Source organism: Momordica charantia, assembly GCF_013281855.1.
Source record: "Momordica charantia cultivar OHB3-1 chromosome 1 unlocalized genomic scaffold, Mcharantia_2.0 BLBB01000001.1, whole genome shotgun sequence".
Lineage (NCBI taxonomy): Eukaryota > Viridiplantae > Streptophyta > Magnoliopsida > Cucurbitales > Cucurbitaceae > Momordica > Momordica charantia.
The window spans coordinates 20,360,604-20,478,780 of NW_028275157.1; the positions used below are offsets into that span (position 1 = coordinate 20,360,604).

General features: G+C 35.6%; 19 protein-coding genes across 23 annotated transcripts; 12 read left to right on the forward strand and 7 right to left on the reverse strand.

Annotated features, from left to right (window-relative positions):
• Positions 1–2,344: 2,344 nt before the first annotated feature.
• LOC111005900 (HECT-like ubiquitin-conjugating enzyme (E2)-binding protein) lies at positions 2,345–5,577 on the forward strand. Its single transcript, XM_022277581.2, has 5 exons — positions 2,345–2,832; positions 3,175–3,256; positions 3,383–4,144; positions 4,282–4,542; positions 4,810–5,577. Exons 1-5 carry the CDS (start codon positions 2,427–2,429, stop codon positions 4,967–4,969), a joined length of 1,671 nt encoding a protein of 556 aa, XP_022133273.1. The 5' UTR covers positions 2,345–2,426; the 3' UTR covers positions 4,970–5,577.
• A 1,321-nt stretch (positions 5,578–6,898) lies between these two features.
• Positions 6,899–15,221, forward strand: LOC111005698 (G-protein coupled receptor). 2 transcript variants are annotated; one of them, XM_022277301.1, is made up of 18 exons: positions 6,899–7,076; positions 7,573–7,677; positions 7,764–7,855; positions 8,238–8,276; positions 8,393–8,446; positions 9,189–9,263; positions 10,153–10,218; positions 10,309–10,351; positions 11,651–11,696; positions 12,807–12,900; positions 13,006–13,058; positions 13,201–13,285; positions 13,371–13,473; positions 13,560–13,652; positions 13,829–13,895; positions 14,242–14,308; positions 14,403–14,456; positions 14,800–15,221. In XM_022277301.1, the coding sequence occupies exons 2-18, from the start codon at positions 7,614–7,616 to the stop codon at positions 14,935–14,937; spliced, it is 1,233 nt and encodes a 410-aa protein (XP_022132993.1). In that variant the 5' UTR covers positions 6,899–7,076; positions 7,573–7,613; the 3' UTR covers positions 14,938–15,221. The 2 variants fall into 2 exon arrangements, with proteins under 2 accessions (XP_022132993.1, XP_087977013.1); XM_088120887.1 differs by lacking the exon at positions 7,573–7,677.
• A 2,601-nt stretch (positions 15,222–17,822) lies between these two features.
• Positions 17,823–19,685, forward strand: LOC111005720 (peroxidase 72). Its single transcript, XM_022277336.2, has 4 exons — positions 17,823–18,123; positions 18,277–18,468; positions 18,554–18,719; positions 19,017–19,685. Exons 1-4 carry the CDS (start codon positions 17,896–17,898, stop codon positions 19,427–19,429), a joined length of 999 nt encoding a protein of 332 aa, XP_022133028.1. The 5' UTR covers positions 17,823–17,895; the 3' UTR covers positions 19,430–19,685.
• Positions 19,686–21,309: 1,624 nt separating this feature from the next.
• LOC111005287 (Ribosomal protein L12 family protein) lies at positions 21,310–24,206 on the forward strand. The gene is made up of 2 exons (XM_022276738.2): positions 21,310–22,095; positions 23,686–24,206. The coding sequence occupies exon 1, from the start codon at positions 21,486–21,488 to the stop codon at positions 22,092–22,094; it is 609 nt and encodes a 202-aa protein (XP_022132430.1). The 5' UTR covers positions 21,310–21,485; the 3' UTR covers position 22,095; positions 23,686–24,206.
• A 798-nt stretch (positions 24,207–25,004) lies between these two features.
• FOLT1 (folate transporter 1) lies at positions 25,005–30,919 on the forward strand. Of its 2 annotated transcripts, none has more exons than XM_022277651.2 (12): positions 25,005–25,485; positions 25,606–25,682; positions 26,517–26,593; positions 27,543–27,636; positions 27,855–27,948; positions 28,951–29,024; positions 29,224–29,337; positions 29,719–29,790; positions 29,899–29,919; positions 29,998–30,065; positions 30,252–30,430; positions 30,551–30,919. In XM_022277651.2, the coding sequence occupies exons 1-11, from the start codon at positions 25,389–25,391 to the stop codon at positions 30,382–30,384; spliced, it is 921 nt and encodes a 306-aa protein (XP_022133343.1). In that variant the 5' UTR covers positions 25,005–25,388; the 3' UTR covers positions 30,385–30,430; positions 30,551–30,919. The 2 variants fall into 2 exon arrangements, with proteins under 2 accessions (XP_022133343.1, XP_022133344.1); XM_022277652.2 differs by having other exon boundaries at positions 25,008–25,485; positions 29,227–29,337.
• LOC148213424 (alpha/beta-Hydrolases superfamily protein) lies at positions 30,485–32,920 on the reverse strand. The gene is given in 11 exon segments (XM_088124107.1): positions 30,485–30,674; positions 30,676–30,758; positions 30,761–30,812; positions 30,814–30,843; positions 30,988–31,037; positions 31,040–31,130; positions 31,133–31,217; positions 31,300–31,343; positions 31,345–31,555; positions 32,711–32,763; positions 32,852–32,920. Coding segments are annotated over 11 exon segments (852 nt in total). The 3' UTR covers positions 30,485–30,590.
• Positions 32,921–34,530: 1,610 nt separating this feature from the next.
• Positions 34,531–38,976, forward strand: ROT3 (Cytochrome P450 superfamily protein). Of its 2 annotated transcripts, none has more exons than XM_022276906.2 (9): positions 34,531–34,891; positions 35,758–36,082; positions 36,213–36,338; positions 36,419–36,676; positions 37,815–37,904; positions 38,022–38,100; positions 38,174–38,280; positions 38,390–38,517; positions 38,647–38,976. In XM_022276906.2, exons 1-9 carry the CDS (start codon positions 34,677–34,679, stop codon positions 38,735–38,737), a joined length of 1,419 nt encoding a protein of 472 aa, XP_022132598.1. In that variant the 5' UTR covers positions 34,531–34,676; the 3' UTR covers positions 38,738–38,976. The 2 variants fall into 2 exon arrangements, with proteins under 2 accessions (XP_022132598.1, XP_022132597.1); XM_022276905.2 differs by having other exon boundaries at positions 34,534–34,891; positions 36,189–36,338.
• A 281-nt stretch (positions 38,977–39,257) lies between these two features.
• Positions 39,258–42,506, reverse strand: LOC111005424 (protein translocase subunit). Its single transcript, XM_022276907.2, has 3 exons — positions 42,160–42,506; positions 41,922–42,043; positions 39,258–40,061 (listed from the first exon to the last, which is right to left on the reverse strand). Exons 1-3 carry the CDS (start codon positions 42,419–42,421, stop codon positions 39,897–39,899), a joined length of 549 nt encoding a protein of 182 aa, XP_022132599.1. The 5' UTR covers positions 42,422–42,506; the 3' UTR covers positions 39,258–39,896.
• A 406-nt stretch (positions 42,507–42,912) lies between these two features.
• On the reverse strand, positions 42,913–44,665 carry DIM1B (Ribosomal RNA adenine dimethylase family protein). The gene is made up of 2 exons (XM_022276815.2): positions 44,060–44,665; positions 42,913–43,983 (listed from the first exon to the last, which is right to left on the reverse strand). Exons 1-2 carry the CDS (start codon positions 44,459–44,461, stop codon positions 43,258–43,260), a joined length of 1,128 nt encoding a protein of 375 aa, XP_022132507.1. The 5' UTR covers positions 44,462–44,665; the 3' UTR covers positions 42,913–43,257.
• A 5,561-nt stretch (positions 44,666–50,226) lies between these two features.
• Positions 50,227–55,953, forward strand: BGAL3 (beta-galactosidase 3). The gene is made up of 19 exons (XM_088126760.1): positions 50,227–50,606; positions 50,693–50,788; positions 50,938–51,050; positions 51,149–51,215; positions 51,354–51,446; positions 51,572–51,715; positions 51,955–52,043; positions 52,152–52,257; positions 52,334–52,421; positions 52,671–52,789; positions 52,882–53,046; positions 53,147–53,325; positions 53,629–53,738; positions 53,821–53,930; positions 54,250–54,360; positions 54,445–54,558; positions 54,645–54,847; positions 54,932–55,268; positions 55,344–55,953. Exons 1-19 carry the CDS (start codon positions 50,433–50,435, stop codon positions 55,494–55,496), a joined length of 2,571 nt encoding a protein of 856 aa, XP_087982886.1. The 5' UTR covers positions 50,227–50,432; the 3' UTR covers positions 55,497–55,953.
• A 235-nt stretch (positions 55,954–56,188) lies between these two features.
• Positions 56,189–57,533, reverse strand: TRX1 (thioredoxin H-type 1). Its single transcript, XM_022276775.2, has 3 exons — positions 57,374–57,533; positions 56,677–56,799; positions 56,189–56,592 (listed from the first exon to the last, which is right to left on the reverse strand). Exons 1-3 carry the CDS (start codon positions 57,461–57,463, stop codon positions 56,446–56,448), a joined length of 360 nt encoding a protein of 119 aa, XP_022132467.1. The 5' UTR covers positions 57,464–57,533; the 3' UTR covers positions 56,189–56,445.
• Positions 57,534–63,951: 6,418 nt separating this feature from the next.
• Positions 63,952–66,801, forward strand: PAP25 (purple acid phosphatase 25). Its single transcript, XM_022276713.2, has 8 exons — positions 63,952–64,232; positions 64,336–64,542; positions 64,617–64,728; positions 64,814–65,040; positions 65,185–65,323; positions 65,403–65,623; positions 65,708–65,829; positions 66,481–66,801. Exons 1-8 carry the CDS (start codon positions 64,062–64,064, stop codon positions 66,671–66,673), a joined length of 1,392 nt encoding a protein of 463 aa, XP_022132405.1. The 5' UTR covers positions 63,952–64,061; the 3' UTR covers positions 66,674–66,801.
• Positions 66,802–67,908: 1,107 nt separating this feature from the next.
• LOC111005539 (FG-GAP repeat-containing protein) lies at positions 67,909–74,446 on the forward strand. The gene is made up of 13 exons (XM_022277059.2): positions 67,909–68,225; positions 68,397–68,555; positions 68,783–69,034; positions 69,157–69,276; positions 69,536–69,616; positions 69,918–70,013; positions 70,459–70,554; positions 70,783–70,836; positions 70,921–71,124; positions 71,815–71,940; positions 72,335–72,400; positions 72,943–73,239; positions 73,821–74,446. The coding sequence occupies exons 1-13, from the start codon at positions 68,163–68,165 to the stop codon at positions 74,292–74,294; spliced, it is 2,088 nt and encodes a 695-aa protein (XP_022132751.1). The 5' UTR covers positions 67,909–68,162; the 3' UTR covers positions 74,295–74,446.
• A 6,469-nt stretch (positions 74,447–80,915) lies between these two features.
• On the reverse strand, positions 80,916–83,233 carry LOC148213425 (protein SHORT INTERNODES-like). Its single transcript, XM_088123894.1, has 2 exons — positions 81,852–83,233; positions 80,916–81,549 (listed from the first exon to the last, which is right to left on the reverse strand). Exons 1-2 carry the CDS (start codon positions 82,387–82,389, stop codon positions 81,176–81,178), a joined length of 912 nt encoding a protein of 303 aa, XP_087980020.1. The 5' UTR covers positions 82,390–83,233; the 3' UTR covers positions 80,916–81,175.
• Positions 83,234–94,407: 11,174 nt separating this feature from the next.
• On the forward strand, positions 94,408–98,104 carry LOC111005445 (S-adenosyl-L-methionine-dependent methyltransferases superfamily protein). Its single transcript, XM_022276938.2, has 8 exons — positions 94,408–95,757; positions 95,846–95,995; positions 96,088–96,358; positions 96,469–96,579; positions 96,670–96,844; positions 96,928–97,200; positions 97,308–97,502; positions 97,595–98,104. Exons 1-8 carry the CDS (start codon positions 94,408–94,410, stop codon positions 97,809–97,811), a joined length of 2,742 nt encoding a protein of 913 aa, XP_022132630.2. The 3' UTR covers positions 97,812–98,104.
• Positions 98,105–98,420: 316 nt separating this feature from the next.
• Positions 98,421–100,380, reverse strand: LOC111005447 (Glutaredoxin family protein). Its single transcript, XM_022276941.2, has 4 exons — positions 100,173–100,380; positions 98,974–99,047; positions 98,775–98,873; positions 98,421–98,657 (listed from the first exon to the last, which is right to left on the reverse strand). The coding sequence occupies exons 1-4, from the start codon at positions 100,334–100,336 to the stop codon at positions 98,602–98,604; spliced, it is 393 nt and encodes a 130-aa protein (XP_022132633.1). The 5' UTR covers positions 100,337–100,380; the 3' UTR covers positions 98,421–98,601.
• Positions 100,381–102,501: 2,121 nt separating this feature from the next.
• Positions 102,502–105,045, forward strand: LOC111005357 (uncharacterized). The gene has a single exon (XM_022276827.2). It carries the CDS (start codon positions 102,893–102,895, stop codon positions 104,861–104,863), a length of 1,971 nt encoding a protein of 656 aa, XP_022132519.2. The 5' UTR covers positions 102,502–102,892; the 3' UTR covers positions 104,864–105,045.
• Positions 105,046–107,276: 2,231 nt separating this feature from the next.
• Positions 107,277–108,591, forward strand: LOC111005780 (GATA transcription factor 5). The gene is made up of 2 exons (XM_022277407.2): positions 107,277–107,441; positions 107,545–108,591. Exon 2 carries the CDS (start codon positions 107,557–107,559, stop codon positions 108,412–108,414), a length of 858 nt encoding a protein of 285 aa, XP_022133099.2. The 5' UTR covers positions 107,277–107,441; positions 107,545–107,556; the 3' UTR covers positions 108,415–108,591.
• A 1,189-nt stretch (positions 108,592–109,780) lies between these two features.
• LOC111005921 (zinc finger CCCH domain-containing protein 6) lies at positions 109,781–116,380 on the reverse strand. Of its 2 annotated transcripts, XM_022277621.2 has the most exons (5): positions 115,900–116,380; positions 114,129–114,332; positions 113,892–114,016; positions 113,217–113,790; positions 109,781–113,096 (listed from the first exon to the last, which is right to left on the reverse strand). In XM_022277621.2, the coding sequence occupies exons 1-5, from the start codon at positions 115,957–115,959 to the stop codon at positions 112,749–112,751; spliced, it is 1,311 nt and encodes a 436-aa protein (XP_022133313.1). In that variant the 5' UTR covers positions 115,960–116,380; the 3' UTR covers positions 109,781–112,748. The 2 variants fall into 2 exon arrangements, with proteins under 2 accessions (XP_022133313.1, XP_022133312.1); XM_022277620.2 differs by having other exon boundaries at positions 109,781–113,790.
• Between the last annotated feature and the right edge of the window lie 1,797 nt (positions 116,381–118,177).

Below are 118,177 nucleotides of genomic sequence, written 5' to 3' on the forward strand. Positions count from 1 at the left end.
CTTTGGCCAAAAAAAAAAATCCTTAATTAATAGTATAAACAAGTAATGCATGAGAACTGATTAAATATAAATATTATGCTGAGCTGTCACACTTTAGAATTTAGAATATATATTATGACAGAGTGGTACGGTAGAGTTGCTTCGTGAGTAAGATTAGTTCAACCCTACAACATTTGATGCTGACAAATACATAAGAATTAATTTTTAAGATAGATGGATATAATGGAGTTTGAACTCATCCCTCCTACTTTTTCCTATTCATTTGGACTAATGAACCATTCATGATGGTTAAATATAGTCATAATCTTAAATTATTTTTAGTGTGTATATAATTCGTATTAAAATTTCACAAACAAATATCAAAATGATCACTTTTTAAAAGTACATGGACTAAAACAAATGATTTGAAAGTACATAAGCTAAAATGAATCAATGTTAAGAGTAGAGAGACCATAATAGATATTTTGTAGATAGAGAGACCAAAATGAACCAATTTTATTTTTTTAATTTAATGAATTTTTTTAAAACTAAATTGAAACTGTTGAAGTATAAGATCATAATAATACATTAACTCTCACCCTAAAGTTTATTCAATTGGTTAAGACATCTATCTCCGATTAAATGATTGTTGAGTTTGAATTCTTATTCCACGTGTTGGTCAGTTGGTGTATTAAAAAAATAATAATAATAGTACTTTAATCTATTTTATTCTATAATAATTAAGTGTGGGCACATATCAGTATATTGAAATTCTTATTGGATTGTTTAATAGTTCATTTAAAGTTATTTAGGATTATGTTAACTTGTAAGCTTTTATTTAATAAAGATTATGGTCAACTTAAGTATAGGGATTAAGACATTTATTGCAGATAAAAGGTTGGATTATTTTGGATTTTGAATTCTTACCCATTTTTGTGCTAAAAAGAAAGTAGATGAATGCCGTTAATTTTTGTTGGATTTTTATGGTTTCCTTTTTTTTTTAACTATAGATTTTTATGGTCTCTTAGAATAGAAAGCATACTTTATTATACTGTTCCCAATCTTATAGCGAGAGTTGATGTATAGTCAAGGAAGACATTTATTTCACGCGATGTTGTTACTTTATTTCATTTTAAAAGTGAAATATAAATATAAATTAAAATTAAGTAAGTTTAAAATCGCATTTTAATTCACTACAGTGAACATAGTTCAGTGATAATTGATATATCTTTTTCTAACATTTTGTACTAAAACGAATCGCATTTTAATCCTTTAATATTGAAATGCCTATAATTTAGCCTCTAACCTAAACTTTTTAAATGCAACTATTTTTTAGAGTGAGAATTCGAATTCATGACTCACACCCATGGTGCTATGTTCAAGGTTTGTCATTATTTAATCATTTAATATTTGTGGCCTAATTTTTGTCTCAATCAATTTATATGCTTCAATATATATAAATAAATATATTCTGAAATTTCATTGTTAATTCTATAAAATTAAAGAAAAATAAAACTAAAAATAAAAATACAGTTTTTTCATAAGTTGAGGGACTATAAAATTGAAATTTGAAGAGTTTCAAGTCTAAAATAAAATAAATCTAAAGTTCAACTTAAGTTTTGCTCAACGACTAGGACACTTTATTTATTTTTGGAGGTCGGAAGTTCAATCTCCCATCCCCACATTGCTGTACTAAAAAAAGAAAAAAATTTATTTAAATATTTAGAGACTTAAGTTATTGAATTTGAAAGTTGAGAGCTAAAATGAGATTTTATTTCTCTAAATGTAATGTCGGACATTTATTAAATACCACACCATTATTTTAAAAGTATATTTAAAACTAGTTATAAATCAAATTGTACATGTCTTTTTTTAGCCATTATGCTCTTGGATTCAATGTCATTCATTTCCACGGAGCTTCAAATTGAGGAGGTGCATATTAATTTTATATCTTATGTATATACTATATAGTCAATGAGTCTATGAAATTTTTTAATATAATTTTTTCCGTTCGATAACACTGACTAAAACTATATAAATAGACGCGGTCACCTCCAATTTTGTATATTTGCATTCGAAGCCATCAAGAAGGCGCGGACCAATTTCTCACCAACAATATACCTAACCTAACTATCCCAAAAAAATGAATGCAATATTATAAATTGTTTAAATTTTAGGTTTTTGGTAATTTAATCAAGGTTTCTTCCAAATTTTTTTTTTTAATCAGGGTTTAATTACATCCCAGCCGTTGAATATTGGTAAAAGCCCTTTTCTTTTTCTTTTTTTTTTCATCAAAATGTGGATCGTTTAGTGCGTTCACCAAACACTATTGCGAGGGCAGAAAAATATTTATTTATCTATTTGTTCCTTTCTGGAGGAAATTTTTATTTCAAGCATCAACTTAAGCGGGTAACTGGAAAGTGCAGTGGTGCTCGTGAAATCGAAGAATGTCATCTGAATTCGATACAGTGAAAAGCCCTAGAAAATGGCGTTTTACATGGGAAGCGCAATCCCACATACCAACCCTACGTCTGTTGCTATTCGATTCCCATACCAATCCTTCTCTCCAATGTCAGAATCTCAAGGTTCATCTCAATCTCCCGCAGTCCGTCGTTTGCGCCACTTGGCTCCAAGACCTCGAAGTGTCGATTCGAGTTCCTATTCCTCCGGTTTTGGTCGACTCTGAGTCGCCCTTGAGTTTTAGAGCTTTCGAAGATCATATCGAAGTCAAGCTCTTCTTGCTTCTTCCGGTCGATCACCCAATTGTTCTCAACTTCGACAATGTGCTGAACTCCTCCGAAGAGCGAGGAAATAAGTACTCCAAGGCGTCGAAGCCGCTTTTGATGGACTCTGGTGCGCTTCAATTTCAATCGATTTGTTCTGTCTCTTTTGATGCTCGCTGCATTTCCCCTTCTGCCTGCTAATATATATATTTTTTAAGTATGAAATTATAGCGAATACCGTAACATTTATGCATTACCATTTGCAAAAGGTGCTTAGTTTGAAACTTAAAAATTTCTGCTCTTCGTCTATCTCTGATATGTATGATCATAATCAAATATGAAGAACAGTTAATTGCAATGCTAAAGAGCAAGCGATCAAAATTTTCATGTTTCCGTGGCCGTTGTGCTACCATCTACTATTTTACAATTAAACTTGCATGTTTTTCCCTTCTGAAATGCTTGCCTTTCTTAGATCAAAACAGTTTATCACGCACTGGTGGCGTCCACTTTTATTGCAGAAATTGTTCATTCAGGCTGAGTGAATCTCCTCTCAGGTAGCAAATTGTTTAATCATACCATTGACAGGATTTCTAATTTTCTAGAGCAGTTGATTTGCATTTCACCAGTCCATTGATTTTGATTCTTGATTCTTGACTTCTACATTGTTATATGATGTGTAGAAATTTTGTTGAGATGCCATCAGTCAATTGGCGAGAGGTTGCTGATAACTGGTTTGGGTCTTGCTGCTGCTCCTTTGGGGGGATAAGCGAGAAGCTGGTAACTAGGTATACAAATTCCTATAGATGTGCAAAGGGTGTCTGCCTACTCACTTTAACAACTATTACTCTTTCCAAGGATGACATTATTGGACATGTGTTCCCAGACTATGATGGGACCCGGCAATTCAAGGACGAATCAGATTTTGCTGATGGCAATTGGTTAACGGAAGCTAAGCAGGAATTACAATGTAATCTTACATCTATGAAGAAGGTAAAACCTAAGCAGTCTAATGATAAAACCCTTGCTGCAAACATGGAGGGTGATGCTACTGAGAAAGAAAGGGAAGAAGTTGATTCACCTAATATGACTCCAATTCCTGATTGTTGTCATCATGGTGAAAGTAATGTATTAAATCATCTTGACAGAGACTGCATGCATCACACATGTAGCACGTATAAGTTAGACCCAAAGCCTATTAATACTATTGATCTTTCAGACGATCAGAGATCCTTTCTTAATGGTTTTCTTGGAAATATCTTTATGGCTAGACTGTCAAATCTTTCAGCAGATTTTGAGTGGGTTGAGTTTTTTTGCCCCAAGTGCTCTACTCTGATTGGGGCTTACCCTTGCAGTAATCGCTGCGGACCTACAGATGGTGGAGTTCGACTCTTTAAATGTTATGTCTCAACATGTTCATCAGTTGAATCTGGAAATTTGTTGAGGTAAGCATATTATATTACTATGTCATGCCTTTCTTTTGGTTAAGTCTCTGGAAATCATGTCTGCATAATACAATAAGTGACTTTGAGATAATTTTTATCTCTTGGAGTGCTCAAGACTATCTGACTTATGCGCACAGGGAGTACACCTTGGAAAGAATGTTTGCAAATCAGCTACTGGAAAGTGCAAATGACGAATCATCATTTCGCACTGTGGTTAAGGAGCTGAAAACCAAGTCTCCCATGCTACACATTGTTCTCATCAATTCATATTCTTGGTCGTGTAGTGGTTATTGTTTGGGCATGGAGGATACAGCTGAATCAGTTTCAAAGATTGATTTAAGTCCTGTCATCAAGGTGCTATTCTCTGATTGCAGCAAAAGTGCGGAGTCCCATTTGAGGTTGGTTAGAAATTGTCTTCTTACCTTTGCTTCTCGTGTGATTACACTAGGATCTAGTATCCTTAGACACCTGTATACAAATTACAACGGTAGATCATAGGTGCTCTCTTATTCTGAAATTTCCCTGTTTCCAGCACCCCCTTTCCTTTCCTATATCAGTACATGGTTTTGTGATTTTAACATATTTGTCGTAGCTGCATTCTGTTCCCATTATGTACTTCTTCGTTTTTATTATATAAATTGACGTCGTTTAAATTTGAAATGCAGGAAACTTGAAGAGTGGGTAACAAAAGATATAGCGGATGAAGTTTTTATGTTAGCCCATCAAATAGAGGAATTAGTTGAAATCCTAGCTTCAGGAAATGATACACTTCCATCTTCATGTTCTTCCCTTGATGGTTTAACTTTGACATCTATCCTGAGGTGACATTTATCTTTCTCACCTTCTTTGGATTCCCACTCAGATCATGAATCAGTGAAGTTTTTCAAACATATAACTTGATAAAGCTGAGTGGCAGCTTTTGAAGAACTCATCATTGTATACTATGTTTCTGCTACCTTAAGTAGCCACAGCCACCAACCAAATTTGTCAAGCCTCATATCTGTTTATCAGCAAGCCAGACCGTACATCGATGGGAACCTTATTAATGCTGCTGGCTTATCAGATATAGGATGAAGCATGTGGAGTATGTTACTTTATATATGCAGTTAACTCTAGCATGTCTCCCAGGCATATTTCATGTTCTGTTTATTTGGCTCTCTGCTTGGTTCTGGCATTAGTCGTCAAGGTGCTCGACTCGACTGTAAGATACTTGATATTTAATGTCCACATATCAGTTTGATTGGAGCGAGCTTGTTCGGAAAGCTCCCACACAAGTCACATGTATTAGGGGATTTCAACTAATTATGCATGAACATCTAAACCTTTAATATTTTAAGGTTGATGTAGGCCTTGAGGCTTGTCCCTTTGCTTATCTCTGTATTAAGTACTCAGGGTTTTTGATTTGTTTTAGGATGTTTTAGTTCTTTCTTTGATTTCTTCTTTTCCTCCATGGATTGCTCTTCACTTAGTTTTGACATCATTTCATGCCAAGGAGTTTGCGGATCATGAGTTGCCAGCAAGTTTCGCTATGATTTATTTTTTTGTTATCTTTCTTTTTCTTAGCTTTTAAACTCCTTGAAGATGCCATGTTATTGGGTTTGTCATTGTGATATGAAGAATTAGAGCTTTGAATGGTGCAGGAGAGAGCTGTTGCTTCATAAACCTGAGAATCTCAGATCATCATTTAAGATTAAATTGTTAATTAGTTACACGTAAATTTAAGAGGTTTACAGAAATCATGCATTTTTATTGGAAGATTAAAGTTGAATTCCTCCTCATTTGGTAATATCCTTCTCACTGGTTAACCTAGTAAAATGTCTTAATTATTCTCTCACCATAAGTCTTGCTCTTATTCATTTTTTTTCCCTCATATCTAATATCTTCGACTTGCAAAATATATTCTACTCTACAGTTCAAAATCAAATTTGATTTCTTAACCTTTTTTTTCCTCATCAAGTCACCCTCACATGGGAGACAAGTATCTTATGATTATTATGAGATGATGAAAAATCTTGTGGATGACATGGAAATATGTTATGGGTAACGTAACAAGAAAGTCTTTTCGTTGAAGAGAAGCTTTTGTTATCAATATTCTTCTTTCATTGATAAGAAGGAGACCTTTCTTGTTACCTAGAAGTTAGAACGGACAAGATCATTAAAATTTATAATTGTACTCTTATTGACTTTGAGATATATGATAATTTTATGTGAGAAATCAGAAATGTTACCGTATTTTATAAGACAAAAGAATGTGATAGAGAAAAAAAAAGATTTAATAAAATATTAAAATAAATAAGAGGGATAAGATAAAACATTAAAGTGGGATAATTTAATTATTTTACTAAGATAAAACATTTGTGTGTGTACATAAAAGTCCTAAATTCTATAGGATAAAATTGACCAACAATAGATATTCTTATTACTTAGTGTTTCTGTAGAATAAAAAATAATTAATGTAGAGTATATATGTTTATTTAATATTAAAGTTTTAAATGGATGAAAATATAAATCTAAACTTCTTAGAAATGTTGATGAAAATTCAATAAAATATTGATGTTTAATGGATATTTCTAGAAAAGTTATAAAAATAACCAAAGCAAATATTTAAATTAACATATAAACCTTTCACAATTTCACTTTTTTTTATATAAATAATAATAATAATAATAATAATAATAATAATAATAATACCAGTTTACTACAATATATCATCCAACAAAATTTAAAATGTATAATTTTTTGTCTTACATTACCGAAATTCTACCATTTTGCTAATTGAATTTAATTGCCGGGCATGCCCGCGTTTCTGGTGTTGTGGCCGGACATCACCCATAATCGCAGGTTTTCGCGTATTCATCCCGTAGCTCTCGAAATTTAGTCGTTTGATTCAGTGCTGGGCAACGAAAAGGAGCTATTCACTTGAAGGTTTCAGGTAATTCATTTCGCTTTTTTCTCGATCATCATTTACGGAAGTAGTTTGGAGGCTCGAATTCAGCTTGGACTAAGAACATAATTAAACATTCCACTTTCGCGCGTTGGAACTGAAACCAATCCGTACGCAGCAAATGCGGTATTGAATATTAGTTCTTATTGATGTTGTTAGGGTTCGTTCCTTGAATTGGGTATTTTTTTTTTCAGTTCTACTTGCCTTTTCGAATCTTGTACTTGTACATATGGTTTTCTCCCGGATAATTTTAACACGCTAGCGGTTACTGATATTAAAATCTCCCCGCCGGCCTGTCTCTCTCTCTTAATTAACGATCACACCGACTTGACGATTGTTTAACTCGAGATTCTGGTTGTATGGCAGCAATAGGCATAGTATCTTGTATTGGGTATTAACCAATAACCACTATTCAGTTATTTACCTTGATTTATTTATTGATTGGTCACGATGTCTCAACTGTTAAGCTTAACTTAATTTGCAGTCTGCAGGACATGTTAAAAACGTTTAAGGCAAGATAGAAGTATGAGTTCAAGATATCATATTGGTGTTTGTTCTTTTCATTTATTGCTCTTCACTGCAGTAATTAGTAAGCTTGCTTCATTCATTTTATTCTGTTCCTTTTGTAAATGTTGTATTTTTTTTTTCTATTATAAAACCTTTTGTTTGTTTCAGGTGTCCTTTTACAGGCTGTTGAAATGAACGCAATTGCAGTGCCAAGTTCCAGTTGCTATGTTTTTGACAATTCTAGTCACATTGTTGACTTTGTATCCTACATAGTATGGTCTATATTTTAATTTACAAGGACCTAGGTTTGGTTATATGAATTACCAAATTCACAGTTAAGTGGGAGATGAGAAAGCAATTTGCATGCGTAAGACAATTAAGTCTAGATTGATCTTTCGTTAACTTTCCTCATTTTAGAAAACCTTTTCCTTAGTTTCTTGTGTCTTTAAGTTGAATTTTCTTCATATAGTTGTTAATGTTGGTGGACACTATGATAGCATCTTCATTTGTCATATGAAACTTTCTGTTTTAGCTGGCTCAATCAGAACTGAAATTAACTTCCCCTTTAAATTTTATTTGCTTGTTTCTCAATTATGCTTCTGGTGTCATGATGTTTTTAACTTTACTTAACTCGACAATTAGAGTAGCTGGATAGGACAACTATTTGAATATGATGGGAAGGTGATATTCTTTTTTAACTTAAATAATGAAACTTGAGACATTTTATTATATTTTAAGAATTCCATCTATAAATACATGAACTCAGGCAGTATTGAGTCAGGCATGTCTTGATATAGGATTCTGACTTGGTGGTTCGATTTTGCAAAGATGTGGAAAGAAGATCGCAATCGGTAATATATCTCTGCTAGATTGCTTTACCATGACCTTTGATTTACTTTGAATATATGTTTTTTGAGCTATTTACATGCAGCTTCTTAGTGCCTTATTTGATGAAGAAAGATTTACATTCACATTTCATTTTTTACTCTAGATCTACCTACTATTGGAGTTTCATCTATGAAGGCTTTAAGACTTGGGTCATAGAGTGTAGGAGTTATTGAAAATGAGTATATTTTATGTATAATTTTCTTCAGCCCAAAGGAAGTTGCTCTCCGCTCATTTTAGGCTAACCATTCTCACAGAATCATCAAAATTGACTGAGAAGAGTAGAATTGATTTCATTCATTCTTTATGCATGCAGTGGTTAAAGAGTTTTGAAATAATTTGTGCCCTTTATTACTTGGTTGCAAGTTCTCAACGGAATTAGCTCTGAAAGGACTAATATAATTTTATTTTGGAAAGTAACCAAAGGTTGTTAGTTGGAATTCTTTTTCTTTTTTTCTTCTTATAAATATTATTTTGAAAGGACAATTTGGGCCTGTAAAAAATTAATTCTTAATATGTTAGTCGTGAGTACATTACTGTGGTGAGCCAAGGTCTAAAGGCTATTTCATGCCCACTATTTTATTACCTCTGAGATCCGTTCAAGCTATGCTTGGTCTCTGGAAAATTTATACTTTCCTCGTTCTCTTCATTGTTCTCGAAAGATTGGGCAATCTCATTCAAATCTAATTCACCTGTTCCTGTATACAGGGATATGTAGATTTTGGTCGATTTGAAAAATTCAACTACTTTGTCACTGGTTCAGGACATGCCAACTTTGTTCAAGTAAGCTATGTTTTTAATGTAAATGGATCTTCATCTTTAGGCTTTTTCTCTCACTTGATGATAACGGTAGTTATCCCAATTACGTAAATGCTCTCTGTCTAACTCAAGCAAGTTGAGGTTAGTGAAATAGACGAATGTATTGTCAAATGAACGAGGGATAATGGGAGAGAAGGGCTGGACATATTGCCTTCGTACTGAAGAATGTGTAAAAACATCTCTTAAAATATATTTTTTTTTTGGATAAATTTGATTACGAGTCTGAACTATTGTGGTGGTTGGTTATGTCTATTAGTTTCAGTAGGCCTCTAAACTTTCACTTTATGTCTAATAGATCCACATCATTAGCTTTGTCCTTAACATCCATGTCTATGCCATAAAATGCTTGAAACAACTTCAAATTAGCCCATTATGTAATCCTTAAACAATATAGTCATGGTGTTTGGTAAGTGTTAAACTGATTGGTAAGTGTTAAACTGATGAAGTTAATGGTAAGGATCTATTAGACACAAATTGAAAGTTTACGCGCCTATTAAAATACTTTTAAAGTATAGAGATTAAATGATAGATTTTTGAAAGGTCAATAACCTATTAGAACATTTTTAAGGTACATGGACTGAATAGATACGAATATGAAAGTTTACGGACCGAACTTAAAATTTAACAATTTTCTTTTTTAATGATGTTGATGATGAAGAAGAATTATTGCTGGAAATGATTGCATGACCCTTATGTCTGGGAGACTCGTGATCTCCCTTGGTGTATGGTCCCTATTTTATCAATAAAATTTTCCGTTTCTTATTGAAAAGAAAAGAAAAGAAAAAGAACTTCTTATAACTTTTTATGTGTTATGGACCTTGACATCACAATCGTTCCAATTTCCACCCGTCAGGATTATTACAATGGCGACCTGACTTCTTGTGAGCAGAGTTATGACAAATTGGGGAGGACTGCGCAGGTTGGTTTTTGTATTGGAACAATCTCTCAATCCCTCAAACTATGTATTTGAATTTATGGCTTCTCATGGACAATCAGATTCTAATTTCAGGTAAATGTTATATGTGGAAGTTGTTTAAATGGACAATGTAAAGGTTAGTCAGCTCTTGCCAAGTTTTTTTCATGGATACATTAATTCCTGAAATTTTCTGGAGACTATGATAATGCAATTTTGGCTGCCCAGAACATGTGTTTCTTGGGATCCATGATAACTTAAAGAAATTTGTTATTGGAACAATTAAATAGATAGCGAATTAGCAATATAACAGCACGCATTCTACAACAACTAAACGATTTCTGGGATCCAATTTAGTCTAGAAGTGCTCTGGCTCAAACACTGTCATAGCCACTCTAAGGGAGTTGATAAAAGGATATTCGGGAGTCGCGGTGATCTATTTCTTTCATTGTTTCAGTTTCCTTTTGGTATTCTATAGATAATGCCTTTTCTGATTATGATGCCTTCTATGCAACCCTTTTAGCTTAAGGGGAGGATCCCTTGGTATTCCCTAGTTCTTTGTTGTTGTTGTGGTTTTTTTTTTTTTTTTTTTTTTTGATAATTAGGAGTCGGTGTTTTGCTTCCCTCTACCCAAGGGCACCCGTGCCTTCCCTAATGCCTGGACTTGGGAGACATCTTGTATTTTTCTTTTTTAAAGAAAATTATTCATTTTCAAACAATACATTTTGCATATTCAGAACTAGATGGACACATGCTACATTAACTCGGTGACGACTGATAAGAATTCTTCTACACTTAATTTGGTTGCAAGAATTTGAACCACCGAGGAAAATTCAAGCAAAAACTTCAAGTTTGCTTAGGATACTTTTCGCTTCCATTGGCTCTTGCTCATGGGTGGGGGTATAGCCACCTTGAAAGTCAAAATTGTAAAAAGTGGATTTCTGAATTTTACAGCTTTGCAGGTCTAGAATCCCAAGGATTCAAAAGCCTGTAAACCTGAGCAGCTTGCTCATTCGTGAGAGTCGGCTATTGTTCCAACCAAACCTCCTCAAAACTCCTCCTAAAATTAGGATCCATCCAACATTTCTTACTCTATAAATCCTTGAACATTTATCATTGTTTCCAGTTAGACAGTTGAAACGGGGAAATTAAGGTAAAGTAAAATGAGAAGCAATCCAGCCATGACCAAACCTTATGGCTGAAGCTTAAACATCAGCAACAACGAACCCCTTGTCTTTCATATTTACCTAATTTATTTTATTAGCATTTTTTTAAAATTCTATATTCATTATCTTGCACTGTCTGATTCTTAGATCTTTTAGTTATTTGAGCAGTGCTCCTATCTGCCTTTCCTGAGAATTGTATGCACATGTTTGATCTTGGTGCACTTGTAATATGTTTCAACTGATGATAATACGTTCCGTCAATCTTATTATAGGTGGTCTGGGATGCATCTGCAATATCACTTATGAGTCCAATTGCAGGTCCTGCACCGATTACCTTTATTTCTTTAAAGAGTTATTTTTTCAATTTACCGAATCTGTACATGTATGCAATCCGTGAATTATGATTTTAAGGTTTTCATGATGGGTAGACTAAAGAGTAAAGACAAGGCTTATTTATTGAAATTCATAGAACTTTGTGTAGAACATGAGTAGCTGAATGGAAACTTTCTTCTTCTTCTGAAGCATCGGTGCAAAATCTTCTTGAAAATCATGCATGGTTGTTTCTTTCAAGTGCTTATTTGTTGTTGGCTGGCCTAAGTACTTCCTTTTACAAAAGCGAAGAGAATAGTATAAAACTTGAAAGTAAAGAATCTGTCATCTGAAGTTCTTAATTAGACTATTGAGTCTAGTTTATGGCAGTGGTTAAAATTCAGTATTGCTTGGTTTTCCTGTGATAACAAGTGGCCTGATTGCTATTATTGTATTAAGTGGAAATTCAGCTCACTGTTACAGGAATTGGAGAACCCGTCTCTCCCAAGCACTGTCCAAATTTGTACCTGTCTCTTTCCTGCATTCTCTTTTTAATACACCCTCCTATTTTATTATAAATGTCACTCCACATCTAACTCCTTGATTGGGCCCCACTCTCAACCAACAATTCATGGAGAACCCTTACACAGAAAAACACAGAACTGCACTCACTCCTTAACACGTGCATTTTTTCCTGTACTGAGTTACACCGCCTCCCCTGTGCTCCCTTCTTTGAATTCAAGAAACATTGACGGGGGGCTTATCAGCATGATTGAGAAATTTCTTAATAATGTTACTTTACGTGTTAGTTCTGTAGTGTAAACCACATGTAAACCTGGCATACATCATCTCTATCCTGCATAATCCATCTTGTTGTAGTGAGTGAAGCATGGAAACCAGTCTTGTTTTCACTAATATTAATAATAACTTGAATGATTGTAAATATTGTATGGAAGGAAAACATAAAAAAGTGTCAATATTGACAAGTACATTCCCAAATTTAGAATGCTGATTAAGGATGCTTCATAGTGCACTGGCATTCGGGACAAAATTTCTCTAAAGGTGAAAGTTCTCTTGGCACTGAGAAGATAACTCACTTATAACTGTTATCTGCTTCAGAGTTATTATTGATCTTGCCATCCCTTGTGAGATACAAGGTCCACGTGTTTTCAAAGGATTTACTGTTGGTTTCCACCCTCGATCCTGGGAAATTGTAAGAAACTTATGTCGTTTAAAGTTGGTATAGAAAAAAAAGGAAAAAAAAAAAGAATTATTTGATTGAATTATTTACCAGTATATACCTTAAATAATACCACAGGTTTACAATGGTTTGACTCAATTAGGCTTCGAGAAGCCACACCATGCATTCGGGTAAAGTCCACTGTCTTTAACCCTTCATTGTATTCTGTCTCTTTGATTATGATGGTTGATCTAGTCATCTTAGTTATTAAATCTCACGTTTACTTTTCCTTTTTTGATAAGAAACCTTAAAATCTCACGTTTACATCTTCAGCTTTAGCACAGAGCAGACTCGTGTGGTTCTTTATATGACTGCAATTTCATCACTTTCCTCTTTGGTACATAGACCAATCATTCAGGTATTGAATTCATAGTCAGTTGAATGAAGAATAAAAAAAATCGATACTTTTTGTGGCTGATGCAATTTGATCAAAACATTTGCAGGTTTTTCCAGAAATTGGACTAGATGTGAAAGTATCAGGCTCAGGGGCAACTGGGAGCTACCCTACAACTTTGTCACCCTCCATGTTGATGATTGACTGGAGATGTATGTGTGTTTTTTTACTATGGAATTCTTGATAACTTATCAATATTTGTAATCTTCGTATTGTCATAAACCTGTCATTATCTCAGGTGATATTGCCAGGGACATTCCATATGAAGTTAACATCACGGTCCCTGTGGCTGATTATGAACCAATTAGTTTTTTTCTTACCAAAATGTGTGGTGAGAATCTCTCTCTCATGAAAGATATCAACCATGCAATCCCTTTAATTTGAAGTTGTAGTAAGAACTGCATTTAGTGTAAATTCTAGAAATCGAACATTGTCTGTCATGATTGTTATTTTCTTTCCACGCTGAAAATTAAACCTAAAACTAGCTTTGAGTTTCATATTTTGCAGAAAATAGGCAGGACCGACTAGGAGAATCTATTAAAGGATGGGCGACATTTGGGATACTCTCTTGCATGTATGCCAATTTTTTCTTCTTAATCTTCTGCGTGCGTACACAGCACAAGTACTTATTATCATCCGTCTGTGAAGTATCTAGATCTTCAGGTGTTAAAAAAGTTGGGGTGGTGCTGTATAGTCTGATTTCTTTCTACAAAGTAATTGGGTCCCGGGTCTCCCCATGCATGTTTTGGGTGGCTTAGAGAATATTACAATGGTCATGATTCATAGTGGGCTTGACTGAAGTGGCCCGATTTAGCTGCAATATCTGATCAGATAGAAAATAAGTCCTACATTAGCTTTCAATGCCCTGTTTAAAATATATTTTTATGGTTTTGGTGCCTCAAAAAATTGGGCATGAGCAGATTCATGGTCGTAGCATCACTACTTTGTTGTGGAGGGTTTGTTTATAAGGCCAAAGTGCAAGGCCAGGTAAGATATTTTTCCGTGCCATTGCGATCTGAAGATCTTTTCTGTGAAATGTAATGTTGTTTTTCGATATTTATGTTGAGTCGGTTGCGTGCAGCATGGAATCGATGCATTACCCGGCATGACACTGTTATCCGCTTGCTTGGAAACTGTAAGTTTACAGCCCTCTTTCTGATGTAATGCCATATTGCCATATTTCTTGTTCTCCTGAATGCAACCATTATTTCAAGAAACCAAAAAGTTCCCTTTGGAGCATCTTATTCTGTTTGCTAGTCATTCTTCTTCGTTGACATTAGAATATGCATTTATGTCATCTCATCTTTGGAGCTTTTTCCAAGCATGAAAAGGGAAGGCGTTGAAGTTTCTTTTCTTCTCATTTCTTCCGTGAAACTGGCTAGTGGCTTTATACTTTGTCTTTTCAAGATTTGTTTATTCTTCTGCCTCAGTACTGAGCTGAATTTTTGACATGTTTCAATTTGTATCCATGAAATTAGGTAAGTGGAGGAGGACAAAGCTACCCGAGAGCGGAAGGCGTCAACGACGCGTTCGTCAGTGATGCCTCCTGGGAACACCCACCATCTTCTTCTCGACGGACATGGACAGCATCTGAGAAAAATTATGGTTCAATATGAATGTCTCTTGGTTTCAGTTTTGCATCTCTTAGCAAGTTTACCAGAGGAATTTGGTGGTACGCCATTGGATTAAGGAATATAGGCAAGAGGGATGGCTTAGTCGTAGCCCTCATTGGGTCAGGATTTTAGGCCAAGCTTAGTTTTTGTAGCGATAAACATATTCATCACAATCCAAGGGAAGTAATGTCTCAACCAATTATACTATGCTCGTATCGTTACGAAATATTAGTAGTATTGACATTTATCATTAAAAAGTATGAATAAGATATAATTTGACCTTTTTACTTTGAGTTTCTAAGGATTTATGAATTAGATAGTTACTTTGAATTTACTTTGGAAAGATTTAACTTTAAACTTTTAATTGAATCAAATCGAACTTTAAATATATTTTCAAAATTAAATATAAGTTTTCTTACGAATTAATCAATAAATCCTACTACTAGAACATCAAATCAAGCTAAGAAAGGTCTCCAACGCCAAATTAAGAATGGCCTCGAGCTCCCAGAAAATGAAACCTAACACCAAAACATTTAGAACTTAATTAAAAAATCTCTAACACAATAAAATAAAAAATATTTTTGAACTTAATTTGATGAAATTAAAAAGATAGAAGCTCAACGTATTTTTCAAGAGCTAAAATAAGTTCCTGAAGAACTACTTTTATATCATTTTTTTTGACAAATATTCAATGAGAAAAAAGGGCACCGTTGATGCTAGAATTCTGCCTCCCGGGATCTTGCCGAGCAAAACAGTTCAACACTAGGATCGGTGTGGCTTACCACACAGGCTTTGATGCCTAAGTTAGTATCGGAGTAGTCGGATATAAAGAGTAGGGTTGTTAGGCATACCTCTTGGGTTTGGCTTACCCTTGTATTTATAATGGTTGACCCTAATTCGTTTAGGATCGGTCGAACCCTAATCCTCCTAGGGTTTACATTCGTCAAATCCTTGGGTCCCGACCCGCTTACCTACCTTCAGGTTTGCTTCTTCTTCGGCTCTCTTTCCTCTTTTCGGTTGCTTAAGTGATCTCTATTTTCTCCCTATAACAGGAACCATAGAAGCTCAATGCATTTTCATGAGCTAAAATAATTTCTTAAAACATTGCTTTTATTTTTTTTGTATGATTAATAAAAGTTATCGAATTTTGTGTCTGATATATATTTTGAAAAAGACAAGCAATATGAACGAATACAACCTATTATCTATCTTATAAATTTTTTTGGCAACCAAATATAATAGATTGAAGCGAGTGTCCCATAAGATTAGTTAAATTGCATGCGATCCAAACTTTGATATCATATGCACAAATTCATATAAACGTAATGGGAAAAAAAGATTATACTTGACACTAAACTTGAAAACATACCTCAATTTTTTCCCTAAACTTTCAATTTCATCAAATTGCACAGTTTTTAGGAGTATTGCAATCTTCACCTCAATTTTCATATAAACATAATGGGAAAAGATTATATCCTTAAGCTTGGAGGTTCGAAGTTAGAATTGGAGGGAGATATGAACCAGGACCACCAAGTAGCGAGAATAAGCCAATGGACCATAAGCGACTTTCCTATTAAAAGGAGTGCATGAAAATTAGTTTGAACGCTCGGAGATATATCCAAATGAAAAAAAAAAAAAGAAAAACCTATCATATAATTATTACTCAAGTGAAATTGTGCATCAATCTTCTTGTTGTTTGAACAGAACCATTTAATCAAGGTTGAACATTTGACAGGCATAATTTGTGCTCTTTGATTTGAAGAATAAGCAATAAAAAATTAATTGACATGATCTTTCACTGGAGTTTAGGGTCCCTATGAAGTATATGGTCAAAAGAAGTGGTTGTCCTAACTGCTACCCCACAACTTTTTTTTTTTTTTTTTTTTTTGTCTTCTTATCTTATATTATCTGGTTGGTTATGTTGCCTAATTTTGTATCCTTCCAATTCATTAGCACTAGATATAATTTACCAAAGTTTTGTGAGCTGACATGATTAAAGAGTACAAACAATGACTTTTTCTTTCTTTAGTGAAGAATTAAGATTTACCTTCTCCATAAAATTACCTCAACAAATGACAAAATATCAAATTAAAGAAAAAAAAGTAGTAAGATTAAAATTTTAGATGTGGGTACCAGTTGTCAATGAAGGAGATTTTGAAAGAATCCAATCCATGCTCTTTCTTTGCCTTCTCCCTTTTGAATTTTCAAGCTTCACTTTTGCTTTCTAGAAACTAAGAAGGAAACAAAGAGAGGACTGAAAGTCCCCCAATAAAGTCTCCCAAATATTAATTATCAGATGAAGAAAAAAATGCATAAGGGAAAAAAAAAGGGTCAAAAGAAGAACAATCTTCAACATCACCTGCTCTATTGACAAACTCACCCACATAAATTATTTTACTAGAAAAGGTTGCCAATATTTTGATGGAGCCTGCAGCTAAGTTTGACAAGATAAACTTAATGAACACATTCATTGTTCTAAAGTAAGTTTGGAATGATTTAGATGTCATTCTCAGTTTGTCAACAACAAGCCCATGCAAAGTAAAATCAAGAAACACGCCATTCTATTTTTATTTACTAAAAATGAAGAAATAGAAACCATAAACAAGAACGTTAGGGAAGAGGCCATGCCTAAGGATCCTATGTATATAAAAAGTTATTTGATAACGTTTCGATCATCGTAAGAAAATTCCAGGCTTTACCATGTCTCCAACTTAACCAAATTCTTAAGCATGCTGATAATGGACAGGACTAACAAAAAGCACAAGAAAAAATAAGCTACCAACTCTTACCTACACTGCAAGTTAGCTACCAAATCCATTTATCTTTGTGTCCCCTGTTTTCAACAGACACGACCTTTCCACAAAGTCTCCTCTATAAATACCCAATACCCATTTCAACTCCTTTCACAGCAAGCATTTACATTTCAAAGTTAAAGAATTTTGGTCCTAAAAAGATTTCAATATGGCCAACCTTTTGAGCTGTGTCTTTGTTCTTTCCTTGCTTGCTTTTGCTCCACTTTGTCTGTGTAGTAGAAATGGTGGCTATGGGTCTCTGTTCCCTCAGTTTTATGACCATTCCTGCCCCAAAGCTAAAGACATAGTGAAGTCCATTCTGGCAAAGGCTTTTGCAAGAGAAGCTCGTATTGCTGCTTCTATCCTTAGACTTCACTTCCACGACTGTTTTGTTCAGGTCATTTGGGCAACATCTTTTTTGTTCTTTTGGCTTCTAACAAGTTTTAGATGCATACCCTCTAATAAAATGCACTTTAGAGCAAAAAACTATCTTTTTTTAGTGGGGTGCAATTAAAAGTTGCATACTTATTGTGATAATTGTGTGTTTCAGGGGTGTGATGCATCTTTACTATTGGATAGTAGTGGAAGCATTCAGAGTGAAAAGAACTCGAACCCAAATAGGAACTCTGCCAGAGGGTTTGAGGTGATTGATGAGATCAAATCTGCACTGGAGAGAGAGTGCCCACAAACTGTTTCTTGTGCTGATATCTTGGCTCTGGCTGCAAGAGACTCCACTGTCATTGTAAGTGCTGTCTTTTGTTTTGTTTTTTCATGGTCGAATTATATTGATGTTAACGAAATTTACTCATATAATTGGACTTTGATAGACGGGTGGACCCTATTGGGAGGTCCCATTGGGGAGGAAGGACTCCAGAAGTGCAAGTTTGAGTGGGTCCAACAACAACATTCCAGCTCCAAATAACACTTTCCAAACCATTCTCTCAAGATTCCAAAACCAAGGCCTTGACATCGTTGATCTTGTTGCCTTATCTGGTAAAGTTCTTTTTTTTTTCTTTTTAACTATAAACACGTCACATCAATTAGGATCCCAAATTCCAATGAAATGAACTTAACAAAAATTTACAACGTAAGTCGACTCTTCCTTTTATTGAAATTTTAAAATGAAATCTTGAACACTGAAATCATATAGACTTAGAGTTAAAAAATGTTTCACCGTACTCTAGATCAAAAAATAGGATTGGGTCAATATCGATGAGTCAAAATAGTCACCCAATCGAGTATCGTCATTTTATTGAGAAAAAAATAAAAAGCTTTGAAATTTGGATGCAGGAGGGCACACCATAGGAAATTCGAGGTGCACCAGCTTCAGGCAGAGGCTGTACAACCAGAACGGCAACGGGCAACCGGACAAGACCCTTCCGCAGCCGTATGCGGCGGAGCTCCGGGGGCGGTGCCCGAGATCAGGCGGAGACAACAACCTGTTTTTTCTGGACTTGTTCAGCCCGACAAAGTTCGACAACAGCTATTTCAGGAACATAGTTGCTTACAAAGGGCTCCTCAACTCCGACCAAGTTCTCCTCACCGGAAACGACATGTCGGCTGCTTTGGTTAAGAAATATGGAGAAGACAGCGAGGCGTTCTTCCAGCAATTCGCCAAATCTATGATCAAGATGAGCAATATCTCGCCGTTGACCGGCTCCACTGGAGAGATCAGAAAAACTTGCAGGAAAGTCAACAATTAAACTTGGGTTTCGTGGAGACTACTGCATATTTTTCTGGATTTTATCACCTTTTTTTTTTCTTTTCTTTTTAAGATTACAAATACGTGTCTGATCTGATCTGGGTTTTGTTTCCTTTACTTTCTGATGTGCGTGTGTTGACTCTTCATTGGCCTCTATGTATTTGCTATAATTTATAGTTCTTTTTCACTATATTGCGAAAAAGTTGTCTGTTAAAGAATGAATGAATGAGCAACCTTTAATTAATTTATAGTCTTAACGTGGATTCTTTTACAAAAATAAATTAACATTGACTTAATGCTTATGCTAAGGGAAAGGTTGGATCTACTTTCTCGCTAACATTGTTGATAATATTTGGTACTACAAATAAATTTATCTTTTTTTCTTTTGAATTCAAATAGGGATGAGAGGGGATTTAAACCTCTAACAATTTTAAGAGAGATTATTGTAACTTTTCTAACTATTTTTATATTATGATTGATAAAGGTTGATGTGTATAAAATTTCAATATTATGAAGATGTTAATATAAATGTACAATATAATAAGACTTTATGAAAATATAAAAAATTTATATATACTTGTATATACAACATTAAAAATAATTGCAAACAAAAAAATTATATGTGCATCACCATCCAAATAAAAATCCAACCAAATTAAATACATATATAATCCAACATCGCAGTTGGTAATATATAACCTATAATATATGCTCTCAAACGACATTGTGCATTATATATATATATATATATATCAACGCTAATACTAATGACCCATGAAATTAATAAATAGAATCAAAATATAGGAAAGAAAATTTAATATGCACCACCTATATGCATACACAATAGTTGTCTTTATGGGAGTTGGAGAGTCTATGGTCTGTTTCGGCCAAGTCTGATGACTAGAGAGTCGACTACGACAAGGGGGACTTGTGCGCTAGTTGTATTATGTTGGAAAACATCAAGAAATTTGTCCAAAAAGACTAAGGAATCTGTCGAAAAATATTAAGGACTCGACCGAAAAATACCTTATACACTGGCAGTCTTCTAGGTCACCGTTGTTTATATTTGAGAGATATTAGATTTTCGATTAAATGAGAAACATAGGCCGCACAATTTTAGGTATTTCAAACAAATTTTAGAGAAACCGTCCAAATACAAATTTTATTTCATGTTTTATTTTGTGGTTTTTTGTTTATTGAATATATATTACAAAGTACCTAGATAATTTTCTTATGAATTTCATCCCTAATAGGTCAATCTTTAGACAATGTTGTAAATGGTTAAAAGTTAAAGTCAAATTTGTAATTTGAATCCTCAAATAGGCTATAGTTGTATACTTATCCCAATTTTTAAATTATAACTCAAGATTTTTTTTTTAAGATAATGAAAGATGACGATAAATTTAAATTTTTACATTCCTTATCATTAAAGCAAGAGAGAGAAATGAAGGGTGGTGCAACAAGAAAACGAGAGAGTAAGGAAGGTAGAGATATCTTAAAAGATTTATTATTATTATTATTATTATAATATAGGAGTCTTTCCGTTCAAGTTAAATCAATAAAAATTTTCTTAATCTATGAGTCAAATCGGTTTCTTTTTTTCTTAATCAATCTAACTCAAATTGAATATTTTATAATCCAACTCAACTTTCAGTTCTTCTGATAGCCAGATTATTTGAACACCCTAAACACGCGTACCAAATATTATCAATCTTCGTTAGGAGAAAAGAAAGAAACGAAAAAAAAAAAAAAGCAAACCGTCTAATTACCATTGCGGAATGAGATGGACCGGCTCTTTGCCGAGACGGCCCAAGCTTTGTGGATCAACCTGATTCCAAAGCCCAACTAAAAAGCCCATCCAGTGAATTTACTGGCTCGCGCTGCTTCATTCTCAACGGTAGGGTTTATGCTCGCCTTCCTGCGATTCCCGGCATCTGAACGACGGCAACAGCCTAAATTCCAGCTCCAAACTCATTAACCATGAATGCGCAGAGCTCATCGCCTCACTCTGCTTGTTGCTGACTGAACAACATTAGCGATTTATCATACACTGAAGGATGAGATACTTACGAATTCTTTCCCCTCATTTCTCGAGGATTTGCAGAACCTTCGCTCAAACCCCTTGCTGTGATTCTTCGTCTACTCATAGTTTAAATCTTCTAGGATTGGGGAGCTTGGCATCTTCTTCATTGCTGAACCATCGGAATTACACCACTGCTTCACCGGAATCAAGACCAGCCCCTTCGGAGAGAGTTTCGGCCATTGTGGATGAGATCTCCGGGCTCACTTTACTTGAGGTTGCGGACCTTACGGAGGTTCTGCGCGAAAAATTGGATGTGAAAGATATGCCGGTAATGGCAGTGATGATGCCTGGGATGGGGTTCGGCGGCTTGCAAGGCGCAGGCAAGGGTGGTCCTGGGGCAAAAGGTGGCGAGGAGAAAAAGGCTGAGAAGACGGCGTTTGATGTGAAGCTTGAAGCTTTTGATGCTGCCTCGAAGATCAAGGTCATCAAGGAAGTGCGAACTTTTACGAATTTGGGGTTGAAGGAGGCTAAGGATTTGGTGGAGAAGGCACCAACCCTTCTGAAGAAGGGAGTCACAAAAGAGGAAGCTGATACCATTATTGCCAAGATGAAGGAGGTTGGCGCCAAAGTGTCAATGGAGTGAGGTACTGTAATCTACCCTTTTTAGAGAATTTTAGAACGACTTACATTTTTTATCTGTATGTCAAGTTTACAGACTATTTTAACCTATCTTAATACATGCGCATCTATCAAAACTTCAACACTAGTTTCTCCCAGCAACTGGATTTATTTTGGGGTTATAGTCAGGGTTATGGACTCATGGTTACGAATCTTGATGTTCTTTGATCCAAGTTCCTAATTGTTTAGCAGAACTTGATCACATATTCACAACCCCCCGAGGACCTAAACTTGTCTTGAGTATTGCAAGTATGATATTGAGTTCTACAAAATGTGATATACTATATCTCCAGCACTCCTAACTTGAGAGAGGTCCTTGATTGAATTGGAATTTGAGACACAAAAGTATGCAGTTGCGGTTGCCTGAACTAGCCTGGAGCTACTAAATGGCTCAAGTGAGTGCTCTTTCTTTTGGATAAGAAACAGATTTTATTAATTATTGAAGTACACCCTTAGGACGGGCACGAGGGCCCTTGGATATAGGGGAGTAAAGCTCCAACTTCCAATTATTAAAAAAAAAAAATTATTGAAGTATACAGTTGTTATTATACTTTAGGTTGCCAATGGCACCAAATAAAAGGTAATTTGTAAAATGGGTTCTATAGCTCTTTCTGACAAAGGTGATATACTTTTAGCTCCCTAACGTGGAGAAATTTTAAGACTTTGAGATACGAGTGTGGAGTTACGTAAGACTGCAAGTGTAACCTAGCCTGGAGCTACCCAATCGCCTGAGTATGTGCCTGTTTTCCGTTTCTTGGAGTTGATAACAAATAGCAGATGATGGACTTTAAAATGCTGCTGTTTGTTGAAATCTCAATATGCTGTTGGTTGTTCAATTCATCTTCTTATAAAGCTTTATGGCTTATGCTAATATGGTGCAGTTAGAAGCTCTTTAAATTTTTGGAAGCGGAACAAATGTTGGTTGGGATGATTAAACTTGTACAGGTTCCATGTATTCATCTTCTAGTTCTAGTTACCTCATATTTGGACGATCATTGTTTTGCTGGGGGTCAGGTCATCAAGCTATTCCTTAAGTTTATATTCCAAAATATTAGTACAGTTAATGGCAACCTAACAATTTAACATCATAGTAGCATTTGGCAATGTCGTGTTCAAATTTTTTTCCCTTCGTAGTTTCGTTAAATATTACGAGGGCTTTTAGAGGTGTTGGGAGACAATTGACTTATAGAGATAACCTTGAGACTCTAAAGTGCTGAATGCCAACTAGTCGTATTTATTACTGAGCATGCGGCATATTACACTTATTAAGGTGCAGGGTCTATCCGTACTCTGTATGCTCTATTTATTTTGATTTTAGCACTTCTCTGATTTTTTTGAATAGCATATGTGATTCATTCAACACATTTTCCACTATAAGAGTGCAAGTGGCCTGATTTTTTTGAAAAATATGACATTTAGCTTGAGGCCATCCTCAGTAATATGAGACTGCAAATTTGCAATAATTCAATTCAATAACATTGGGTAACATCATTGTATCAACCACTTAGCATTTCCATTTTTGTAAATTTCGTTTTTTTTTTTTTTTTTGCCCACAGGGATGCTGCAGAAAATTCAAAGCTTTATTTTCAGTCAGAGCAGTAGTTGAAGATACAACAACGTGTCTGGAAATTAACTTTGACAGATGATGAGGACATGGGATTGTCTGGTTTCCTTGAAAATATATGGAGCATTCTTTAGGAGAACTTTCCATATTTTTGCCTCGTCATGGAATTGTATTGGTGGATAGATATTTCTTGGTAAAACTTGCCTTTTGTATTCATAGATTCCAAATAACTAAAATCACCACCCATTGAAGAAGAGAGTTCTCAACAATGGTCAATGAGTCCTTTTAGGAATTGGTTCTTGATTCATATTGGAAGACAGTGGAAGAACAATTCATCAGCTTTATTTTCCTCTCTCAATGCAACTTTGTAAACTCAAACGTGGGTAATGGAAGCCAATGTTGAATGTACTACATGGCTAAAGTCTCTGGTTCGACCAATTGGCTCGGGAAATTGTCGACATTTTTGTCAGCTCAGGTTCAGAAGATTCATTTAATAAAACAATAACTTAAATATAGTCGTGTGATAGAATGTGATTAAGCTTGGAGAAACTTTCTCATGTAGACCTCCTATTTTTCTGGGCTGGTAGAAGAACTTGGAGGAATTGAGAAGAACAAGAATGAAAGTGCTTATTCTCTTGATTTTGTTTACCAAAAATTTGGTGGAATCAGACTTATAATATATTTAATGTTGTTTATTAAAATTGTTTGAAATCGGAATCAAAATCAGATATATAATTATTACTGGCATATTCCTTTCTTCTCTCTAGCTAATTAAAAATGCATTATTAGGCTAATATTTCTTTTAATTACAATAATAATATGTTTTAATTTATTTTATTACTCTATTTAATATAGTAAATATTTTTTATTATAATAATTTATTTAGTATTAATAAATAATGAACAATTAAAATAAAATATTATTGACACTAATATTTAATAATAATAAATTCTATTGATACTATTACTAATTACTAATAACAAAGTAAACTAAAAGAAATTAAATATAAATTCATAATATTTTATAATAAAATCATATCAACTCATAAAAATGGTACAAATTTTTATGAAGAACAATTATTAGTAATATAGATGAAAAAGAAATAATATAAGTAAATATAACAACTAATTAGAAAAATTCATGGTAAAAGTTGGAAAGTAATTATCCTGTTTCATTCCACACACTTTTGCTAAACACCACAAAGGAAATTAAGGGGAAAAAAACAAGATTTCTTGAGCTTTCTAAAATTACTTGAGAGGGGAATGAGATTTTATAAACAGTTCAATTTAGCTCGGAATCTTAATTACAAATGAGATTGTTTTGAAAGTTTTTTAGAACTATTATCAAGAAAATATACGGAGGTTTATTTGAGGAGTATCAATTTATCAAAGAAATTTCGATATACGTTTTCCCAATTTTCTTTCCTTCTCCATTTCCAGATTTTCATTCTACGTCGGTCTTCGACTGAATTACGAATATTACTTATCGGAAAACTCGGGGTTTGGTTTTGCGAACTGCAAACTCGTGAGCGTAACTCGCTGGGTCATGATTCTGGACTCGGGTACCGTTGTATAAACTTGTCCCGCCGAAATTTTATTCTACTGAGTCACGACGTCAGGTTTTTTCTCCATGTCGATGAACTGAAAAGAAACAAGAAAAAGGTTTCGGGGTTTATAATCGAAGCCGCAGTCGGATATGTGGCAGTGGGAGAATGCCACAGCAGGCGCCGTCGCCGGATTTGCCACCGTCGCCGCCGTGCATCCTCTGGATGTCGTCCGCACCCGCTTTCAAGGTAAGCATACTTATGTGGGTACTCAAAGTTAGCTTGCGCGCGTCAACAAAAGATCTGGAATTTACAGTTTTACTTCCTTCGAACATTAATTTTTTTCTCGACTTGTCTCCGGAATGGCAGTTTATGATGGCAGAGGATCGAATCTCCCGACTTACAAGAACACTGTCAATGCAATCTTTACTATTGCTCGGATGGAGGTTCGTAGATTTGGTGTTTGCAACTCCTAATTCCTTTTATTTCATGGCACTTACACTAACTTCACGATTTATTTAACTGAAGAACTAAATCAATATAGTCCATTCATTGGCTTTTAGATGAAATTTGTTCGAATAATGCTCGCCACTTACCCTTTCTGGAAGAAATCCTCCTCGCATAGACCCAATTCTAATTCTGAATCTCAGACCGATTTGCATACATTACTTTGGAAATATAATTTTGTAGCAAGTGCTTTAAGAATGCCAAGATGGTTATTTTATTTTACCTCTTGCGTGGGGGGCATGAAAAATTATCATTGAGGCCCAAGGATGTAAAGATGCATATTTCTTTTTGTTGTACTAAAATGATGCATTAAAATGCAGTAACATTTTCCCTTTTTAAAAAAACTAAGGAATTTGCACTTCCTGCATATCATACATCTAATAAAGAGCCCTGCGATGAACTGCTTTAGGAAATCATCCTAAACAAAGGTGGTTGCATCTAATTTTAATAAATATAACTGTTGGTAGCCCTGCACGAGAGATCACTTGTATCTTGTCCCTATTATTAACTGATGAAACAGAGAGGCAATATGCTATTAGTTAGGCACAAGTTGATTTTTAGCTCCCCATTGTCCTTATGATGTGTTGATTGCCACGGGAAAATTGAGTAGTGGTTAGTACTCTCCTTCTGAATGAATGATCACTTCGGAATTTTGAACTTTCAAGTTACTTAAATGTTCCTTGTGGACTTGTTTTGTCTCAAATTTTTATTGCATAGTATAGTGGTTGATTTCCCTCCACTCCCATTTTGATTGGATGCTTTCTTTATTGCAGGGCTTTAGGGGGCTATATGCAGGCTTCTGTCCTGCAGTTTTAGGGTCAAGTGTTTCTTGGGGTTTATATTTCTTCTTGTAAGTAAATAAGTTGTACAGCTTTTTCCGTTTTACAAAGAAGCATAAAACACAAATTGAACATCCTGACACTCGACACTTAACATCTATTCACCCTTTTATAGTATGATATCTTCTGTTATTCTCTTCTAAATGTCAGCAGTGTAAAATGTTTGGTCATGTTAGCACAACAAAAATATTAGAGGAAGAATTGAAATTTGAACGAGAGGCATTGGGCTCATGATGCAAAGCTTATAAGTTTTTTTGGAAAATTTTCACTTTGAATTCTCTTTTCTCATAAGACATTGAATGATTCAAAATTTAGTCTCTTTGGTTATAGGTTTCTCTTTTGAATGACAACTTTTAAGATGTTGCTTCATGAAAATATAGAATTGTTTTCCTGTTGCAGAAATGCAATTAGCTTTTATAACTCTTCTTCCCTATTGGATTCTAAATGCAATTATCTAATATAAAATCAAACTTTAAGCATGTAAATAGGTTAAATTATACAAATATATTTAAGCATTCTTATATGTTTCTATATCTTATCCATACCTTTAGAAAATGGCATATTATTGTGTTCATTTTTGTGCTTTTTAGTCTGCCCACATCAATTAATCATCAGTTGCTTTTGACCCTTCCAAATTTGACTTGAGAATATTGAGTCTGCATAATTCACATGTTGAAACACACAGCCTTGTTTCTTAGGAAGAATTGTTTTTATTTAGTTTTTTAAAATTAAGTAAATAGTATTTACATTTCTGATGGGAGGTTAACTTTTATTAATTAACAACTCTTGTAATGAATTTCTGATACACTTAACTAGTTATCTTACTCGTGATTTATAATACAAGTAAAGAACTGAAATTTGTCCAAGTGATCGATTAATTTAGTATTCTTTGCTTTGCTGGCTGAACATTTCTTCTAGGCTTTGGAACTCCATTAAATGTTCTCCCCCATTTTATTGTAGCTATGGCAGAGCCAAGGAAAGATATTCTGACAATGGAAGAAAGAACTTGAGTCCTAGTCTTCATCTTGCTTCTGCAGCAGAAGCAGGAGCTTTGGTGAGTTTGAGTGTATTTTTTTTGTGTTCGCTCATTGACATTTTTTTTCATCGAGCATATGAAGTCCTACTACATGTCCTTGGATATTTTATGCTTGTCAACGTTCAACAATTCCCTTATTGCACTATTTAACTTACTAGAAGAATGTTTCTCTCTTCATTGTTTTATATTTTTTTAGTTTTATTATCTTCACAATCATGGTTCTACTGCCTCATCAGGTTTGTTTTTGCACAAATCCAGTTTGGCTTGTGAAAACAAGAATTCAGCTTCAGAATCCCCTTCATCAAGCTCAACCATATTCTGGGCTATATGGTCTGCCCTCTATCTTGCACTCAATTAATAATAATCTGCTCTCTGGGATATACCTTATCCTAGTAAGTTATAAGATCTTACGATTTTAATTAACTTAGTTACTAACCTTCATTATTTTCTCATTCTCTCTCGCTCTCGCTATCTTTCTACGTGTCATGATAAGGCTTATGATGATGATAACGATGTTTACTTTGGGAATTGTGATGCTGTTGTTTTATAATATAAAGTTTACCTTGATTTTTAGACTTGTCATGGAATATAATCTTTTCTGAAAGATGAAGAAGAAACAATTAATTGAAAAGAGATGAGAACAAAAAAGGGGGAAGCAACAAGAAGTCCAAACCCACTCATAACCCGAAGGATATTACAACAAAATCCTCAATCGGAAAGGATGAATAATCGAAAAGATCCTCAACAAGAGTACTTCATCTAGTGACTAGGAAGACTATATTTGTTGATTTCCTGCACATCTCTTCAAACATGTGCTAAAATCCTATTATTCATACACGCCAAGTTTGCCAAAAGCCGGTAACAAACAATTAAGTCCCAAAATTTTAGCCTTTTCTTTTGAAACTTGAACTCTTAACTAGTTGGAACGAGGTATGCTCATCCTAGATGAGGCATACCATTGGAAGTTGAAAGTATTACTGATGAGCCTTTCAAATAGTTACCAAAAAGGGACAGTGATAGGAAAGGTGAAATGATCTCCACCCCTACACTTGTGGCGAATGCACTGAGAGAAAGATTGTAGCATGTGGTATCTTTTCTGAGGGGGCATGGTTATTTTTTAATCTCGAATAGTCATTGGCTTTGAACTTCATGTTATTACACTCCTGTTCTTGGAATAATAATAAAATAAAGACTATGAAGCTGAATTTTATATCTACGTTCTTATTACATCAACAGCAACAGTAGTTTTTCCTCTCTTAGATTTCTCATTTATTTTCTCTATTACTTCTCATTCACTTGATTATGTGCTAAATCTATCATGTGCGATTTCAGATGCCTTCAAAACCATCTTGAGAGAGGAAGGTATTGCAGCTCTTTACAAAGGGATTGTTCCTGGCCTTATGCTTGTAAGCTGTTGCCATTATAGCTGATATTACCTTTGACAATTTGATTATTTTGCTTTTGCACATTATGAATCTCATGATATTAATTAATTTTCAACTTTTCATGCCTCATTATCCATTGTACTATTTTCCCCCCTTCCCCCCTAATCAAACATGGGCATGATTTGATGGGGTGAATTCTTAGATGTGTTTGGTTGCTCAGCAGGTTTCTCATGGTGCCATCCAATTTACGGTTTATGAAGAATTTCGTAAATTTATCGCCAATTCAAAGTCTAGAGAGACCAAAGTGGATGCTCAAAGTTCTGGGGAATTACTGGTACAAGTTTTTGGCTTGAGGTTACATAACATCATTATGGTGTGTACTGGGAGAAGTGGAAAATATTTATTCGATCTAGCAGCATAACCTTTTCAAATGCTTTTCCTCCATAAAAAACTAATCATTTTTCTCCATCAACAGCAAATAGCAATGCTATATACAAAGATATATCTTTACCGCTCCCATTCACCTTAGTTTAGGTATATATAAGATGTTGCAGTAATTACAATAAGCAACATCATAAGTTATAAAGAACCAGCGCCTTCTTTTCTTTTCTTTTTTAGTAAAATCTAGATGTGAGAATCTACTCCATTAGTACTTAGTTTTAGGCCTCACCACATGGAATGGAAACTCTTACTGTGAATTGTCTTTCTCCTGCAGAACTCAGTTGATTATGCTGTTCTTGGAGGATCTTCTAAAATTGCTGCCATGCTTCTGACATACCCATTTCAAGTAAATATAAATTTGTCTTGATGGTGTGAACTATGGTGTAGTTTTTTTTTTTTTTAATTATTAAATAGTCATATATCTTAGCTGATTCTTGAATGACTTGGATTTCAGGTTATACGAGCTCGATTGCAGGTATTCCAATAGACATAATCTTTCAAGTTCTATCTTCTAATTTTTAAATCTTAGCATTAAATACATGTCTGCTTGCAGCAACGACCAGGCAATGATGGGATACCGATATACATGGATAGCTTCCATGTTCTTAAGGAAACTGCACGGTAAGAACTACCCGTCCAATAATATTTTCCTACCAGGAGAATAAATGTGCTCCTATCTGTGAATTCTGCTATTGCTCAATGCCTTGAAAATTAGCCAAGGAACACTGTGAAGTGAAGTTTTGAGTTTTGTCAGCTCTCGCTTCATAATCTTATGGCATGAAGGAAACTTGTTTATGTACCCTGCAGGTTTGAGGGCATTCGTGGGTTTTACAGGGGAATCACCCCAAACCTTCTAAAGAATGTTCCTGCTGCTTCGATCACGTTTATTGTGTACGAAAATGTCTTGAACTTGCTCAAACGGACAAGACATAGGGAATAAAATTAATTGTTCTAACTATGCTGCTAATTCCTCAATACAGAAGCTGGTATTTGAATTCCTGAAATATCTCCTTGTATTGGAATGTTTTATATTCTAACAATTCATTATTCAAATTGATCACTTACTCTATTAAGAATGAAAATCTCTCTGCTTTTTGGAATTACAGGTGGTAAAGCACAGAGCCTATTTAGACTAAGTCAAGTCATTTATTGAGGAGAAAGTTTACGGATGGAAGAGATCATTTCCTCCGAGACTTGCTGAGCTCTCTCCTGTTGGATGAAATGGTGGGTGGCCGTCCAATATAACAACTTCAAGGTCGGGTACGAGGCTCCTGAATACATCTCCTTGCTCATATTCTTTGGTTCCCGCTGATAGTGTCCAATATCTTTATCACCTTCTAAAATTTTTGTTGGGACTAAAATTTTTTTATCCCTGCCATGGTGCCACCCATTTTGTTACCTTAGTAAAGTGAGCAGGCTTCATTTTTCAAAGCAATTAAAAAATAAAAGAAAAAAAAATCTAGTTCACATTGTTATCCCTTTGTACTCTGTTGGAAAATAACCAGGAAAGTAGAAATGTGAGTCCATGATCATTACTGCTTACTTACATGTCCATAGCACGAAAGTAGTTTAAAGGACCGGTGAAGCCAGATTTTCGAAGTCATCAGCATACACTTGGAACTCCTCTTCGGTTATCCATGGGGGCCAGCTCCATTGGCATCCCTAGGTAAGGTAATCAATGATATCCCCATATCAGCAGGAGCTGAGATGGATTCTTTCTCCACCACCATCATGTAATCATACTTTGAAAATGCTCTCTGCTCTTCTTGGTCCCTTCACCACAAACAAGTACAAAGGAGTTCAGTCTTCATTCCTGTTGAAAAACAAAGAGGAAATTCTTGTGCTGACCAGAAACTGGACCACATTTGACCCATCTCAAATTAACCTTCTGATAAATTCTAACAGATTTAGTTTGTGGAGATCTTGGAAAGCAAGGAACAGCTAAAGCCACAAGGCCCTTGAACAAGCTCATATGCCACCTACTAACTGCTCCCCAATCTATATTCCCACCACCATGCCTAATTTCAGAACACTGTAGAATTACAAATACGGCATAGTTCTTTAGGCCTGTTTCTCCCCAAAATGGTCGATGAGCCCATATTTCCGAAAAGCTTCAGCCACAGTGGTCACTCTTATCCCATCTGCTTACTTTGGTCATTCTTTATATTTTATGGGAAGCCATTGTGAAAGATGACATGCTTAAGCAAGTGTTGAGTATAACTCGTCTGTTTTCTGATTCAATCTGAAAAAACCTGGATGACCAGAAGCTAGGAAGAATTTCACATTTCTATCCAAATACAAACTTCTAACTGCTAATCTGTTTCCATTTTGCCAATCTAACTTGAGAAAAAATTATTGTCAAAATTATCTTTACACCTTTTCTGATCTCTTTCTCTTTGTCGTCCCCTGTTTTCTACCACTTGATTGAAGGAAAATCAAAGAGAAGTTCTTTCCATAAAAAGGAATCCAATGAAATGTCTATTCCACAATAAGAAATGGGTCCTTTTGAGCTTCAACTGCATGTGAACATTGGATTCTACGTTGATATTTATATGATAGTGTCATTTTGCTAATTTAAAAGTGAGTAGAGAAAAGAGTGGATGGCCCAATACCTTTTTGGAGTGTCATTTAGAATTTCATACAGCTGCAGTTGTCCATGTTAGTACTATAATTATGTTGACTTTTTGATATTATAAGTTCCAATCGTACAGCTCTCTCTCTAAAGCCAAACCAATGTCTGTAAGCATAAGAAAGAGAAATTATGGACACATTTTTGTAGAAGGTTCTGTTAGCTATCATGATTACAGCCTCTAACTAAAACTTACATTTAAAATATCATATTGCAATCAATCTCATACACCAAATAGCATTGTCTTATGATTGAAACACAATACTTTAAAATCCACTGCCGATAACTAACCATTAACAATAAATTATACACTCACTAACAACATAAAGAGTGCTATCTGCAATTTTCAAACCTGTAGATCAGGGCGATTGATCCTCTTGTCACTCCAATCAGTGTTGCATAATTTGGCGGTAAAGATAAATTTATTTTCGAAATTCTCAAAATCTCATTTTAGTTTAGACTTGTACTAAAAAAAAAGGCTGAAAATAGTGTTGTAGTAAGGAAGTAGTAAGATTCGTAGATGACTCACCAAGTGTTTGCTTAAATGCCTCAATGGAGACGTGGATCATGATGGCGAACGTCAAACTGTATAGTGTATAGGGGTCCACAGCGTAGATGGAGGATCAGGATCACTCACTTCGAGTCGCAGAGAAAGAAGAGATTGAAGACTGCGGAACAGTGTTCAAAGTACTGAAGCATGATGAGGACAGGACAAGGCGAATTATAGGAAGTGGTGAAAAGAAAAGAGAGGAAAATGGGGAGACGGCGAGGGGCTGACATCTCCGGCGCCCGCCCCTCCATCGGCCCAGTGGGCTTCCTTCACGTGCTCAGTTTCTGCACATGCCATTTCTAAGGTGGGCCATTGCTTCAATCTACAAATGGTGAACTACAGAGACCCATTGTGGCCCGACCCATGTGATCTTCTTCTTCTTCTTCTTCTTCTTCTTCTTCTTCTTCTTTTTCAACCCCCCACTATAACTTTATCTGTTCAAACAGTTTCTTTTTCTTTCTTTTTTCTTTCTTTTTTTTCCCCCACAACTCAACAACCCAACCCTCTCTTTCTTTCTTGTCTCTTTTCCTCGTTTTGTTCCATTCTTTTCATACTTTAGTTGCCCAACACCATGAATACATCAAAAATAGGGTCGGCTGAAGCAGAAATTAAAATCTCTTTTGTTCCACGATGTAGAGAGAGAGAATTTAAAATTTGCATATCGAACCAACTATTATTACGGGCAAACAGATTTTGAAAAACTTTCCATACAAAAAGCGAGAGGTTGCAAGTTTTTGGCCAATCTCTACAGGGTTGACTATTTGTACTCGAGGGAAGATAATAAGTAGAGTTCAGATATGGTCATTGAATCGTGTGAGTTTGAGAATGGCATAATTAATTGCAAGCTATCTCGCTGGCATAATTAATTGCAGGCTATCTCGCGAAGGAAATTGTAGATTTGATGCTATATAAAACATAACCATAGAGTCCAAGTATTAGTAGCAAGAAACCAAAAACGTCGACTCGGCATGAATATAGCTCGACGAATTGAGATATTACTTGCGTTTTTTAAGTTGGAAGTTTGAATATATTGTTTTTTATTTGGCAACTCTAGTCATTTTGCTTTCATTTTTACATAAAATATATTATGAGAGATATTGTTTCTTGTTTATATATCATGGATTTTTTATTTTCCTAATTAATATGCGGACTAGCTAGTTTGTCTTACTAAAAAGGTTGTATTAAAAAATTAAAATTGTAAATTTTATTTCTATTTTGTCCTCCAATGAAAATTTATGACTTCATCCTTATTATTTAAGACTTTAGCAACCTTTTTAAAAGTCTACCCATCACATGGGTTAATAATAAATAAATAAATAAAATAAAGAATATAAGTTTAGTCAAGAATATATATATATATTTTGTATAACTCCAAAAAATGAGAGTGGAGAGACTTGAATCGATAACTTCTTGGTCAAAAACGGTTGAGTTAAAATCATGTATGCTAATCTAGAGAAAGTTAAAAAGTTAAAAAAAGTAAGAAAAAGGGTAGAGTGAGGTGGCAAGTAAAACACTCAGATCGATCACCGACCCGAACATAATTTTATGGTCAAAACATCCCTACTTCTAGATGAACAGTATATTATTTTTTTTATTAATATTATAATTAAAGAAAGGAAAAGAAAAAGAAAAGCGCGGATTGATTGAAAATGGGTATGAGAAAAATACCAAATTGGGGTGGGTTGTGAAGTGAGGGGGGGTTGGGTTTGGGGAGTTTGAGAAAGGGCATTAATGGGTGGAAGTGGAAAAGGTACAAAATTTGAGCATATTTGGAGGGACAAGTTTGGTGGGGTAAATAGGATTAGAATACAGAAATCCGGGTAACATCTACCTAATGGAATCAAGACAAAAAAACACCAACACAAAGCGTGGCAATATGGCCTCTCCCTTCACACTTCACACCTTCACCCCCTCATTTATAAGCCCTAGATCTTCCCAAATCTCACACTCTTCATTTCCCACAAAGGACAATCTATAAAACTCCCCTCTCTCCCTTGGCTTGCCTGCATGAACTCAAACTCACCCATACCCTTTACTTTTCTTTTCTATACAAATGGAGGAGGATTGGGTTTTGGGGTTTTGGGTTTGCTTTTTGAGTGCTGTTTTAGGGAGCTGGTTTTGGATGAACAAGATGAGGAATATTGATAACAAGGATGGGAGAATTCCAAAAGGGAACCTGGGTTGGCCTTTCATTGGAGAAACTCTCCAATTCATTGCTTCTGGCTACTCTTCTCGTCCTGTCACCTTCATGGACAAACGCAAATCTCTGTAAGTTTTTTTCCTTTTTCTTTTTTTCTTTTCTAAATGCTATCAGCTTCTAGACCCACTTCGTCTGATTGATCACTTCTCTCCTAGCTCCAAGAAAAATATATATCTCCTTTTTTTGTTACTTCTTTTTTTACCATAAATAGTTGGTGAGTTCATTTTCTCTTTTTATTGTTGCATTACATCAAAGTACTCAACCCCAGCATCAAAAATGATGAGTACCACTATGATTCATTAGCTGTACGTGTTACTTAATTATTGATATGTCTACTTTTACCTAACAATTTCACCATTATTAAAGTTGTGGTGATTATGTTTCTTTTCTCTTTTTTTTTTTTTTTATCGATGATGTTATGATTAAGCCGAGCTAGCAATTAGTTGGATTGGTTTTTTCTTTTTATTTCTTTTGGATTGTGATGATCAGGATGATGTATAATTTTAGAGTTCAGAAAACCCACATGCAAGGAGAGAAATATAAAAAACATTGCTTGTTCTTCTCCTCTCTTTGCTGTAATGAGATCATCATATGTATCAGCCAGAATCCTCAAAAGGGTCAGAATTTAAAGGCTCCAAAAAACCATTTTTTGAAGCAATTTCCATCTGGGTAATCTTTGGTTGCAACTTTGATCCAAAAAAGTACTTGAGAAAACAAAAAAGGTGCAGACTTTCTGACTTGGCTGCAGTAAAAAACTAGACCTTAGACACTGCAAATGGGTTCCGTTGCTTGTAAAGACGGTAACCACAGTCTCGGCTTCAGGCTTCCCAATGCCCCCCCAATGAAATCGAAATGAAATGACCATTCCCTTTCCATAAATGAAAAGAAAATGCAAAAAGGCTGAATTTTTAGTTTTGGGTTTGGTAATTTGCAGGTATGGGGAGGTGTTTAAAACAAACATATTGGGAACGCCCATCATAGTGTCGACTGATTCAGAGGTGAACAAAGTTGTTTTACAGAACCATGGCAACATATTCATCCCAGCTTACCCAAAATCAATCACTGAATTACTGGGTCCATTCTCAATTCTTCAAATGAATGGAAATGTTCAGAGAAAAGTCCATTCAATCATTGGAGCCTTCCTCAGGTCCCCACTCCTCAAATCCCGAATCACCAAAGACATTCACAACACCGTTCGTCTCAGCCTCGCTAATTGGAACCCCTCCCACTTGGTTTATGTCCAAACCCAAACCAAACAGGTCTCCATTTTCTCTCTCTATTTTTCCTTTTACGGGTCATGCATAAATTTTAAAATAATAAAAAAAAGTAATGGGGTTTTTTTTATATATATATATATATTTTCAGATCACATTCGAAGTTTTGGTGAAGGTGTTGATGAGTGTGGGTCCGGGTGAAGATTTGAAGATTTTGAAAAGGGAATTCGAAGAGTTCATCAAAGGCTTGATTTGCATACCCCTTAAGCTTCCCGGAACTCGGCTCTATAAATCCTTGAAGGTGGGGCCATTGGCCATATAATATAATTAGCAGTTTAATTAAAAGAAAATTAATTAAATGTGTTTTTGTTGGTAAAAAAGGCGAGAGAGAAGCTGTTGAAAATAGTGAGGAAAATAGTGGAAGAGAAGAAATGGGCGATGGCGGAGAAGGCGGCTCCGGCGAAGGACGCGGTGGAGGTGCTGTTGGAGGACCACGAGGGGAGCCAAGGACTGCCGTTGGATTTCATCAGCAGCCACGTCATAGAGCTGATGATCCCGGGGGAGGAGACGGTGCCGATGGCGATGACGCTGGCCGTCAAATTTCTGAGTGACAGCCCGGTGGCTCTAGCCCAAACGATGGTAAACTAAACTAAACTCGACTATATTTACTATTTATTTTAATTTTGATAGTTTGATTTGACTTTTGTTGAAAAGTCGTTTTCAAGATGAGGTATATGGGGAGGGCCGAGGGGATATATATATGATATATATTATTTATATCGAAATGCAAATAATTAATGGCACACGAGCGGGCGCACGTGTGGAGGGGTGAGACAGAGAAAATGAGGGTGACGCGGTGGAGGTTTCGTGGCCGTACGATTTAGATTGAGCGGTTGTCAGATAAGGACCACGAAATAACTCCGTGGGTGGGACTGTAGAGACCACTAGCTGTCTCATTGTCGCCTTCTCGCTCACTGCCACATCTTTTAATTTCTTCTCTTTTCTTTCTTCTTCCAACTTGCACTCTCTCTTAATTTTTCTTCTTTTTTTTTTCTCTTCTTTATATAATATTTAAATAATATACCACCACCTTTTAAATTTTAATATGACAAGCAAAGTAACATCTTATGATTATGAATTAGTTTGTGCACAAATATTTTTCAGCTTCATGTGCGTTATTATCATTTAAGTCGGACCCACTTCTTTCTTTACTTCACCCGGGTCGGGTCGGGTGTGAGAGATTTAAAGTTTATGGGTTCCGATTCTTTTGTTTAAAATGTTTTAATTTTAGTTTTTTATGTTTTTACATTTTTCAATTGTCTTTTATATTGTTGAATGTTATTGATGAAAAGTTTACATGGGATGGAAGTTGATGAGTTTTGACTAAAGTTTAAAGAATAACTTAGGCCTCTAGTTTCTCTTTCAATTTTAAATTAGGTGTTTTAATTTTCCTCTAAATTCTTATCTTACATAATTTATTATCATCCCATCTTTAACATTCACAAAGTGTATAATAGAAAAATGAATGTTAAAAAGTAATGGACTAAAAGTTGAAAAATTTTAAATAATAACAAATTGGTTGAAAAAACAAAACATTAGGGACTGCAACGTATGTTTAGCTCAAGGGCATGTTTATGAGTGATTTTAGTATTGTCATTTTTTTTAATCACTCGTATCATTATAAAACATTACTATTTTGAGAGTGATTTTGGCAGAAATGCAATTTTGTTTTTCTTCCCTTTTTTAATTAAACGTGGAGTGATTACTGTTTCATTAGGAGGAGAATAAGGAACTGAAGAAGCAGAAGGATAGTTCTGGCGAGGAGTATACGTGGACAGATTTCATGTCTCTGCAATTCACTCAAAATGTAAGACAGGCTTCAATTCTGACGTATAAAAGTACTGAAAAGGCGATTTCTTTTCCTCTTTTCTCTTTCCTTTTTTTGGTGATGACTTTGTTAACTCTGAATAATGATTTGGTTTAGGTAATTAGTGAAACATTAAGAATGGCCAATATCATCAATGGGGTTTGGAGGAAAGCTCAAAAAGACGTGGAAATCAAAGGTATGCAAGGGGAATGTTTTTCAGTTGGTTCATATTGTGCAGAATTGGGTTGATTTTATATTCTTCATTGCAGGATATTTAATACCACAAGGATGGTGCGTTTTGGCATCTTTTATATCTGTTCATATGGATGAAGAAAATTATGCAAATCCACATCAGTTTAATCCATGGAGATGGGAGGTACGATAAAGAAGTTTCTGATTTTACTCGTATCTTCTTCTTCCCTTTTGATCTGATCATAATGATTGAATGAGATATGGCTGCAAAAATTGTGGGGGGAAAAAAACAGGAAATTGGGTCTGCAACTAACAACCATAACTTTACACCTTTTGGAGGGGGACAGAGGCTATGTCCCGGCATTGAACTCGCGAGGCTCGAAATCTCGATCTTCCTTCATTGCCTTGTCACCACCTACAAGTACTCTCTCTTTCTCTTTATCTTCCTATTTAAGAAAAAAATCTATCAAGAGAATCTTCTTGATATATATGTAATTGAAACTAATTACAAGTTGTGGGGAAAAACCATTATGTACTGCAAATGGAGCAGATGGAGAGCTGAGAAGGATGAAATCATCCATTTTCCGACAGTGAAGATGAGAAGGAAGCTTCCAATCGCAATCACAACCATAACCTCATAACCAGATTCGATCATCTCAACAACTGCGATATCGAGCTGTCGAGGAAATAAGGCAAAGATCTTCATACAGATGTGAATATATCAAATGACCCAAGTTCTTTTTTTTTAATCTTTTCTTTTCTTGTGAGATAGATATAGCTAGACAGACCCACGAGGGGTCCTCTTTTTTAAGCCATAACTGTACTGATACAGGAATTCTAGTTTTACTTTACATGGAGCTCTCTCTACCATTCTGAATTATGATTCTTGTTCGTGCGTCGCCATCTTTTTGACAGTTCAAGGGGTCCTTCCTTGTCCATTGAATACTGCATTCATTGTACCCAACGCCATGTATAAAGTTTTAACATTTTGTGGCGAGGAACTTGCTGAGTACTAGTCTACTCGAGTCACCCTTCAAATTGGCAACCCATTTTTTCTCCCTCTGCCAAACATGCGTGTTCCAATTTGCGTTCAAATTTCAATCAAATCAGCCTATGATACAGCACGTCGGGCGATCAAATCAGGCATCACATGCGCTGAAGTAATCAAAGAAGATAATAATGGATATTGATTCTTACATCATTTCCTTTCAATTCTGTCAATCAAATAGTACAAATTTGAGTGAACACAGAGAGAGAGAGAGAGAGAGAGAGAGGGAGGGGGGGGAGTTGTGGGTGGTGCGTTAAAGGCCATTCCAATCACAAGGCTAAGTGGGTCAACGATATGAAGTTGGTAGAGCCCACTGGTGGACGTCCTCTTTCCATGACAATCACAGTTCACATGATTCAACTATCCACCATATTACTGTCCCCTCTTTTTTGGGCGTCGGGCAATACCCCAAAATTGAGTCCCTGTGTCGGTGCAGATTAATTTGTAGATATTAATGTGCACCCGACTGATCATCCTTCACCTTCAAGCACCGTTTGCTGAGCAGCCGCATCAGAGATGACATTAAGAACCCAGCTCCTTTGCCATTAGATGAAAGATGGTTTCCTCTTAAATACTGAAGCCCATATCTATTACACTAGCAAAACGGCTCAGCTCTTAAAGCTTTACTACAATTTTGGTTCGCGTTTATTTTAGCAAAAGAAAAATAAGCTACTGGGAAATAACGTATGAAATGAGAGACTCTGTTAGACTCTTCACAGTCTACATGGAAACACAAGCCATAACCACACAATCTATTCCATGGATTTTTTCCTCTCTTCTTCGAGCTGTTGAAGTTCGGCTAGCCTTTGAGCCCATGCTCTTTCCCTTGCTACTGCAGCCATTTTGCGTTCCACCCTCTTGATAATTTTCTTCTTCTTTGCCTCTTGAAACTGAGCTTTCCGTTTCTTTTTTTCAGCCTGCACGTTTAAAAGAGCCAGAAAGGTAATAGAAAATAAATGAATCCTCCTAGAAGAGAAGTGGATAAATTTCAAGAAGCTATCAGTCTCTCTCTCTCGACACTGCAGACTCTGCAAGTATCCAATCCAGCAAAATAATTTGGACAAGTGCATGAGCACGAATTGCAAATATTTCAACATCAGAAAAGATCAGAAATAGTTTCTCTTGGAATATTATTAGAGTTGCAACTTGGAACTCGTGAAATTTTTGGTTGCATGCCACATGTTTGACGAATAAAACATGTGCATGGCAGTGCGGGTAAAGTAAAAACTTCTGTGAGTGAAAATATGAAAAGTCTGAATTTTCAGTACTGCACTCATTAGAATCCATAACATCAAGTGTCAACATAGATATAAGATAACAATATTTCATATTCTAGTGAAATAGAACGATTCAAATGAATACATTTCGGTTTGAAGATATCTAAAACTGTTGTGGATCAAACCGTATCTAAATTGAAATTAAAACACTTGATCCTGATGTATGGAAGCAACCAAGTCACGATATCACCATTTTACTCACAAAAATAACATTGGCAATCATCATTCTACAAGCATGGCAGTCTTCAATAATAAAATCACAGAAGGAAATGGACATAAAAAAAACTTGATGATGCAGAAGCCTCAGGTTAATCAGAAGAAGGTTCAAGCCAGGATGTTTCTGTTAGAATCCATATAAATGAATTAAATTTACCCAACCCATCAGCTTAAGCTTTTGGGTTGAGTGGTGGTTTATTCATTCTTAAGATAGTATCAGAGCGGGAAGTCCTATGTTCGAACCCCTGCGTTGTTGTTCCTCTCCATTTATTATAATTTCCACTTGTTGGGTCTTGATGTTGTTTTCCAAGCCCACAAGTGAGGGGGAGTGTTAGAATCCATATAAATGAATTAAATTTACCCAACCCATCAGCTTAAGCTTTTGGGTTGAGTGGTGGTTTATTCATTCTTATGGAAATCATAGTGCCTAAATATGTATTCACAGAGAATTAATATTTTCTCAAATGTGTATTTGAACAGCCTACAAATTGCAAAGTTAGTGGGATATTTCTATCAAGGCAACTTTGGAACAGGACTTACTTTGCTAGTTGAGATATTGCTATCGGATGCATACTCAAAGTTTGTTCTATTTGAATTGGGTAATCAGCATTCATGTCTGAGAGGCAAACAGTGGTTATCCAAAAACCGACAATTACTAAGTGAATTTAACATTCTCCTGTAATTGGTACATTAGAAAAAGAATGGGAAAGGAATGAATTTGATAGGACATGTACACTAAAAGAATGCCAGATCGGCAAACAAAATATTATGGAATTTCTATATCTATCTAAAATTCGAAAGGCAGAATACTGACTCCAGAACCCAAGTATAGACTAGAGAGTGTATAAGATGAGATTGACAATAAGAATCATTAACAATTATGAAGAATCTGAAAAACAGAAAGTTACTAGAAGCTCAAAATAATAAGATTCTTATATCCCGTTACAAACTTAGGGCTTCCATAATTTCAGCCTTACAAGCCCTTTCTACAAATAACCAAGAAAATGCAGCATGATTTCTATTCATTCGGCTAGTATGCCACAATTCACAAGACAGTTTAACACAGATTATAATAAACCAGCGACCAATAGACCAGAAAGTTTTAATTTTTTAACATTCAGCATCTCTTCGGCAAATTGATAATACTGTTGACATTTATACCTCAAGACGTAGCAATGGTTACTAGACAGCACAAATTAATTTTAAAGTAGAGATACAAAGCAAGTAAAAAGGGCAAAATTATGGAAAACAACTTCAATTGCGATCATAAGATGACATACGAACCAGAATAAACGCCCGGCGCAGCCTAATGCGTTTCTTCTCATTCCTTCTTTTCACGCTTCCTTCGTTCGGTTGATTAGGAAGAATTGGTTCACCAGGAGTATATTGAACCCAGGCGTATGGACCTGCATTCAGCAAAAAGCATTTGAAACCATTTATTCCTGGCATCGAATTTCCAGTAAAAAAAAAGGCACATTGTAAACCGATACCCTAAACTTTCAAGAAATTCAAGTTAACGAACCAGGGGGTCTGAGGCTTGCCCTTTTCCGGCGAGGTTTATCACTCGGCCGTCTCTTTGGAAACCGAGTGTCGGTCAAGCTGTGGAAGTGATTCGCAATTGGAAACCAAGGAGCTTGAGTTCCAACAGAGCCGCCAGAAAGGAGATGAAACCGCGGTTCCGGGGAGGTGAAAGCGGCAGGAAACGGAGTTAGGGAAGTGGAGGGACGTGATCTCAAGGTCCTCGTTAGCGGCCGGACAACGGATCTTAGCATTCCAAGCCCCATTTGTGCTACGCAGAGATTGCAAATCGATCGAAATGGAAGAAGGAGATTGAGAAAGACTGAGGAGGTAGGGATGCGCCGTGAGGATGCGGTCACCGTAGTTCCTTTCTGGGACTGCACGGTCGACTTGTGGGCCGCACTCTATCAGAAGCCCACTATGTAACGGGCTGGACCTTGTTCAACTTCTATCGTTCAAGACTCTTAAATCAAGCAACGAAAGTACTTGCATTGCAATTTCGAATTTATTCTTTTCTTCTTTCCTTAAGTTAATATTATTGTAAATATAGCCTTCTTTTTTCAATTACCTAGGACAGTTCAATTTTATCACCATAGTTTGGTTTACTTCCGAAGTCATTCTCTCAAATAATCATCAATTCATCCCCTTTCAACCACGTCAAGAAATTGACTTCGTATATTTGTATAATGATATGATGTTGTCTACTTTACACTTAAAATGTATAATTTTGCCTTAAAAAAATAATTCATACCAATAGTACTATCAAAATATCATCTTTATTTATATATAATAATTCTCATTTTATAAAGCAAGATGGATTTTGAATCAATTCCTCGGACTCTTATTGACTACTAGACTTCCAGATAGTTACTTGAAAAAAGGTAACGGGTGTTTTATCTACCGTACGAACAAATCTGAAAAAATATATGCTTGACTCATATGATTAGCAAACTCATCCTTGGATACATAGCTCGACTCGAAGAAAATGATCTTTCAATCTCTTTCCGAAGACGACTATCGGTTAAATGGACACAAAGTTTGTCAATTGGCAGCGGAATAAAAGATTATTAAGCTATCGCCCAGTCAGGGGGAAGAAGGAAAATTACTGTTCTGATTCTGAACAGTAGGCATCAGCTAAGGATCTTCTTTCTGCATCCTGGAGCTCTGCTCCATCGTGAAAATATATTCCAGCTCGATTAAACAACGCCAGCAAATGCAGCAACTCCTTGTTACACAACTTTGCAGGCCTCTTATCTTCAAAATCTCCAGATTTTAGAACTTCTATGATCCTCTCCTTGAAAGAATCAAACCCCTTCTCCGAAGATGAAGAAGATGACTTTTCTTCATTGTTCCCACCAATGGAATTCTCAGAATTTGAGGCCACTTTTGATGAATGGATTAGCTCTATCACCTTCCTCTTCTGCTTGAAGGTTGCCCCAAGTGTTCTATTCTTCTTGCCAAAGCAAGTTCTCGTGAAAGACCGCCACTCTTCCAGGTTCACTTCTGGAACTTCCTTCTTGGGGCGGATTATGACCACGGATGAGTCGACTTTCGGACAAGGAACAAACTCCCTCTTGCTTACATCCATGACATACTCCACATCAGCCACCAGCTTCACATTCACAGCCAAACGGTTGTACTCCGAGTCACCAGGATCCGCCAAAAGCCGCCGAGCAAACTCTTTCTGAAGGAGAAGCGTGGCGCTCCGAAATGGAATTGCCCCGTATACCAACTTGGCCACAAGCGGCGAAGATATGCCATAAGGGATGTTGGCCACGACGAGGTCGAAACGAGGAAACTCGCACTTCAAAGCATCTTTGCATATGACCTACAAAACCCCACTTCCAGCAGTTTATCCTCTGTCAGGCATTTCATCGAACACATTGATTGCAATTTGAACTTACACAAATGCGGTCTTCAAATTTATGTTCCACCACGCGTCTGTGAAGAATCTCGACCATTCGTTTGTCGATTTCAATGGCTATGACCTTTTGGGAAGCTTCTAGGAGCTTCAATGTCAGATTGCCGGTGCCGGGTCCGATCTCCAAGACTGTGTCGCTCGGCCTTATGGCAGATTTTCGAACAATAGAGTCCAGAATTCGCTGGTTCGTGAGAATGTGTTGGCCTCTACTCTTGTAGAAATACAATTGGGCTTCTTCGTTCCCGTCTTTCGTTCGAACATTTTCGTTCGCACCATGGTTTCTCTGGTTGTATTGGTAAGAGGATGCTGAACGTGTACGGTGAAAAGAATGGTTGTGGTTCAGGCCATAGACGAACCTGCATAGATTTTTGTGGGGACTAAGCATTTGGGTTTTCTCTAATTGATAACAATCGGAATCAGAACATAAAGATTTGCAAAAAAATTTCGAAGTTCCGTTGATGCGAAGAGGGGAGCTCGAAGCAAAAATTTGGGTGTCCAAAATCGTAGAACAGGCCTGAGTTCCGGCACCGACTTCTGGATTCTAATGTAGTAAATGGGCTCAAAGCATGAGCCACTTCTAACTTCTAAGCCCAAGTTCCTCTCCTCCTACTCTTCTTCGATTAAATTATTAAATTATACCCTTTTTTTATATACTTTAATTTATTAATTTCAATAGATATTGTCATTAATAAAAATGACTTTACGGCATAAAAAAAGTAATATTAACACTTGTTGGGAGGCAGGCCGCAACGCCACGTGGGCTGAGCTCAACAATCCAAAGATTGGTATGACCACTTTTCCTTCCTGAGTCATCAGAAGATAGCTCTGATATTACAAGGTACAGTGAGAAGTTGGTCACCGACCTCCGACACTTTTATGAGATGGGTAACTATCCCTTATTTCCTATAAATACACTCTCATTCTATTAAATCAGATATGAAAAATCTGTCTAAAGATGATTTGCTCAGTTCGTACTCAAAACCAACTTGAACGTTAAAGTGATATACCTGTTTTTGTAGGTTTGTCGTTTCTAACTCACTCGCCCACTGCTCGCTAAAGCTCAGTACATGTCGCTCCACGACACTTAGCATCAACAACACTAGAATAAATGGATCCAGTAGTTATCTAATCAATCACTTCTTTTTAACGTATTAAAGATTAAAAAACCCATTATAAGCACCTTACTTACCATTTTTTTTTTCTAAAAAAAAGCAATGATTTGAAGAGTGCAGTCCAAAAGACTTGATAGTTAAGACAATTTTGTATGAAGGAATATGGCAGAGAAATGATAAATAGTTGCATGAGTAATTATTGGTTGTATTTTTCTGCAAGCAAATCAAATGTAATACATTCACATGTAAATGCCACATTATAGTGTCTGCGGTCCAAATTACATTGTTATATGTTTTGTTTGTTACAACATTATATTTAATTAAGGTTTATTTTGGTATTAATTAATTGGTTCTTAAGCCATCTTTAAAGGGATTTTACAAATTGTCGTTTGAGGCCTACATACTTCATTATAATGCCACCACTTTTCCCATAATCATTAATCAACTTATATATGCGTTGTCCAGTTAAATAGCCTACAAATTAACTACTAAATTAAAGCACTATCCAACTAATTTTGTCTCTAAATCAGAATTTCATTCACTTTTAAGGTAAAATTGATTAGTGGTGCTCAAGTTTTTCAAAATTAATGGGATTGCCAATTAAACATCTCTCTTTTTTCTTTTTAGAAAATAATTAAGCATATCTTTTAGAGGGGTAAAGGAAATCTTTCAAATATATAATTGGTCTAATAATAGATGTTATCCTTGCATACATTAAATAACACCTACTCATTTCTACTCATTTTCTTGAAGTTTGAAATTCAAATTCTCATAATCCGTATTTGTTGTATTAAAAATAATAAGGTTTAAAAACACTTTTAATCCTTTAAACTTTGATTTAGTTCCAAAATTTTAGTTTATAACAATTTAGGCGTTTGTAATTTAAAAATTGTAACAATTTAGTCTCTATCCTAAAAAATGATGTCAAAATTTAATAAAATTTTTAATATATGTAGATTGATAAATGGATGAACCACCAAATGTATCTATAAAATATTACAAAGATTAAATCATCATATAATAAAAATCTACACTTGATTTTTACGAGGTTTTTCACAAATTGTAATAAATTTTAAACTATAGGGATTAGATTATTACATATTAAAGTTCATAAATTAAATTGTTACTAATTTAAGATTACATTGACTACTTCACTTGAAATGAAATTACATGAACCAACGGTAATTTTTAACCTATTATAGATAAATAAATACTGTCTAGATTTAGGGTAAATCATACTTCAAAGAAGATATTTCATACCATTTGTCTATTTCAGGACTAATTTACATAAATTATTTTCCCGATAGATGATTTAATTTAGGAAAATACCATCACTGACAACTAATAGAGCCAAGTATTTTCCTTTATCTTTATTTTAGTTAAAATATTTTATTTTTATCAATTATTTATACGTATTATTTTTGAAAAGTACATTGAAAATAAAGAAACTCCTCCCCCTCGAAAGACAATTTACAGAAAGTTGTCTCTTTAATGTATGCTTTATCTTTATTCAGTAAAATCTTTTTGAATTTTTTACTTCTCCTTTTAGAAAGTAATTATTCAAAGTCATTGTAGTATAATGTAAATTTTGAAATTAAACTACACTAGTATTAATTCAATGTTAAAAGAATGTAAACCCAGGCGTAGAGGCTCAAATTTAGACTATTTCTTTAATAAAAATTGAAACAAATAACTTCAATGCTCAAAACCCGACTCAAATTAGAAAATATTGTTAACTTTATTAGCAATAATTGAAAAATAAGATCCGATTTCTATGTTGCGTAAAGAAAATTTGCCACCGTTGGTTCAACAAAAACATTTGAAGACAATTTGAGGTGATAGACATAGGATTCGAAAAGCATTTGTTTAATGGAAAAAGAGAACAGCAATGAGGGAATAATTGCCTCATCCAAACCAAACAAATTAAACTAAGTGAAAAGATTTATATAAGTAATAAATGTGTAAAAGTAAACTATAATTCCACACACATACTTTAAAAGAGCGAAAGAGCAGAAGGAAAGGAAGAATCCAATATTGGTGGTGGCGTGGCGGTGAAGGGCCAAAGAGAAGTAGAACAAAAGCGCGCGCCACGGCCACGGGCAATGGGCAATGGGCAATGGGCAATGGGCGTGGCCGCGCCAGAATCAAAATCAATCGCATCGCCACTCCTAAAAAGTGCATATTCGATTCGAGTCAATCTTGCATATCAAGCCTTTTTATTTTTATTTTTTTATTTTTGGGGCTTCTTAATTTCCTCTCTCCCTCCCCATCATGTGCTTCTTAATGATTGTTTTTCTGTACCGCTTGATTTTCCTTTTAAGATATGCTTGGTTTATTAATTGATAACAAACATGACTCTACTCACTACTCTAAGAAGAATTAAATAGAGTGAACAACTCTCGGATTTGAATAGGATACTTAACGGTGGCTTTCGATCAAATTTCTAGTACTACATGAGTATGAATCTGGTGTTGTGGGCATGAGGAAAGTAAAACGGTTTGTATTTGTCGATCACAATACAATTATATATATTTTTTTAAGTTCAGCTCTCATACTGAAGACAGATCTAAAACCTAGAACCTAAATTATAGGATGTAATTTTATAAAATTTATTTATTGTCGAAGTACAGGTTACATAAATAAAATCTTAAATTGCAATCCAAAATCCCCAAATTTTATAAACTAAAACAAGGCTATAGAAATTACCTTTCACATCCCCACTTGAAATGAAGCATTGAGGTAGGATTTCATATAAGGTGATCGAATCAACTTTTAATTTGAAATAGATGTACACTTTAGTTTGAAGAAGTGTTGAACCGAGTTTAGGAAATGTTGTGTCATCCTACATGACTGTATGAGAATGAATCTTGCTTTTTATAGGGAGCTTTGATAGCACTCACGTCCCTAGATGAGTGTTTGAGTTTGAGCTTCTAATTAGTCAAGCAATTTTACCGATTATTTTTCGTCTTAGGTATGTCTAAGCTAAGGTCCAAACACATATTTCTTAGCGAACGAGCCACATCGCAAGCCCGATTTCATCTCTAACATTTTAGATTGTCACTATTTCAGCAGGTTCACCTTCCCCATAAAAAAAAAAATTGTAATAAAGGATATGAATCCAACCCACCATCAATAGAAAATAGGATATATTATAGAGAAAATTGGGAGCGTCAAGCGTGTACTCTGTGTACAAATCAGACAAATCAAAATTAGTTCAATTGTCACTCAATTAAATTCCAACTTTATGGATGTGCACAATCATGTAGTCTTGTCCATGGAATATAATTAAAAGTAGGAAATACCTAAAACTGTCGGTTAACACAATTAATTAATTAGCCAAAAAAAAGAGAATTTCATGTACTAGTGTGTAGTGAATGAGAATAACTAAGGCCGATATCTGCGGGGACATATGGCGGACCGCTGCCCTCCAATTAGGCGGCGTGGGGCCATAAAGCGGCGGTGTCTTAGGGTTTCCCATCTCCTTCTTCCGCCATTGAAGGCAGCTGAAAAAACAAAATTAAATAACCAAAGGAACAAAGATAATGGAATTTAATGGCTCTGTTTTCTAGTTTCTGGTTCTTTCTTTTTGCCAACTCCACCACCACGACACATGGGTCACTAATATCCCTCAACACCCATCGTTTAATTTAATCCAAACTAAACCTGCCATTCCTTTTCCCATTAAAAAAGAAAAAAAGGATCAATCTTTTTAATATTCAAATACAAAAATTGGGTCCAGGAAAAGTTCAGACGCAGAAAGATTCGAGAATGGAAGGCTTGGGAGTGGACAGGTAGCACAGGAAGATCGCATAAGAAATAAATTGGAAAAAAATTCCACGGGATCAAAGGGGGCAACATGTGTGTAACAAGAAGAACAGCAAGATCATAAACACACTGTTTGTAGATTCAATGCCAGCTGGTTTTCTGACACAGTTTACAGATCTACCGAGGAAGATGGAGTGGGACAGAATACAAGCTTGGAGACAGTGTCAAATTGGTCAACAAGAAAACAGAACTATTGATGTGGCCATGGAAGGCAAATAATTTATCCCCCATATTTCCATTTGATTTTGTACCATGGAAGATGTCCGATAAAAATCTCATTCCTAGTCACATGCCTTGTATTTTATCTTCCAAGTGAGAGATAAATGATATATTCTTGATAAACAAAACACTAATGTCTATTCTTCGAGCATAAATCCATGGATAAGATACCAATAATTTTTTCAGAGATGGAAAGGTTCAATCTTCCCCTCGTATAATGCATAATCACTTTAACTATATATCAAAGGTAAACATTCATAGATGAAAAATAATAGGAAGGGTATGTAAATATAAAGATTGAAACTTTGGTGGTTGAGAATGAAATTGAAACAAATTTGGTGAGTAAAATTGTTGAAGGAATTAAAGAGGATGTTGGTTCCTTTGGATTTTCACATGACCCATTGTGAAACCCAGAAAAGGTTTGGGGGTTCACATGGTGTTTGGTATAGTGGGACATGCCCTTCACAGAGACCCAGACAAAAGTGGCATATGGGGACATCAAGACATGTCGTTTATCTTTCCGTTTCTTTACGAAAATGGACCACTCCCTCTCCCTCCCACTCCACAAATGCCCTTCAACACAATCCCATTCTTCAGTCAAAAATCCTGCCTCTGTTCTAATGAAATTAAGTGTAAAAACTTCAATAAAGTATTTAAAGCATTTGTTTATCAGAGGTGTGGTACATAAATGGTAAGACAAATTAGACACCTCATCAAAAAGAAAAAGTTGCAAGCTGTGGCACTTTACTAAATTCTACTAAAACACATGCTTAACAACAGCATATTAAACTAATCACTCGATAAAAGGGCGTTAATTTTTTACTGTTTATTTTCATAGTCCCGGTTTGGTAGGTCACTAGAGGTACGGCATCTTTCACTTTTTGTGTATTGGTAGCTCGCATTTACAGCCGCTAGTGAACAGTGGTGGTGGCTTTCAGACACTTGTGACTGTCGGTGAGTGGAGGCTGTATATAAAGCCAGGCATATGGGTTCATTAATTTGCAGTCCTCGGTGGCTCGGATCTGTGTGCCGTGTCCAAACTGGGAATGAGCTCTCTGCTGCTTTGGTTGTTTTGTGGTAGCAGAGGCTTGGAGTAGACAAGAAATAGAAGCCCCTCTTCCTCTCGGTGGGTTTTAGAGATCTGCATTCAACTTTCTCTTCGTCACTAAGGAAGTTTGGGTCCTTTTTTTTCTGCTCAGAATGGCAACTAACTCGGTTTCCAAGCTTTCAATGTTGGTTTTGGGGCTTTTCTTTGTTCTGGGTGTTCAGCTTGTTCAATGTAGTGTGACATATGATAGAAAGGCCATTTTGATTAATGGGCAGAGGAGAGTTCTCTTCTCTGGCTCTATACATTACCCCAGAAGCACTCCTGAGGTACACATTTCTCTTCCCTTCTATGTTTATGGTGGGAATGCTTGAAGTTTTGTTTCTGATTTTTGGAGAAATGGAATGTGTTGTAGATGTGGGAAGATCTGATACAGAAGGCAAAAGATGGTGGTCTTGATGTGGTTGAAACCTATGTATTTTGGAATGTCCATGAGCCTTCCCCTGGCAATGTACTGTAACTGCTCTATCTTAACTTCATCCCTCTGCATTTCTCAGTTTGTTTTTGCCTCTCATGTCTGCTTTTGCATGAACTTCTATGAAGAATTCTTTATTCTTCCTTCTCATTTTGCCTGTCCTCTATGCTTTATGCGAATTTCAGTACAATTTTGAAGGGAGATATGATCTGGTGAGGTTCATAAAAACCATTCAGAAAGCTGGACTCTATGCAAATCTACGTATTGGACCTTATGTTTGTGCAGAGTGGAACTTTGGGTACTTTCCTCTTGCTTATGATCTCCCTCCCACAGTGGTTTCAGCCTTCAGGGCTAAACGAGAAGCTTCCTTTGTTTGATCTTTAACGTTTCCTGCAGAGGGTTTCCTGTTTGGCTGAAGTATGTCCCAGGAATTAGCTTCAGAACAGATAATGAACCTTTCAAGGTATTTTCATATGCACGTCCCTTCAATCTATATGCTAAAAAGCAAAGTAGAAAAGGCAGTACTTTAAACTGCCATAGGAGGGGCGTTTTGTTAGTTTTGGCCAGATTTTATGACGCTAAATCACTCTTGGTGTTGCAGAGAGCAATGCAGGGATTTACAGAAAAAATTGTGGGGATGATGAAAAGTGAAAAATTGTTCGAGTCCCAAGGTGGCCCCATCATTCTCTCTCAGGTACTAATTTCTAGTTTTCATTTCTTATTTGGCAAGATAATCAATGGACATAAAAAATTGGCAGTTCTTATTTTCCGAAATATAGCTCTAATTCAAGCAAATGATATCGGATTTTGATCTTGTAGATCGAAAATGAATATGGAGTACAGAGCAAGTTATTTGGGGTAGCTGGGCAGAATTATATGACCTGGGCTGCAAAGATGGCTGTAGGACTGGGAACTGGAGTCCCATGGGTGATGTGCAAGGAAGAAGATGCCCCAGATCCAGTGGTCAGCACTTCTCTTCCCTATGCTACTTGAATTTTAAGTTGGAGTTCTTTTTTTTTTTTTTTTTTTTTTGAGCTTTCATTAAGATAAAATGAAAGAATATACAATGGGCATACAAAAAACAAGCCCTTTTGTAAGATTGAAACTGTTAAGATTAAAATGAAGTTCATGGTTATAGCTGTTAAGATTGAAACTCAGTCACAAGCAAAGAAAATGCTTATATGTGGTTTTGTCTTTGGCAGATAAATACATGCAATGGTTTCTATTGTGATGCATTCTCTCCCAATAAACCTTATAAACCTACAATGTGGACAGAGGCTTGGAGTGGATGGTGTGTAATATTTCATTCCCATGTCTCTCTCATCTTCTTATAGTCATTCCACTTTTGGATCTCCTAAAGGTTTCTCATTTCGCTGATTTGCCTTTGACAAACCTGAAGGTTTAACGAGTTTGGGGGTCCAATTCACCAGAGGCCGGTTCAAGATTTGGCATTTGCCGTTGCTCGGTTCATTCAGAAAGGAGGCTCCTTTGTTAACTACTACATGGTTAGTCCTCTGTTACACGATCACTACTTTGTCATCAACTATTAGCTTCTATAATTCTCATTTTTTCGTGTGACAGTACCATGGAGGGACAAACTTTGGCCGCACAGCAGGGGGACCTTTCATCACTACCAGCTATGACTATGATGCTCCAATAGATGAATATGGTGAGAATTGAATCTCACTTGTTGTAAAGCGTTTGCACCATTCCCATTAAAAGATACAATGGTTATTACAAATTCAAGAAACTACAAAGCCACCTTATTTTTTCATGCATTAGACTTTGTAGATGTATCATGGCTGTTGGCTGACTTAAAGAAAGTTAGGAAGTATACTGCAATGGCTATAATTCTGTTCCCATGTTTCTGATCATTGCAAATATTTTCATTGACTTCTTTGTGCAAAATCTATGATAGGTTTGATCAGGCAACCAAAGTATGGTCATTTGAAGGAGCTCCATAGGGCGGTGAAGATGTGCGAAAAAGCTTTAGTTTCAGCAGATCCAATTGTGACTTCATTAGGGAGCTCTCAACAGGTTTTTTTCTCACTTGTAGTCTGTAGTTCTCTTTTCTTGCCATCTAAGCTTAATCAGAGCCACTGAGGCCAATCGACATTCAATGTTTTCAGGCTTATGTTTACACATCAGAAGGAGGAGATTGTGCAGCCTTTCTTTCAAACTATGACACAAATTCAGCTGCAAGAGTGATGTTCAATAACGTGCACTATAATTTGCCTCCATGGTCCATCAGCGTCCTTCCTGATTGCAGAAACGTAGTTTTCAATACCGCCAAGGTTTTGAACAATTTCCTGGCAGTTTTGTTTAGCAAGAGTCAAAACTTCAGTAGGACCTGGTTCCGGCTAACCTTGATTTTGTTTTCGGCTTGTTTTCCAGGTTGGAGTTCAAACGTCGCAACTGGAAATGCTACCAACAAACTCTCCCCCACTCTCATGGGAGAGCTACAATGAAGACATTTCTGCTGAGGATGATAGCAGGACAATGACTACTTCTGGTTTACTGGAGCAGATAAATGTTACCAAAGACACTAGTGACTACCTATGGTATATTACTAGGTGAGACCACTTCTTCCTTCACCAGTGGATAATGAATTAATTTCTACTATCTTTCTTAATCCAACTATTTTCGTCGAAAACCGTTATGCGTTTAACTTTAAGACCATCTCGTCATCTGATTGTCCAAAACCTAAAACACCTATAAACATGCTTGAATAAGAAAAAGTAGCTAATCAACTAATCTTTTATACAATAGAGACGTTGAAAGTTTGGTTTGGCTAATTGTTATATTTTGCCTCAGAGATTAGCTCATTTTTTCCGATGCCATGGGAGCTAATATTTTCTTTTTCAATGTCCCTTCAGTGTAGATATTGGTTCAACAGAATCCTTCCTGCATGGTGGAGAACTTCCCACACTGATTGTTCAGTCAACTGGCCATGCTGTGCATATCTTTATTAATGGGCAGCTTTCAGGTATAGTACTATCTCATTACTCTTTGATGTCTCTGCTCATCAAGAAAGCAGGGAAATGTAACAAATGTCGTTCGATTATCAGGTTCTGCCTTTGGGTCGAGAGAAAATCGGAGATTCACATATACCGGCAAAGTCAATTTTCGTGCTGGACGAAACACGATTGCACTCCTGAGTGTTGCTGTTGGACTGCCAGTGAGTTTTATCCCCTCACTTTACATATAATTGTCCATACTGAAACAAGTCTTCCTTCTGTCACTAAACTATAATAAAGGCATGACTGCTCTTGATCCCTTCCCCAAGATGAAGGGGTTGTTGAATTAAGCTTGGAAACTTGTACAATTTGAGCAAATTGTACACATCATTCGATCACAATTTTCAGAATACAGTTTTGAAAACAAAAACAGAAAACTGTTTTCGAGGTCATTTTCCAAAAAGCCCCTTGACTTCTAATTGTATTGGGCTTTCCCCATATTTGTTGCTAATGTCATTTTCTGAATGCTTCTTGTTGAAGAATGTTGGGGGACACTTTGAATCATGGAACACTGGAATTTTGGGTCCAGTTGCTCTTCATGGACTTGACCAGGGAAAATGGGACTTATCCTGGGCTAAATGGACCTACAAGGTTGGTTACTTAACTCCAATTTTCTCAATTGTTATGATTTCATCTCCCCCAAACTTTTCCTCAATCTTAACTCCACTACAACAGGTCGGGTTGAAAGGAGAAGCCATGAATCTTGTATCTCCGAACAGCATTTCTTCAGTCGAATGGATGGAAGGATCATTGGCTGCACAAGCACCGCAACCACTGACTTGGCACAAGGTATCTCTTGACCCATAATCCAACTTGGTTTTAGAATAAAAGATGAGACGAGCATTAAAGATATCAACCTTGCCTTTTACTTGCAGAGTAACTTTGATGCACCTGAAGGAGATGAGCCATTGGCTCTAGACATGAAGGGAATGGGGAAGGGTCAAATATGGATTAATGGACAGAGCATTGGAAGATACTGGACTGCATATGCTACTGGTAACTGTGATGAATGCAATTATGCTGGAACCTTTAGACCTCCCAAGTGTCAGCAGGGTTGTGGCCAGCCAACACAAAGATGGTAACTTCTTCACAGTAGGGAACTCATCAATATTGAAGCATGATTATTTTTTTTGACATAACCCAATAAAATTTTTGATTTCAGGTACCATGTGCCTCGTGCTTGGTTGAAGCCAAAAGACAATCTGCTAGTAGTCTTTGAGGAACTTGGAGGGAATCCCACAAGCGTCAGCTTGGTGAAGAGATCAGTTACCAGTGTCTGTGCTGATGTCTCTGAATACCATCCAACTCTTAAGAACTGGCACATCGAAAGCTACGGAAAGTCGGAGGATTTACACAGACCCAAAGTTCACCTTAGATGTTCTGCAGGTTATTCCATAGCTTCCATAAAATTTGCAAGCTTTGGAACTCCTTTAGGCACCTGCGGGAGCTACCAGCAAGGAACTTGCCACGCTCCTACATCATACGACACTATAGAGAAGGTGCGGAAACAAAGATCCTCTCTTGTTTTTCTTCTACGAATCCCCCCTCTCACATTTTCCTCTCTCTTTCTACAGAGGTGCATGGGGAAGCAAAGATGTGCTGTTACCATATCCAACACTAACTTTGGGCGAGACCCATGTCCAAATGTGTTGAAGCGACTATCTGTGGAAGCTGTATGTGCTCCTACGACTACAGCAGCAGCTGCACAACCCAATTGGAGGGGTTGATTTAGCTGCTTATGAAGGGTTGAATTCAATGACTTAAACAAAAGCAAGCAAAGGGATAATAGGGAAAGAAGTACTTTTTCAGGTTGTATCTGATGATTTGGTTTTCATATTGAGTGATTTTCTCGTCAAGGGTGAGTGTGGTGCCAAAGGCAATAGGGTTTGAGGTAGGTCGTAGAGTTTGTAAATGCCAGGGTTCTGCAATCTAGGCCCTGAGGCCCATTCCCATTCCTGGCATTTTAACTGGAAATGGGTTTTGGGAAAAATAGATCCATTTATATCCTGTAATGTAATTTATTTCAGTTTGTTATATTGGGGAAAAATCAAACCCCACTTAGGATCTTGTTTTGTGACCTGGTGTGACAAGTGCCTCCTGTAATACATGGCCAATTTGAACGAAAAGAATTTGTTCACATTTTGCTTTCGAAAATGGGGTAGATCTCCTTCACCTTTTGTTTGAGTGGAACTTGTATATTTAATTCAGGATACGAAATTTCTTTCTTGTGATGATAAGATAGATCCTAAGATACACATTCCTCCAGTTATGGAATAGGGTATAATTTCATTCCAAAATGCATGGCTCTAGTCGTATTTAACCAAGGGTACATGTTCAGAGCAATCCATAACATATATTAAACAAACCTTTCTCCTACAGAAATGGGCTTTTTTCTTTCAGCTTCATGGAGAAATTGGTGTTCACGAGTTCAAACATAGCTAGCTCATTGAATATGAGGTCCTCAGTTATACAAATGAAGCATTACCAATGTTTTTCTAAACTTACAGAAAGAAGAAAAGACAAACAATAAAAATAAAAACCACTTCAAAAGGGAGAATATACTACCAATACCATGTTCTAACAACAAAGCGAGCAGATAGGAGTTGATAAAAGAAGTATAGAAAATTATAGCGGTTTCATAGTGTAATTTAAGTTCTTTATGTTCTATGAATATCATCAAACCGAAGCAGTAGCCGCCATGTGCTTGAATACAGTCTGCTGCAGTTCTTCCTTCTTAGCTCCCACCACCTTGTCCACAATTCTTCCCTCTTTCAGGAACATGAAAGTAGGCATTGCCTCCACCCCCCAATCTTTAGCTACCGACTGCACCAACCAACACATTTCAACACAAGCCACACACAGATCAGAGAGAAGAAGAAGAAGAAGCCAGAGAGGGATTTATAATACCTCCAGATCATCCACATCCACCTTGAGAAATGTGACGCTGGGACATTTATGAGCAAGCTCGTCTAGAAAAGGTCCAATGAACCGACATGGTCCGCACCATGATGCAGTAAAATCCACAACTATCTGCCAACAGTTTTAGCACTCATGAACCAAAAAATCCAACTACAGGAATCGTACAATGAGTTCAAGTGTCAAAAAGCACTCAATAATTGGTATTCCTGTTCCCTTCTACTCTGATTGCGCCATTCATACATGGATTGGATTGGCTACGTAGAATTAATCACCTCAACACTAATATATATGTGCTACAGATGTATCTGAGTGGGAGACAAAAATGATACTGATTGTTTCAATAAAGAAAAGGAAGCACGAAAGATTCGGAACATTTCACACTTTCATTACTTTTTCTACCACAAAAGCAAAGAAAAAGGAGGGAAAAGTTTCTCGAGCATCGATATCCTTTGAAATTCCACAAATGTCTTTCAAGTCGATGAGTTTGATAGGATTAATGCAGATGATGCATTGAAATCAAATAACAGATCGCCGATCAAATCAAATGATTCCAAAACACATTAATCATGAGAATTAAAGCAGCACTTAAATTCAACCGAAAAGGCAGAACAGTATCATGATTGGAATGAAGAGCATTTTGAAAGAAAACTCAAATATCGTTACAAGGAAATTGAATTTGTTTTACCAGTTCCTGAGAACCATTGCCCTTCTGAATTTGCTGGTTCCATGCATCGACTGTGTTACAGCGGATGACTCTTCCTTCTGATGCTGCCATTATCTATTTTTTTTTCCCTCTCGACTATACGAATCTCTAAAACCGACAAACGAAGCCGATTTTGATCACAGCGAGAATTTCTCCTTTATATAAGCAGTGAGATTGCTTTTTACACAGAAATGGACATTACTTTATGATTAATCACGAGTTTGCCACCCCAATTAAAGGACCGCCTTTGATATTCCATGCAACGTTTTCCCCAAGTGCGCGTCGTTCGAGCAAAGCCTGATTTCTTAATCACCCATTTTAACGTATGCTTTTGAAGAAAAGTATTTTTGTCCGTCTGTTTTTACTGAATATAAATATATCTATATATCTTTATTTATTCGTTCAAACACATGAGATATGACTCGTCCAAGTATAACAGGTAGAGGTGGAAATCGTTTGAGATATATGTCAATTACTGTTAATTATGTTCGTTCCAACTCACTAATTGGGATATATTTAGATGGGTTAATTTTAAAACTTTATTTGATTTGTTAGTAACATTTAAATTAAAATAATGTAGGGTGGTAACTTGATTTTTTACAAACTCATGCTTTCTTGTTTGTAATATGATATTCTAAAAGAATAGAATAATAATGTAGAGTTTATGAAATGGAATAATATTTCAATTAATTATGGCCCAGTGGATAATATTTTTTTTTCTTGTCTGCCACAATAAAAAAATAAAATTATGTTGAGTAACTCTTTCTCGTTTTTTGTTTTTATTTTTCTCTGTTTTTTGTTATCTAAAATTTTAGATTAACAAATGCAAAAGGTTTATATAAAACTTAATTTTTCAAAAGTTTTATGCTGTATTTATTATGCAAATTTTTGTGAGACATGTTTATTGTGCAACTTTAAAATGAAAAATGATGAACATATATTTTATCCATATTTTAGAAAGACAAAAGGAATAAACAATTAGAAATTTGATTTTGTTATTTTAACCTTTTTAAAAAATTGAGAAACGAGAAACATAAATCATTATCAAATTATAGATTTTATTAGTGTGTGCAAAATTGAAAAAGTATAAACCTGTGGGTTAAAAGTGTAGTTTTAAGGAGTAGTTTAAGAAAAATACTTTCTTTTATAATTAGAAAATATTCAATAACAAATCATTTGATGTTTACTTCTCCACTTGTTGAAGTACTTTTGAGTGTTTTACTATTTTTGCATAACTTTTAGATAGGATAATTTTGAGAGATATTTGATTTTGATTATAAATATCATATTTAGATGCTGGCCCGTGAACATCTATCTCATTATTAAAAAAAGAATACTCATTATTCAAAAATATATAAATTTATTTTTTGCATTTCTCTCCTATTTGTCAATTTTAATTTTCAATGATGTTTATCGGTCAATACCTAAGTGCCTGTTTGATAATCATTTAAAAAAAACAGAAGTGTTTGATAACTCATTCAACCTTTTGTTTTATGTTTTTAAAATTCAACACAAATTTAAAAAACAAAAAAAAAAGTAATTTGTGGTAAAATACATTTTTGGTTCTTGGGTTTGATGATAAGTTTCGTCCTAAATTTCAAAAAGTGATTGTTTGGTCCTTAACTTTGATGATAGATTTCTATTTAGTATCTAAATTTCAAAAGTAAGCACGACTTTAAAAATAGTTGAGAGAGGTCTCTAATGTCAAATTTCCATTAGTATCACTAGTGGAATGTTAACGTGCCTCCTCTTTCTTCGTCACTTCAAACGCCACATCTTCTATCAGTTGCACATGCTTTTCTTTTTCCTCCGAGATATAATATGTTTGGGGAGTGGATTTGAACTCACAACCTCTTGGTTGGAGGTATATGTCAGTTACCACTTAACTATGCTCGCTTTAGTAACTGCGCATAAAACCCAAATTTAAGTTTACCTTATTTTTTTTATCATATATATGTGTGGCCGTGAATCAAAGTGAGAAGCCGTGGATTTTAATTCCAAATCAAAGGGGACAATTGTGGGTATTCTTTAGCAGTCGATTTGAGAGTTTTTGTGGCAGATTTTAGAGGCGGTGGTTCGGGACTGTTGTAGACTTTTGTTGGGACCTCTAGAATATATTTTTGGAAAAAATTTATTGTAATCAAATTTTTGACAATATTAGTAAATTATTGTGAACGACGGAACAAATAATTCTTGACTGTTGCAGACTCGGATTAGTTCAAAGGCTCAGGACCAAGGGGCGTAGCTGCTATTTCATCGGGAGTGAATGACACTAGGGCTATTTTCCACTAATAAGAATCTTCTGACCCCAATAAGTTCTAGTAAGGATCAGAGATTGTCTAAATGGTAATAAGAAAGTGGCAACGTCTTCTCATATCATATAAAAGAGAAAGCAGTTGTGCTTGTTCGCTCTTTTCCAGAGTCATTACATTCAAATTGTAATTTTAAATCAAGTTGGTCGTCGTCACACCACTCACTGATGCGGATTTGGGAGGCTAGGTCATCCCGCATTGAATACGAATAAGCTTTTCTTTCATTCCTCTTGTTAAAATGCTTTCCCTTAGGTTCGGTGCAAGCTAGGACTGGTAGCATAGTCTTCTCTTAGGCTTTCTCTTGATGGAGGAATGAGAGCCACACGTTACCACTTGATTTTCTTACTTTTCCGGTATAGGAGGAATTATCCACATCTGAGTGAAAGACTAACACTTAGTTGGTGAATTAATATAATTTTTCTATGTTATATTATCGTATCTTACTAATATAATTTTGCTGTATTGTATTATTATATTTTGTTGTATCGTATTATTGTATTTCTGTTTATCAAAAATGTATTTTACCTGGTTTAAAAAATAGGTCTATGTTTGTTTTATACTTAAAAAAAAAAGTCTCTGTTTTTCAAATTTTCATACTTTTTTTTTGACATATTTCCCTCCAACAATAGATTTGTTCGACTCTGAATTTTGTTCTTATCACAATTTTTTCCTCTAAAAAGTTTATCTCTCATTATAAACTTGGATATTTACTATTACCATCCTCTCAAAATTTTATCTCTACGTATTTTTATTTATTTCTTTTGGTTCTAATCTATCATTCTCATTTTCTCTATCTAAAAATTTAATATTTGTCTAAAATTTTATCTTTTATAACTTCTTTTTCTCTCGCTAATTCTTACTTTCAAAATTCTTTCCTTTTTATTTTAATTTTTCTCTCATTAAAATTTTCTTTTTTATAAATCTCTTTTTTTTCCTCTAATTTTTTTTTTAAAAAAATTTATTTTATCTCAGAACTTTTATTTTCATAACTCTACTGACAAAAATCTATGCAGGGTCGAGTTACTTCTTCAGGTATTTTCCTCCATGCCACAGCTCAAACCCCAATTCTATTATTTAAATAATTAATATATATTTTATTAAATATTTCTTCTTTCCTCAATTCACCCTTTAAATAATCAAATGGGTTACAACTAATTCCTCATAAATGGACCTAATTAAAGGACAGATCGTTGAAATTCGATGCAATAACTAATTTTATTAATTATATATATATATATATATGTTAATTTGCAATAAATTTAAATAGAAACGGTAAAAGATTGATATGGCAATGACATTTTTTATTAGAGGAAAATGGAGAAGAAAATCTCAATAAATTATAAATTCCAATATTGGAATAATATCCTTGCTAAAATAAGTATTTAACAATTGATCCTTTGTGCGTGGCTGGTTTGAATGTAAATAACTAATTTATTGTTTTTGAAAAATATGACTTAGTTGCCTCCCTCAATTAATTTTGTCAACCAGCTAAACTTTAAAAAAGAGAAGAAAAATTAGCTATTAAAGGTACTAAGTAGTTAAGTTCGTTGAACTAATAAACTTTAATCTTGCAGTATAAATAAATAAAAGGACAAAAGTTTATCTATTATTTTATAGTTGGCTCGCCTTGAGATTGATTTCAGGAAGAGAATATATAACTTTTTTCTATTATAAATATTGTGGAAACTCAATTTCACAATCTCGTGAGATTAGTAAATGGATGAAAATATTATTAAACATTTATTTTATAATGAACACAACAAAGTTATAATGATACAATTTCATAAAATAAAAATTCATAAACAATAATTCTAGGGTCTTAACAAATTTATTTCTCACAAAAAAGAACTTACGGGATATTTATAATCATTAAATAATTACATTTTTAGGTAAAGTGCTCCTAAAAAACAAAAGAATATGAAAATTGTATTTGTTGTTAAATATATAATTCAGCTGCTAGTGAGACTAATTCGAAAATAATTTAAATGGCATTGATCCAATTTTAAAATGAGAGTCCATCCAACTTCTACCTTACACATGTATTAAAAACAAGTTTAGAAGGGAGAGATATGTATAGGTTAGAAAAATACGAGAAGTTAATTAAAAGTTTCTTTTCTATATAGATATAGGTTAAAAAATTAATTACGTTGATTAGATTAGGTTAGAGGTGCATTTTCCTTACCATCATGGGTGACTAGAATTAAATAGAAGAGAATTTAATTAAAATCTCATAATGACCATCTAACTAATAAAGCATTTGCTGTCTCAGCCAACTTCTTAAAAAGAAAAAATAAAATTAAAAATGTAGCTCCATTCATTTAAAACACCAAAAGTTATTATTGAATTATGGAGTAAATTGAATCTGGCTTAGGCCACTATGGATGGCTCAACAAGAGTGACCATTGTTGGCCACACAAATTGGTTTTTTCATGGACCAAGCAAACCCTGTGTGGATGACCCAGCTTCTTCATTTTGACCAAATTTCTTTGTAAACTTTTAAAAGCTACTTTAAATCACACTAATAGTAAAGTGGCATATATGCTTTTTACCAACAGTCATCCAACTGACTCGTGACTCTTTTTTATTATTATTATTATTAAGTTTTCCCAATTGGGATCGTTTCTCTTTAATAACATATTAAATATCTTCATATTATGATTTATGTGGTTCATACAATTAAATGTCATGTAATAAACAATTATTTTTCAATTCCCACATGGTTCCTTATTAATTTATTGAATATACGCAGGAAAATTGTCGTTGTCTGCTTGATTTGGAGTGATGGGTCAAAGCTTGACCTTTGACTTCGTTGACGCCGTTTTTTTAAATTTTTCTTCCACCAATAGTAAGTGGGAGTTCTAAAATTTCCTCTTCTATTTAACATAGATTATGTTATATGGTAAAGCATTTAGGTTTTAAGATAGTTTTTTTTCTAAATATAATACGTAGGATAGGAGTTCGAATTCATGACTTTAAATCAGAGATAAATGTTTTAATCAATTTGACTTTTAAAATAGTTTATTGGTTAAAACATTAATTTTTTATAATAGAATTCAAATTCGTGCCCCACAGTTATATTATTACATTTTCAACACAAAAAAAAAAAAAATTAAAACCCAACCATAAAATCAAAGAGTAAAAAACACAAAATAAACTAAATGATATGTATAAATTAGAATAAGTAAATGCTCTTTTTAACAGTATTATAATGTAATTTTATATTTGTATTATTATTTAAAAAATCTTTATATTTTTTTCTGATAATATATTTTCAAATCGATAGCTAATAAATTTTTTTCAAATAAAATTTATAAGTTTAAATAAGGCTGCAGTACCCCTGCCCTCCCCTTTGCTAAATATATATATATATATAATTAAAGTCAAACGTCCATCACTTAGGGATTTTAAAGAAATAATAATAAAAAAATCCACAAAGCATTTTTTATAGGTTAAAAAAAAATCCATCGTTCAATGTGATGTCTCATAGAATAATGCAATTGACAAAAATAGGACCAGAGCATCTATATACTTTTACATGTGAGGTAATAAGTCAAATCAAAATAATAATAAATATTTTATTGATATATATGCTTTAAATTAGCAAAACAAAATTGATAAATTTGATACTAAGATTAATCTTTTTATGTACTAAGTTGTTTTAGTTACACTATTATTGTTACAAAATGTTAAAATTATTAATAAAATTTTATATTCACTCCACAAACTACAACCACAGATAATTTAATCCATCAAATATTGCTTAATATTGCTTAATCGTAAAAAATAACCAAGTAAATACTTTAAAAAGATTAAAGGAAGTAAAATTTAAAATGTTATATGCAAAAATAAATAAATAAATAAAGAGAAATTTCATTCCATAGATATATAATATGTATTTTAAAAATATTACCATTTTTTTTCAAATAAATGTGATAGTTTTTAGAATTGAGAAGATAGTTTTTATCTTATATTAAATTTGAGTTTGATTTGGTTAGTGTAGCTTCTCTAAAATTTTAATTTTTTTAATACTTAAAAATATATGTTTATTTTGAATTATAAAGGCCTTATAATTTAATATTTAATCCAATTTAAAATTAAACTACCAATTGGATTGTTTTCCCAAAAAGAGAGAAGAAATACCAATTGGATTTCTCTCTTTGAATTTTGACGAATTAGTAATTAGTATCCAAACAGAAAACAAATATTCCTAATTTCACGTATATAAAGCCACCCGTCCATCGGCATTTACGGAGTATGGATTAAATTACATCTCTCTACCCTATCTATAAAATTAATATAAAATTCTCATCTCTCCCTCTCAAAAACCCTCCAATTCTTCCCTCTTCGAATTCACCGCCATGGCTGCAATTTCGCAGTTCATAGCTCTGCTTCTATTAGCTCTATTGCTCTCCGTCGCCGACGTCTGCAATGGAGGTATTACCAGTAAATACACCAGGAAACCTGAAGCTTCCGTCGACATGCCCGTCGAAGCGTTCCCCCCGCCCCCTGGTTTCAACGCACCGGAGCAGGTCTCCGATATGGAAGATTTACAGATAGAATAGTTTCAATTTTTTTTTTCTTTTAATCTTTTCATTTTATGGAAGGTTTTGTTTGTTTTTGGTGAATGTGCAGGTTCACATAACCCAGGGAGATCGCCATGGCAGAGGCATTATAATCTCATGGGTAACGCCACGGTCGCCCCACCCGAATGTTGTCAGATATTGGGCTGAAGATAGCGACGAAAATCAGAAGCAAAAAGCACATTCCAGAATCACTACTTACAAATATTACAATTACACTTCTGGATTCATACACCACGCCACCATTGACGAACTTGAGGTTCGCTCTGTTAAAACCCTCTGCCTTTTTATTTCCAGTCTCGAAAACTAAGGTTCCAAAATGTTGAATTTCAGTACGATACTAAATACTTCTATGAGCTCGGGAGCGGCAACACGAAGCGCGGATTTTCGTTCAGAACGCCTCCCAAGCCCGGGCCTGATGTTCCGTACACATTCGGCATTATTGGTTTGTCTTCTTCCTCGCTTGTGATTCGATTGCATTCTCTGTTTTATAAAGATAAATTAAAGAAGCAGTTGCAATATCTCTGCAGGCGATCTTGGACAGACTTATGATTCTAATAAAACTTTTGAGCATTATTTTACAAACCCCAAGGGACAAGCCGTGCTGTTCGTCGGAGATCTTTCTTACGCCGACAACCATCCGTACCACGACAACAGGAAGTGGGATACATGGGCTCGATTTGTCGAGAAATCAACTGCCTATCAGCCGTGGATTTGGACCGCCGGCAATCACGAAATGGATTTCGCTCCAGAAATTGTAAGAACAACTGCACAAGATTACCATCTTTCTACTTCTTCAGTTTACAATTTCCTCCTACTTTGCCCCCTAGATCTTTAGAATCGAAAGATTATATATAGAATGATAGGAAATTTTGAAGCTAACCCAATTGTGTTGTTTCAGGGAGAAAACACCCCTTTCAAGCCTTATACGCATCGGTATCACGTTCCTTACAAAACATCACAAAGCTCGTCACCACTGTGGTATTCGATCAAGCGTGCATCTGCCTACATTATAGTCCTTTCGTCCTACTCTGCTTATGGTACGTGTTGATTTGGTGATGAGGGTATTGAGTTACATTCGAAAACAGAGCTAAAAGTGGAGTTTTATTGATAAATCAGGTACATATACTCCGCAATACCAGTGGCTGGAGAATGAGTTTTTGAAGGTGAAGAGAGATGAGACTCCATGGTTGATTGTTATGCTTCATTCTCCCTGGTATAATAGTTACGACTACCATTATATGGAAGGAGAGAGCATGCGGGTTATGTTCGAGTCCTGGTTTGTTCAGAACAAAGTTGATCTTGTTCTTTCTGGCCACGTCCATGCTTATGAGCGTTCGGTATGTGAACTTATTTTCTTTGAGAAAATTGTGAGATGGGGATTTGAAGAAATATGAAGCGAAGTGATTGTTTATTTGTGGCAGGAGCGAGTGTCCAATGTGAGATACAACATCACAAATGGATTGAGCACTCCAATTAGAGACGTTAATGCACCAATTTACATAACAGTCGGTGATGGTGGAAATATTGAAGGTCTTGCTAACCGGTGAGTCTTTTTCACATCTTTGCTTTTTCCTTCGAAGACGAAAAGAACTTATTTTTTAATCTCATATGTTGATGAAGTGTGAAATTCAATCAAATTGTTGATTTCATTAAATTAAACTTTAAATTGGATTAAGTGACTATTTACAGTTCAACAGCACTTTTGAACTTCTAGAATATATGCGGTTGACTAATAATTAACCATGGTTACTTTAATAGTTTTTTCCCTTTTGGAAATTATGTTACTTCTATGGTTGTAGAGTTGACTTGCATTCTTAGGTTAGAATACCATTATTTTTTAGTTAGCACCTATCTTAGTGCCGACTTAGTTGAAAATGTTGACTTAATGGTGGTAAGCACGAAATTGAGTCGGAGCACTCCTAAACGTTACACTACTTTTTAATAAATGTGTGGTTTGGAATAACCCAAAAGATGAAGAGTTACTCTTTGTCTAAATTCTCAACCTTTTATTATTTGATCTTAGATAAAATTTCTAACTTTGGTTAGTTAATACACACCCAAGTAAATTGCTAAAAGCCAATCAAAATGAGCTTTTTAGTTTCCTTAGAAAAAGAAAACTACATAGTACATATATAGTTTGATCATATATATATATATATATATATATAACATTAGAGTTGGTTGGTTTATGCAGTTTCACAGAGCCACAACCAAGTTACTCAGCGTATCGGGAGGCAAGCTTCGGGCACGCAATGCTTGAAATCAAGAATCGAACTCATGCATACTATACATGGCACCGCAACGAAGACCATGAGCCTGTTGCTGCTGATTCACTTTGGATATATAACAGATACTGGTTCCCACAAGACGAGGCTTCTTCTCAATAGACTTTCCAAAAAGAAAAAGATAACTTTTGCGGTTTTTAGGTTGTAGTGCAGTGTTTTGTGGTGGATTTTAGCATCTTCATTCCCTATTGCACACACAGTGAATAAAATAACCATTTGTTCGTGCAAAACGAAGGGCACCCATTCTCTTTCTTTTATTTTAATATCGTTTTCAAAGGGGATTTTTATTTTTGACCCAACGCAACACTCATATTCCGTCTAGTGAGCAATTTGAATTCAAAATCAACTCTCCAAATTTAAGAACAAATGGAAGAAACGACGGAGCGTTGCGTTTCTCCCGAACCTAATACCATTTCCACTGTCTGAGGACTCCACGTCCTGTTTTTTTCTTGGTGAGTTTGGAGCCTTTGACTAATAATTTAATTAAAAATTTTGGTCTCTGAATTTGGAGGGTTTTATTTTGATAAAACTTTTTTTACATGTTATTGTACTCGAACTTGGACTCATTGTGCAAATTTAAAGAATTATACTAATTACAATAAGAAGTTTACTAGCTCCTATCTAATATATACATATCTTAATTTTATTTATACAGTCTTTGTTAATAGACACTTCACAAAAATGTTTAAATGTACACCATATTTAAATAAGAGAGAAATTCTGTCCATTCATTTTATTCTTTTCTTTTTGTCATTCACTTATAGTTTTTTTTAGAAGCTCTTCATACCCATTTTTTTCATTGTTTTTATTTGTTACCTTAAATGAATTGATATCAATTTTATTTTATTTTACATATTATCAAAGTCAAACTAATTAGAATAACTCTATTTTACTAAAAAAAATTAGTAAAATAGAGTTATATATATATATATATATATATATAAAGAAAAACAAGGTAGTTTAGATGAGATGTTAGAAGAGGTACTAAAATAGGTTTTTTTTTTCTTTTTAGATTGACATAATTCAAATGGGATGACGGATGAGGTTTGAATCTACAAAATGAGATTCGACTAAAACATGTCTCTAGTGACAGATTTTATACCATATATATTTTTATATATATTTATTGAAGTTATAGATTTAAATTCCCACTCCTTCATAGACTCTCTGAGACGAAAATTTTGTCATCTCTTAGCTAATCCGTACCCAAGTCCGAAGCACAGCGCCGTCTCTGCAGAGGAGGAACCGGCCCAACTTGATTGGGCCTTTGGGCCCGTGGCAAGAGAAGCCCAGCCTTTAAATTCTGGAAAGTATCAATCCATAAGAGTATTAAAACCGCTGTCCGTAGCGGCGGTACCGAAACTGCTGCAATCCAGTGTCGTCTCCGTCGCGTCTGGTGCTGAAGGTCGTTCTTCTCCACTGAAATTTGGTGCAAGTGTTGAAGGGAATTATGGCTAAGTGTAAGGAATTAGAATTACCCTCTGAACCTAACGCTTAGCCTTCACAGCCTTGAAGCACTATTTTTCCTGGAGAACTGTGAATCTGCGGATTGAACCAACTCGAGCTGAAAGGTCCAACGGAATCGGAAGATATGAGGAAGCGAGATTTAGCCATTCTTATGCTCTCTGCCTTCGCTATTTTTTTCTCCCTTCAGGTTCCTAATTTCGCCTTCTAATTTGTATTTGTTGTTCAGGACTTCTTCTGACTTCATCCATCGGCGTTCCTTGATTTTGGAAAACTGACGACATTGTGTTGTTAATTCGCATTTCGATTGTCTATTTCGTAATAATGGGACTGATTTTGTTGCGTTTCTCTTGAATTTCAGCACGAGGGCGATTTCTCATTTAGGGAGGCGTGGATGCATCTAACTGATGAGTACCCAATCAAGTATGAAGGAGATCGTCTCCCGCCACCTGTTGTCGCCGATCTTAATGGTGATGGAAAGAAGGAGGTTCTTGTAGCCACGCACGATGCTAAAATTCAGGTAATCTGGAGTACCTTGCCATGTTCATTTTGGTTTATGCAATCACGCGTGTTTTCGTATGGAATATTTGGGTCGATAATTTTGGCGTGCTGCGACGTTTAATGTTCCTTTGCTTTCTGTCACATACGATTGTTGGATTTCGAAAACATTTTTGCTGGCTTCTATAGCGTTTTGCTAGTCAATCGGCTATGTAGACTGGTTTTATGAACTTTGGATGGTCGTCTCAGGTTTTGGAACCCCATAGTAGGCGAGTGGATGAGGGATTTAGTCATGCACGTGTGCTGAAAGAGGTCTCTTTGTTGCCCGATAAAGTACGCATTTCATCTGGTAGACGTGCTGTAGCGATGGCTACTGGCATTATTGATCGGCATCCCAGACAGGGGCAACCTGTGACTCGGGTTGTTGTTGTTGTTACATCCGGTTGGACTGTGATGTGTTTTGATCACAATCTCAAAAAGTTATGGGAAACAAATCTGCAGGTCTGTTTTTCTTTTGATATCTGTAATGTTCTGTGTGCTTCATTATCCTGTATTTTTCTATTTACTATTCTCCTTAGATCATATGGTTAACTAATAGCCTAGTTCTTGGTGGCATTTGGCAGGAGGATTTTCCACATAATGCTCACCATAGAGAGATAGCAATCTCGATAAGCAATTATACCCTAAAGCATGGTGACTCAGGATTGGTTATTGTTGGTGGGAGAATGGAAATGCAGCCACATGTATGTCTTATTACATTCTGGTTCTTAAGATGCATGATATTTGTTCACTTATCACAGTACTAGTTGGAATGCTGCCAGATTTGTGTTTTCTCCCTCTAGTGTTAATATCAAGAAATTTTCCAATTGTTCCAATCACATAATGAATGAATAATCTACTGCATATAGGAGGTAGCCAAAATTAATAAATTCATAATGTCTTTTTATTGATGATTCACCAATATGCACTCAGCATGCTAATGACCAAATTACTTCCATATAGATTTTTATGGACCCCTTTGAAGAAATTGGAATGGCAGAAAAGAACGCTGAGCAGCATAGAAGAAGTGCCACTGAAAAGGAGGTATGACAGTTTTGAGGGTCATTTATCAAGAAAGTTTTTGTGTCTCTTTCATATGTCTTCTGAGTGGAAAATGCTGATGGTTACAAGAACTGGAACCTTCAAAAGAATCAACCGTTTTGTGCGTTCATGTTGCTTTGGAGATAAATTTATCTTCTGAAATTGTGAAAGTTTGTTACTCAATTCTCTGGTATGACACGTCAATGTGACAACTTTAGCTACAGTTGGGAGATTGTATATTTTCTGTTAAATTAAATGTTAGTGGAAGATGGTTACATGATGAGTACGTAAATTCTCTATGTAGGCTTCTGAGAACTCAGGGACAGTAGATTTACGCCATTTCGCATTTTATGCATTTGCTGGTCGATCTGGTGTGCTGCGATGGAGCAGAAAGAATGAGGTGATTCAACATATATACTTCTTTTCTTATCTTTCCCTTTCGTATTATTTTCTGGAAATTTATTCTTTACTGGACACAGTAACTCTGTCAAAAAAGAAAGAGGTCATTCGTTTTTGTTGAGGAAGTTCAATTAATTAACTCTCTGTAGATAGCCGGGGCCAACTTGGTTGGCAAGGGCTTGAGGTCTTTTAGTTATACTGGCTTAGAGGTCTCTTGGTTATACTGGCTTAGAGGTCTCAGGTTTGAACCTTCTGGTCAGCTTAATACTGAAAACCCTTGATGTCTCCTAGATTTGTGCCTTGGGGTGGGTGTGGGTGCCCCTGGATATAGGGGGAGCAAAACTCCAACCTCCTCTTATCAAAAAAAAAAAAAAAAGAAATATCAAATATCTTTAGATGTAGGTACGGTAGGCACTCATCGGTTATTTAATCTTCTAATGTTTCAGAACATTGAGGCACATTCTTCAGATGCATCACAGATAATTCCACAGCATAATTACAAGCTTGACGTTCATTCTCTGAATGCTCGACATCCTGGAGAGGTATGTAGCCTTATACTGATTCTGTTTCTGACATTAATTTATTGTATTCAATTAAAATTCAACATGTAAGGCTAATATATAATGAGGTCCAATCACAAGTTTTTACCCTGCACTAGAAGCACCGGCGTTTGTAGTTAGCATTTGCTCCAGTTATGAAAGTTCTGAAACGATTTATTTTATAAAAAATAAATACTAGTAAGATTCACCCTGAGGCTTTGCAAATTGCAGTTTGAATGCAGGGAATTCAGAGAATCAATCCTTGGAGTCATGCCACACCACTGGGTAAGGTTACACATGTACTTTTCCATTGTCATTTTCTCGTAAATATTTGATTTCTCTTACAATTTTTTTTAATCGATTAAACAGGATAGGAGAGAAGACACTATGTTAGAGTTGGCGCACTTCATGCGACATAAAAGGAAATCATTGAAGAAAACATCTGGAAAATCAATTAGTTATCCTTTTCATAAGCCCGAGGAAAACCATCCTCCAGGGAAGGACTCAAGTAAAAGGATCCCTAAAATTATTGGTTCTGCTGCAAATATTGTTGGTTCAGCACAATCTAAGAAGGTACGCGCCAATCACGTCTTCATTGCATTATGGATGAATTCATGAATCTTAAACGAAGAACGAGGTTCTATAGTTCACATTTTTTACCCATTTCCAGCAATGTTTCAGCTTGAGTTGCTCACATTTAGTTCTAGATTTTTGAATCACTAATTAACCCAAAAATTTAAGCTTATAGGTTTGATATATTTCAAAGTTATCTGTTTAACACTCCTCACTCGTGGGTTTGAAAATTTTTACAAAGCTCAACAAGTGGTTATCAATATTAATTGGAAAGGAAATGAGATATTGGACTTGGACAAAGGACCTCCAGCTCTATAATCATGTTAAATCACCATTGAACCCAAAAACTGAAGCGGATGAATTATGGTAAATTTAATCTACTACTTATATTCCTAACATGGATGTTTCTTTTATGGGTATGGATGAATTTCTTTTCTATAACTAGGAATCCTCTTTTTAATAGATAGACACTGCCTTAAAAAGCTTCAACTTTTAGCTCAGCTCAGAATCTTAATTTCTGTAAGGTCATAGATAACACATTCAGGTTCTGAACTTTTTCTGTCTCTTAGCTTGTTTTCTATAGGAAATATATTTTAGGAAAAAACTCTTATAATGCATTAAGCCGTTCCTCATCCTCAGTTGTTATAATATTTTTAAAGTCTCCTTAACGTGTTAATTTCTTTGATGCAGCCTCTTCCTTATGTTCCTACCATAACTAACTATACCAAGCTTTGGTGGCTTCCTAATGTTGTCGTGGCTCATCAAAAAGAAGGGATAGAAGCTCTGCATTTGGCATCTGGCCGCACTATTTGCAAAGTATGCATATATGACCTTTACCTGCTAGATTTTCATGTGTGTGTAATGAGCTTTTTGCATTTCATCTTAAATAATAGACGTTTGTTGGTTGCAGCAAGAGAATCCTTTATGTTATTCCTTTTCTCAGGCATATTTCATGATTCTTTTTCGGCTTAACCACTCTTTTATCTACTAGTTTACATACACACGAAAACTGTAAATTCTACTTTTGTGATTCATGAAAATGAAAATCTACCAGGTAATGGAGATTCTTTTTCGGCTTAACCACTTTTTCATCTTTTAGTTTATGACATACACTGATACACATGAAAACTGTAAATTCTACTTTTTAGTTAGCTCGTCCTATTTCAAACCACTGTTTCTATTTACTGAAAATCATTATTGATTTTGACAGCTACATCTTCAAGAAGGTGGTCTTCATGCTGATATTAATGGAGACGGAGTCCTTGATCATGTTCAGGTGCACATTAGTTTTTTTTTTCATTACAATATTTACATGACTATGGGGCTACATACGTGATTCCTTAATTATTGCAGTATGTGCGGTTCTGTTCTAAGTAATCTTGGATTTTCGTTATTCATGTTAAGATACTTTCAGTATTCCTGATTCCATGTGTGGAAGTGGATCTTTTATACTGTTCATGGCTTTCCTCGATGGGTGAACAAACTGACATGCCTACTTTAGCCGATTCAGTTTTTCTCTTACCTGATTTCAAGTCTGATATTGAGTACTCCTCCAACAAGCTTCCTGATTATTGCTTACTCCAATTGCATTTAGGTTTATATCCCGTCATTTTAGCCAAATAGTGGTCACTCAAATTTTCAAGTTCCCTCGTGAGCTATGAAGAAACTGAATGCATATATTTCCGAACAGCATTTGAATATCAATGATGAAGTTGTTTGACATTTTAACGGGGGTGTTCAAATTTTAATATAAAGTCTGCATTTACTATAGTTATTCGTATTCCAATTTGGAAAGATTTTCAAAATTTTGAATTCCAGGCGGTTGGAGGTAATGGTGCTGAGCGCACTGTGGTTAGTGGATCAATGGAAGTTATTCAACCTTGTTGGGCTGTTGCTACCTCTGGGGTACCTGTACGAGAACAACTCTTTAATGCTTCTATATGCCATTATTCCCCTTTCAACTTCTTCCAACATGGAGAACTTTCGAGATATGGCCGTACTCCAGATTTGGCTTCTTTAGAAGTTGCAACCCCGATTCTTATCCCAAGAAAAGATGGTCACAGGCATCGCAAGGGAAGCCATGGGGATGTTGTTTTCTTGACTAACCGGGGAGAGGTATTGGCAAATTGGTACCTATTGGCATCCATTTTTTGTGGTTATTGTATATTTAACTTTATTTTGATTCACTCCAATTTTCATTCTCACTTTCTTCCTTATATTATATATGCTGTATGGCATAGCAGATGCAAAGAATTTGGAAACTCCTTGTGAATTATCTGCCGTGTTTTCATTTTACCTGTTGATCCCATTGGTCATAACAAGAGATTTCTCCTGTTTAATTAAGAATTAGAGTGCATGGATGTAAACCTCCATTACAAGTTCCAAACATGTCAGTACATAAAACTGAATCACCTTGTTCATGAATGCATTGCTAGTATCACTTGTGTCGCGTTTGTGCTCTCAAAAAAACTTATTTGTTTAATGTGGAGATTGCACTTTAACTTTTCAGCCTTAAAAGTTCTACATTTTCATCGAAGTATCTTATCTTGCGGGCAGCATTTTTTGTAATCAATAAATGAATCAGACTCCATTCCTTATATATATATAAGTTGCAATATTTACTTCTTCATTTTTTTCCTTATGCAATGCGCAGTTTGATTGCCTTTTTTATGACTCTAATGTATTGTTTGCCGCAGATAACATCATATTCACCCGGCTTGCATGGCCATGGTGCCGATTGGCAGTGGCAGATCTCAACAGGTGCTACCTGGTCAAACCTTCCGTCTCCATCAGGAATGATGGAAGCTGGCACAGTGATTCCCACACTCAAGGCGATCTCCCTGCGAGTGCGCGATGATCGAGAAATGGTTCTTGCTGCAGGAGAACAAGAAGCCGTAATCGTTTCTCCAGGGGGAAGTGTACAAGCCTCAATCGATCTTCCCGCCTCACCGACTCATGCCCTCATCTGTGAGGACTTCTCAAATGACGGTCTTACAGATATTGTCCTTGTGACCTCTACTGGCGTGTATGGTTTTGTCCAGACCAGGCAACCAGGGGCCCTCTTTTTCAGCACGCTGGTGGGGTGCCTCATACTTGTAATGGGAGTCATATTTGTTACCCAACACTTGAATTCTATAAAGGGAAAACCACGGCCTTCCGCCAGTCGGTAAGAAACAGTCATATGATCATATGTTTGGTTTAAAATACTAACGGAGGATCAATGTCATTGCATCATTTTCGTATATTTGGAGATGTAATTTATACAGGAAAGTAGAATGTAAACCCATCGAAAGTTTTTTGAGATGAACCATTTTGTATCCTAGTTTCATCGTAGATTCCCCTCCTCCCACATCCAACTCTGTACAACTTACATTTTAGCATCGCGATTTCGTAGTTTTATCAAGACTTCTGCCCAGAAGAAACTAGTGTCATCCACCAAATACCTCATTTTAGGCGAACCTGGGTTTTATTCACAGAAATGGTTCACAACAGCAAGGATATATTCTTTCTTTGGGTTTAAAGTGCTTTAAACATAGCTGTTTATGTTTATTTTATATCAACTCTATTGTAGAAGATATGCATCAATTCTATTAATCACAATTAGGGGTGGTAATTAACCTCTTTATCTTCTAAATTTTAGTAATTCGATGCATGAGTTTAAAATTTTACCTTTTATCCTTAATTTGTCCCTCCATTCAATGGAACTGGTTTTTACGAGATATTTAACTAGTTCTTTTTTAAATCGAAATCTAGAAAAAATATTGGAAATTAATAAGGAAGATGGAGTGTTAATGTCCATCTCAAAAGTGAATCTAGAAAAAGTGGTGAAACTTTTATTATTCCTATATTCCACCATAAGCTATGACATAAAAGAACTGTCATTCTAATTTTAAAGTATAAATAGATGTATCCCAACGCATGAACAACATTGAAAGTAAAAGTACAGAAATCAGACAAATTATTCACCTGTGACTAATTTTTGCAGATGCAGACTTAATAAATATTGCTCCGCTTTTAGCCGTTTGGGAAAATTACATCCATACCCATCCTATTATAAAAACACAAGAAAATAGAAAAAAGGGAAAAAGAAACTGTATACTGTATGGCATGAGCAGAAAATAAGAATTCTTTCTTTTTCTTTTTCTTTTCTTTTAAGTGGATCCAGGCCAGAATGTGAATAATTTCCTCTGTTTTAAGAGTCTTCTAGAAAAAACAATTTCTGTTTTTTAGATAAATTCATAAAAATATGTTTGGATCACTAAATGGCTTTTTTTTTTCTTTTTGCATAATTTCTTTTTATAATGGATGACTTATCTTTTAGGATAATTGAAATTATTTTTCTTTATAACATTTTTGGCTTCTTTTATTATCATATATCTTAACGAAAAATCTCAAATAATACAAGGGTTTAATCTGCCTTGGGAGTTTGAGAGTTTTCTATTAATTTTAATGATCAAATGTCATTATTAGTGTTGTTGCATGCATGATCTTGCGTATACATCTATATATATTTATTTTAGGTTAAAATTGGATTTTGATGTGGTTTCTTAGTTGATGTTCTAATGATAACGTTTTGGCTTGCTTTTTATATTATAATGTATTTATTACCTCTTCCTTACCATTTCTGCCATGCTCTCTTGGCATTTATCCATATACTATCCCATGAATTTTCGCAACTCAATCATGTATGATGGAATCATCAACGATTTGTCCTCTTCGAACTCTGTCTATAACTCATTATAGGCTCCAAAAACAAAGCGAAGATGTATACGAAGATGATATACAACAAGAAAGAAAAGGAAATAGATTGACTAGAGGAATTCCCAAACATTTGATGATCTCAGATGTGTCGATATCGATGGTGACTCATTATTTTGTTAATCATTTTTCCAATAGAAAAATATTAGGTAAACACTCTGAAGAATTCGTCATGATGTATCTAGTTCATGCTTTAACCATCTTTCGTGATTGTTCTTCTTTTTTTCTTCGTTGTCATCGAATATAGATTTAAAAAAAAAATCATTCACTCAATCTGAAACAGATCATTTAAAGCCAGTGTCATACAAAGGGAGAAAGAAAGACTTATCTTGCTAAACTTTTTCTCTAATGTTATTTTGTTCAAATTCTTCTAAATATATTCATTTTTGTTCCTAAACTTTGGATGACAACTCACTTTTAATTTTTTTTTATTAAATTTTAATATTGCATTTAACCAGTATACAGCTAGACAATAAACTTTGACTTCAAATTCAACTTCACGTGTGGTCAACATAAAGATTTCATAATACAAAACATTACAATTGAACAATAACGAAATAGATTTTCATGTACAAAGTTGAGAGGAACCAAAAATTAAAATAAATTAAAAATACGTAATACAAATTAAAATGAGATATTTTATGATAGGTCGTATATTTGGAGTACTTTTAGAATATATATCTATATACTATACATTAGTTTAAGAAACATATCGTGGGAAATAAATCGATCATTTGGAAACGTAATAGGTAGCTTATTCACTAAATTATGTTCGAATTGATTGCGACAATGAGAGATTAGAAGATGTATTTTAAACTCACACGTTTAGACTATAAATTAATGTTTCAAAAAAGGATATGTTAATAAAAACCTTAGTTCCCAATAAAGGAGAAAACGTCGAATGAAAATCAAAGGTTGACAATTTTAGCTTTTTAATTTTTTTTTTTCCACCGGCCTATAAAATTAGTCACCATTAGTAGTAGAGTAGCCCCATAAATGAAGCTTCTTTTTCATTTGAAATTGAGATGCAACACACACAATTCTAATTAGGCAACATGAGAATGAAGAAAGACGATTTTCAAGTCCATCATGTGATACATTCATTAACTACTAGACTTTAAATTTACACGTGTATGGGTGGAGAATTTTTTTCTTTAGAGATGTAGGAGCAAATTTTTTGTACCAACATTTATATCTGTAATTTTTCCATTCTAAGAAGAGAAAAATTACAAAATCTTAAGAATTGTTCATTGTTTCTTATGATATATAATTATAACTCCCTTTTCCTATGTTAATTGTGATTATTTTCTAAAGTAATGATCGTAGTAATGGAAAAAAGTAACTTGAATGAAATATTTTGAGATAAATTCATCCCTATACTCGGTTGAATCAATTATATTATTAAATATGAGACGAGTGTTATTTGAAGCGAGAGTTTGGGTAGGTTGTGTTTGATGTCAAATTCAATGGGTTCGATCTAGTGAATATTTGTTAATAGACTTGTTTTTAAAAATTATTTTCAAATTCTATTATCCCTAGAAAACAACATTTTTTAATGTTTACAAACATATTACTAAATATCTTAAACAAGTTTTTAAACTCGAATTTAATATCAAAATCTGTTACTAAACATGCATTCCAAAATTCATTGAATCTATTTTGAAAATTTTGTTTCGCACACCACCGAACCAAACAAACGCACCCTAAACTTAAACTTTTTGTTTCGAAGTAGAGATTTAAAAGTTGAATCAATTTCATCAAAAAGTTTGAGAAAGCCAGAAGCTGAGTCACTACCTATTAATTTGTGATGGACAAAAACTGCAACTTTAGCAAAGGACCCAGTTCTCAAGACCACCTCTTTTGTTTTTTTGTTTTTGAAGGAAAAAAAAAGTGCAGAAGGGATTGAATTGAAGTTGAAACAAGGGAAGAAGAAGAGAAAAAGCAGTAGTTTTTTTTTTTATAATAGAAAGAGGAACAGGAATAGGAATAGAAAAATAGGAGGGATTGAGATGAAAGATGATGGAAATAGAAACAGTGGAGAAGAGAAGAAAGAAAGGAAAGCAGGCACAGTAGAAGTATGAGTGTAGATATACAGAATTAGATTGAAGAGACAATTCATGATGATGTGGGTCAAAAGTGGGGAGTTTCTGTTTGTATGTAACACGCTGACTTCTACTCTCCTATATATCTTCTCTGTATATATGTTTAAAAGTTATTGGAGTGCAGAGTTCGCCCTGAGCCATGGCTCTATGTAATATATGTATTCCAAACATACCCATGAGCCATGGCTCGCTCTGTGTGTGTGTGTGTGTGTGTCACGCGGGCGAGAGAGACACATTTTAGGGGACCACCGCCATTACCCATTATTGCGATTGCGATGATGCCCAGTTTCTGTTTCTGTTTCTGTTTGTTTCCTTTCAACGCACATAAAAACCTTACCTATATTTGCGCCCTCTTCTCATCCCCACACTACACACTACTGCACACAACCAAACCAAAACCCCTTCTTCTTCTTCTTCCTCTCCTTTCCTCTCTCTGTGGTGTTTCTCACCCAACATTTTCAGCAGCTGCTTCATTTCCATCGTTACTGCCCCCAAGGTGAGTCACTTTCGTCTCGCATTTGTGTGTGTTTCAGTTGTGTTCTCTAGTTTTTTCTTTACTCCATATGTTTTGAAATAAGTAAATGAATGCCTTTAAAAAATTCTAGAAAAAGAAACTATTTTGTGTTGTGTTTAGCATAGGGAGAAACTAATTGACAACAGACAAATTTACTTTTAATGTAAAGGAAGCCATACACCTACACCACCACTTTTTTTTTTTTTTGAGGGAGGGGTTATTTGATTTGATTTGACTAATTTATTTTGAATTTCTTGGCCAATAACTCAAAAATATCTCCATTGTGCTGCTCAAGGAAGAAAAAAACACAAACAAACATCAGAATCCGAGAAACCAAAAGTGTCCCAAATTGTCGCTTTGGTCAACTCTCTCTCTCTCTCTTATTTTAAATTACCCTCCGAATTCCAATTCAAAATTATAATCTTTTCTTCTTCATCGTCTTCCGACTCCTTCCCCCATTTTCCTCCAAATTTTGCTAATTTAATTTCCAATTTATATACCATATATTCAATCCTCAACGACGTCTCACTTTACTCATGCGATAAAGACAAGTATGAACTCAAAAATATTAGAACTTTTCAATACGAAAACACGATGAAAATTTTCCCATTTCATAAAACTAAACCCCATATAAAGAAAAGAAAGACGTGAAAACGTCAACAACAAGAAACACTGGACAATCAAAAACAACACATAACGTAAGAGAGTGGGTTTTGAAGAACAAGAAATATCCGACGTATGGAAGAACTTGATTGTCTGTGCTGTGCTGTGCTGTGTTGATACAACAAGTGGTTCAGGTTCAGGCTCAGGCTCAAAACGTGTCGGAAGCCCAATAATAACAGTGACAAAATCAATGATGCTCTCCCCTTGGAACAAAAAGTAAAATATAAATAAATAAAATTGATTATTTAGCTTTTTTACACTTTCGGTAGTTTGTGGATGGGTTATGGAATGTCGCTCTCATTAATACTGTTTAAGTTGTTTTCTGATTTGACACCAAATTTTCTGAAATGATCCATAAAAATAGCCAATTTTTTGCTGGGTTGGCTTCCTCACAACATATTCACATGCATCCCATCCCCCTCTCTATTTCTTCACATTATCATATCATATCGTATCATATCATATATCATACCAATTATAACTTTCATTTCATACACAAACAATATTCAACATCATCAACGTCATCCCCTACCTAAATCATGTCACGTTAAAAAAATAACAAATATATGCAAATTTTCTAATTTTAGCGCACATCATTTTGTTGGGGGGCCGAGGGGTTTTCATAATTTTCAAACACCAATCAGATAAATCAATTCGATGTTATATTATTATTACGTATAACAAATAATAATCACATGTCAATCATGAAGCTACATTTGGCATTGCATATACATATAAACAACACATTAAAAAGAGTTTGAGAAATTGAAGGAAACTTGATTATATGAAATTATATTTACACAAGTAATCATTCCACTCTAAAATAGATCATCGTATAATGTAAAAATGTAGACATGCAAACACGTGAAACAATGAGGAAGAGGAAGAGGAAGAGGAAGAAGAATGAGAATGTATATGAATTAAGAGCTAGCTAGACATTTCAAATTCTAATTTGATCCAACTTAATAAGCTGAAGGAAATTAAGGATTAAGCTAATTAATCCTTCATGTGCATGCATTCATTTAATGAAATAACCAAAATGAAAGTAGCAGAAATATCCAGAAGGTAGATAGGTAGAGCCAGCAAAGCCATGCTAGGGCTTTTGGAGATGGTGGCTAATTAATTCGTTTACATCTAATTAATCAAGCAAGCAACATACACCAAATTAAAACTCTTGACAAATGGTTAATTACCAAGAACCGAAGGAAAAAAAGCATATCAAAAAACAATCATGCCCTTTTTCTTTCCATTTATTTATTTGAAAACCAAACATGGGGTTTCTTTGCAAGACAAAATAGTAGATTCATTATTTGTTGTCTTTTATAGTTCAATAAGGTCGTTCAACTATGCTCAAATTTGCGACATTATTTGACTTTTTAAAGCATATAATATGAAAGATTTAAATGTGAATTTATGCATGGTTTGGGGTTGGAGTGCCCCCCTAGATTGTTGGTTTGTCCAAACAAAGAAGAAACCAGAAAATGCATATTCTAATTTTAACCGGCATATATACGGGCAAGCAGGAAAAAAGCACCTTCAATCTTCACACCAACAAATAACAATAATAATAATGGAAACTAAATATTATATATATTATAAAAGAAAAAAGAAAAAAACACAGACAGAGACAGAGACACAAGCAAGACTCTACGCAACCACAAACATGTCGTACAAAAACGACTTTGGATTTCAAGAAGAATAATTTTTATATGTTCAAAACTACGCATTGAAATTTGAACCAAAAACAAAATTAATGAAAGAAAGGAAAAAAAAAAACTTTTTCCGCATTATTCTCCAATTTTGCTCCTAAACGTAATGTGGGGATTGGGAGGAAGTGAAGTGAAGTGGAGGGTAAGGGTTTTTACTACAATTTCTTAAGCAGATCTATTCCAGACCATGAACACAATTGGAAAAGTTCGTCAGAGAGAGAAAAATCGAAAATCGAAAATTGAAAAATGGAAATTGAAGCTGTGATAATCTACTGGTTTCTTTTTTTTCTCTTTTTTTTTTCTTTTTAAGATCTTGGTGGTAGGAAGAATTGCGTACCCGCCATATAGCTGTTGAGCGGCGTCGAATACAAGGAAGGATCAAGCAAGGGCAAGGCAGCGGAGGAGCCACCGCTGGCCGTGGTGGCATCGCCGGCGCCGGAGATGAAGTTCAGCGGCTGCACTCCACTACTACTGCCACCGCCGCCGGACGAGGTCTCGCCGGGCATATAATTACTTTCGGGTCCTTGGTCGTATAGAATTCCCTTGAAAACACGTCCTCCGATATTCACCGCCGTCTGATACGCGTATTGTTCGTCGGTTTCGTCGGTGGAGCTGACGCGGACGCAACGGAATACAGCCGGGGAGTTCAACTCCGCCGGAAAATTCCCAATTTCCAACCCTAGAGATAAAAAAAAATATACATATAAAATTAATTAATAATAACAATAAACGAAAAAAAAAAAGAAAAAAGAATTGTTGGTGGAGTGGAGTTGGAGTGGGAAATGGGAATGAGTAATAATAATGATATATAAAATAAAATGTAAGAATTGGTCAGGAAGTAGGAGTAGCGAATAACAGTGATACAGACAGAAAAAAGCTGGCGATAGGTTTTAGTGTAGAGAAGAAGAAGTTTGATGTCTGCAACACGCAATCGGGGAAAAGAAAGAAATGGAAAAAAGTATTATGAATTGTGAATTGTACCTGCAGAGGAGGAAGTGGGGTTATAATCTGGGCGTTTGGGGTTGGTGGTGTGAAGGTGTTGCAAGGCGGCGAGCTTGTGTTGGCGCTCGCGGCGTTTGGCGGCAGGAACCCATGTGCTTTTGACATGGGTTTGGCAATCGAAGCCTCGGCTTTTGCAGCAGGTCCGGCACCGCATGTGGACGCAGTCCTTCTTCGCCTGGTTGCCGCAGTCTTGGCAGCTGATCCCCCCCGATCCCGATCCGGATCCGGATGTGATCATCATTAAATTGGGCGATCTCGACGACGACTCATCGGAGGCGCGTCGAGGACCCACCACGCCCGAGGAGGAGTAGGGATTGTTGCGTGATTGGGTTTGGAAGAGGGCTTGCTCTTGCTGCTGCTGCTGCTGCCATAGGTCGAGGTTGAGGCTGTTGCTGTTGCTGTTGGCGGCGCCGCCCTTGTACCAAAACAAGGTGTCTGGGTGGATAATTTCGTTGGGTCGGTGGGGGTCGTCGCTACCAGCTCCTCTTCCTCCAGCTAGAGAGAAAAACCCAGACATTGTTGCTCTGACCTATAATCCATATCACAGGGCCCAACCCCCAGCCTAATAAAATTCGATCCCACAACAACAACAACAACAACAACAACCACAACCAGGCTGCTTTCAATTTCAATTTTGGACAATTGGGTGTTGGGCGGAGTCAGGAGAGAAGAGAAGTTTGGTAATTGTAGGTGGTTTTGGGTTTGGGAAATTGTTAATATTCTATTCTATTCTATTCTTCCTCGTATGGAAATAGTTTTAGTTTTTAGTGGGAAAAAAGAGAAGAGAGGAATAGGATGGTGTTCGTAGTTAATTACCAACTGCTGCTGCTGCTGCTTCTGCCGCCTGGTGGCTGCTGGTGGTGCCTGATGGTGGGACAGCTTTCAATTCCACCCCCACCCCCCACCCCCTTTTTCTTCTCACTCCCTCCCACTTCCCAGTGCCAGTGTTTGAACTTAACCGCATTTAAGGCGCAGAATTACACCTCTCTCTGCAACGCCGCCATGCCCCCTCTCCTTTTCTTTTCTCTCTCTCCTCTGCGCAGTTTTTTTCTTTCTTTTTTTTTTCAATTTAAGTCTCAATCCAACTGATCAAAAACTTCTTCCCCTTCCCCTTCCCCTTCCCCTTCCCCTTCCTGACTCCATCCAAATACTAATCTAATTCCAATTTCTAATCACCCTCTCTCCATTACTATTTACTTTCTTTCTTCTTCACTCTTTACTCTTTTTCTCTCCTCCTTGCCCTTCGCCTTGCCCATGGATATGGATGAATTAGATGAGATGAGATCAAACGCTGTCAAATTCTCCGTTCATCTAATGGTTGCCAGCCCGCCACGTGTCGACGCACCAGCTTTTGCCCCCATCCCTTCCTTTTGCGAAAAACCCGCTACTTGTCTGTGACTACCGTTATGTTAGCAATTTTTATATTCTTTTTAGGGTTAAAAATCTAGGAATATAAATCCTTTCGTCTTTTCCTTTTCACTCCCCAAATAAATAATAATCCTCTCCACTCTCATCTTTCACTTTTTAAATCTACCCCATACTTTATACTTCCTATATATTATTATTTACATTTACATTATAATACCCTCTAAATCTAACCCAATTTCTTACTCGTCTGCATTATTTCTAAATTACTCTTTTAATAAATCTTTGTCACTAAACCATTTGGGGCATCAGATCAGGTATGAATTACTTAAGAATATGAAATTAATCATTATACAGTTAAGGGAATATTAAGAGAATTGATGCGCACGAACTTTATGTCATTGGCATGGCAAGGGTTTTGGTTGAACCGGTTCTCACAGTCATAATGAGTTAATGAACCCGGTCCAGTTGGACTATTTATGTCCGACAAAATTGAGGCCCAGCCCCCTTAACAAGCTGACCAAACTGGACCTAATCGGGCTTAAGCTTTTAACACTATTTCCGTACTTTCACATCCATTTTTTTTCAATTGTAATTGAAGATGATAATAACATTAAAAAATCGCAAAATTCCTACTTTTCGCCACGTGTGCACATTGAAGTTAGTCCAAGTAGACTTATTTTCTACCTCAAACCATGAAAGATAAACACAAAGAAATAACAATTTCATTTTTCTTTTCAGAAAATTGAATAAAATCATATTTATCTGATCTTGTGTCATTTTTTTTTTGGGCTATTTATGGCCAATTACCCTTTTGCCCTCTCGTTTCCCGCCTGTATCCAAACTTTGATCAGATAAAGGCATCCCCTTTGCTCCCATAACCCCCAAAACAAAAATCTTCACTTCTTTCTAGTTAATTTTAGAAAAAGAATCAATTTTTCTGTCCATAAGGTTCTGAAATTAAATCTTCAATAATTGGAGAAGATAAAATGTACTCTCAAAAATTGAGTTTTGATTATATATAAAAATGTTAAATTATCAACTTGATTTCTATGGTCTAAAGTTTAAAATTTTGAATTTAGTTAACGTAGTTTGGACTTAGTTTCAATTTTAATTTTCATGATTTTAAAAGTCTCAATTTTATCTCTATGATTTAGTAAAACGAGGCAATTTTAAAAGTCTTAAATTAAATTAATATAATAATAATAATGATGATGAGGGAAAAAAAAAGGGTGGAGGCGATTTGGGCAGTGAAAACGAGGCAATTTAGGTTAAAATGAAAAGAAATAATTAGATATTAATTATATGAATGTTGTTGAGAGTTGGATGGCGTGGGCTTACAAGGAGACACAGCGCCACTTCTCCTCGTACCTTTTCTTTAACAATAATCAATATCCACTTTCTGGTCTCGCCCCCTTTTTAAATTTGAATCCCTCTTTCTTTATCCCATTAATTAATTTCCCCAATTATTCTATTTCTCACCTATATCTATATATATATATATATATATATATATATATATATTTCTTCACAAATTTCTCTCCCTTTTTTTGTATTTACTATTCACACGTATTTTGGTGGGACACGTTAGAATCTCTAGCTGAGACCCCACTTGTATGAGACAACATGTATATATATTATAACTAAGCTAATATCTCAACAATTTAATACCATTTTATGCTTCTTTTCGTTTATAATGTCACGTGAAATCTTTTCACTACTACTACACATTGTATTTTATATGTTATGGTTGTTGAAATCTTTAATTACAAAATCTACTACCTTTTCATCATGGAAAGTCTTATTAAACCATAATTGTTTTATTAGGAGAAAATGGTATTGTCCAAAATGTATACAAGGTTTGGAAACCATCCTTTGAATTTGGGAGAGGGTAAAAGAAGAGAGAAAAAAGAAACTATAGGATAGGGTTAAGTTAAGATGTCACTGTCAGGCTTTTTGATGCAGCTTGCCAACTAATATTGCGCATGCTATTAACAAGGGTTTCTAATGGAGAGACCTACTAGAATTCATCCCCTAAAGAGGAAACATCCATTTTTCTTTTCTAAAATAACCTACATACATATACATTTATTTCAAGTCCCCAATAATTTACTTTGTTTTTCTCAACCAAAAAAGAAAAAGGAAATCATATTCTAATCTCTTAGGCCTTGTTTGAGATAACCATTTTCTGTCTTTTTGTTTTCTTATTTTAAAAATTTAGCTTAAAAATATCACTTTCACCCACGTGTTTAAAAGAAAAAATTGTTTATTAAAATTTGACGAAAAATTCAAACTAAAAACGAAATGGTTATCAAACGCCCTCTTTTGACTTTCATAGTTATTTCAATGTATAGAAACAAAACATATGGAAGAAAGAAAGAAAAGGAAAAGAAGCAATAAGATTGATAAACGAAGAAAAGAGCAAGCTTTTAAATGTGATGAAAACATCCACAAAATTTCAATGTTAATAGATATTTTGTCAATTCTATTTATAACATTACGAAAATGTCGATTTACCTTATCTTTGATGTACAGGTAAAAAAAAATATAGATGAAATATGGAGGCCGAGGAATAATAAGAGAGAGAGAGAGAGAGAGATTGGGAAAGGGAAATTGAAAGAAAGAAAGAAAAAGGTGAAGGGGGGAAGTGAATGATTGTGGGAGTCCCAATACAATATGAATAAGGAAGCGTTTATACCTTATGAATGCCCTGCCCTCCTCGAGCCTTGTGCTTGTTCCCATGGTTGACCCCTCGTCCTCTCCTCCCCTCTCTCTCTCTCTCTCTCTCTCTCTCTCTCTACACACAGTTTTTGGATTTTGGGATTTTGCTTTGCTTCCAAATTCCAATGCCTTTCTTTTCTTTTGCATTTTCCTCCTTCAAAACCACCCATCAAAATTGTGTATCATCACACCACCACAAATCCCAAAGTTAACTAACATCAAAAAATTTAAACAAACAACAGGAAAACGAAATGAGGGCCGCATGTGATCTCTCAAACTCAACTGGGAAAACTAAAAATGATGCCTTTGGACTGTTTATCATTTCCATTACACCAACATTTAATCACAAATCTGCCAACTTTTCTTTCCCTTCCTTCTTGTCTCGTCAATTTTCCATTCTATTTCTGCCCATTTCGTTTTTTTATTACCTTACAAATCCGTCACATCCTCCCATTCAATTCTCCCTCCTCCCCTTTTCTTTTCCCTAACACCTTCTGGCTAAGATTTTTTACAAGTCTTTGCCATGGATCGACGACTTGACGCTCTCCATTGATTTTGTTTCGAGACGAATGAACTCGTGGCATTAAATTAAAAAAGATGATAATATAGTATCTTATCAAGACATAAGACATTCGTTGGGTGACCACATGAGCAATATAAACTAGACCCCAAACTATATCTTTTCTTTTTGTAGGGGCTCAATAATGGCTTTTCATTATTGTGGTCTGGGTAACAGTTGTTCAATTCTTCTAATCACATTTTTCATGGCCTACATAAGTTGACTTGTTCCAAACTGTATATATAGATTTTTTTGTTCAAAATTGAATAAGTTTATTCATTCATTTAATAAAATATCATATTTCTTATAGACAATCAAGGGGTGAATATAAATTATCATTCATTCTACTCCAAATAAGTGAATTAATTTTAGAAAACTTTATTCATGTGATGTCAAATAAAAAAATTGTTGACACTAATCTACATCCTTTTAGAAACTATCGGAGGTAAGTTTTAATATAATGCGCATTTAATTGCCTATTATCGAGGGAAATATAACTTAAAGTGTTTTTTTTTTCAGTTCTTTGTGTTGTATAAGTGAGTTGTTTGTCTCGTATTAATCTAAAAAGTGTCTTCATATGTTGAGGAAGAATTCTACGTAAATTGAATGGGAAGAATTCTCCCCATATGTATGTATTTTGGTTTCAATTTTTTCCTCAATATTTTAAAAAAAGTTTCAATTTTTACCAAAATTGATGACAAATGTTTTTTTTTTCACTTGGTGACAAGTTAAAAGATTTAAAAAAAAAAAAAAAACTTTTAGAACCTTGATACAAAATTGAAACAAATAGATAGTTTAATGACATTTGGTATAATTTAACATTCTATATAGTTAGGTGGGCCCTAAAGTTTGAAGACCTATCTTAGGTTTCTTTTTAGCTAGATGATCAAAGACTTAAGGAATCTTTCAAATCTTTCTTACTAAGGATAATGATTTTTTTTCCCTTTTTCTTTCTTTTTAGAGAGAGTTTATTTGAGTTTTGTCTACTAGCTACTGAAAGAGATTATATTGAAAATAAAGGTAAGATATGAAATATCTTAATTAAAGACTAATCAAATCAATATATGCAATCAACTATTTATTTGGTTGGTCAACCTCAATTTTCCAAAATACAATATAATTGATTAATAACAATAAATCTGAGAGACATTTATATATAGCATAAAATAAATATGTATTTAAATATAGCATAAAGTTATCCATCGAGAATAGTTTAATAGATAAAACATCTATTATCTTTTTTAAGGTCGAAATTTCAATCCTAACCTCACATATTTGTTGAACTAAAAAAATAGCAGAACGTTTGAAATCTTACCAATAAATAAAGCACAGTTAAAAATAAAACTACAACTCAAATGCATAAAACACCATCAGAAAAGTCAAACTTATGCTATATTTAATTTGAAGAAAGAAAACAAGAAAAAAGAAAAATTGTGACATTTTAAAAAATACGTATTAAAATTATGCTATGAAAATTTTTTATATGAGATTTATTTTGATAAACGTATAAATTAATATTTCAGATTTCAGATTTATAATTAGATATTTATAGTGTTTGATTTGATGTATTACAATATAGCTAGATTTTAGTTGGTTTTAAAATACGGTTCTAAACATTATAGCCAAAGCGAGCCTAATTTAACGATAATTAACATATATCTCCAACCATAAGGTTGTGAGTTCGATTTCCATCCCCACATGTCGTATTAAAAAAAATGTTCTAAACATTATATTTATAGATTACTGTAATTGATTTAAAAAATCACACCTATATGAGGCCATAATTAATGAACAAAATAACTAATTACAATTTAAAAAAGGTATTAGACTAAGAGTAATACATATTCTGAACTCGAAAAATTAAAAGAAAAAAAAAAAGAAAAAAGTTAAACCTATTCCTTGAAAACACGTAGATGCTATTTTGAGTTATAGAATGGAGTCGTGAAGATATGAAAGTTGATGCCACGCTTCTTCTTCAATTTTCTCCTTTAAATTTTAATATTCTTAATATTAACTTCCAATTATAATATTCTTTCAAATGTCTATCTATTCACAACCTTGAGAAAAGACATTTCTATTGAAAGCCAAACCACAATTTTCTCCTTTAAATTGCAATCCATCAAAGTCTCTATAATTTTCTTTAATGAAATGTGTCTCCGTAGATATTTATTTATTAAGTAAGTGAATATGGCCTACATTTCTATTAAATAACTTGAAAACAAAAATAAGTGTAACCACTAAAATTGGTTATATAGAGTTTAAGGATAAAAATAAAGTATTTAGTAAATTAAATTAAGAACAAAAACAAAATAAATATAAAAATTTTTGGTGCATTTTAAGGACAAAAATAGAACAAATTAATTGAGAATTTTTTCTGTGTCTAAAACTTGAAATTTAACTCATTCAATTAAATTTTCTAATAGAAAATTATTGACATTTTCTTTCTTTTTTCTAATATGTTACAACAGATCAAAACAAAATCAATTTAACATTCTTATTTCTTATTCTTGGTTTTTTATTTTTAAATTTTTTAGAAAGGACAAAAAAAGTGTATAGTGATTGTTTTTTCTATTCTTTAATTCTTTTTATGGAAAAAAGAAATAAAATGTATTTGGTAATTCTTTCTTATTCTGTATTTCTCTTACATTTTGAATTTAGAAATATGAAACATAATTTTTAACAATATAATCGAAATTATTATTTTTATTTCATTTCAATTTTATTATGCATTTTATAATTTAATTTTTTTTCTATATTTTTTAAAAAATGAAAACAAGAAACAAGTCATCATATTGTATTATTTTTAAAATTTACATATAATTTTGGAAACGTATTGAAAAAATGAAAAACAAAAGATAAAGAGTCACTAAAATGCTAACATTTTATAAAATAGGAAAATAAATATTAAAAAACAGAAGATAGAAACATTATTGAATGTGGCTTATTGGAAAACCATTTTTTCTTTCTAAAATATATGAGATCTTTTGTTGGTTTTGTATTTGTTTTTTTAGTACAACAAATTGTGGGTATGATATTTTGAACATCCGACCTCAAGAGAGGGAATATATGTCAATTTCTGCTCAGTTATGTTGATAATTGGCAATTAAATTTGTATTTGATTTTTTACATTTTTTTAAATAAGAATGAGGTGCATTAAGTTTCGAGGGTCCTCGATATAATAAATATGGGATTTGGTCAATGTATCTAAGTAATTAAGCTCTTTTAAGTATTCTAAGAAAAATCAAGGTCCTATAATATAATTGTGGTTATAGGTATTAATGGTTGTTTTGGTAATTAAATGAAGTAGGTTTAATACCTCATGAAAATTATAAACCAAGCCTTTTTTCTTAAAGCAAAAAATAATAATAATAAATAACTTCTCATTTTTTATGTTTACTTCTAGAAAACATGTGTGGTAATTTTTTTTTTTTCATTTCACCATATCATATATATATATATATATATATATATCCTATCATTTTTGTTAACGTGAACAACAATTGGTTAAAGTATCTACCTCTGATTAAAAGATCGTGAGTTTGAATATCCACATCTATATTCAAAAATACAACAAAAAAAAATATTCTCTTAATAGGTCCCTTTAGATCCCATTTTTTGACTGAATACTTGATCATTTGAGCTTTTGGACTATGATGTCATATCAATATTTAACTCATCTCAAAACTAGTAGACAATGAGAAAAAGTATCCACTTATAATATAAACTATTGTTAGTTAGCTCCTCTTATATTTTCAATGTGAGATCGTGTGTCTTACCTAAGTTTTGAGATATTTTCTTTTACTTGCCATATATAGAGCCTTTTCAAAAAAAAAAATAATAATAATAATAAAATAAAACAGAATAAATAGATGAAAAAAAAATCCCTCAAATTTTTATTCTAACATTTACTTTATCAGAGGAATAAACATTTGTAAACAAAATCAAGATATTGGTTTCTAATTCTGAGTGGAACAACATTCATCTAAAAAAATATGTAGAATAATGTTATTCTCCATCCTTTTTACTATATGATATTATATTAGTCTTTTCTTAGTTCCTTTTTCTCTATGGTTTTGATTCTGTAATTGATATAAATTATTATGAACAATAAGAATAATATATATGACGCAATTCTAACTCAATTATTTTAACTAAAAGTGTTATTGACTTCTAAAGAAAATAAAAGTGTTATTCTGATGACTGATCCCAGCTTACTTATTTTAGTAAATTTCGTTCTGAATTCATCTCCATTTGGTAAATAAAGTTATGGGAATATTTTTCAAAGACTAAATCGTGTTAGATTTTTTTACTTTTTTTAATGTATTTAATATGTGTGCAAGGAAGGATATGGTTGGATAACATTTTTGTTTTTTTTTAATGTTTAATTTTAAAAAATAAAATTTACAGATAATACTTACACACCTAACTCTTTATTTTTTCTTTTTAATTTTTTAAAAGATATTTTTAATACTTTTTATGTTTTTAAAATTTAGATAAGAAATTCAAATATATTTTTAAGACAAGTGCTAAACTGAAATACGATACAATTTCACTTCACGGCACGGCAAAAAAAAAAAAAAGAAAGAGCATTCGCTCGGTGGGCCGACGAATGCCTCCTTTCCTTTCTCTTCTCTTCCATCTACAACAAACAAGTGGGAGAGGCAGAATTCGAATCTACCTAGAAAAACTTCAACAGATTTATAGTCTGTCGTTTTTGACCACTCGGCCACTCTCCCCTTCCTGGGCCGAGGCCCCCTCAATGGGTTCTAAGAAGGAGGGCGCCCTGAATCAATCAAAAAGCTTTTTGATGAGCAAATAATCTTCAAAAATTAAAATCTAAAAAAAAAAGATGATGTCAAACAAGACCTCAAAATTTAATTGGTAGGTAGAATTAAAGAGTTTAATAGATAATAATTAATTATTATTATTATTATTATTAAATTTAATTGGTAGGTACAAATTCACATATATATTTTATTTTTTAACATTTAAAATCGAGTTCTCCCCCACAATCTGAAGCTAACTCAAATAGATAAAGTACTTATTATCGTGATTTTAATGCTCCTCAATTGTTGAACTTAGAAAATAAAAAATTTAATGAGATATTTGACTTAGTACTATTCTACAAAATTGTAAAGAGTTTAAAACACGCAGTCCTAACCTCCACATACATATCCAAAAGCAAATTCTTTGACATTACAAAATTTTAACAATTTATATTGAAAGAGATCGTCAAACATTTAAAAAAAAAATGTAAGCTATATAAAATATGAACTAACAATTGAACATTTTAATGGGTCCTTCTCAAAAGAAGAAAAAAAAAATTTGAATTAGATTAGATTTTGGTCATAATCCCTACAATAACTATAAGTAGGGTAATTAAGGTCATTGACTCCTCGAGCTTTGTACCAAATTCCCAATATAATGCCTTAATTATGGACAACTCATTTCCAGCTTCTTCTTCTTCTTGTGGCTAATTATTTCTGCGAGGACAATAAATCGGCAGTCAACCAAAAATGATGCCTTACTTTAGTTAGAGTTTAGACTTTTTAATTATGATTAATTAAAGTTCTACTGCTTTAGGCGTACAGTTATATTAATCGGATCGTTACTATAATATTTAATTATTTTTATAATTTTGAAAAACAAAAGTGTTTGTTTTTACTTTCTATCCCATGAAAATTCTTTTCAACCAAATGTTCAATTCAAGATTTATTTTATTATTATTATTTTTTTTAGCTATGAGAATTGAGACCCGTTTATGCTGAATTTGTCTGCTCAATGATCACGTCGAAAGTTGCTACACTAGGTGTAGAACCTGCACCAAGAGCAATCAAAATTGCATACCTCCATATATAGAGGATCTCTATTTTTATAAATGTAGGGTGGTGAGACTCACTCACCTGTCATTTTCTACGGTTGCAATATTTCCAATGTGATATCTACAACTACAGTTAACAAGCGATTACTTAGCACTCTACATTCCTCAGCTTGTCTCTTGTCAAGATTCGAGTTGGCAATATTGAGCTTATATAATTTTATAGGTCGGACCTAGTTGACGATGAGTTATTCTTCGGCTCTTTATGATCTACTATTTTTTGTCACATGGATAATTATACCTAAAGTTGAAGGGATAGTAAAATAAGGCATCGAAATGGAATTTATATGCTAATGTGAAAATAAATAATCATATACATTAATAAGGAAAATACGTGACTCCTTGTATCAATGAAGATAAAATTTGATCCCCACCAATAAAGAGCTTGATATTTTTCTATTAATATTTACCGAGCCATTCGGAAATGGAAAGAAAAATAATTAAAATTAAATGAAGAGAGGAAATAGGAGGAAGCAAGGCAAGGTTTTCGGAAATGCACATAACCTTTTGAAACACTCATCATTTGAATTTGGTCGTTGATTTGACAAGCCACCTCCGCATCAAACACCATATTTATTTATATTTCTCATCAATGGGCCCTTTATCTACACAATCATTTTTTTTTTCTTCTTCCAAAAATTTTAATCGAGTAATTTAATGATTATTTTGTTTAATAATGAAATTGAAAACAAACACACAATTTAATTACCTAACGTAAATATGAAGATAGACGAATTTAGTCCACTTAAACATAGTTCAACAATTAAAGTGTCGTACATCCAGATCTCTAAGAAAAAGATGATGAATTGAAAGGGGGCCCACACATGATTTGTGGATCAGCTTTTTGAGTAAAATGACGTGTGTGAAACAAGAAAGATGAGAGAGAGAGAATGAGGAGTGAGAATGGGCCAGGGCCCTTTAGGAGGGAGGGCCCATGAAGGATGTGGATAAAGACAGGAGTGAGTGAGTGTTGGTAATGGGAAATCCCAATCAAGATTTTGTATTGGGCCACCCCCACCCCCAACCACAAGCTTAGATCCCAATCTTCATCTTTTTCCACTCCATTTCATGACGTCATATTTCCAACTCTTTTATTTATATGTACATATTTTAATCCCTCTATAATTTGCTGGGCTTCAATTGGCCTTTCCTTTCTCTTTAGTTGCTCGTTCAGCCCACGGCCCAACTCCACATGAGCTTCGATTGGATGCACCCACAGCTTTACAACTCAAGCTAATTTATATGATGGAATTTTTTTTTAATAGTGATTTAGAGTTATGGTCCGTGATAAATTAGTCAATCAATTAAATCGACTATATTTTAGTCGTTGATCAACTAATCTACTCAATGTCAGATAACTGAATCATTGATTTATTAATATATTTGATGCCAATTTTATTGTTGGATTTTTTTTCTTTGATTATGTATTTTAATAAAGTCATTTTTGCAACCAGGCTATCCCATGGTTGTTCATTATGTTAAATTCAATTTATTTCCATAAATATATGATTATCTCGATATTTATTGAGGACGTTTTTAAAGAAAAGTAATTTCTGTATTATTTTATCATATTTATATTTAGTGTGGCTCTTGATCCATTAAGGAGAGCTCTTATGTCTTACCCTATTTCTAAAATAAAAAAAAAAGGGGCCGAAAACACATCTCTGATCCCTAATATCATAAAAACTCCTTTAATTATTTTGCATAAATTTATCTAATAAATATGAACCAAACAAAACCCAACCACGTGCTTGAATCAAATAGAGTAAAAAAGGATGAAAAAGAAAAAAGAAAGAAATTATGGCCTGTTGTTGTTTTCCAAAATTTCTTATCTCCGAGTCATTTGGATCTTGGGAGCTTCCAAATTTAGAAACCTTAGGCCCTCTCTACTCTGTATTATTCCATTCCTAGCTCACTCACTCACCCATCAAGGGAACAACTCCAATTCCAATTCCATTTTCTTTTCCTTTTTCTTTTTCTTTTTCTTTTTTTGTTTTCAGTTTACGGTTAGGATGGCACTCGGTAGGGCCCGCACTAGCAAGAGATCCTCTTCTTCTTCCTACGCTTCAACTGTCACAACCGTCGTGTTTTTAGCTTTATGTGTTCTCGGAATATGGATGCTCACCTCCAACTCCGTCGTTCCACCACAGACCACCACTCGGACTGCCTCCGACACCTCTGCCGCTACCAACGCCGCCGACTTGTCTTCTTCCTCCGACGAATCCACCCAGCTCCCCAAATCCGAGGATAAGGAGGCCACCCCCGCCTTCGAGGATAATCCTGGCGATCTCCCTCTCGATGCTATTAAATCCGACGATGCCGCCAATACCAATGACGATGCCATTGCCAAGGCTCGCGACGATCGTTCCAAGGAGAATGTCAATGATGGCCAGGATACCGGCGGCGGAGGCGGTGGTAGCAACAGCGCAAATGAGGCTCAATTGTCCGAGGAGAGTACAATGACTCAAAATCAACAAGCGGAAGAGAGCCAGAGCCAGAAAACAGAGGAGAAAATGGATTCGGGAGGGACCCAAGAACAGAACGCTAACTCATCCGATCAAAGCAATGAATCGGAGCACGTGGAATCTGAAAGTAATAAATCCAATGAAACCCCGACCGAAAATGCTGCTCAAGATCAGCCACAAAAGCAACTGGAAGAACCTGAAAACATCGTTAACCAGCAAGTAATATCAAGCGAAGAGCAGCAGCAACAAGCGGCAACCGAAAACAGCGGCGGAGAGTCCCAAAACGATGCTCAGAAACCTGAAATTATGGAAGCCGAAAAAATAGCGCAAGAATCGGAGATTCATAACTCGGATGACGACAAGACCCAACAGATACCACAAGACAACTCCAATACGGGCAACGGCATCGAGGCCGAAACTACATCGTCGAAAGGGCAGAAAAAGGCAGCGGAGGATACAGAATCACGGCAAGCGGAATCCGGCGGCGAGAGCCAAGAAAGTAGCACTCCAAAGGAGTCGTCAAAGACGGAAAGCAAGGTGGAGGAGACGGCCACCACGGCCGGCTCACTGGAGACCTCCGGGATTCCCAAGGAGTCGAAGGAGTCGAAGAAGTCGTGGTCCACTCAGGCGGCGCAATCGGAGAACGAGAAAGATCGCCGGCGGGAGGAATCGACGACCACCGGCAGCATCTACGGGTACACGTGGCATCTGTGCAACGTCACGGCGGGACCCGATTACATCCCCTGTTTGGACAACGAGAAAGCACTGAAGCAGCTGCGAACCACGAAGCACTTCGAGCACAGGGAGAGGCATTGCCCCGAGGAGGGACCCACCTGCGTCGTCGCACTTCCGGAGGGCTACAAAAGATCCATCCAATGGCCCCAAAGTAGGGACAAGGTGCGTACATGCAACATTGTGATTTGTGAATCTTAATCCTACGGTGAAGATTATTATAATTATAATTATAATGAGCTGTGTGCCACAGATCTGGTACCACAACGTACCGCACACAAAGCTGGCCGAAGTGAAAGGCCACCAGAACTGGGTCAAGGTCACCGGCGAGTTTTTGACTTTTCCCGGCGGTGGCACCCAGTTCATCCACGGCGCTCTCCACTACATTGATTTTCTTCAACAGGTAAAACAAAATATATAGAAAACCCCCCAAGTTGGGTTTGTTCAATTCCCTTTTAGAATTCAACTGATTAAGACTGACGGTAATGGGTGCAGTCGGTACCGGATATTAAATGGGGGAAGCGGACACGAGTGATACTGGACGTAGGCTGCGGAGTGGCCAGCTTCGGCGGCTTTCTATTCGAGAAAGATGTCCTCACAATGTCGTTTGCCCCAAAAGACGAGCATGAAGCCCAAGTACAATTCGCGCTTGAGCGGGGAATTCCGGCCATTTCTGCCGTCATGGGCTCCCAGCGACTGCCGTTTCCAAGCATGGTTTTTGATGTTATTCACTGTGCTAGATGTAGAGTGCCCTGGCATGTAGAAGGTTATCATAATCATTAATCAATCATGGAATTTTCTATTTTTTCTTCTTAGTTTTTACAGCTTTATATATAATTAGGAAAAGGAGAGACCCGTTTTTGGTTCCCGATGTAGGTGGGATGCTTCTCTTGGAATTGAACCGTGTGCTGAGGCCCGGGGGATATTTCGTTTGGTCTGCGACTCCAGTGTACCAGACGCTGGAAGAAGACGTTGAGATTTGGAAGGGTAAGTTTACTGCAGATCAAAAAGATAACATTCTAATAAACAATTAGAATATTCACCGAATCGGCTCACAATGCATACTTTTTCCACCAGAAATGTCTGCTTTGACGACCTCCATGTGTTGGGAGCTTGTGACGATTCAGAAAGACAAGCTGAACTCTGTTGGGGCTGCCGTATACAGGAAACCGAGGACAAATGAATGCTATGATCAAAGAAAACACAAGCGTCCTCCCATGTGCAAAAACGATGATGATCCAAATGCAGCTTGGTAAGTATTGGGGATATCTCTATCTCGACGTCCTTCAATGCTTTTAGCTGATGGGATATCTCGAACTTGGCTTCTGTTTTCAGGTACGTGCCTTTGCAAGCGTGTATGCACCGTGTGCCGGTTGACAAAGACGTGAGGGGAAGCAGCTGGCCAAAACACTGGCCTCAGCGATTGCAAGCACCTCCTTACTGGCTAAACAGCTCCCAAATGGGGATTTATGGCAAACCAGCTCCTCAAGACTTCTCAACAGACTATGAACATTGGAAAAGAGTTGTGAACAAAACTTACATGAACGGACTGGGCATAAATTTGTCCAATATCAGGAATGTGATGGATATGAGATCTGTTTATGGCGGGTGGAGTAGATCGTTCCGTTTCTTCCTAACTTCTCCACAAATATAAATATACTTCCCTGTGAAAACATTTCGATGTGTAACATATCAGACATACCTTGTCCTTGCAGGTTTGCAGCAGCTCTGAGAGACCTTAAAGTCTGGGTAATGAATGTGGTGAACATCGACTCTCCTGATACACTTCCGGTGATCTATGAGCGTGGTCTCTTTGGGATTTACCATGATTGGTGTGAATCCTTCAGCACATACCCAAGAACTTATGATCTACTGCATGCTGATCATCTTTTCTCAAAATTGAAAAAGAGGTAGAAGAACTGGATGCCTCTATTTCTGTGTTTCTTTTGAGCTTCCTTCCCATGAATAGATGAAGAACCAGCATGACTTTTCTCTTGTGCAGGTGCAAACTGCCTCCTGTCTTGGCGGAGGTGGATAGAGTAGTAAGACCTGGAGGCAAATTGATTGTCCGAGATGAGTCCGCCACCATTGGAGAAGTTGAGAACTTGCTGAAGTCTCTCCGTTGGGAAGTTCACTTGACCTTCTCCAAAAACCAGGAAGGGCTGCTGAGTGCTCAGAAAGGCGATTGGCGACCGGATACTTATGCAGAGTCTTCCTGATTTTGTAGAAAAACAAGCATCCGATTCTAATAAATTACCCCCTAGAGAGGTTTGTAGACCAGCTAGTATCTTCGGAAGAGTGCAGTAGGTTAATAGGCACATACCTTAAAGCTTGCAATCAGCTGCTCCCAAACTGCGAGAACTTCATTAGAGAGAGATAAAGAGAGAGATTTGGTCCACAAATTGTTAGAATTATCCATAAAGTTGAAAATGATTACAAACTATTGTATTCGGATACCCTACCTGGAAGTTTTCTCCTTAGTGGGAAAGCATTTTTCAAGTTAATTTGTTCACCTCAGCTTCTTTGAGAGATATAGTCACTTTGTCACGGCAGGATAGCTGATGCTTCTAAACAAAAGCACATAATTCTGGCTAATTTACAATCCCTTCAACAGCTAAAGGTTTTTTTAAGTTTACTCTAATACAAACAATCAGCATTCGGCATACCTGACACTTCTAATTCCAGCTCAAGCAGAAAAATCATCTCCATTTTGTGTGTCACTACAGAATATTTGAGACACCAGAAAGAGATATAATATCCTACTATAAAATACTTAAAACCAAGTTTGCAATCTAAATCAAACATCTTTTAACCATGGCTTCAAGTAATTAAAAGTAGAAAGCAGGTTTTCATTGTTCAAGACGGCAAATATTTGTCAACAGGAGCCCATGTTGCAGAGTATCAACAAATAACAAATATTATCACAAGTTTTCAGAAAGTTAAATTTCCTCTATGCTGCTATGCAGCTTCAGTCCAGTAAATATGTGCTTCCTCGTTCCCAGAAGCTAATCAATTAGAAGAAAGAAGTTTCTGCAACTGACCACTAGCAACTGCGGCTTTCAAGTCTGTATAAAATATGAAACCAAATTAAATGGTAATTTTGGATCTGAGGAAATATCTCTACTTCACCGAATCAGAGACAACTAGAAAACTTTGGGACGATTAAGGAACTGAGAGCTCACCATCAGAGCCACCAATATGCTTGCCGTTCACAAAAATCTGAGGAACAGTGCGCTTGCCTGTCAGATCTAGTAGAACACTCTGAATTTGAAATCCATCATCTACAAGTATATGTAGATACTCATAATGTGATCGTAAAAATGCTTCTTCAAAACAATTAGATATTGCAAATGATAAACAAAATAAAGAACGATTAAATACCCCTCAGATCAAGCTCCACAACAAAAGGTTGCTCTTGGAGTTCACTGAATATACGTTTGGCACGCAAGCAAAATCTATCAGCAGGAGAAGACAACAGTAGAATATAAGTCGCTTGATGATTCCTTTTTTATTTATTTACATAAAAAAGGGACAGTGAGAGACCATTTAAAGCACCATAGTTTTGTAGTTTTCACTATTCCTATAGGAAGATTCCTTATATTTAATTAATTAATTAATATTATTATTTGAGAATAAACACGGCAAATTTAATCGAATAGTTTTCACTATTGAGAAGAGGGGGAGTGAGGGAAACCTCAAACTCTTACAGTTGAAACAGTACATAAACAGGAATAGGAAGGTTCGTTTGCTACCAAACATAATTAGTTCTTTGAAATATTAAATTGCAACCTTTAGCTAAGATGGAGCAATTTCTTTAAGCCTCTATTCAAGAAAGAGAGGATAGTATAGAATCATGAATTAAACAGCGCAAAGAATCCAACTATAATACTAATCCCAAGAACCCGATTGAAAAGATTGTACAAGTGAACAATTGCTTAATGTTCCTAAAGCAAGCCTTTGATGAAAATTTTCAATATATAAATCTTTTCTGAAATTTCTTCAGAAAATTATCCCAAATGCCAACCAGTTCGCTAGGCGCTCAACAATGGATATGAATCTCCATTACACAGCTGGAATTTAGACAATAGAGGTTCTATAGGAATTCATTTGGTACTAAACTTTCAGAGTTTCTTAACACAAGTTATCCCTCCGCATACCTAAGAACTAACCAACCAACGTAAAAATAGCTCTACCTACCACCGACTTCCGCTTTGATTCTTATCATTCAAAGCTGACAACAGACAATTGGTATCCGATCAATTAGAAATCATCCAGAAGGAAAAAAAAAAAAAACCCCAATAGCAAAGCAATCAAACAAACTTTCTGAGTTGTAGTTGTTACGAGGGAAAGATAAGATTATTCAACTCCAAAATTGCTTAGAAACATCCGAATCCAGCACTCGTATATCCTCTATTCTTTCATAAAAAAGCCGAGAATCACAAATATTAAAAATTTAGATTCATTGGCAGCAATCACTCAATACACTATGATTTATTGATTCCTATGTGTAAATATCCCCTGTTGAGCCACCGAATTATGCAGGAAATAGAAAAGGAAAGATAGCGAAGACGACAACATACGGGCAGTAGGATTTGGAGAACATAGCAATCTTGTTTGAGTAGATGACGTTCTGAACGAAAGCCGAAGTGGAAGTCGAAGCTTGGACTCCGTTTAGTCCATCTCTCAGAGAAAGTCTGGTGAGGGTGATCACCGCGAGAACCAGAGTCAAGTGAAATCCCCGCATCTTCGTCAAATTACAGAGGATACTTCAGTCTTCAACTCCTGAGCCTAATATAACGAATGAGGCCCATTGGGCCTTCAGGGCCCTCATAATGGAGCAAACACAGCATTTCGGTTTCTCCACCGCAGGACCGTAGAGAAACCTGTACAGCTCAATTTTTTAATTAAAAGAAAAAAAAAAGATATTTTAAGTCCCATTCGATAAAGATTTATTAGCTTTTTCCGGTTTTGACTCATCATGGCATGGGGTGATTGGTAAAAACAAATCATTTCAAATTGTTCCAAGGAAGTTATGGGTTTGGATTTTGATAGCGAATTTAGTTAGTTTATTTGGATTTTGAAGTCATGTATTCCATTTCTACTTGCGATTCTATGATCATTCAGAAATTAAGAGATGAATTCCAAGGTTTAAATCATCAACAGATTCAGAAACAAAAGAAAAATGCCCTTCGGCTATCATAGAAACAGATTCAGATACAGATCGGATTTGGATACAAAGAAGTTACAAGAAAGAGATCCAAATACAGATTTATAAAATTAGGGCTCAAAAGAGCAAGGCAATTGAATCTCAAGAACTGGGAGTGGGCGCCGAACCTTTGTCGCAAAGCTTGTTGTAAGCTTCAAGCTCTTCGTAATACACGTCCCACACGCATCGAACGCATCCACTCCCACAACAATCCCCCGGCAACGGCTTCTCCGGCGGCGGAGGCAATTTTAGGGTTTTCTCTTTCTCTTTCTCTTTATCTTCCTTCTCCTCCACGTCCACGCCTTTCTTCTGCGATTCAACTGATAGGTTTTCTCTGGTTCCCTCGCTAGCCATGATCGATTTCGGATAAACGCTGGATGATTGGAGATTGGGAATTATCTTCGCAGGGACTCGTCTCATGGCCAACGGGGCGTGGACCCGCACGTGCACATTCTCCGGCCGTAGTCGATGTCGACGATCGGAATAATGATTCGATGAAGTCGGATTAAACTTTTGGCCGATCAATTTCATCAAATTTACATCGTCTGGACCGCCAGTTGTTGTTTATAAATCAATCGCTCCCATTCGTCGGAATGGAAGGGTCGAATCTTATCGACATTGAATAATTAGAAAAAACAGTGCCCTAACAGTAATCCAAACCCGACACGGCGCCGCCCTGAGCTATTGGGCCGATGGCCCAATCCCAAGTGACAGCCCAAATCCATGAAAGATAAAGAATTAAATTAAAGAAAAAAAAAGATTTCAGATTGACATTCCGACGATATCCGATGTAGATATTATTATGGAATAATTGCTTATTAATTCCAGAGTTTTGAAACCTCGGTTATACAACGCAGGGAGCACTATTTTTTACCGTTACTTGTCTTATTCAATTTTCTGTGTGGATTTACTAGAGTCTCATTCTCCCATCATATAATATTCAACTATCTTTATGATTTGTCACCTATAATTATTATTTTTCAAAATAATTATGATTTGTTTAAGTTATTAGGAATCTAGGTTTTGCAATATCCTAGATTGTTATCTTTTGTAAGAATGTGTTTGAGAGTGATGTTGGCAATGTTAAAATTATTTTTGTTATTGTGAAAATTATTTTCATGATCATGTTTGGCAAATTAAAAATTGATTTTAGAATAACTTAAAATCACTCTAAGGTATCACTTGGATGATGATTTTGAAAAATCATTAAGACGTAAATTTTTTTTTTTCAAAATCACTAATTCTATCATAATTCCAAACACACACTAACTGATACCAGCACAAGGTAGGAACGAAATTAATGACTTTAACTAACCCATGTCTTGTTTTCTAAAGCTTCCAATAATATAGCTTACAAGCCACAATTAGATTGACCTCAAATGTCGTCTAATCCTCCAAGGGATACCTCAAACAAGCTATTGGACATCTTTATTTACAGGTGGAAAATTGTGCTCATGCCCAAGATTTTTAAGGAGAAATCCATGAAGAAGAATTATTAAAGAAGTTTAAGTAGGGCGTCAAAAATTGTGCTTAAATACTTGTGTTTGGAGTGTGGATTTAAACATCAGCCTTGAGAGAGTAGATCTAAGAAAGTAGATTTGGGAGTAATATTGAAATTTATAGATTAGAGAAATCGAAACAAACATGCGTTCGACATCTTAAGTTAAATCCACCGAAACTGCACCCTAATTATATTTTTCTTTCCATTAAATTTCCAAGTCAACTTTAATCGAGCCCATCTTAATAATTGAACTCAGAAATCTTTCCCAACACTAGCATCTTTCTGATTCACTCACACCAAGTAGATGTATTAAATAAGCCATTGGAATGCATGTGATAACAATCCAATGAAGCGTGTGCACATCACAAGAACAAGGGCGCGGCAGCCATGAATACTCCCCTGAGCCACTGGTCTCTTTCACATTCCATATTTTTGTTTCGTTTTTCCTTCAATCCGTGAAACACACCTGGCAATTGGCATGCCAAACGACCACTTAAAATAAATTTAACCCCATAATGGTATTAAAGTTTGGTCCATTTCCAATTACCCATAATCTTTTATAACGTTCACAAGAAGCTCTGTTTCCCCAAATCATGGTGTATATAATAAACTCTATCAGCTCCAACACCTCTAATCTCATTCCAACAGAAATGGCGTTCTCCGTTCCACTCAAAACCTTCTCTCTCCCCTTCTTCCTTCTCTTTTTGCTCTCCGAGTCGTGCCATCCCACAGACAAAGAAGCACTTCTTCAGTTCAAGCGCAGGATCAGCTCTGACCCTTCGCAGCTGCTGCGTTCATGGACATCTGCCACCGACTGCTGCTCCTCCTGGGACGGCGTCGGCTGCGATTTCTCCGGCAGAGTCACCAACGTCACACGCCCCGGAATCGTCGCCGGCACCGACTTCATCGCCGACACCTACATGTCCGGAGCTTTGTCCCCATTTCTCGGAAACTTGTCGTACCTTCAATTTCTTGACCTCAGCAATCTCAAAGACATAAAGGGCCGAATTCCATTGGAATTTGGCAAGTTATCGCGACTCACCCATTTGTTTCTCGATTCAAATAAGCTCATGGGTCCGATCCCCAGAACTTTTGGGTGCCTTTTTCGTCTGCAGAAGCTCTATCTTGGTAACAATCAACTCTCGGGATTCATCCCTCCCTTTATTTTTGGGTATCTGAAGTCCCTTTCGGAATTGGGTCTTTCCGGAAATAGACTATCCGGTTCAATTCCCACTTCAATTGGGAAGCTAATTCAGCTGAAAAATCTCGATCTCCATGCCAACAATTTTTCTGGAAGCATTCCTGCGAGCATTGGCAACCTTAAAAGTCTCAGATATCTCGATTTGTCTGAGAATGAGATAACGGGAAGCATTCCAAAATCGATTGGTGGGCTCTCTGAGTTGGTTTTGCTGTACCTTAATCAGAACAAGATTACTGGAAGTATTCCCTCTTCGGTGGCCGGACTTAGTTCTCTGATATTCTTCCGTTTGTCGGAAAACCGGCTCAGTGGTCGGCTACCGGCGTCCGTCGGTAAGCTCGCAAAGATCCAAAGGCTGATTCTTGAGAACAACAAACTTACTGGGAAATTGCCTTCTTCCATTGGCCGTTTGACTACTTTAACTGACATTTTCTTCTCTAACAATCTTTTTACCGGCAAGATTCCTAAAACCTTTGGTAATTTAGAAAACCTCCAAACTCTTGACTTGTCGAGAAATTTGCTTTCCGGTGGAATTCCTCATCAGTTATCCAGATTACAGAGATTACAGAGCTTAGATCTTTCGTTCAATCCACTTGGGTTGCGATGCATACCAAATTGGTTAGCAAAAATGAAACTTTTCAGGCTATTTTTGGCTCAAACTGGAATTGAGGGGCAGCTTCCAAAGTGGTTGTCTTCATCTTCAATATCAGTTCTTGATTTGTCGAACAATGAATTAAGAGGGCCGTTGCCCCATTGGATTGGAAATATGACCAATCTTTCATTCCTTAACCTATCAAACAATGGATTTTCTTCTTCAATCCCTGCCGAATTCAAAAACCTTCTGCTATTAATGGATCTTGATCTTCATTCCAATCATTTCACAGGGCACATCGACAACATATTTTCAAAAGGAGTTCAAGACCCACTCGGCCATTTCAACTCCATTGATGTTTCTCACAATCATTTTGGTGGTCTTATTGATGTGAATATTGGAGACAGGGCAGCAATGTCATCCATCAAATCACTAGTTCTATCAAAAAATGTATTGGAAGGGCACATCCCCAAGTCGTTGGGGAAGCTCAGTGAGTTGCAGGTGGTGGATGTGGCCGGAAACAAGCTTTCCGGTGAAATTCCGGCGGAGCTCGGAGACTCGGCGGAACTCACCACGGTTTTGCTGTCGAAGAACAAGCTGAGTGGGGCGATTCCAGTACAGGTGTTGAATTTGCCGAAGCTTGGAACATTCGACGTGTCGGAAAATAGACTCTGTGGAAGAATTCCGCCCCATAAAGCCCATTTCCCTGTCTCTGCATTCAAGCACAATCCTGGACTCTGTGGATTTCCACTCCCTCCCTGCAAACATTCTTAAACAATTTGATTTTAATTTATTCTTTTGTTCTTTGATTTTGATTTTGTTTTCAAAATTCGTATCTTAGTAGGAACAATAATCTCTTGCTGTCGACCACTCAATTTCAACGGCTACTTGGCCATCACTTCCCTTTATTGCAGTCAAGTGGAATAGACTTTAATCCAATCTGCCTTGCAACTCAACTTTTATTGAACTTTTGTACTGGTTTTTTGGGTGGGTGTGAGATTCTAATTTTGCAGAAAATGACGAACCAAAAGGGACACCCACTTTTCCTATCATAATTTCACTTCATAAAATCTCAACGGCTACTTTCTTTCTTTCTATTTCAGCATAAATTGCATCCAACTGCCCTTCTCCCCATTCATTCAACATTATTGTAAGGAGTTTTTGCTTAATCCAAAAATATCCCTTTTTAATTTATACGGAAAAATGGGATGCTATTTTAATTTCAAGCAAATAATGGGTGACCCATTAATGGACCAGAGGTAATTAATAGGGAATGAGTTCTAATTTATGAACACCACCTTCTTAGAAATTAGTATTTTTCGACACTAAATATTGTTGGATCAGACGGTTGTCCCGTGACATTCATGATACAAATGATCTGAGTGGATATGATACTGAAAAAAAAATGTCACTTCTCATACATCAAACATTTATTCTTTCATTTTTAACGTTTCTTCTCATCCCATAATATTTTCATTTCTTATATTTATTTTTAATTTTTGACAAATATAAGCATTTAAACACTTTTCAAAATTTTAATTACCTTCTTTTTTTCGAATTCGATTTTGAAAAGATAGTTAAGAGTATTACTTTATCATTTTTACTTATAACATGTATAATAAATATAACATACAATTTTTGAATATTTAATTTTAAAATTTTAACTTTCATATAATTTTTACTAAATTTGGTTTTTAATTGGAAAAAGTAAAACGAAAAACAATATGTATATTATCAAACGTGTCTAAGTTACTCATTTCTAGCCCAAACTTCATAAAGATCAACTATGCTTAAAAAAAAAAAATTTGTGGCCCAATTTTTGTTTGATCCAGAAATTAGTCTAGGTCACAATGATGGGCAACGACGAGCTAACTTGTAGACGAGCGTAAGAGCGAGCAAGGAACCTGTAAATAGAGTTAACACTTCAACGTTCAAGTCAATAGTCGTCCAATCTATACTCGAGAGAATATAGGTTCACAAACCTGAAAATGAGGCGAGAGATCTCTATTTATTGGCTCGACTTCCGACAGGACCTTTGATAATTTTGATAATCGCAGCGTGTTATCGTAAATTCTGTTAGAGGTTCGTTCATGCTAAAGTTTATTGATGCTTGCTCAACTAATAACCAAGATGATTGAGGTAAGAGATGTGACTTGGCTCGATTGATAACACATGCGACCGAAGTAAGAGTTGTTGGTTGACTCGACCTGCTAAGAGATCCAAGTTGTCATTCTCCTTCTTGGTGAGTCATTATGCTGACTCACTATTACTAAACTATCACGTCCAACATTTTTCAACTATTTATCTCTTCAAAATCTCATCGTACTCTAATCTTAAATTAATTGTGGGGTTTTTGTTTTTAAAAATCGTTTTAAGAAAAGTTATATTTTTCTTTTACGAAGTTACAAACTGAGAATGTGAATATTCCAATAGTGGATACTTTAAACTGATTTAAAGTTGTTTCAATTTATTTTTATTTCAGCATTTTATGTTTAGATTTTATGACTATCGTAATCTGTATACAAAACTCAAAACTTTATCATTGGGGGAATCAGCCTACTGGGCTTAAAACACTATTTGAGTCCATTGGGCTTGGCATCATCTTATAGTGATTTGTTTGATTTCTATAATTTCACAACCACAATGGAAGAAAAAGAATATATCACTATCAAATTGTTGTTGGTTTTTTGTTTCTTTTTTTCTGAAATTTGGTTGAATATAGGGGAAAGCAAAAGAATGAAAGGCGTGAACAATCCAATCTAAAGTTGAAATAACGTAGGCTTAGTTTAAATATTTGAAATGCTTGCTTCTGCTTTTGTACCGTTTGAAATCAAAAAAATTTAGAATATCTTTTTTATACGAGTAAATAAATCGTAGAGTTTGAGTTCATGTTCAAATTTATAGTTGTTAATCTTATACACATCATCTATAAACTTGCTTTAATTGTTAGGGAACGTTCAACTCTCGAACAAAACCATAATTTATAAGCTTCATCTCAATCAATCACTTAACATATCTATAGCTTCTTAAATAAATTTAGTTAAAATAAAGAAATGCTTTCGCGCGGTGGCAGAAAAAAAAAAAAAGGAAGAAAAAAGCCCATGCACTTCATATCTCCATGTGAGTTGAAATTTGAAACGTAAATATAAAGTTATAATTGAAAGTATATTTCTAGAAAAATTAAATAAAGGAGAGAAAAAGAAAAAGGAGAAAGGGCAGTTACAAATCCAATAATGTTTTTCCAGTAAAGGCCAATGGTGCCTTTCGTTCTGCTTCATTGAATGTTTTACCCAACTCACCGTTCTTTCCCTTTTTCCGTTTTCCCCTTTCTCTTCCTCTTCCTCTTCCTCTGGTACGCTCTTCACTTCTTCAATATGCCCAATCCCTCAATTTCATTTCTCAATCAGTTTCTTCTTCTTTCTGTAATGTAATTCGTTCTCTTGTTTTTTTTATAGGTATTGAATGTGATGGAGGAGGGAGATTTGAAGATGCGCGTTGTGAAGGACACGAGTTTCAAATCCAGCTCCAAAGTTTATTTGGACGAATTTTGGTCTCCCAGTTCGCAAATCCCCCCATCCTCCTCCTCCTCCGATAACTTTTTTGTGGACCAACTCCTAAATTTTTCAAATGAAGAAGATGGGTTTATTGAGGAAGAGGAAGAAGAAGAAAAACCGAAACACTCCATCTCTGTTTCTGCTCCCCTGCAAGAGAGCGACGAAAACTCCAACCACAGCTCCACTAATTCCTCCGAAGACGCCTTCTGGTCTGTTTCTTCAGGAGATTTCGAAGACCTCGAATGGCTCTCCCATCTCGTTTCCGATTCCTCCCAAGAATACTCCGCCGCCGCCGCCGCCGCCGCACCCTGTTCTGTATTTTTCCCCGAAACCACCCACCAGCCCCTCCCCAAATTTGGGTCTAATCTCAAGACCCAATTTCCCTCAAAGCCCAGAAGCAAGCGAGCCAAAGTCTCCGGCCGAGTCTGGTCCACGAGTTTAATAACTTCCTCTTCATCGGCGAAGAAACCGAGGAAGAGTTCGACGCCGGAGGGTTCCGGCAGGGTCCAGCCGCCGCGGCGGTGCAGTCATTGCGGCGTTCAGAAAACCCCACAGTGGCGAGCCGGCCCGCTCGGAGCAAAGACTCTGTGCAACGCGTGCGGCGTTCGGTTCAAGTCGGGCCGGCTGTTCCCGGAATATAGACCGGCGTGCAGCCCGAGTTTCTCGAGCGAACTTCACTCGAACCACCACCGGAAAGTTCTGGAGATGCGACGTCAGAAAGAAACCGAGAAACACCCATCGGGTCCGGGCCCGACATTAGGAGTAGTGTAAAAGAACCGGCATAACGAACCCGGTTCAAACCGAGAGTGTTTTTTTTTTTTTTAAGTGCACTGTAAATACGTCATTTTCAGGGAGCCTGAACCGATTAGGTGCGGTAGGTCATCGGCGCTTGTAGCCAATTAGGACAGACTTTATTAAACTTTATTATATCCGTTTCCTTTTTGTCAATTTTATTTTTCTCTAAAAATCAAAAAAGAAAAAAAAAAAGGTCTTTATTAATAGGTAAAGGCTGAAACGGCGGAAATGCGGAATTGGCAGGGTGTTAGAAAATAAAAACGTCATGAATAGGCGCGTGTTTGAGTTGACATCTGGCAATTTCAAATATGTGGTGACAAAATTCAAAATTTTTTAATCTTACATTTGAATTTGGATTCTGTAAAATTGCAACTTATGGAAATACATATATTTATGTAAATGGGTGATTAAAATAATTGAGATATTGCGTAAGTTGTACGTAGTGGCAGTGGTAAACTTCGAGGAATCTTAGAAATGGAACATTTTGAGAAGGGGAAGCATTGTCTTCTTCGTTGTTTGGGAAACAGAACCAGGATCCTCTAATTAACGGCGTTTCAGTCAGAAGCCTACTACCAGAGCAGTGCAGTACCGCTACAGTTGTTGTTGACGTTATCTTCGACATGTACGCCGTCTGGATACAACCTTAAAATGCTTTGTCCCATTCCTTGTTTTTTTTTTTTTTTTTGAAATCGTTCTTGGATTTACGAAATAAGTAATTTAACAGTTGAAAGTAATGGAAGTTTTTTCTTTTTTTTTTTTAAAAGGAAAAAATAGTGGTTTTGAAAGAGAACAATAAATATGATGTGAATTGTGAAGGAAGGCATGCAGCGGCGTGGAAGAACATGCGTGTCAGCCATTAGGAAGAAAGGATAAGCGGGCCCCACCACAGTGAAACTTAAAAAGATAATTAGAATTTGTATTTGTGGTCCACTGTTTGCCCACTTTGCCCTTCCCCTTAAAACAGATAATTCTTTCTCTGTCTAAAAGTTAAATCACGTGATGCCCCCAACTCCCATCTGTTTGTTCTGTTCTAAGTTGTAACCACTCTCCAACCTCTCTCTATTCAAAACAACCACCACTCAACCATAGCAAAAATATCTTTTTCTTTTCTTAGGATGTTTCAATTTCATTCATTTACATCTTAAATTTAGATTAGTGTTGTAATATTTTACCTTTTCATACGTTCCATATAAAATTGAAAGAGCTTATGGAAGAATGATGCTGACATTTAATATTTACTTAGGTTTGGTTGACTTTTTTTTCCCTTGAAGTTCCAATCCTCTATTTTAGTTCATTCAAAGAGTTATGTTTAAGTTGATATATAACAGTCAATTTTACAAAGGAAACCAAATAAACATTATTCCATTCTACATGGCAAGAAACACTCTATTACAATTAATCAAATAACATAAACAAAATGTTGTCTGTACTGCAATGTAATGTGCAATCAATGACAGGAAAAGGAACATTCCACTTCAAAAATCTTTCCTTCTTTTCTTTTATCTTTATCATTTATTATGGTAATGCAAAATCTGAGACGGAAAGTTTGCTTAAAAGTAAAATGATTATTTGCTTTTGCAAGAAAGAAAAATAAAAGATTAACTGTTAAGAAAACTCTGAATGTAAGAAGTTTATTACGTTTAGCATTCACTCTTAATAATCCCCTTTTTCTAGTTTGAGGGGCCTCCCTTTCCGGTTAGTCCTTTGCCGTGATCGCCGCCGCCGCATCCCCAAATCCAGCAAAAACCTCTACTTCCTCCTCCGCCAAAACCCCAACCTCCACCGCCTCCTCCGCCGCCGCCCCCACCCCCACCGCCACCTCCCCATCCATAGCCTTTTCCATCTCCCCCTCCGCCTCCACCTCCACCTCCACCACCACCACCGCCGCCGCCACCTCCGCCACCACCATTCCCCCCTCCGCCTCCGCCACCACCGCCCTTGCCACCTCCGCCTCCGCCACCGCCGCCCTTGCCATCTCCGCCTCCTCCACCGCCTCCGCCGCCACCTCCGCCTTTTTCATGTTTTTTATTATGTTTTGTATCTTTCTTTCTTTCCCCACTCCAATGGCCTCCACCGCCGCCGCCGCCGCCAACAGTAACATTTCTTCCACTTGCATGATGATCCACCTCAAACAATTCATTCGATTGAGCAGCGCTCTCACTTCTCTCGAAACTCATGGCCCCCTCAACCAAAACCAAGTACACGCTCAACACAATTCCCAAAACCAAAATAACCCCACAACCCGTTTTTCTCTCCATATTTTCCCTGCAAAAAAATTCAGACTTGGTACGATTCACTCATCATCTAATTTCCACTCATTTTAATAGTCTCTCAGTCTCATCTCCCTCCCAATTCCACTACCAAATCAGTCCCCACCTTCAACTCACCAGTCAACCTACCCAGCTCCAAAGGCTGCAAACTTTCCATAAAAGAAAAGAAAAACACGAACACACATAAAGGAATCATAACATCTATCTATTATTATTGAAACCTAGTTTTGAATACTCATTGTCTTGTCCCGTAGCTGGAAACAACGGCACATTTTTAATCAAGTCTTTTAATTAAGAGCCATATGCTCCTACTAAAGTAGTGTTTGGAATGGAAGAAATTGGGTTAGTTTTCAAGTGGCAAAAAAACCAACTTGATCAAGTGGGACACCATAAAGTATGAAGTAGGGGTGTGGAAGGTACAGCTAGAAAGAAAAGAAAGTGCTGTTTCTTTTCTTTAGCTTAACGAATTGGAATACAAATGGTGGCTGGTGGGGGGATATCCACAGTGACTTCCACATGACAAAAGAATAAACTTTGACATCTCACTCAAATAATCCAAATGGATTGGACGAGAAGGGCCAAAGGGGATATGCCTTTTATATGTATAATGTAAAGGATCGCCATTTCTTCAAGCTTGTGTTTTGCTGTTTCTGTCTCGTCCATTTCTTGCTTTTATATAAAGAATGAGTTTAATTTGTTCGTCTTCAAGGCAAGTTATGCGAAATTATTGCACAATTGTAGGGTCCTCTAAGTAATTATTCAGTTTTCATTATAGTCCTCCAAGTTTTTATAGTTTTGTTATTCCATATGTTTAATTGTAATGAATATGCAAAATTAGTGTATAATCGTTTCGATGTTAATTTTTAATTTTTAATTTTTTTTTGAAAAGAGTTTTGATGTTAATTGATTACACGTTTTGAAAATGTAGAATCCTAGATAGTGGGATAAGAACTGGTGTCTGTTTTAGTTCTATTAGATAACTACTCAAAATCTAATATATTTTTCAATATACCCTATTAAAAAGAAGAGTGAAAAATGAGCGGTGGAAGTGATTCTCATAAGTTTAATTAACGATAGATTTTTCAAATGATTGAGAAAATAAATATCATATTTGAAGTTCAAAGAAAAAAGGGTTATGGACACACATAATCCATTTTTTTTCAAGTACAACATATGTGGTGGGGGATCAACATGTAGTTATGTCAATTACCGCTGAACTATGTCCATTTTGGCGCACATAATCCATTTACTAGTGATGTATTACAATGGATTAAGAAAAACTCTTCTTATCAGATATTTGGTACTTATTCTTATGAACTAATGAAATACCTATGGTTTGAGACATAATAAATTGTCCATCATTTTTTACAGACAGACGAACCGATTTGATAATCAATATTCCCTTTTTCATTAATTCTGTAAGAGTTAAATCCTTCTCAACTATCAGAATATCCATACTTTGAATAGAGGATATAGCAATTTCTCTAGGATTTATCAGTCTAAGCAGGAGACAATTCATATTAATTTAATATTTGCCCTTTTATGAAATTTACTTTATAGTATGGTACAATGTTATATCTTGACACAAATATGCGAATATGTAAATTTCAATTTATTAAACACCATTTTTTAAAAAAACTCAACAAACATAGCTTAGTTGATAAAGTATCTATGAGGGATGCTTCACCCTATTGAACTATAAAAAGAAAAGTCAAGTGAACCATTAAATTATCCTCGAGTTGAACATTGTTTTTCACCTAAAACAAGATTTTCTTTTTCTTTCTTCATTGTTATTAAATCACGAGAATCTGAGTACCCAACATCAAGAACTCAAAAGAAAAAACCTATCACATGATTAGAACAAATCATTACATGTGAGAATATGATGAACGATCGGATTTTTAATTTGAAAGAGGTATTAGGTCTTAAAAATATTTTCCCGTTCAAAGTCAGTGCTGATTTCCCCACCCCACCAGAAAACAGTTTCCTCATACCATACAACAAAAAGATTCATGATAGTGAAAGAGCTCACCCACCCAATTACGTCCTCCCTGCAACTTCACCGCCCCACAGTTTCATTCTCTTAGCGCTGTGATTCTCCATTACGTTACCAATGCGCCAGTCATGTGACATATCGTGTTTGTATTGGCAATTAACGCCATTTCGACACCCTTTAAAGCTATTAAAGTATACGCAATGTTTCTGATTCTTGGGTTTAAAGTTTTCTGCATTCATCTCGTGTACCATATTACGATTATGGTGATTGTCATTATTACCATTTAGTCCATGTTTCTGGTCTCCGTGCTGTCTTACTAAGTTCTTACAGTAGTTAAGATCCTTCAATAGCTGACCTCTTCGCACCGAACTCATCGGTGCTGCTATATTCACCTGTCCCAAAATTGTACCTATTTTAGAATAGTTTCCGGGATTTGGGGTGGTAGTGTTTACCTTGTGGGGATGATCTAGTGCTGAAAATGGCTTAACATCAGATGCTGGAATGGTACTCACCTGAGGAACGGTGGTTACAGAAGACGGAACTCCATTCGACACTTTCGGTAAGCTTCCATTTGGGAGCTTCTGAATCATATTGGAATTTGGAACAGACAAAAAAATCGATCTGTTGCCTCGCTTCAACATGGACATTGGTGCTGCAGTGGCAATGGGAGGGCTCCCAGAGTCCGCTTTGGCTAGAGGAAGAATGTTTATCAAATTCGGAATCATTGTTGGGTCACTGAAAATCTTAATAAGCAAATTGGTGTCGATCATGCTTCCCTGCTCCATGCTTTTCATTAACACAACCACTGCAGCAGAGGCAGCAGCTGCCACGTCCACACCAACATCAGGTAACTTTTCAGTAGGCTTTTCCCCAGCAGGTAAAGTTTCAGTGGAAAATTTCGGGATTGAAGGTTCCAACTGAATGTTGGAAGCCATCATCTCCATAGAGCTCGTAGATAAGCTTTCTACAGCAGCTGAATCTGACTCCATATCTCCACATTCGTCTTCTTCAATAGGAATGATAGGGACAAGAGGGGTGAGGCTATCATTGTAAGGTTCATCTTCAGTATCGGTAGAAACACTTGCACTATAAAGCAAAAGAAAGGGGGAGAAAGATTATTGGACAAACAGATCTTAGAAAGATTGAGCTTCCAAATTGATATTTAAATCACGAAAGTATCAAATTACCAGGGTGGAATAGCAGATGCTCGGGGATAAATTGCCTCAAGAAATCTCCTTTCCCTCAATTCTTGAGATTCCACCTCTTTGCTCTCCTCTCCTGCTGCCACACGCCAGTGGCAACTCATAACAAACTGTTCAGATAGAAATGGTATTGCAATTCGACGCATCAGAAAAAGATGCAAAATGACACAAGAAGATTGAGAAATACTTGGGCATTTGTGGGAAGTATCTAACAGTGCTAACCTTGGGAGGATAATTCCACTTAATAAAAGGGATGCAGGACAGATCTGTTAATTGGTTACCCATATGGGTAACGTCGAACCCAGGGGGGCAATCATTAGATTCCACGGTATATGGATGCAACATGGAGGAGGTTCTTGCTTGGAGATGATCAGGAGATTTCAGGCCAACTTTTGAAGGGCAGTCTTCTGATGAGAATAACTTCACCTATTTAAAAGTATAATTATTCACCATTGTTTGGCTATCACGGTACATAAATTTGCACGAATGAAGAAAACCACCAAAACTAAAAACTCTTGCAACCTCACTCGAGGACAAAGCAACAAGGAAAAGCATCAAACTAATGAATACTAGTATCTGTTTACTCACTCTGCAACATCCAATTCTAACACACAAGTAAGAACAAGTCAAAGAAACTTCTCCTGCATCACCCGTTAAGGCTTTGCCTCCAATCATAGGGCATAATACATGAGCCAGTACACAGATATTCTCCGAATGATAATATGAAGAGAATCAGAAAAAGAGGAATGTTTTGTGTTCGTATAATGTGGAAATTAGGTATTTAGACAAGTGATAATCGAGGAGTGAAAACAGAGAGTATATGAGGAAAGAATATTTTCTGGAAAAGTAATTTAACATGGTAGATGTTGGATTGCCGCATCATCCATTAGTTAAAAATGCAACTCTATACATGACTAACATTCTAATTGAAGAAATAATAATATATAGATATATGCTCAAGTACAAGAATCTGTATGCTATCAGTCTAACAAGGAAGTGGTTGGTTTTTACCTCTAGCATTCAAATTGAAGAAATAATAATTCCTAAAAATAGAAAAATAATGTTTAAGTTCATGTTTATAAGAAAAAAAGAACGGGGGTTCTTACTGATTGTCCAAAGTCCCGGTCCTTCGAGAAAATTTAATTTTAAAAAACTGCTATTTGATTCATATCAAAGAAGGGTAAAAAATATAGCGCGAGGTAGTTGGGTTTCTTCTATATAAATTGGTTCGGCAAAAAAATTCTCTCCTAAATTAGTAGATTTTATTGTTCTCTTAGTTAAAACCAAAAATCACAATATACTTCCGTGTGGCAAAAAATCTGGAATTCATTCCAGATACTGCTCATGAGCAAAATTCATTGAATTCTTTTTGGATCAGAAATTATTCATTTAATACCTGGTTGTAGGTCAAGAGACGTGTAGTACTGGTAAGTTTGTAACTTTGTTCTTAACAATATCGTACTTTGTTCTTAATCAAACCATATTTTCACTTGATCTTCAGAGGATTCGCAAATTTCTTAATGTAACATTGATTTTTTAAAGCTAAAAACGCCTCTTGTATCTTTTAAATGGACTGCGGTTAGATTTTGTTCCGTATAATGATGCAATCGTGTTTATTCGCAAGGGGAGATTATATCTTAATTACTTGTTCCACCAGCGGTATTTATTTATTAATTGCTCTTGTTCTCAAGATCACGAATTCCATTAGCAACAGAACGTCGTAAATCCTGTAAACTCTTGGAAAAAACATTGCCCAAAACCCAGTAATTTTACTAATTTCTAAATGATCTAAAATTCACTTTTGATATTGTAAAAGAAAATCTTCTTATTTCTCCAAACAAAAGGAATGGAGGAATTTATGGCTATGAATAACTAAACTAAATCTGTGAGGTTAGAATAACTTCGATCAATTGGATAAAAAAAAAGTAGGTATAAAGATCTTAATGATTTTATAAGAAAACGAAACTCCGATTAGAAGATATCACGATTATACCTGACAAAGATTAACTCCATGAGCCCACGAAACACCTCTCGATTTCCTCGACCGCTTCATCTCTAAATCTCAGATCAAAGACGCTCTTAACTCAAATCAAAATCTCAGATTAAAGAATACAGCCAAACAACCGATCGATTGCGAATAGGATAAAGTACTAACAAACGAAGATATTGCCCTATTTTGAAAAACCACAACCCTCAGGTCGATCCGAGGATCCGATTCTAGGAGCTTCGGATTTAGAAACTCAAAATCGAAACGAAGAACGATAGAAGAAAATAGAATGCGAAAGGACGAAAGAAGATGCGAGTGTGCAAAAGAGGAAGAAACCCTAGAACCAACGACTGGGGTTGCCAATGGCGGTGGATGAGAAGAAGAAGATCTGCTATTTTGAACCCTGACGTGACGGTGAGATTGAATTGGTACGTAGAGAGAGATATATATAGAGACGGCGGTTGCGCCTTTGTTTGCAGCGCGTATTTGACCCTAAAAACGGACGGAATTGTAACGCTTATTGGATTCTTAAAGTGGCGGCGGCGATTCGTATCCCAACTAATTGCGATTAGTTACAGGCTAAATAAAGGAAGCCCTTATATTTCCCGGCCCACTAAGCCGAGGCCTGTTTTTAATTTTGGGCCGGCATCAACGCTTTTTCTTTTTTTCTTTTCCTTCTTATTAGTATATACACCCAAACCAGTATAAAAATTAAAACGAACCAAAGCTAAAGTATATAGAAGAAAATGAATATGAGGACCAAAATAGTAATTTAAAAATTAGCTTCTACTATTATTTTTTATTTTCTTTTTTAGTTTTAGTCTATCAACTTTCCCTGATCTTAAAATTAGTCTTTACTAACTTTAACTAAAATAATTTAGTTTGAAGAAATTTTGAGAAACATATTCAAATTGTATTTCTTTTAATGGAAATTATTATTATTATTTTTGCAAGTTAGATAACATTTAAGAATATATTTTAAACATTTGAAAGTACAGATATTAAAATGAAATGAATTACAAAGTATATAAACCAAAATAATATTTTAACTTTTATTTTATAATCAAGTCACTTCTATAATATGATATTTGTACAATTATCCTTGAAACAAGTTGCTACCTTCACATGTCAAAGCGATCGTAGTTCAGCGGTAATTAACCTATACCTCCAATCATGAGGTTGTAAGTTCGAATTCTCTCCCTGGCCACATACCTTATGAATTAATTTCGATGTGTTTTGTGCTGAAAGTTTCAAAGCAAACAGCTACCAAAGGATCACATGCAAAGGAGTTTCAGTCAATGAAGGGAGAAGATTTGAATCGTGGCAAAAAATTCTAGATTTTTGGGGGATTTTTGCAATTGATTTTATTGTAGATTTGAATCGCGAGGTTGTTGCACCATGGGTGTTGTCACCACTGCAGAATCGATGTCGTGGAGGGACGTCGCTAATGCAAGGGAGTCACACCGCCGTGGAGGGATGTCACCACCACTACTGTTCGAATATGGGAACAGCATCGTCAAGCTCTCCAGATCATCGTTTATGATGGGTTGCGTTGTCACGAGTTTGTCGTTGCTTGGGTGTCGTCAGAAAAAGGGGGTGGTTTTAGGAAGTTTATATGGAATTTAGTTTATATTCGGATATATCCGAGGGTTGTAGTTGGAGAGTGAGTTGAACACTGATCTTAGGAAGTTTATATGAATTTTAGTTTATATCTGGATATATACAAGTGTCATAGTTGGAGGGTGAGTTGCTAACAGTGATTTTAGGAAGTTTATATCCAGATATATCTAAGGCTGTAGTTGGAGAGTGAATGCTAATAGTAATTTTAGGAATTTTATATGAATTTTAGTTTATATCTGGATTTATCCAAGTGTTGTAGTTGGAGAGTGAGTTGAAAACTGTGATTTTAGGAAATTTATATGGAATTTAGTTTATATCTGGATATATCCAAGGGTTGTAGTTGGAGAGTAAGTTGCTAACAATGATTTTAGGAAGTTTATATGGAATTTAGTTTATATCCGAATGTACATAAGGGTTGTAGTTAGGGAGTGAGTTGCTAACAACGATTTTAGGAAGTTTATATGAAATTTAGTTTATATCTGAATATATCTGAAGGTTGTAGTTGGAGAGTGAGAAGCTCACCGACTGGAAGATGTTGGGTGATAATGATTTGGATATTTTTGTAATTAATAATATTGGTAAATTAAGAAAATCAATCTTTTTGAAATAGTAAATTAAAGTTCTGAATCAGTGAATTAAGAGGTTTGGGTTGAAAATTTGTATG

Coding starts and splice junctions, on each gene's coding strand:
- LOC111005780 (XM_022277407.2), top strand. CDS start 107,557: ATGGAGGAGGGAGATTTGAAGATGCGCGTTGTGAAGGACACGAGTTTC.
- PAP25 (XM_022276713.2), top strand. CDS start 64,062: ATGGCTGCAATTTCGCAGTTCATAGCTCTGCTTCTATTAGCTCTATTG. Junction 65,324..65,402: donor TTCGTCCTACTCTGCTTATG/GTACGTGTTGAT, acceptor TTGATAAATCAG/GTACATATACTCCGCAATAC. Junction 65,624..65,707: donor TCCATGCTTATGAGCGTTCG/GTATGTGAACTT, acceptor TATTTGTGGCAG/GAGCGAGTGTCCAATGTGAG.
- LOC111005720 (XM_022277336.2), top strand. CDS start 17,896: ATGGCCAACCTTTTGAGCTGTGTCTTTGTTCTTTCCTTGCTTGCTTTT. Junction 18,124..18,276: donor TCCACGACTGTTTTGTTCAG/GTCATTTGGGCA, acceptor TGTGTGTTTCAG/GGGTGTGATGCATCTTTACT. Junction 18,720..19,016: donor TGATCTTGTTGCCTTATCTG/GTAAAGTTCTTT, acceptor ATTTGGATGCAG/GAGGGCACACCATAGGAAAT.
- LOC111005900 (XM_022277581.2), top strand. CDS start 2,427: ATGTCATCTGAATTCGATACAGTGAAAAGCCCTAGAAAATGGCGTTTT. Junction 3,257..3,382: donor CTGAGTGAATCTCCTCTCAG/GTAGCAAATTGT, acceptor TATGATGTGTAG/AAATTTTGTTGAGATGCCAT. Junction 4,145..4,281: donor GAATCTGGAAATTTGTTGAG/GTAAGCATATTA, acceptor TTATGCGCACAG/GGAGTACACCTTGGAAAGAA.
- FOLT1 (XM_022277651.2), top strand. CDS start 25,389: ATGTGGCAGTGGGAGAATGCCACAGCAGGCGCCGTCGCCGGATTTGCC. Junction 27,949..28,950: donor ACCATATTCTGGGCTATATG/GTCTGCCCTCTA, acceptor GTGCGATTTCAG/ATGCCTTCAAAACCATCTTG. Junction 29,338..29,718: donor AAAGTTCTGGGGAATTACTG/GTACAAGTTTTT, acceptor TTTCTCCTGCAG/AACTCAGTTGATTATGCTGT.
- LOC111005357 (XM_022276827.2), top strand. CDS start 102,893: ATGGTGTATATAATAAACTCTATCAGCTCCAACACCTCTAATCTCATT.
- LOC148213425 (XM_088123894.1), bottom strand. CDS start 82,389: ATGTCTGGGTTTTTCTCTCTAGCTGGAGGAAGAGGAGCTGGTAGCGAC. Junction 81,550..81,851: donor CCCCACTTCCTCCTCTGCAG/GTACAATTCACA, acceptor TTTTATCTCTAG/GGTTGGAAATTGGGAATTTT.
- LOC111005445 (XM_022276938.2), top strand. CDS start 94,408: ATGGCACTCGGTAGGGCCCGCACTAGCAAGAGATCCTCTTCTTCTTCC. Junction 95,996..96,087: donor ACATTGATTTTCTTCAACAG/GTAAAACAAAAT, acceptor TAATGGGTGCAG/TCGGTACCGGATATTAAATG. Junction 97,503..97,594: donor TTCTCAAAATTGAAAAAGAG/GTAGAAGAACTG, acceptor TCTCTTGTGCAG/GTGCAAACTGCCTCCTGTCT.
- LOC111005539 (XM_022277059.2), top strand. CDS start 68,163: ATGAGGAAGCGAGATTTAGCCATTCTTATGCTCTCTGCCTTCGCTATT. Junction 68,226..68,396: donor CTATTTTTTTCTCCCTTCAG/GTTCCTAATTTC, acceptor CTTGAATTTCAG/CACGAGGGCGATTTCTCATT. Junction 68,556..68,782: donor CGCACGATGCTAAAATTCAG/GTAATCTGGAGT, acceptor TGGTCGTCTCAG/GTTTTGGAACCCCATAGTAG.
- BGAL3 (XM_088126760.1), top strand. CDS start 50,433: ATGGCAACTAACTCGGTTTCCAAGCTTTCAATGTTGGTTTTGGGGCTT. Junction 51,216..51,353: donor CAGATAATGAACCTTTCAAG/GTATTTTCATAT, acceptor TTGGTGTTGCAG/AGAGCAATGCAGGGATTTAC. Junction 54,361..54,444: donor GGGCTAAATGGACCTACAAG/GTTGGTTACTTA, acceptor CCACTACAACAG/GTCGGGTTGAAAGGAGAAGC.
- LOC111005424 (XM_022276907.2), bottom strand. CDS start 42,421: ATGGGGCTTGGAATGCTAAGATCCGTTGTCCGGCCGCTAACGAGGACC. Junction 42,044..42,159: donor GGCAAGCCTCAGACCCCCTG/GTTCGTTAACTT, acceptor TGCTGAATGCAG/GTCCATACGCCTGGGTTCAA. Junction 40,062..41,921: donor TGCGCCGGGCGTTTATTCTG/GTTCGTATGTCA, acceptor TTAAACGTGCAG/GCTGAAAAAAAGAAACGGAA.
- DIM1B (XM_022276815.2), bottom strand. CDS start 44,461: ATGCTTAGTCCCCACAAAAATCTATGCAGGTTCGTCTATGGCCTGAAC. Junction 43,984..44,059: donor AATTTGAAGACCGCATTTGT/GTAAGTTCAAAT, acceptor GGGGTTTTGTAG/GTCATATGCAAAGATGCTTT.
- TRX1 (XM_022276775.2), bottom strand. CDS start 57,463: ATGGCAGCATCAGAAGGAAGAGTCATCCGCTGTAACACAGTCGATGCA. Junction 56,800..57,373: donor GCAATGGTTCTCAGGAACTG/GTAAAACAAATT, acceptor AACTGTTGGCAG/ATAGTTGTGGATTTTACTGC. Junction 56,593..56,676: donor TGGATGTGGATGATCTGGAG/GTATTATAAATC, acceptor TGGTTGGTGCAG/TCGGTAGCTAAAGATTGGGG.
- LOC111005698 (XM_022277301.1), top strand. CDS start 7,614: ATGAGTTCAAGATATCATATTGGTGTTTGTTCTTTTCATTTATTGCTC. Junction 7,678..7,763: donor GCTCTTCACTGCAGTAATTA/GTAAGCTTGCTT, acceptor TGTTTGTTTCAG/GTGTCCTTTTACAGGCTGTT. Junction 13,059..13,200: donor AAGCCACACCATGCATTCGG/GTAAAGTCCACT, acceptor TTACATCTTCAG/CTTTAGCACAGAGCAGACTC.
- LOC111005287 (XM_022276738.2), top strand. CDS start 21,486: ATGAGATACTTACGAATTCTTTCCCCTCATTTCTCGAGGATTTGCAGA.
- LOC111005447 (XM_022276941.2), bottom strand. CDS start 100,336: ATGCGGGGATTTCACTTGACTCTGGTTCTCGCGGTGATCACCCTCACC. Junction 99,048..100,172: donor TTCTCCAAATCCTACTGCCC/GTATGTTGTCGT, acceptor TCCTGCTGATAG/ATTTTGCTTGCGTGCCAAAC. Junction 98,874..98,973: donor TGTGGAGCTTGATCTGAGGG/GTATTTAATCGT, acceptor ATATACTTGTAG/ATGATGGATTTCAAATTCAG.
- LOC111005921 (XM_022277620.2), bottom strand. CDS start 115,959: ATGAAGCGGTCGAGGAAATCGAGAGGTGTTTCGTGGGCTCATGGAGTT. Junction 114,333..115,899: donor ATGGAGTTAATCTTTGTCAG/GTATAATCGTGA, acceptor ACTTTTAAATAG/GTGAAGTTATTCTCATCAGA. Junction 114,017..114,128: donor AGTGGAATTATCCTCCCAAG/GTTAGCACTGTT, acceptor CTATCTGAACAG/TTTGTTATGAGTTGCCACTG.
- ROT3 (XM_022276905.2), top strand. CDS start 34,677: ATGGAGGAGGATTGGGTTTTGGGGTTTTGGGTTTGCTTTTTGAGTGCT. Junction 34,892..35,757: donor ATGGACAAACGCAAATCTCT/GTAAGTTTTTTT, acceptor GGTAATTTGCAG/GTATGGGGAGGTGTTTAAAA. Junction 36,339..36,418: donor GGCTCTATAAATCCTTGAAG/GTGGGGCCATTG, acceptor TTGGTAAAAAAG/GCGAGAGAGAAGCTGTTGAA.